The sequence below is a fragment of the Toxorhynchites rutilus genome, chromosome 3 (assembly GCF_029784135.1).
Source record: "Toxorhynchites rutilus septentrionalis strain SRP chromosome 3, ASM2978413v1, whole genome shotgun sequence".
NCBI classification, from domain to species: Eukaryota; Metazoa; Arthropoda; class Insecta; order Diptera; family Culicidae; genus Toxorhynchites; species Toxorhynchites rutilus.
This window is the reverse complement of record NC_073746.1, coordinates 9,334,167-9,478,345: the sequence shown is the minus strand read 5'-3', so window position 1 is coordinate 9,478,345 and position 144,179 is coordinate 9,334,167. Positions and strand designations below refer to the sequence as shown.

At 40.8% G+C, this 144,179-nt stretch overlaps 3 protein-coding genes across 5 annotated transcripts; 1 reads left to right on the top strand and 2 right to left on the bottom strand.

Moving 5' to 3' along the window:
• Positions 1 to 28,011: 28,011 nt before the first annotated feature.
• Positions 28,012 to 29,062, bottom strand: LOC129774674 (mitochondrial inner membrane protease ATP23 homolog). Its single transcript, XM_055778512.1, has 3 exons — positions 28,700 to 29,062; positions 28,337 to 28,643; positions 28,012 to 28,271 (listed from the first exon to the last, which is right to left on the bottom strand). The coding sequence occupies exons 1-3, from the start codon at positions 28,984 to 28,986 to the stop codon at positions 28,071 to 28,073; spliced, it is 795 nt and encodes a 264-aa protein (XP_055634487.1). The 5' UTR covers positions 28,987 to 29,062; the 3' UTR covers positions 28,012 to 28,070.
• Positions 29,063 to 38,171: 9,109 nt separating this feature from the next.
• Positions 38,172 to 71,451, top strand: LOC129774672 (dynein axonemal heavy chain 7). Of its 2 annotated transcripts, XM_055778508.1 has the most exons (22): positions 38,172 to 38,222; positions 44,193 to 44,565; positions 44,631 to 45,214; positions 45,271 to 45,507; positions 45,566 to 45,757; positions 45,814 to 46,908; positions 50,411 to 50,823; positions 50,887 to 54,565; positions 60,791 to 61,312; positions 61,378 to 61,674; positions 61,736 to 62,082; positions 62,149 to 63,354; positions 63,411 to 63,698; positions 63,759 to 63,864; positions 63,926 to 64,790; positions 64,850 to 65,844; positions 65,936 to 65,944; positions 69,959 to 69,976; positions 70,085 to 70,102; positions 70,359 to 70,493; positions 70,554 to 71,084; positions 71,145 to 71,451. In XM_055778508.1, the coding sequence occupies exons 2-22, from the start codon at positions 44,247 to 44,249 to the stop codon at positions 71,355 to 71,357; spliced, it is 12,069 nt and encodes a 4,022-aa protein (XP_055634483.1). In that variant the 5' UTR covers positions 38,172 to 38,222; positions 44,193 to 44,246; the 3' UTR covers positions 71,358 to 71,451. The 2 variants fall into 2 exon arrangements, with proteins under 2 accessions (XP_055634483.1, XP_055634482.1); XM_055778507.1 differs by lacking the exons at positions 65,936 to 65,944; positions 69,959 to 69,976; positions 70,085 to 70,102.
• On the bottom strand, positions 71,437 to 136,979 carry LOC129774673 (villin-like protein quail). 2 transcript variants are annotated; one of them, XM_055778510.1, is made up of 6 exons: positions 135,977 to 136,979; positions 79,348 to 79,557; positions 79,074 to 79,282; positions 78,418 to 79,009; positions 71,895 to 73,124; positions 71,437 to 71,840 (listed from the first exon to the last, which is right to left on the bottom strand). In XM_055778510.1, the coding sequence occupies exons 1-6, from the start codon at positions 135,995 to 135,997 to the stop codon at positions 71,535 to 71,537; spliced, it is 2,568 nt and encodes an 855-aa protein (XP_055634485.1). In that variant the 5' UTR covers positions 135,998 to 136,979; the 3' UTR covers positions 71,437 to 71,534. The 2 variants fall into 2 exon arrangements, with proteins under 2 accessions (XP_055634485.1, XP_055634484.1); XM_055778509.1 differs by lacking the exon at positions 135,977 to 136,979 and adding an exon at positions 102,292 to 102,704.
• Positions 136,980 to 144,179: the final 7,200 nt, after the last annotated feature.

Genomic DNA, 144,179 nt, shown 5'->3' with positions numbered 1-144,179 from the left:
CGTATTGTTCGAGGTGGATATGTTCTTGCCTTGAAAAGCAGGCTGGAAGGCCTCTTCCGTAGCAACGGACACAGAACCGGGACGGAAATGAATCGATTTGATTGCAGAGATGAACTGATTGGTTGATCCGTCACGACTGTGCTGCGTATGAAAGAGGCTTCAATCGTGCTTACTGGCGGGCGTTCCGGCAATTGCTTAACACCTTCGGTGGCCTCAGCGTAAAGTGAAGCTTGTTGATAGCAGACGTTTCGTGAGAATTGCTGAAACCAGAACTTTGATGAAAGAGTAACGATTCTTTATCGGAAAAATACTTGCCTGATAGATAGGCTGGGCTGCCCTATCTACATCATCGAGCACAGAGCCGGGATGACTGTAGCAGGAACTAATATGGCAAGGCTCGACTGTGCCGAGAGGATAAGAGCTGCCCATATGGCCTATTTGCGTGCGTCCCGGGTTGCCCTCAATGTCGAATGTCGACTGTTTGATTTTTGTCACAATTTGTGACAATCTCGGACGAGTAGAAGCAGCATCGTTTTTTTCTGTTTCGATTAAAAGCTCGAACAGAAGGAGTCATCTGACCAGTACCAGCGATCGCCGAACACGTTGGATACAGTTTACTGACGGTCACTATGAATGAAATAAAGGAAAAATCTGTGAGGGTTTTCCCACGAGGAACTAACTTCACGACTTTCACAAACGAAGTATCCACATTCGCAATGTCATGAATATGTTGTTTAACGTCGTCTTTTATTGACGTAGAACTACGTCTTTTAGGAAGGGTTTCAAATCAGATAACAGGTCACGTTTTTATGAAATAAAGTTAACGTTAATAACTATTTTCATTGTGAATGAATTCTCATGATTTGCATATCAATCGAATCGGAAAATCTCTAAGATTGGTTTTATATGCTATACACTACAATTCATTAATCTTCAAACGGCTTAAATTCACGAAAACTGTAAAACCTTCCTTTTCCCCCATACATTTGCTCTGCCGATTTGTGTGCTAACCCTACCCGTATTTCGAATGCCTATAACTCGAACATTTCTTAACAGATCGGAAAGTTGTTTGCATCAAATGATAGGATATATTTCTACGCGTCAAATTAATAAAATTTTATTTTTCATTAGATGAACAATTGTATAACTGTAAAGTATGAAGCATTACCTAAAAGCCCTTACTGCCAAGTTTTGATTGACCCGATTTACGGTTTCCCCAACACAGACTTCAAAATCGATGTACCTGTACAAATCCGCTCTGCAAATAAACATGCAAGTCGGGGAGGTTTTTGTTCCCACTGAGCTGTGTTTCCCTAACACGGACTTCAAAATCAATGTGCCTGGGGAAACTCGCTTTGCAAATACATGCAAGTCGGGGGTATTTTGACGTAGGACTACGTCTAACCGGAAGATATAGGGGGTGAAATGGAAATCTAGGCACTGAACAAGTAGGAAAAAATGCAAGATTTGGAACGCTTATAACTCGAGCATTTCTCAATAGATCGCAAAGGTTTTTGCATCAATTGATAGGAAATATATCTACGCATCTATCATAATGAATAACATTTCATTTTTCTTGAGATAAATAATTGAATAATTGTGAAATAACAAGCATTGTCCAAATGCACTATGTGCCCATTTTTGATTGGTCCATTCTGTGCTCCTCAAATCGTACCGACCAAAACGGGCAACCAGAGCAGCAGCGAAATAGAATGAAGCACGATTGGAAAGGAAAAAGAAAAAAATGAACGAAACATTGGTCGCAGTCTCACACATGCGTAATTCTCGAGCCAGCCGATTTGTCAGTCAGCTTAAAAATCCCCGCTCCGCTGCCGTAACGATCATTTTCATCCAAATCATACACCACATCGGTTCGCATCACAACACATCAACAAACCAACCCAAGCAACCATGTCTGGACATGGTAAAGGAGGAAAAGTGCAGGGAAAGGCAAAATCCCGCTCGAACCGTGTTGATCTGGAGTTCCCCGCAAGGGTAGCTAGGCCGAGCGCGATAGTACCAGAGCACCAGTCCACCTAGCCGGCGTTATATAGTTTCGGCCCCCGAAGTGATCGAGTTAGCAGGCAAAGCTGCTCGCGACGATAAGAAAACCCGCATTCAGAACAGAACACATTCGGTTCGGTGGACATCAAGACAACAGGCAGTTGCCGCGAGTGGCGAGTGGCAAACGCAATCGCAAAACGGCATCAGGTAGCAGAAGAAAAAAGTTTGTTCTTCATACAAACTGCTTTGGTGGCAAATCCAGAACAAGGCGGCATCGAGGGCGTTCGGAATGGTTTTTTTCAAAACCACGAGTACTAAGTTTTCTAAATTGAAACCATTCCATAAAACAAGGCGCTTTTCGGGGCCATTAAACCTTCCAAAAAAGAGTTTAGGAAATACAGTTCAATGCTTTCTAAAACATTATCCAAAATAATAATAAAACACAAATTGATTTTTTCATAATTTGTTTGCCAGGATCTGGTGAGTATGTGAATTTGGCAGTTGTTCTGAGCTTGTTGATAGTTGGGGACTATCCTGATTATTCAATTTTCACCAATTCTTAAATTGTTTCCAGATTGAAAGTACAGTAATTTACAATTAGTTCGACATTTAGCTAATTGGACGGACATGTAATGCGACTTATTTAGTTGGACATTTTTGTAAACATAGAGATCCAAATTATGACCCCACATTGAAAGTCGACACTGTACCACTGTCATCGCAAATGTTCAATTACAGGTTAAAATCGCCTCCAATGCGACACTGAGTGGCGCTTCGGCATGTCGCATTGAATGTAATTTACTGTACAACATGTCACAAAGCTGGATGAGAAGAAATTTTCCAACTGTGAAAGCTGTGGCGAGTGGCAAACGCAATAACTAAACAGGAAGGTTTAACCGAACAAGATTGGAATATCGAGTGATAACAAAAACACAACACCAAAGGTTCTTTTCAGAACCATCAACATATTCATAAAGAGTAAACAGTAAACTAATCCATTTTTCAGGTAGATAGGTAGGTATTCACGTAGGAGAAGAAAATAAAACAATATATTAAAAATATATATTTAACAAAAGCTGTCCCCTTTGTATAGTCCTACGTCACTCCGGTTATGTCCCCGACATTACCCACCCGTCTTTTTTTGGTGTTGAGTACTTTTGTACTCGTTTGTTGTTGTGCAGTCCGGAATATGTTTCCCTAAAACGTACTTTCAAACTGAGATACCTGGGAAAATCGTCATTTCAGATACTAGAGGTGAATGAACTTTCGCGGTTCGAGAACTTCGTAAACATGAGATGTGCAATAATTTCAGAGGGAAATGTTAAATACAATGATCGTTTGAAAATTTGTCCGTTCACATATTTTTGGTAGTCCTATGCATCATATCAAACGTAAAAGGACGTTCATCAAATTTATTTGTAACGAAAAACATAATCTATTACAAAAATTTCGATGCATTCTAAAATAATATTAGAAATGGTAAACAAGTGGATTGCATAAAATAATTGTGTAGTTCTACGTCGAAAATATGCGGTCGTGTCCTAGATACAACCCCTTTCCATTTTTTTATCCATAGGTATATGGCAGTATAGAAGGTCGTGGCTGCGGGCCTGATCATTTTTTGAAATAAAAAGGTTTTTTCGGGAGCATAATAGAATACACGTCTTGTTAGTCGTTGAATATAGAACTGACTTTATTCTTCAATGTCACTGACATTTATCAGGTGACACAGGCGTTTCCGACGGATTTCCATTTCGTTCGAAACCGTTATTTCGATTGAGTTATAATTTCGCATTCCCTATTTCTATCGTTTTGCCTATTTAATGTTCGTAGAGAAAAAGGTCGAGCGAAATGGAAAAACCACTCGAACGGAATACAGAATGTAATTTTATCAAGTCGTTCAAAATATTTCGAATCGATCGAAATACAGAATAGGGGTGTATATCATGAACGCCACTTCACGGTGAAAATTCAATGATCTGTATGTAACCTTGCACACAACCAACTATAATTTTAAAAAATCAGGAAGAATGAAAATAAAAATCAGGATAAATCAGGATATCTCATAATGGGTTGTCCCAAAAGTTAATGTCAATTTTTGGGAAAACAAAAACATAATTTTCAATCAAAACATTATAATTTAATTTTATATCCATAGTTCTGTTTAACAATCTTTCGCCATCTTTCACATAGTCTCAATATTCTATCCAAGCGAACCATTTGTCATGACAATTGTCATGCGTAAATGCGAAAACAGAATAGAAACATACGGTATGAGGCATGATGTCGACGCCAACCTCTCTCAGTTTCTATTCTGTTTTCGCATTTTCGCATGACAATTGTCATGACAAATGGTTTGCTTGATTCTATCCTCTCATAAATTGGTTGTTTCAGTTTGGTTTCAGCACTCGTGAGCTAAACATCTCTTTAGTGAGCTCTCCAAATCAATTCAACGACTCTTTCTTCCCTATTGTTTGGTATAGTTCATTTGAGTTTCGTAACAAAGAAAACTATTGTGAAAAAGAGTGTCTAGTCGAACGAAATGGCGGATGACCCTGGTGGTGGGGAGCCATCACGGTTATTCGGATCTAGATTTGGCCAACTAGCAGATATCGTTGACTATGAAACAAAGAAACGACCTACGACAGGAACGACGCCGAAACAGAAGAAACGCGGAATTTCCAGAGATTTAATTCAGGAAAAACAGTTTTCCAAGGAAGCGCGTATAGAAGGGAACAATGGACCGCGTTACTTGATTCTGACTCGTACAGATAACGGGGAGACAATGGAAAAGGTGTCGCCATTCTTCATCAAGAAAGCATTTCGCCATTCTCTTAATGTCACAATCAGTCGGGTGCGAGACGGAAAATTGTTACTGAAATCGATCGACAGACAACAGGCGCAAAAATTGTTGAAACAAACAATATTGGGAGGAAAATATGGCATTAAAGTTGAGGAACACCCAACCCTCAATTTGACTAAGGGCGTAATCAATTGTCGGGACTTTATGTTTCTCAAGGACGAAGAAATCTTGGAAGAACTAAAGACTGAACACGTAATTAGCATCAGACGATTCTCGGATCGAATCAAGGACGGAAAAACGATACGATCATCCACGTTCGTATTAACATTCAACCTTGGAAATTTACCTTCATCGATCAACGTCGGTTTCTACAACTGTAAAGTGAAACAGTATGTTCCATCTCCTTTGAGATGTTTTAAATGCCTACACTATGGACACGACAAAGAACGCTGTAGAGGGAATCAGATCTGTGCTAGATGCGCGAACCTCTACCACGAAGGAGAGTGTTCAACACCAGTAGTGTGTGTGAACTGTCGTCAAAATCACCACGCTCTCCCAAAGAATGTCCCATATTCCGAGACGAACTTGAGATCCAGAAGCTAAGAGTAACTGAGAAAATCTCTATCCGTGAAGCCACCCTTAAACGACGACTTCAAGTTCCGCATCCTATCCCACACCGATTGACTAGAAGTTTTGCTGATGTTACCCAACACATGGTCACCGAGAAAGCGAGACCCGAAGGTGCCGCTGCAATTGTTGTGGCTACTACTACAGACGCTGCTGCCCATTCATCCAACAAAACCGAATTAACAATTAATCCGAACAACAAAGCCGGAGATGCTGATATGGCCGAGAACTCTATCGGCTCAGAGAGAGAATTTCCGATAAGAACAACTCCTACAAAACAAAGAAACGAAGGTAAACTAACACCACTAACATCAAAGGACAATACTAATTTAACTGAAGTGAATGAAACAAATATGTTGCAAAATAACAGTCAATCCTCCATTGTGAGGAAAGGACAAGATGAAACACTAACACCACCAGAAAACTTATTTGAAAATTCAATGTCTTATCCCGTAATGGACGAAAACGAAATATCTACAATATCACAAGCAGTCAATACGTCCATATTTGTTGACGAGGTTTATTTAGATGAATTGTAAAGATCCTCTGAGTTTCTTTAATAAAACGCTAACCCCTTTTATTATGGATAGAGCAATCATACAATGGAATGCAAACGGTTTTTATAATAATTTTGATGAACTCAAATTACTCATAAGTGAGTATAACCCGTATGTAATCTCGATTCAAGAAACTCATTTCGATCATAGTCGTAGACCTACTTTAAAAAACTTCAATATGTATTATAAACTTGATCAATCCCATTTAAGAGCATCAGGAGGTGTAGCAATCGCGGTTCATGAAACCTTCTTCTCTGAAGAAAATAACGTCGATACAGAACTTCAGGCTGTAGCTGTAGCGATCACTTTTCCAATCCAAATGACTGTTTGTAGCCTTTATTTACCACCAAACAAACCAGTTACTGATACCGAACTTAACGATCTCCTGAAACAGCTTCCTGTGCCATATTTGATTACAACCGATTGTAATGCACATAACGTAATTTGGGGTTCTGGCATTACAAGTTCAAAGGGCAGACTTATCGAATCTATAATTGATCAACACAATTTAAATATTTTAAATGATGGTTCTCCTACGCATTATAGTGTTGCCAATAACTCATATTCAGCTATCGATTTGTCATTCGGTTCTCCTTGTCTCCTCTTCCACTTTTCGTGGCAGGTACATTCAGACCTTTGCTCGAGTGATCACTTCCCTATTATACTGACACCTCTCCAACGTAATCTCAATATTACGAGACGCCCTCGTTGGGTCACGCAAGCAGCTGACTGGGCGAACTATCAACATTTAGTATCCTTAAATGCTGATTATGATCAGCCTGGCGATGTGTTGCATAAAATAGAACAGTTTTCCTCTTGTCTCGTAGATGCTGCTAAGCGGTCTATTCCGATGACTTCTAGTGAAATCAAAAAAGTTAAGCCACCATGGTGGTCAAAGGACATAATAAAGTGCATTGAAGCCCTAAAGAAGGCTTTAAAGAAATTCAACAGATGCATGACCACTGAAAACGAAGCTGAATATAAAATCTTGCGGGCAAGGGCCAGGCGAGAAATAAGAAAAGCGCAATATGAATCATGGTCTAAATTCGTACCAAGTATAAATCTAAACACACATGTTCGAGAAGTGTGGGCAAAAATACAAAAAGTGAGTGGAAAAGGGAAACCTCGAACAATTACGACATTGAAAGTTGATAATAATGTCCTAACAAATCAAAGTGAGATTGCTGAAACACTTGCAAACACATTCTCATCTACATCTAGCTCAGAAAACTATTCCCCCGAATTTTTGGAACACAAAATTCAATGTGAACAACATAATACTATAATATATGAAATTGGAGGTGTCAATGAACTCAATTCGCCGTTTACTTTCGCTGAGCTTGAACGGGCATTATATATCTGCAAGGGAGGATCCACTGGACCTGATAACATCCATTATGACATGATTAAAAATTTGCCTTTGGAAGGTCTGTACCACCTACTAAAATTGTACAATGAGATTTGGGAACAACGAGTTTTCCCAGATCAGTGGAAAAAATCAATCGTTATAGCTATTCTGAAACCGTTGAAAAGTTCTTTGAATCCTCTTAACTCTCAGCTCTTAACTATCGTCCGATATCGTTAACGTGCTGTGTCTGCAAATTTATGGAAAAAATGGTCAACAAAAGATTGATGTGGTATCTAGAATCTAATGAGATACTAGATTCGGTACAATCCGGATTTCGTAAATATCGAAATACGATGGATAATTTGATCACTCTAGAATCAGCTATTCAAGAGGCTTTTGTCAACAAGGAACACTTAGTGTGCATCTTTTTCGATATTGAAAAAGCGTACGATACGTCGTGGAAATACTTGATTATTCAACTATTATCTGACTATGGCGTCAGAGGAAATATGCTTAAATTCGTAGATCATTTCCTCCGTGATCGACAATTCCGAGTAAACGTCGGGAACAGTTTCTCATCGCTACATAATCAACAAAATGGAGTCCCCCAGGGAGCAGTGCTAAGTGTAACGTTATTTTTGGTTGCAATGAATTCCATAAAGAGATACTTCACCCCTTCTATAAGAAAACTTATCTTTGCTGACGATTTAGTAGCTTTCCTCCGCAAGAAATCTTTAAGAGAAATTCAACAAAATTTGCAGTCATTGTTGATTAGCCTCCAACAATGGAGCAATCATACTGGATTCAGATTTTCAATCCTAAAAACAAAAGTCATGCATTTTTGCAAACAAACGTCATGCTCGTCCCATCCATCGCTCTTCTTAAATGGGCAAACACTGAATGTTGTGGATTCTCACAAATTTTTGGGAATGACTCTGGATTCAAAACTCAGTTGGAATAACCATATTAAACAATTGAAGGCTCGTTCAATGGCAGCAGTCAAAGTTATACGTACTCTGTCAAACACAAACTGGGGATCAGATCGAAAAACACTTCTTACATTACACAAAACTCTAGTCCTGTCGAGATTGGATTACGGATCAATGCTATATTCTACAGCTCGAAAGAACATTCTTAAGCAACTCGACCCTGTTCATAATTCCGGAATAAGATTAGCCATAGGAGCATTCAGAACAAGCCCGATTTCCAGCATTCTTGCTGATTCTGGAATGATTCCATTGACGTTGCGAAGAGACGTACAGACTGTTACATATGGAATGAGAATCCAATCACAAGCGAACCACCCTCTGTTTCCTTACATGAGTAATTCGGAAATCACAAATCACTACTCATCTCGACCTCGGCTAGCACGACCATTCTATGTAAGGTACTTTGACACACTAGATAAATATCAATTAAACATTGAAAGTATTTCTCGTCGTGGTTTTCATGCGATTTGTCCATGGACTGGAACGAAACCAAACATAGATTTATCATTAGCTCGTTTTGAAAAATCTAGTACTTCAGATGATCAATATCGTATGCTTTTTAGAGAAATAGAAAACAAGTTCTGTGATTTTTTATTTGTGTATACTGATGGATCTCAGTCTGGCGACTTCACCGGATTCGCAGTATTTAGTTCGTCGTATCAGTACCAAGAACATCTCGCACCAGGATCAACGATTTTCTGCGCAGAATTAAAAGCAATACATCATGCGATTAAATATGTATTTCAAGCACATTTTATCTCCAAAGCCCTAATTGCATCCGATTCCCTGAGTTCTCTGAAAGCTATTAAGAATATTTTCAGTGATAATCCAATTATCCAAAATATCCAAGACGATTTAAAAACCGCAAATGGCTATGGCAAAGTAATCAACTTTTTATGGATTCCAAGTCATTCTCGAATACATGGAAATGAAACGGTAGATGAACTGGCCAAACAATCTTTTGTGTTGCATATTAATGATCCAGCTCTAGACATATCTAGTGGTAAAGCTCAAATAAAGGCAAAAATAAAAGAGTGTTGGTTGAAAACCTGGAATGATATCACCGAGAACAAATTACGAACTATAAAAACTGTGCCTTATGAATGGCTCACGTCATATCGGCAATCACGAAAAGAGGCAGTGATTTTAACGAGAATGAGAATTGGCCACACACACATGACACACAGTTACCTTCTCGATAAGTCCCCTCGCCCACTATGTACAAAATGTAATTCATATCTTTCAATCAAACACATTCTAGATGATTGCGTTCTATATGCAAAAGCGAGACAAAAGTTCGGTATCAGTACTTCAAACTTAGGAGAAGATCTCACTGGTGTTGAAAATTTGTTAAAGTTCATTAAAGAAGCAAAATTAGATAACATAATTTAGACATTAAATTAAATCAGATTAAAGTTATTTATAAGTAGGATGATTTGTTAGGATTATAATATGTGATAGTTTGTATATGTAAGAATTGTGTAGTTGGGTACAAAAAGCCATATTTGTGCTATGTGCCATTTACTTGAATAAAAAAAAAAAAAAAATTGGTTGTTTCCTCGTCGAAAAGTGCTGCGAGCCAAACATGTGAGACACAGGTTGCTTGGTAGTAACTCATAATACAGAATTTATTCCAAATCCCACCAGAAACAGAGTATATTTTTCTTCGGGCGAATACCGGATATGTAAAAGAATTGAGAAGTATGGTATAAATCCTCGCTTCAGCGGAAATGCTAGTGTTTCGCCTAACGTTATGATCGTTTATATTTTTTTCCGAAAAACCTACAGCATCACTACAGTCAATTGCAGAGAAATCAATATTCAAATTTTCACTGAATTCATCGTCCATACTTTGGAATGAATCTTCACTAAGCAAATGAGCAAAACATATCAGCAGTGGATCAGCTTGTTGATTTTTTCCTAATTTATATGATACTAGCTAACCCGACAAACTTCGTCCCGCCCATTTAGTTGATTAATTCTCGAGTAATGCAGAAATTTGTGTTTTATTTGTATGGCAGCCACCCCTAAGAGAGGGGGAGAGGTATCTAACCACCATAGAAACATTCATTGCACCCTAAAGTTTCCATATGCCTAATTTGGTTTAATTTGCTTGATTAATTCTCGGGTAATGCAAAAATTTGTGTTTCATTTGTACGGCAGCCCCCTCTAAGAGAGGGGGAAGGAGTATCTTAACACCATAGAAACATTTATTGCATCCTAAAACCTCCACATGCCAAATTTGGTTTCATTTGCTTGATTAATTCTCGAGTAATGCAGAAATTTGTGTTTCATTTGTATGGCAGCCCCCCCTTTGAGTGGGGGAAGGACTGTCTAACCATCATAGAAACATTTATTGCACCCTAAAACTTTCACATGCCAACTTTGGTTTCATTTGCTTGGTTAATTTCCGAGTAATGCAGAAATTTGTGTTTCATTTGTATGGCAGCCTCCCCTTAGAGAGGGGGGAGGGGTCTCAAAATATCACGAAAACCTTCCCCGGCCCCAAAAACCCCTACATACCAATTTGCATGACGATCGGTTCAGTAGTTTCCGAGTCTATAAGAATCAGACAGACAGACAGACATCACTCCATTTTTATATATATAGATAGATTGCCGTGGAGCTGCCGGCCTAGAATAGCGTTCCGGGTTTTTGGTCCCTGTCCCTGTCGTAAGAGGCGACTAATCGGGTGACAACGCGAGTAAGGGCGCGGTAAAGCCCTAGGGAGCTAGCGCGGGGGAAATACCGCGACACACAGTGAAGGAAGGAATGCCAACGGGCATATTAGGATCGACGCCAGTGAGATTCTAATTACGGCATACTGGTAATAACGACGCATGACTGATTTGGAATGATTTGGAAGAGACGCTATAGAGCTGACAGCCGCGCTATTCCGTTACTTTAGTAGAGCAGGGTGACACCTTCTTGAAACGGCTAGCGGGTTAATGGCGTGACTGCCTCCGTCCCGTTAAAAACCTGGCAGGCCTTCAGGTACGTTCAAAACTCGTTGATCGTGTGGGCTCAGATGTTGCATTCCTGTCTTGCGCTGATCCGGCTCTGAGCACGGTACCCCATGAAGGATCGTGCCAACCCTTTGCATGGCCTCCCTGCTTGCATAGACAACCATGGGATCACTTAAGCGACTGCACATTCCGAGTGGAGATAGCGGCCTGAAGGTGGGACCCACTTACATATGGAGTACACACAAAATACAACCGAAATCGAGAGCGAACAAGAAGACGTAAACATCTTCGCAAGAAGGGGACAGGTGATGAGATCACCGATTTTGAACCAATATCAGGTACCAAAATCCAACAACAGCAAAACCGCGGACGAGCAGCCAAGCCTGCATGTGAGAACTAAGCTGAGCGAAGCCATGAAGGCAAGTGAAGAACTCTACGAATACATCAAACCTCGTAGTAATGTTCATGCGGTGATAAGAACTCTTACCGTAAAAATAAGATCCGCGCTTGCGATAGCTGAACGTGAACAGCAGACCTGGCGGGCAAGAGCAGAAAAAGCGGAGAATGCTCTGAAAGAAGCTGTGCAGAGTAAGGCAAAGGAAGTGATCTTGATACCGACGGTAGACTCTACCCCACTAACCGCAAAGAGGAGAAGACAAACTCCAGAAGAAAAGAAGGAGACGAAAAAACACAAAGATGGCAGTGAAGGTGCTAGGGGTGAAAATAAGCAAAACAATGAAGATCCGAACGGGTGGCATACAGTCGAAAGGAAGAAAAAAGAAAACAAAAAGAAAGGAAAAACTAAGCCTAAGATGGAGAGGCAGAAACCAGAAGCTCTTATTGTGAGCGCAGCGGGGATGGCGACCTATGCCGAGATCCTGCGGAAGGTGAAAGAAGATCCGTCCTTACAGAAACTTGGGGAAAACGTGGCCAGGATAAGACGAACACAGAATGGAGAAATGTTGTTTGAATTGAAGAAGAACCCAACGATTAAAAGTTCGACATATAGAGAGCTAGTCGAAAAATCTCTGGGAGAAACGGCGAAAGTTAGGGCTCTTTCCCAAGAGATAGCGATCGAATGTAGAAATCTGGATGAGATCACAACAGACGACGAGCTGAGAGAAGCCCTGAACGAACAGTTCGAACTTAGCGATGTCTCCTTAACAATTCGACTGAGGAAAGCATTTGGAGGTACACAAACAGCAGTGATAAAACTGCCAAGAATCGCAGCAAGAAAACTGCTAGAGACTGGCAAGATAAAAGTTGGATGGACGGTGTGCCCTCTAAGGGCTATTCAGCAAATGATGAGATGCTTTAAATGCATGGACTTTGGCCACCAATCTAGAAACTGCAATGGACCTGATAGATCGGACTCTTGCTTAAGATGCGGTAATAAGGGGCACTTAGCGAAAATGTGTACTAAGCCTCCAAGATGCATGCTCTGTACGACGGAGGTAGATAACGATCACGTCACCGGAGGCTCGAGATGCCCATTCTTTAAAAGAGCGCTGGCAGCAACAAGTAAATGGAGGTAACACAAATAAATCTCAACCACTGCGACACGGCACAACAATTGCTATGGCAAGCCGCATATGAAATCAAATGCGATGTGGCGATCATAGCAGAGCCGTATCAGGTACCCCCAGACAACGGAAATTGGGTAACCGATAAAGCTAAAATAGCCGCAATTACGACGTTGGGAAAATATCCCTTCCAGGAAGTTGTATCCAGTGAATATGAAGGGTTCGTGATTGTCAAAATTAACGACATCTTTGTATGCAGCTGCTATGCACCCCCGAGATGGACGATTGAGCAGTTCGACCAGATGCTCCACAATATAACGGAAGAGCTCATCGGACGGCATCCCATAGTCATCGGCGGGGACTTCAACGCCTGGGCAGTAGAGTGGGGGAGCAGATTTACCAATGCGAGGGGGTTTAGTCTGCTCGAAGGACTGTCAAAGCTGAATATAAGACTAGTTAATGAGGGCTCTACTAGCACTTTTCGCAGGGATGGGAGAGAGTCAATTATTGATGTAACCTTCTGCAGCCCGTCGTTAGCATCGAACATAAACTGGAGAGTCTGCGAGGATTATACCAACAGTGATCACCAAGCGATTCGCTACACCGTCAGTACTCAGTCGCCATTAACAAGGAGAGGGACGAGAACAAAGTGTAAGAAGTGGAAGCTGAAGGAGTTTGACAAGAACCTCTTCATCGAAGCACTCCAGGTGGATCGAACAACTTCTACTTTAAATGCAGTCGAACTGACAGAGGTTGTAACGAGAGCATGTGACGTCACCATGACGCGGAAATCAACGCCAAAAAACGAACGCCGTCCAGTATATTGGTGGAACGAGACAATTAACACACTGCGGATAAGCTGTCTCCGAGCCAGACGGAGAATGCAAAGGGCTAGGATTGACACCGAAAGAACAGAGTGCAGGGAAGTGTTCAGAGCGGCGAGAGCCGCGCTCAAGAGCGAAATAAGAATCAGCAGAAAGAACTGCTTCAAAGAACTGTGCCGCGACGTTGATGCGAATCCTTGGGGCAATGCCTATAGAGTGGTGATGTCAAAACTTAAAGGTCCCTCGACGCCCCAAGAGACCTGCCCGGATAAGCTGAACAGTATTATTGAAGGGCTTTTCCCGCAGCATGATCCTATGAGCTGGCCACCTACACCATACGACCATAACGAAGATTCTGTCGAGAGAGTTACTACAGAGGAGCTGATAGCGGCAGTTAAAAAATTAAAAATTAAAAAAGCGCCAGGCCCAGACGGAATCCCCAACGTGGCTGTCAAAGCTGCGGTTCAAGCGTACCCGGATATATTTAGGGCAACGCTGCAGAAATGCCTCGATGATGGATACTTTCCGGATACCTGGAAAAGACAAAGACTGGTACTGCTACCAAAACCAGGGAAACCTCCAGGGGATCCATCGTCGTACCGTCCCATCTGCCTTCTGGACACACTCGGGAAGCTGCTGGAAAAGATCATTCTCAACAGATTGATGAAGTGCACAGAACGTGAAGGTGAATACGGACTCTCTAAAATGCAGTTTGGGTTCCGGAAAAAAAGATCGACAATGGATGCTATCATGTCAGTAACCGAGACAGCCGGCAAAGCATTGAAGCAAAAAAGACGCGGAAATCGTTATTGTGCCGTAATCACGATCGATGTGAAAAACGCATTCAACAGTGCCAGTTGGGAAGCTATCGCGATAGCGCTACATAGGTTACTAGTCCCGGACTACGTATGTAAAATTCTGAAAAGCTACTTCCAGAACCGAGTCTTAGTTTATGATACAGTGACAGGGCAGAAATCGTATAAAATTACAGCGGGGGTTCCACAAGGCTCCATTCTGGGCCCAACACTGTGGAACGCGATGTACGATGGTGTGTTGTTGTTGAAGCTTCCCAGGGGCGTACAAATCACTGGTTTTGCTGATGATGTTTTATTGACGGTGATCGGAGAATCCCGAGAAGAAGTCGAAATGTTGGGTACAGAGGCAATCAAAACCGTTGAAGAATGGATGAACGACTCTAAACTGCAGATAGCACACCAGAAAACCGAGATGGTGTTGGTCAGCAACTGCAAAGTTGTGGAGCAAGCGAAAATCACCGTTGGGGAACACAGTATCTGTTCCAAACGGGAACTGAAGTACCTGGGTGTTATCCTTGACGATCGACTCAATTTCAAGAGCCACGTGAGATATGCATGTGAGAAAGCAGCAAAGGTCGCAACAGGGATGGCTAGAATTATGCCGAACAACGCAGGGTCATGTAGTAGCAAGAGGCGCCTTCTGGCCAGCGTATCCACATCGATACTCCGTTACGGTGGTCCGGTCTGGGTGGCAGCGCTCGAAGTAAGACAAAATCGGACGCTGCTAAACAGAACGCTCAGAGTAATGGCGATGAGAGTATCGAGTGCATATCGAACGATATCTGCAGAAGCGGTATGCGTGATAGCGGGAATGATTCCCATCGACATTATCCTGGTTGAAGATAGCGTACGCTACGAGGAGAAAACAACGGACGTGCAAAATAACAGAGAACTGCGAAAAAGATCACGACTAGAGTCAATACGGAAGTGGCAACAGGTGTGGAACAACACACCTAACGGTCGATGGACCCACCGACTAATTCCGAATATCACGAAGTGGATTGGGCGCAAGCATGGAGAAGTAAATTTCCACTTGACCCAATTTCTGTCTGGTCATGGATGTTTTAGGCGGTACTTGAACAGGTTCGGACACGCGAACTCACCATCCTGTCCTGAGTGTGGTCAAGTAGAAGAAACAGCGGAACACGTGGTCTTCGAATGTCCTCGATTTGTCCAGCAGAGAAGAGAGTTGATCGCTGCATGCGGACTCAATTTGAATGCCGATAACATCGTACACGAAATGTGTAAAAGCGAGAACTCGTGGAACGCAGTGAATTGTGTCATAGTCACAATAATGACGGAACTCCAACGAAAATGGAGAGCAGACCAAAGAATGAGCGTAGGAAACACAGAGCAATGAGTGCATAAGCACAGCCTCCTCCCGAAGTAATACCAAACGGTGGTTCCGGGAGAGAAACGGCATGAAGAAGGAGGTGGTTTTTGGTGAGTAGGAATCTCACACTATCCGGTCAACATGGCGACTGGGTGTCTATGCAAGATTTCCACCTTCTACAAAAAAAAAAAAAAAAAAAAAAAAAATATATATATAGATAGATAGATAGATAGATAGATAGATAGATAGATAGATAGATAGATAGATAGATAGATAGATAGATAGATAGATAGATAGATAGATAGATAGATAGATAGATAGATAGATAGATAGATAGATAGATAGATAGATAGATAGATAGATAGATAGATAGGCCGTACGCCGTGGAGTTGCCGGCCTAGAATAGCACTTCGGGTCTTGGTCCCTGTCCCTGTCGTAAGAGGCGGCTAATCGGGTGACAACGCGAGTAAGGGCGCGGTAAAGCCTATGGAGATTGCACGGGGGAAATACCGTGAGCAGGAGCAATGGAAGGAGTGCTAAGCACATCAGGATCGACGCCAGTAAGATCCTGATTACAACAAACTGGTTATTATATGGAAAACGGACATGATATGGAAACGAGTGAGATTTGACGCTAAAGGCTGACATTCGTGCCATCCTGCTCCCTCAGTAAGGAAGGGTGAAACCTTCCTGAAATGGCGTGTGGGTCAATGGCGCGATTGCCCCCGTCCCGATAAAATCCTTGGCAGGCCTTCGGGTACGTTCGATGCTCGTCTAGGCTCAGGCACTAGGTACTAGGCATCAGATGTCACATTCCTGACTTGCGCTGATCTGGCTCTGAACACGGTCCCCATGAAGGACCGTGTCAACCCTTTGCATGGCCTCACTGCTTGCATAGATAACCATGGGATCACAAAAAAGCGACTATGTACAACGAGCGGAGATAGCGGCCCGAAGTGGGGACCCAACAAAATATGAATTTACAAACAAATTCCACAGAATTCGAGAACGAAATTGAAGAGGTAGGCATCTTTGCCAGAAGGGGTCAAGTGATGAGATCACCAATATTGACCCAATCTCCAGCACAAAAACCGAAATCCATCGACGTTCAACTACACCATGAAAAATCGAAGCTGAGTGAAGCCAAGAGAGCATGCGAGGAACTTTACGAATATATCAAGACTCGCAGTAATGTACACGCCGTGATAAGAAACCTCACGATAAAAATCAAATCAGCGCTTGCAGCAGCTGATCGTGAGCAGCAATCCTGGAGAGCTAGAGCAGAGAAGGCGGAGAACGCACTGAACGAGGCTGCGCAGAGTAGACCGAAGGAAGCGGTTTCGACCCCAATGAGAGATTCTACCCCATTAACCACAAAACGAAGAAGGCAAACCCCAGAAGAAAAAAGACAAGTAAAGAAACAGAAAGATGCCTGCGAAGGTACTAGTAGAGAAAATAGTGACAACAACCAAAATCCTAACGAGTGGCAGAAAGTTGAGAAAAAAACAAAAGGAGAGAAAGCGAAAGAGAAGCCGAAACCCCGAAAAGAGAGGCAGAAACCAGATGCTCTGATTGTTTCAGCAGCAGGCGCTACAACCTACGCTGATATCCTGAAGAAAGTGAAAGGCGATCCTACCTTGAAAAATCTGGGTGAGAATGTGGCTAAAGTGAGGCGCACCCAGAACGGTGATATGTTGTTCGAGTTGAAAGGAGATCCGACGATTAAGAGCTCAGCCTATAAAGATCTGGTAGAGAAATCGCTAGGGGAAACGGCAAAAGTTAGAGCACTATCACAAGAAACCGTGATCGAATGTAGAAATCTGGATGAAATCACGACGGTAGACGAACTGAGAGAAGCCTTGAATGGCCAGTTCGAGCTGACAGACACTTCCCTATCAATACGCCTGAGGAAGGCTTTCGGAGGTACGCAAATGGCTACGATAAGACTGCCAAGGAGGGCAGCAACTAAGATTCTGGAGGTTGGCAAGGTGAAAGTAGGGTGGACAATATGCCCCCTTAAAGTTGTCCAACGAATTGTAACTTTAACTTTAAGTTGTCCAACGAATTTGCTTTAACTGCTTGAGCTTCGGTCATCTCGCGACAAAGTGCAATGGCCCCGATAGATCGAAGCTTTGCCTAAGATGCGGCGGAACGGAACATGTAGCTAAAGACTGTAGCAGGCCACCGAAATGTATGCTCTGCAATGCTGAAGAAAGGAATGACCACTTTACAGGAGGCCCAAGATGCCCGGTCTTCAAAGAGGCACTGGTTGACAGAAGAAAATGGAAGTAATCCAAATCAACCTTAACCACTGTGACACGGCACAACAATTGCTTTGGCAAGCCGTAGTGGAAACGAAGTGCGACCTAGCAATCATAGCCGAACCGTACAGGGTGCCCCCCGATGACAGAAACTGGCTGGCCGATAAGGCGGGACTGTCAGCTATAATGACTACGGGAAAATACCCCATTCAAGAAAAGATATCCAGGGCACATGAGGGGTTCGTGATTGCCAAAATCAATGGAGTCTTTGTGTGCAGCTGCTACGCACCCCCGAGGTGGACGATAGAACAATTTGACCTGATGCTCGACAAGTTAACAGAAGAGCTCATTGGTCGAAAGCCCCTCGTCATCGGCGGAGACTTCAACGCCTGGGCAGTGGAGTGGGGGAGTAGACTCACCAATACGAGAGGTTTTGATCTAATAGAAGCTCTTGCGAAACTAGAAGTGAAACTAGCCAACGAAGGCACAACCAGCACTTTCCACAGGAATGGTCGAGAATCGATCATCGACGTCACTTTCTGTAGTCCGATGCTAGCGGTGAATATGAATTGGAGGGTGTGCGACGACTACACTCACAGTGATCACCAAGCCATTAGATATAATCTCGGCAGTCGAAAGTCATCATCAACTCGAAGGCCAAGGCCCAGAGAACGGAGGTGGAAGATTAAGAATTTTGACAAAGATCTCTTCATCGAAGCACTTCGTGTACAAACTCCGCCCAACATGAATGCAAGCGAACTGACCGATACTGTGACAAGAGCCTGTGACACTGCCATGCCACGAATGCTACAACCAAAAAACGTACGCCAATCTGTTTACTGGTGGAGCGAAGAGATTAACTCTCTACGCGCTAGCTGTCTTCGAGCTAGGCGGAGCATGCAAAGAGCTAGGTCTCCCGCAGACAGAGAAGAACGCAGGGAAGCACTTAGAGTGGCGAAATCTTCACTAAAACGTGAAATCAGGCTCAACAAGAGACGATGTTTTAAAGAACTCTGCCATGACGTTGATGCAAACCCTTGGGGAAACGCGTATAGAGTTGTGATGGCAAAAATCAAAGGCCCGTCGACCCTCACCGAACAGTGTTCGGAAAGGATAAATAGCATTATTGATGGGCTCTTCCCGCAGCATGCACCGACGAGTTGGCCACGTCCACCATACAGCCAAGAACGAGAAGGAGTCGAAATAGTAACCACGGAAGAACTATTAGCTGCAGCAAAAAGATTGAAGGGAAATAAATCCCCAGGCCCTGACGGAATCCCCAATGTGGCGTTAAAAGCGGCCATACAAGCGTACCCGAATATGTTCAGAGAAACTCTGCAAAATTGTCTGAATGAAGGAGTCTTCCCCGATATATGGAAGAGGCAGAAACTCATACTACTGCCGAAGCCGGGGAAAACACCAGGAGAGCCGTCATCATACAGGCCTATTTGTCTTCTAGATACACTTGGTAAGCTGCTGGAGAGAATTATACTAAACAGGCTGACGAAGTGTACAGAGAGCGAACATGGACTCTCATCGTCGCAGTTCGGGTTCCGGAAGGGTAGATCGACTGTGGATGCTATTATGCGCGTCATCGAAATAGCCGAGAAAGCTCTGACACAAAAAATACGGGGCGACCGGTTCTGCGCCGTAGTAACAGTGGACGTAAAAAACGCGTTCAATAGTGCCAGCTGGGAAGCCATTGCAAAGGCGTTACACAGGATGTTGGTACCGAACTACCTGTGCGCGATCCTGAAGAGTTACTTTGAGAACAGAATCCTGCTCTACAACGCAGGAAAGGCAGAAAAAGTGTTCAATATAACTGCAGGTGTCCCCCAGGGCTCCATTCTGGGCCCAACTCTTTGGAACGGGATGTACGATGGAGTGTTAAAGCTAAAATTGCCAAAAGGCGTCAACATCATTGGGTTCGCAGATGACATCTCTCTAACAGTAACGGGCGAGACACTGGAGGAGGTGGAAATGCTGGCTACCGAGGCGATAAGAACGATAGAGAGCTGGATGCTCGAGGCAAAACTGCAGATAGCGCATCACAAGACGGAAATTATACTGGTCAGCAACTGCAGGGCTGTACAAAGAGCGGAAATCACAGTGGGGGACCACACCATTACCTCCAAACGGGAACTTAAGTACTTGGGTGTGATCATAGACGACCGACTTAACTTCAGGAGTCATGTCAGCTACGCCTGCAAGAAGGCGGCAAAGGCCATAACGGTGATAGCCAGAATCATGCCGAATAATGACTGGAATAGTAGCAGTAAAAGGCGACTTCTGGCTTGCGTATCCACATCGATACTCAGATATGCTGGTCCAGCCTGGGTGGCAGCGATCAACAATAAACAAAACAGAACGCTGCTGAACAGAACCTACAGAGCTATGGCGATGAGAGTAGCGAGTGCATATAGGACCATATCCATGGAAGCTGTATGTGTCATAGCGGGAATGATTCCCATCGATATTGTTCTGGCGGAAGACAATGCGTGCTATAAAGAGCGTGCTTCAACTGGACGGAATACCAGAGATGCTCGAAAACGAGCAAGAAGTGACTCGTTGAGGAAGTGGCAGCAAGAGTGGAACAACACCTCAAAAGGAAGATGGACCCACAGGCTGATTCCAGACATAACCAAGTGGATTACCAGAAATCACGGAGAAACGAACTTCCAGCTGACGCAGTTCCTGTCAGGTCATGGTTGCTTTCGGGAATATCTCCACAGATTCGGACATGCGAATTCGCCCCACTGCCCCCAGTGTGCACACATAGTGGAAACTCCGTTCCACGTAGTGTTCGAATGTCCTCGATTCGTCCAAGAACGTTCTGAAATGCTCGCATCTGATGTCGAAATCAACGAGAGTAATGTGACCCAAAAAATGTGCCGCGACGAGAGTACGTGGAATGCAGTAACAAAAGCGATTACGCTGATAATGTCAGAGCTTCAACGCAAATGGAGAGAAGACCAGAGAATGGCCCAATGAAATGAGTGCGTGAGCACTGCCTCCCCCTGAAGTAATACCAATGGGTGGTTCCGGGGGGGAAAAAAGGCACAGCGCATAGGAGGTGGTTTTAGTGAGTAAGAATCTCACACTACCCAGTCAACATGACGACTGGGTGTCTATGAAGATCTCCACCTTCTTCACAAAAAAAAAAAAAAAAAAAAAAAAAAAAAAGATAGATAGGCCGTGGAGTTGCCGGCCTAGAATAGCACTTCGGGTCTTGGTCCCTGTCCCTGTCGTATGAGGCGACTAATCGGGTGACAACGCGAGTAAGGGCGCGGTAAAGCCTATTGGAGATTGCACGGGGGAAATACCGTGTACAGGAGCCACGAAAGGAGTGCCAAGCACATCAGGATTGACGCCAGTAAGATCCTGATTACGACATACTGGTTACGACATAGAAAACGGACACGATACGGAAACGATTTCAACACGACGCTAAAGGCTGACAGTCGTACTATCCTGTTCCCTGAGTAAGGAAGGGTGACACCGTCCTGAAATGGCGTTTGGGCTAATAGTGCGGTTGCCCCCGTCCCGGTAATAACTTGGCAAGTCTTCGGGTACGTTCGATGCTCGTCTAGGCCCAGGCACTAGGTACTAGGCGTCAGATGTCACATTCCTGACTTGCGCTGATCTGGCTCTGAACACGGTCCCCATGAAGGACCGTGTCAACCCCTGCATGGCCTCACTGCTTGCATAGATAACCATGGGATCACTGGTAGCGACTATGTACAACGAGCGGAGATAGCGGCCCGAAGTTGGGACCCAGAAAAATATGAATAGTTGTAATAACACACCAACAAACGATGGAGAGGAGAATGTGTTCGCGAGAAGCGGACGAATGCTGAGGTCACCTGTCACTCGAGTAGCCACAACGAGTACAAGCAACACAAAACCACAAGAAGTGTTTGCTGCCCAAGCATTCCAAGGAGATCTTGGCTCCGTACAGAGCCAGTTGTTTACGCTGACCTCAAGCGCATCCCAAGAAGGGCAACTTGGGAGGCTCAGCATCACGGACGTTAGGAAAAAGGTCAACGAACTTTACGAGTTCGTAAAGGACAAAAACAATGTCCACTTAAAAATAAAACATCTGGTGACGAGCATCAGATCGGTCGTCATGGTTGCTGAACGCGAGCATAAGGAGCTGCAGATGAGAGCAGAGGGTGCTGAAAAGGCTCTGCTCGAGGCGAATGAGAAACCCGTCGAGATACTTGAGACGCCGAAGGGTCCTCTGAACACACGATCGGACAAGAGAAGGAGGGACACCCCAGGAGAAGAAGAAGAGCTGAAAAAGGCCAAGAACGATCTGAGTAACGCGAAAGGAGGTGAAAGCAGTGAATGGCGTACTGTCGATAACCAGGCAGAAAAACGCAAAAAACAGAAGGAGAAGAAGAAAAAAGTTGAGCAGGAAAAGAAGAAACTCGGACCTCGAGTGGAGCGAATCAAGGGCGATGCTTTGATCGTTGAAGTGTCAGCAGGAGTATCGTATGCAGCTATCCTTCGGAAAGTGAGAGACGATCCGGAGTTGCAGACACTGGGCGAGAACGTCGTGAAAACTAGGCGCACGCAGAAAGGCGAGATGCTCTTCGAGCTTAAAAAAGATCCAGCGGTTAAGAGCTCCGCTTTCAAACAACTCATTGAGAAGTCACTAGGGGAGGAGGCGAAGGTGAGAGCTCTCTCTCAGGAATCAACCATCGAGTGCCGGTATCTGGACGAGATCACGACTGTTGAGGAATTGAGAACTGCGTTACAGTCACAATGTGACCTTGGCGATGTGCCAATGACAATCCGGCTGAGAAAGGCATATGGTGGGACACAAACGGCCTCGATACGGCTCTCGAAACAAGCTGCGAATAAACTGGTGGAGAAGGGTAAAATAAAAGTGGGGTGGTCCGTGTGCCCGATGAAAGCTCCCCCTCGTATGGCCAAGCAAATGGAGAGATGCTTTCAATGCATGGGCTTCGGTCACCAGGCGAAAAACTGCGGTGGTCCTGACAGATCGAAATTGTGCAGGAAGTGCGGGACGGAAGGTCACGTTGCTAGAGACTGCACAAAGCAACCGAGGTGCATGTTGTGCAAGGAGGAGGACGGAAACGACCACGTCACAGGTAGCTTCAAATGTCCGGCGTACAAAAAGGCGATTGCGGGTTCGCAGTAATGGAGGTTACCCAGCTCAACCTCAATCATTGCGACATAGCATAGCAATTGTTGTGGCAGTCAACAACTGAAACTAAATGCGACGTTGCAATGATCGCAGAACCGTACCGAGTTCCTCGCGATAACGGAAAATGGGTGGTGGATAAAGCAGGGATGGCTGCAATACTAGTGATGGGAAGGTACCCCATCCAAGAAGTGGTGGAAAGCTCACAGGAAGGTTTCGTGATCGTCAAAATCAACGGAATCTTCATGTGTAGTTGCTATGCACCCCCAAGATGGTCAGCGGAGCAGTTTCACGAGATGTTGGACGTACTCATGGATAAGGTCAGCGGCCGCAAACCAGTCATCATCGGAGGAGACTTCAACGCCTGGGCTGAGGAGTGGGGAAGCAGATGCACCAACGCCAGGGGGTACAGCCTACTAGAAGCCTTCGCAAAACTAGACGTCACACTTCTGAACGAAGGCACTAGCAGCACCTTTCGAAGGGACGGCCGCGAATCCATCATCGATGTAACTTTCTGCAGTCCATCACTGGCGGCTAATACGAAGTGGAGAGTGTCGGAGGGATACACACACAGCGACCACCAGGCAATCCTGTATAGTGTCGGCCAACGGAATCCCGCAGCGGTACGGAATACAAAAACCTTTGAGCGGAAGTGGAGGACAAAGGTTTTTGACAAGGAGCTTTTCGTCGAAACACTACGCATAGACAGCAGAACTATTAATCTGAGCGCCGACGGGCTGACAGGAACATTGGTGAGGGCATGCGATACAGCGATGCCGAGAAGACTGAACCCGACGAATGAACGACGTCCAGCCTACTGGTGGAACGAGACACTCAGCATCCTCCGCGCTAACTGTCTACGAGCCAGAAGAAGAGTCCAGAGGGCACGAACCGATGTAGAGAGAGAGGAGCACCGCGCGTCTTTCCGAGCGACCAGAGCCGCCTTGAAACGAGAGATACGTAGGAGCAAATCGAACTGCTATAGGGAGCTGTGTCGAGACGTCGACGCAAATCCTTGGGGTGAAGCATATCGAATCGTGATGGCGAAATTCCGTAGTTCAACGACTCCCATGGAATTATGTCCGGAAAAACTCGAGGTCATTGTGAATGGACTCTTTCCGCAGCACGACCCACCGACGTGGCCACCCACACTGTACGGTGAGGACGAAGCAGAGAACGCACAAGTCACCAACGAAGAACTCATCGCGGTGGCAAAAGGTCTAAAGTTGAAAAAAGCACCCGGCCCCGACGGAATCCCCAATGTGGCCCTGAAATCGGAGATCCTTGCTTTCCCCGACATGTTCAGGGTGGTGCTGCAGAAATGCCTGGATGACGGTCTCTTCCCTGCGGAATGGAAGATACAAAAGTTGGTGCTGCTCCCGAAACCAGGAAAGCCACCTGGAGATCCAGCGTCGTATAGGCCTATTTGTTTGTTGGATACTTTGGGAAAGCTCTTGGAAAGGGTTATTCTCAACAGACTGGTGAAATGCACGGAGGATGACCACGGATTGTCGAAAATGCAGTTCGGGTTCCGGAAAGGAAAGTCGACAGTGGACGCTATTCGAACAGTTATCGAGAAAGCTCAGGTCTCGCTTAAACAAAAACGAAGAGGCGACCGTTACTGCGCGGTGATTTTGATTGACGTGAAGAACGCCTTCAATAGTGCCAGCTGGGAGGCCATCGCCGAGGCGCTACACAGATTGAAGGTCCCTAGCTACCTGTACAGGATACTGAGGAGTTATTTCCAGAATCGGATCCTGGTATACAACACAGACAGGGGACAGATAGTGAAGAATATCTCGGCGGGAGTTCCACAAGGCTCCATCCTAGGTCCTACGCTTTGGAACACGATGTACGACGGTGTTCTAAGGCTGAAGCTACCCAGAGGTGTGGAGATCGTGGGCTTCGCGGACGACATCGTAACAACGGTAATCGGCGAGACGCTTCAGGAGGTGGAAATGTTGGCGACTGAGGCTGTAGACATGATCGGTAGTTGGATGGACAGCGTAAAGCTCCAGATGGCACATCACAAAACCGAGGTGCTGTTAGTGAGCAATTGTAAGGCAGTGCTGCGGGCAGAGGTATCGGTCGGAGGACATACCATCGTTTCGAAGCGGGCGGTGAAGTACCTCGGAGTCATGATCGACGACCGGCTGAACTTCAACCAGCACGTCGACTATGCATGTGGGAAGGCGTCAAAGGCCATCAACGTGGTGGCGAGGATCATGCCAAATAGCTTTGGCCCAAGCAGCAGCAAGAGGCGTCTCTTGGCAAGTGTATCTTCGTCGATACTGAGGTATGGTGGCCCTGCCTGGTTGGCGGCTCTGGAAACCCACCGAAATCGGAGGAAGCTGAACAGCACATTCCGACTCATGGCCATGCGAGTCGTAAGTGCTTATAGGACCATTTCGACAGAAGCTGTGTGTGTAATCGCCGGAATGATTCCCATCTGCATCACTCTGGCGGAAGATAGCGAGTGCTACAAGCGACGGGAAAGCAGAGGTATCCGGAAATTGATGAGAGCGGAGTCGTTGGACAAATGGCAGTATGAATGGGATACGGCAGAAAATGGTAGATGGACGTACAGGCTGATACCGGTACTTTCGACCTGGTTGAACAGGAAACACGGTGAAGTTAACTTTTACTTGACGCAGTTTCTGTCTGGGCATGGCTGTTTCAGGCAATATCTACACCGGTTCGGGCACGCAGTTTCACCCCTCTGTCCGGAGTGTGGAGATATGGAGGAAACACCGGAGCACGTCGTTTTTGTCTGTCCCAGGTTCATCGAAAGGCGCGAGGGGCTGCCTGCACTTCATGTCGAGAATATTGTGGAGGAGATGTGTCGCGACGAGATGATCTGGAATGCCGTGAGCAGTGCAATCACACAAATCATGTCGGAGCTGCAGCGAAGGTGGAGGGCTGACCAAAGTGCTGACAACGTCCGACGGTGAAAGGTGAACAACGGCGACGGCTGTTGCAAGAGATGGTACCTCACGAGAGTAGCTGTGACGGGGTGCGCGTTGTGTTGGAGGGCACCACCTAATCGGCTCTCCGCTGGGAAGAGAAATCCTGCGAGGGTGACTGTGACGGGGCGCGCGTCAAGTTGGAGGGCGCTTCCTAATCGGTGCACGTCTCGACAGGTAAACGGATACTGCCGCGGAGAACAGCAAAAGGCCTACCTGACAACGCCTGATCGTGGCCTGGATGGAGGAACACCGCGAACATTTCGAAGGAACGAGCATCAAGGATGAAGCCACGATCAAAATGGTGAATACCCCACGAGAGTAGCTGTGACGGAGTGCGCGTCAGGTTGGAGGGCACTGCCTAATCGGCGCTCCGTTGGGAAGAGAAATCCTGCGAGGGTGACTGTGACGGGGCGCGCGTCAAGTTGGAGGGCGCTTCCTAATCGGTTCACGTCTCGACAGGTGAGAAACCCCGCGAGGGTGGCTGTGACGGGTTGCGCGTCAAGTTGGAGGGCAATTCCTAATCGGTTCACGTCTCGACGGGTAAATTCAAAATGCCTGCGAAGAGGACATCAGCGCAGTGGAATTAATAACGAATGGAAAGAAAAAAATATTGAGAAAAAGGGAAGGACAACGCTAGTTTGCGTTGAAAACTCGAGAAGTGCATGAGCACAGCCGCCCCCTGAAGTAGTCGCCTAGATGTGGTCCCAGGGGGAATAAGGCAACGAGTAGAGGGCTTGGTTTTTGTGGGTGCGATCCCCACTCGACGTCTGGGTTAACCCTTCCCAGGTAAGGCTGGTAGAGCGTTCCTCACCTCTTTAAAAAAAAAAAAAAAAAAAAAAGATAGATAGATAGATAGATAGATAGATAGATAGATAGATAGATAGATAGATAGATAGATTTAGTACGGTTATAGATATATTTACCATCGTCCCATCGTTAAAGTTGATTCTACTTTGAATCAGACGAACAAATTACATATAAAATCATTTTATTTTGACCGTGGATTTAGAAAAATTCCTTTGGGTAATTTTACACTCTAAAACGTATTCATACAATAATAACTCTGGGGATACCAGCCGGGTGCTATGATTGAGGTTAACATCATTAAGAAGATCTCAAGCACAACTGTCAGTGGGGAACCCAATTCAGGCCGAAAACAAAGGGAAAATGCCAGTGGGGAACTCGATATGTTGGCTCTTGTCAGTTTAATAGGGGTTCTCTAAAGACGTCACCCGGGTGGGGGATACATCTACACACACATTATCCTCAATAATGCTCGTTGTAATTTCATAAATTCGTCAGACAATCTGGTTTCATGAAATTTTCTAGCACTGTTTTGGAAGGCACGAAATAATTGAGGATAGAGATAAAAAAATAAGTCCAGCTTTGCGTCTAGAGAATTTAACTTAATGTAAGATATAGGATGTATACAAATGCGAACTGGAGAACTATCATGATAGAAAACTTTGACATGGAAACCAATATATTTATTACGAATAATGTAAAGAGTATAAAAATCAGGATCATTTCAGAAAAATCAGGATCATTTCAGAAAAATCAGGATATATTGAGTGTTCGTCAGGATATCAGGGAGCGTATTAAAAAATCTGGGAAATCCTGAAAAACCAGGACTGTTGGCATCCCTGCATACAACTCATTTCGTTTTCACCGTGAAATGGCGCCCGTGATCCGGCCTGCAGCCACGACCTTTTACACTGGCCTATGGCTTAACCGGACTTGACAATGCCCGTCGCTAGACGACACTTTTTGGAATATCGATTGGAATGGTGTGTGAGCAGCATTTTGAGCGTCACTGCGAGGAAAGGAGAAAGATGAAAAATATCCGACAACTGAATACTTTTATTTAAAATATGCTAATCATTGCTAGTCAACATCGTAACCATACATTGGTCCCTCCATATAGGCTTTAAACATGTCTTTGGAATTTCTCTTTATCCGTCGACCGATCGGTTCCAGGTCATTATAACACTTAGGAAATACTCGTTCCACGGCTTCAATTGCTTCCTCGGAAGATACTTTTCTCACAGCCAATACTGAGTTAAGAGCCTTCGTCTTTACGCAATCCTATTATAAAAATAATAATAATGATGAATCCGTCACGTGTCTAAGTCAGTCAAAAGCTTAATCACCTGATGCGCCTCCTTAATTTTAAACGGCGACGCGTCACCTTGTGTCCACGCGCTAAGGAACGAACAATGTGTCAAATTCGCCGCCCGAATTTCCGTACATGCGAGATGGTCGATGTTTTTGAAGTCCAAATCATTTCGACAGTAGTCGAACATGTGAATCATTTCGTGCGTTAGCACCCCTTGCACCATTCCCTCGTTGCGGGAAATGTTTTGGCATACCACAACCTGATTCAAGACCGGATCGTAACCACCACTCACCGAGACGTCGCACACCTCGCAAGCGATGTGCCGCCGGATATCGATGGCACTGAAATACGCAAACGCACTGTATTTTATAGCGATTTCAGCACTTCGCAGACTTACCAACCGGAACTTTTGAGGGCACCCATCATCAGCTTCACCATGGGACTATTCTTAACGCACGAGTACACATTTCGCTCGCATTTCACCTTGTCGAGGTACTCTGTACCTTCGATACCCAGCAGTACACGGCCCCAACTCGGTTTGTACTTCTCACCGCGTCGCTCCGGGTACAAATCGTAACCCCATTTTTCGCCATTCTCACCGTTTTGGCGATCGATCACTGCGTTTGGGATGGGTGGTGAGTCTTTCGATTTGGGTTTCTCAGTTGTTGATGGATTGTTGGACATAGTACTGCTAGTATTTTCAATAGTTCAGAATCAATCTTCTCTGTAGATGTTCTGATGTAACATCAAAACAAGTACTACTCCACCGGTTGACAGACTGTCGATAAAGTAGTGCAAGCACGTGCCAGAGATGTGAGACGGTACATCTTGTTTTGAATCTTTTCGCTTGCGAATGGGATATGGTTTCTAGTACCGGTCACTGATAAATGAAAAAACTATTTCGCATACATTAGTTTAACGCTGAGTACTTTTCTACGTCAAGCTCCCGTCCACTTCAAGAGGAACAGCGTAACATCATCAATTTGTAAGTATTAATTAGCAGAATCACTAAATCCGTTCATTAGCATTTGATTATGCTTGGTTACTTAAATCGTTACGATGCTCGAATTCCACACAATTTGCTTAAAAAACATTCACTTTAACATCACTGAGCGAGCAAAATATTGGGTTGAGCCAAAACCTTATGAATGGGTAACTTGGAAACTAGTAGTTAAAATTACATTTATGTCGTCGGGAAAGCTTCATAGAATATTTAAAATTATACAGTTATTTTATTACTTCTCGAGGGTCAGACGAACGTCCCGCTACACTTCGGTTCCTGGTCTGAGCCCCGGGAACCTTTGAGGTTGGGCTCTCAATGCCTCTTTTAATGATGGCAACAGAATATGAAGTAAAAGTCGCTTTGTTGTTGAATATATTCTATATGCTTGCGGATTTTCAGCTTGGAAAAGTTTGAACAAATCAAGTAAATGACCCCGAGACAAAAGTCTCCGTTGATTACAAAAAAAAAAGGGATAGGAGTGACACTGATACAAAAGCCCCAATTCTTTTGACGATAGTTTCGGCCAATAATCAGAATTTCATGGAAATAATATCACTCGAAAGCCCACGTACACTACCATACTGAAATGTCTTACCATATTTCATAATGTCTTCAGAATGCCTTCGCAAAATCAAATGTCTTCACAATAAGTCAAATGTCTTCAAAATGAAGACATGTCTTCAAAACTGGCATGTCTGCAGTCCACAACTGCAGTTACACAACGCGACAGTTGCCACACGTTTCTCGTGCCGACTGAACTTTACTAGAACGGCTGCTAGGAAAATGAACAAGTTCTGATGGGACTACGGAACATGGCGAGGAAGGGACATCATACTAGATGACTGCAGTGTTACCACTTTTTTCGCTCCAAATTCATTTTCTGGCTTTTCTAACATAACCTATGGATATACTAGGTAATAGGTTGCAGTCTATAGCAAAAGATGTCACTAGATGAGTGAAGCATTGCAGAACTAAATAACTCTGTGATTATTGAGATTTGATAATATGCGTAGAAGGATTCTTCTAATGGGTACTCTAGAACATGGGTGGCCAAAGAGTAGTCCGCGGTGTACCGGTCTAGGACAAGCAAACCATTTGTCATGACAATTGTCATGCGAAAATGCGAAAACAGAATAGAAACTGAGAGAGGTTGGCGTCGACATCATGCCTCATACCGTATGTTTCTATTCTGTTTTCGCATTTACGCATGACAATTGTCATGACAAATGGTTTGCTTGGTCTAGGATATTGTCCTGATCTAGGATATTGTCTCTTTCAATTGCAACGAGTTTTATATCCTTTTACTTTTTTCCGTGATTGTTTTATAATGTGTAATGAGAGGAGATATTACTCCATGTAAGTTTTTGTTTTATTTTTTTATTCAGATTGTTAGTTATTTGATGTTCACACATCCAGTTGTTCGACCATAACTTGTACTAAACCAAAAAAGGTATCACTAGGACTGTTCAAAACTGTTTCTTTCGTAATATGCCATCATATAAAAAATGACAAATTGGAAAAACTGAAAATAATTATACATCTGGCGTAAGAAAAACATTAAAAAATAAATATTTGTGAAACTTCGCCTTCTTCTTCTTGAATGGCGTTCACGTTCCTCGTGGAACTTTTGCCGTCTCAACGTATGAATTAACTAGCGTCATTTAGTAATATTTAGTTGAGATTTTTTTAGCCAAATAACACACCTTGAATGTATTCCGAGGAGCAAGCTTTAGAATACGCGTGACCACAGTGCAAGTCGAAGGAAATTTCTTTGACGAAAAATCCCCCGGCCAGAACGGGAATCGTTGCCGAACACCCGGCATGATAATGTGAGACGCTAACCACTCGGCCACGGGTGCACCCTTAAACTTCGCCTTAGAAACTTTGAATTACGGAATTATTGAAGCTCTGTTATTTTTAATAAGAAAATTTGATTTTATTTTCTTTTTTAAACATTTTCTAGTGATTCGTTGGTAGACCGCAACCTGACATTTGAACAATTAGTTGCCCGCAAGGAACAAAAGTTTGGCCACCCTTGCTCTAGAAGCTCGAAAAATAACATATTTTCGTGGTTTTTTTTTCGGATGTAGGAATTTAAGTTGAATGTTGGGCCATTTTAATGATGGCAAAATACATCGAGAAAAATGCGGGAAAAAGTCGGGAATTGTTCCACGAAGTCGGATTTTTTTTGCGCAGTGTTTTTTCGGTTCTCTAATAAGTTACTGCATGCGGTTTAGCGCATTACAACTTTCTAAGCAGTGTGAATCTTTGTTTTTAAAAAAATCCTGTCGGCGAGGTAAAAAAACAAGAGAAGAATAAGCTTAAGGAAAGCCATCCAAACTTGAAACGGAGTTTTGCATCAGTTTCCCGGTCAAAGATGTACGAGATTGTCGCACATGCTATGGAATATAGGCTGCTGAAACTAAAATTGATTTTTTGTTTTACGGCAGCATCGACAGTTAAATAGTTTTTGCGTGAATGTCAGACAGAGGCACCGATGGTTCCTTACCTTTTCGACGACCTAACGGGACTTGTGAAGTGTTATGAAGAAAATTATTAAATCCGAACGACTGAAAGTGAAATCTAAATCACCTCACAGAAACCATTCTACAGCTACCTGGAAGTATTAAAATTGGGTTTGCAACGAAATCCGCTATAATTTCCGCAAAATTTCCGTTGAAGGTCTCCTAATATTTCGTAACAGCTATCGTAAGTTTTACTGTGGATTTTTAAAGAAATTGTGCATAAAACACAAATTTCTGCATTACTCGAGAATTATTCAAGCAAATGAAACCAAATTAGGCATATTGAGGTTTAAGGGTGCAGTAAATGTTTCTATGGTGGTTAGACTCTCCACCATTCTCTTTAAGGGGAGGCGCCATACAAATGAAACACAAATTTCTTCATTACTCGAGAATTATTCAAGAAAATGAAACCAAATTAGGCATATGGATGTTTTAGGATGCAATAAATGTAACGATTCTGAGAGAGCAGAATCGGTGACGTGATTATTAGCACGTCACTTACTTGGACTGTTGTATCCTGTCGCTAGGAACACAATCCATGAGGATAACGAGGAAGTAATCATGACGGTGATGGTAAGCCAAATCCAACTGTTCCCGATCCACTTCCTTAACCATGCATTCCCTAACTTAAAGTTCACAGTCCTATCCCTACATCAGCTGTCATTTGTGAAATGGCTCTCCTCGGCGAAAGCCCGTAAACGACAGCCATGACGGGGCGAAGAGTCCTGATGGTGGATACGCGACGAGTGACTAGTTCTTCTGGATTGAGCCGTGAGCGAGTCAACACGTTAATCGACATCCTCATTTGATTAGTTTGTCGAAATTTGCCTTCCCCATTGTAGTTCCGCGAGTGGAAGTGGTGTACTAAGTAGAGGCATCTGTAGCATTATCCGCAGTCAAACGTGCCAGCCTGCCCAGAGGCACTTGGTTTTCGTTAAAATTTTCTCTAAACATTAAATAATTCCGTATTTTTGGTTGAACCAGATCTCTTTATTTGCAAAGACAACATCGTCAAAGAAACAAGAGATGATTTGATTGGGATCCATTGATTGAATCAATAACATTGCGATGTCCATAAAATATTCGAAAAATTGGGGATGGGCTGATTGAGACCCCATACAGCAGGGCGTACTGTTGAAGAGCTTCGTCGAGATAAGAGATAGGATTGTTCGGGAACAGGATTATCAAACATATTCGTTTTTGTACATCTTACTTCCGAAAGGTTCTATGCCGTTTGCTGAAAGTTTTTATTCCTTCTAGTTCATAATCCACGATCCAGGAACCAATGGTTGAATTGATCTTCTTGTAGCTTGTATTTAATTGTGATCGTGATAATCCCAGGAAGTAGTAGCCGTACAAGCAATGATATTTTGTATTGATATTGGCCCAATGTACGTTTACAAGGATTGATTTTCTCATGCAATCTTTAAAATTCACGAAAATACTCGCAAAATAATAAGCAAAGACGATAATCAGATTTGTCATTCTTGACAAATTGAATAGACGCACAATATTATAAGAATTGAAAATGCACTGAATTCAATCACGATTTACATCTGCCTAATAAATCCAGTTACACGGTAGTTAGACTCTCCACCCTCCTCTCTAAGGCGGGGCTGCCATACAAATGAAATACAAATTTCTTCGTTACTCGAGAATTATTCAAGAAAATGAAACCAAATTAGGCACATGGAGGTTTGAGGATGCATAAATGTTTTTACGGTGGTTAGACTCTCCACCCCCCTCTTTAAGGGAGGGCTGCCATACAAATGAAACAAAAATTTCTGCATTACTCGGGAATTAATCAAGCAAACGAAACCAAATTTGGCATGTGGAGGTTTTAGGATGTAATAAGTATTTCTATGGTGGTTAGACACTCCTTCCGCTCTCTAAGTGTGGGCTGTCATACAAATGAAACACAAATTTCTGCATTACTCGAAAACTAATCAAGCAAATGGAGCCAAATTTGGCATGTGAAGGTTTTACGGGGCACGACGCGTTTCTATGGTGAATACACCCCTCCCCCCTCTCTAAGGGGGGCTGCCAGACAAACGAAACACAAACTTCTGCATAACTCGAGGTTTTTGGGTATGAGAAATGTTTCTATAATGTTATGACACCCCTCCCTCCTCTGGAATGAAGAGGGGGTCCTATAAAAATATTACACATATTTCAACCAAAAAAATTCTAACCAAACATGACAATTGAAAATTTTCGGAAAACTTTGAAGGAAACAGGGAAAATTCGGAAAATTAAATTCCTATATGTTCTACAATTAAATAGTGCCAAGTGGTGTTAGTCCATTTGATGTTTGCGCTAGCGAAATTGATCTTTGTTCGAAACTGGAAATGGAATTTAATGTGATGAAACGTACTCCTATATCTTCTTCTATCTATACAAAAAAAAAGATCACCGGATGTGTTGATAAGAGCCGAACTCGAGGAAGGAATTGTCCGATTTAGGGCTGTCTTTATGTTATCATATTTTCTGTATAAAACATTTATTCCATGTAACGGAGAAACATGTTATTTGCAAGTGGTTGAAAAATCTTGAACGAGAATTATGTCTGAAAATAATCTGATATTATAATGATGAGTTTTGTTAGAAATACTACGAATTTTATAGTAAAAGGTAAATTCAAAGGGTCGAATAGAAGATCAATCAATGAACAGTTCTGCGATTGGACCCATGAACTTGCTCATAGTAAGAAAACGTGAATGTATAAAGGTATTGATAACAAAAAAACAAATTTTAGGCGGGACGAAGTTTGCCGGGTCAGCTAGTATCAAATAAAAGATCAAAGATTGCATAACTCTTGGATGGAAATTATCGATCAGTAGCAGAAGGAGCTTCCAATTTTGACCTTGTTTGTGAAAAAAGTTTTAAACCTATCGCATGGCAAAGCATCATTGAAGAGAGAGGATTTTCTTCGAAAAGCACGAACCAGGCCAGAAACTCGAAGATGTTGGTTGACACCCAGAGAGATGCAGTCTTGATGGTAGAGAAAATTAAATGCTCAAAAAGTGTTGAAAGTTGAACCGGATTTGTAATAACGCTCAATAAATACAATACGTTTAATTCAACTTCTTTTGTCTCATGGTTTTCTTATGGCATCCAATAGAAACATTCGTATCATTAAAAATGCTACTTTCTTCGTGTTATTTGTTTGGAACATACCTTTAATTCTACTGTCATTATAAAACTGTGTATTCCATGATCTTGAAAAATTCAATTTGGCCGCCGCTAGAAAATGCCTCAATGGCTTGACTTGGAGAAAATAGTCCGAAGAAAGTTTGGTAAGAAATAAAAATTAAAAAAAAAATAATTAAAAAACATATTGAATGGTTTTAATGCAGAGCAGTATATTAATGATACAGATATTTTACTAAAAACTAGAAAATAAAATAAGTAAAAACAAATGTTCAAGTTAAACGGTTTAATGTACTAAAAGCTAGAAAAAAATTAGACAAGTGGCACTTAGTAGTTATCACATCCGTTCCTTTATAAATCTAGGGCAATGATGAGACCAAAAAAAAATCGTGGGATATATGATGAAACAACTAACTGTGAATAATGGAAATCCATCGTTTATATCTTACCTAATTTTCTTCGGAATATTTTCATGATGTACTGTATTCTATTGGTCAAATCATTTCATTTGATACCGATATTGGATGGATTGTAAAAAATACGGCGACCTTCTTGAATTTATGTTGTTTATTATGTTTCGTGTTATTGTTTTCCATTTTTTGCGACGACCAAATTGAATTTTCAAGATCATGGAATACGCAGTTTTATAATGACAGTAGAATTAAAATTTCAGATCAATCAGTCAACAGGAACGGGGTCAATTTTCTATTAAAGTGGGACAACCCTACAAACATCCAAACATACATACAAACATGTCAAGTTGAATGAAACCATTTAAAAAGTAATTAGTTGTCTGGGAACTGCGGCCATCTTGGAATTGGATTTTTCATGATCTACTATATTCTACTAGTCGAGAACTTTCTTTTGATTCCCATATTGATGGGGTTTTGAAAAAAAATATATGGCGCCATTTTGTGGTGGTGGCCATTTTGGATTTGCATTTGTCATAAATAACTATATTCTACTAGTCAAGCCCTTTCATTTGATACCCACATTGATGGGGTTCTGAAAAAATATGAAATCCGCCACTCTGTAGCGGTCGCCATCTTTGATTTACATTTTCCATAAATAATTGTGTTCTACTGACCCTTTCATTCGATACCATATTGATGGGGTTTTGGGAAAACCCATGATGATGGGATTTTGAGAAAATATGTAAAATATAATCCGTCATTTTGTAACGGCCGCCATCTTGGATTTTCAAGATCCACCAGAGGTAAAGATGTGTTCCAAATTTCAGATCAATCGGTCAACAGGAAGGGAGTTAAATTTCTAAAGTTATAAAGTTACAATGTCTCAGACATACGAACGGGTCATCCTAGATAGAACCGTTTAAAATATATGTGCAAATCATAATTATATTACGTTTACCGAGAGTAAATTGGTTTTTTTATATATAATTATCCGAAGGATTCGATTATCCGGAGTGAAAAAAAATCAATACTCCGGATAATCGAGTCCGACCTGTATAGATTATGCTGTTGGAACTGGGCGCGTGGATGCTTTCTTCCTTGCTGGTGGTACGATTTTTTTTCAGAATCTGGTGCACTGGTGAAAGCATGTAAAAATCAATTAACTAAATTGATAAGTAGGGGTTTTTGAAAATTCGAAAATTGTCATTTGAACGAAAAAATGCTATTTTCTAAACGAAAAACGCTTTTTGAAAATCTTAAAAAATCAAAAAATGAAACGGAAAACGGCTACATAATAATTTAGATCATTCATTTTTACTCACTGAAAACAAAAATCTGCCCAATCGGTTCCCTAGATTCTGAATAAGACGTACCATCAGTAAGAAAGAGAGCATCCACGCGCCCAGCTGCCAACAGCGTAATCCCTATATTGGAATCCGCAAAACACAAAATACATCTTCAATTATACTTCAACAAATCATCATCATGCCTCAACCTTTTATTTACCTTTTATTTCAACATCTGAAAACATAATCACGAAAATCCCCTAATTTTCGACCTTCCAGAGTAACAAACATGGGAATAGGTTAAACTAATTAAACAAATATGATCCCATGTCATTCCAAAGATATTCTCAATGAGCTACCCAACACTCTAACATACTGAACAATTACATTCCGAAACGCTTTCTACTTGCAGTCATTTGAAAGCTGGCTTTTCTTTCTTCATGAAGTATCACCGTGAATCAATTTTTCGGAAAATGTTCTTTGTCCCGAAGACTACTGAATACACTTGTATACGATCTAAGTTAAGTTTTATTATTCATTAGCGTAAGTACGCAACGTAAATTTTCAGGATTTGCTACAATGACACGATATGGATGAACAAAGCATCAAACCGTCTTGAATGTAGTCTCAGCCGTTTCATCGTCATAATATTGATCGTCAATTTTATCCGTATCTGGAAAAAAACGCAATGTAATGTGATCTGCGGAAATGCATGACAATCAACACTCACTCCCGAATAAGATATTGGCGATCATCTCACAGATTGTAGGAATGTATTCGCACATTTTGTTTAGTTTCTGATTTTTTGGTTGGTGGTACGTAAAACGTTTTGGGAATACTGAACCAGATTGCGTCGTGTTTCATTCAGTTATACAGACTCACCGGATGTAATCTTGCTGCCAGCGAAGCATAACAAAATGCTGGACTGCAATTAGGTCTGTGCTTCCGCCGATGTTGTGATTTTTGGATAGTGATTTAATTGCGGATATTTTTGGTTGTCTAGTCAATGCAACCATAAATGATATGAATTAAAATAGTTTTATACATTGATGGTTTGTGCATCTTCGTTACCAAAATAAAGTAGGGGCCACATGAATGCGAAGCGATGAATTGGCGAAAATAACATACCTCACTTGTTGATATATTCCCACAACTTGTGGATATTTGAACATTCGTTGTTTTCGTTTTTGTTACCACAACCTAAATATTGTAACCAAAGAAGCAACAGGTGGATTACAATTCCGGTCCAAGGTCGAGGCCGCGGTCGAGGTCGGAACCTGTGGATATTTGTATCACATTGTGGTCCAATTTCCGAATATGTACACGTGGTTCCTTTATCAGCTGATGACGAGCAACACATGGTTCAGAAACTTGTTGCAAATGATAATCCTAGCAACCCGATGGGTACAAAATTGCCATAGTTTCCAAATATTTACCCATAATTGATCGGTTCGTTTCATGTAAGACAATTTTTTCACATTCGAAAGTGGTACGCTGACTCAGAAGGATCGTTTTCTTGTGAAGTGCTTCTATTTGTAGAAAGGTAATAATTTTTAAATGATATTATGATTGATTTGTGATAATGGGTACGATAGGACAGATATTTTCGCAAGGAAGTTGCAATTTCATTTCCAGATTAAGTGTGAATATGATCGCAGTTAAAAATTTGTCGTCTCTTTCCGTGTGAAGAGAAACATGCATACCATTCTATATTGGACAACATCTTTCTGGCAAATCGTACTCATTGGAAATACATAGTATCTTTAAGGAAGATTATATATTTTTTCGCATATTCACGAGTAGATTTCGAGAAAAACCGGTTCCAAATGATGAACGTTCTACGTTTTCCAAAAGGGGTCTGGTAGATTTTGCTTGAATATCGTACCACTGGAAAATTCTGTTTATCATGAAAACAAAATTTAGTTATAGCAACCGATTCCATGGAGTAGTAGCAAAAATTTTGCTCGGTTAAAGTGTTTCAGTGGAACAACTAATGCGTAGCTATTGGAACTATCAGCCACGCTAGACAATAAAGAAGTGCTCGTTACCTTTCACCGAAGCATACTGCAAACAATCCAGACAGACTGGTTGGTGAGGGCTCTCAAACCTATCAAATTTCTTCGTTTGAAAATGTTTTCCGTCCGTAAGGAGTTTTTTTCATTCTAAAAATTGATATTCATTTATATTTCTTTATCGGTTGGTAATGGGTTGAGTTTGGGTCATATTCCGAAACAACAATGCTCCGTTCAATATTTCCAGTATTAGAATATGTGACGTCTAGCGTTGCTTGAGAGCTGTCCACTCTTGTACATCAAGGCGCATGCAAGATCTGTCAACTCCGAAATTTTATTGCGAAATTCTATTACAAAATTTAATTGGTGTGATTTTCTCAGCAAATAATCCCATGAAACGAATGTTCCGAGAAGATCGATAGCTACGTCAACCCATAATTTGACAGGTAAAGCTTTCTTTGTTATACATCTGTTAAATATATACCGAGAATTTCTGTAAATCTTCCCGCTGAACATTTTAAAGTTTTTTTTGAAGTTGGTACTACTGTTAGTGGTGCGTGCTAATCTCAATTTTGAGCCCGATTTGTCATTCAATTTGTTAAAATCGCCATTAACAACAAGCTAACTTTTTTTTTGCTCGGTGATCTTAACATATTGAGAACCGCAAAGAAATCTGTAAGACATACGCCTGGGACCGCACGTTTTGGGGCAAACTTGTACGTTCATAGATTTTATTATTTTGCGTTCGTTCGCATTTATACAATTTTTCATTCATTTTCATTCGGAATCCATCCAATGAGATCGATTCCATCGGTGTAGATGGGACGAAGGCGAGTCATCGGTAGGCCTTGTGTAACAGTCGTTCACCATTAGCTAAAGTGATGACTCTGCCATCACTGAAATCAAGCAAAACCGCAGACAACCAAATTTGCCATATGTCATTTGACAGAGTCATTGTAAGCTCCGTACTAACTTATCTGAGGGACCCCGCGTACTTAACAATGGACCGGTTTGAGTAGACGAGAGGCCGCGTCCATGAATGGGGCGACGTACCGTCGCTCAAAGGGACAGATTACAATTGTATTCGGCCTGTCGACATTGTTCTCTTTTGTCCGTTGTATGTGGTCTTGCTTTCTGTTAGTGACCGTCTCCGGAAATAGAAGTGCGCGTCGTGTAAAGTTTTGTTATATGTTCAAGTTGTTGATAGCTGTGAACATCGTTAGTATTAAAAAAAGTTAATTAGAAAAGGTCCGACCAGTGGGCCTTTTCTTTATTACATATAAACGAGGACGCCAGGAGATCGGAAAGGACACGGCAGAAAGAGGCCCAGCGGAAGGGACAACCAGAAATCTCCCCTCCCCCCAGCAAGGGACAAAATACCAGGCGATTGGGAAACCTAGATTTCCATCGACGCACGCAGACATCCGAAGCCCAGTGGAATCAGACGCAAGTACCGTGTGCTGTAAACCCCCTCCGAAATACAAAAATTCAATACCATTACCCTTCCCTTCTAACAAACAGCCCTGAATATTAAATTTATTGTCCGTTATTCCGGGCTCACAAAGGTAGCCGTCAGCCCTCGTCCGTTGTCGGTCAAATAGAAGGTTTCACCACAGGAGCCTTGGGAACAATAGTGAGAGAGGCTCCCCACGAGTGACGCGAGTGGCTCTATTTAGGGTAAACGGGAAAAGGTTGGCTCCTGGAAAATTGTGGGCGGCGTGGTTCTGTCTGAGTGTTAACGAGCAGCTTATAACGACCCTGAGTAATCCCGAGCAGCGGAGCATTACACTTGTTAGATTCTTGGCAGACCAAGGATTTAACCATCAACCATTGGATGTTGATTTTTTTTTTATAAATTCGTTTATTTTTACAGGCTCAGTTACATAAGTTTAAAGGAGCCGAAATCTTAAATATATTTTTAAAACTATATATATGAACAATTTTCTTAAATCTATGGTTAGTAATGTGGGAAACCGATTACTCGTGGTGGACTCGAGATTAAAAGGGTGACATTTTCTCAGGAAAAGGATGGGGTATAAGGAAATTATTACAATGTTGATAATCACACACACTCAATTCTTAAATCTATTCGTACATCAGTTGTGAATTTACATTTCATTCTTCTGTTTATAGCAAGCGGACCAATTACTCACAAAGGAAGAAATGGAGGGTATAAGGATATAAGGATAATCACACACGAACATCGATAGATTTAAGGAAAACATATATTTGGGACATGTAATCAAGGTCTAACCGAGCCAACACATCTCTCACCGGCACATTGGGCTGCTTTCCTCTAGCCCGAAGGGAGTTCTCTAAATTCGATCTGGCAACAAGATACACCTCACACGACCAAACAACGTGTTCGATGTCGTGGTAACCTCGGCCACAAACGCAGATATTGCTGCCGGCCAGATTGAAACGAAAGAGTAGCGCGTCTAACGAACAGTGATTGGACATGAGTCGGGAGAAGGTGCGAATAAAGTCCCGACTCAAGTCCAGACTTTTGAACCATGGTTTGAGGCTAACCTTAGGGATAATCGAGTGAAGCCACCTGCCCAATTCATCTTCGTTCCATTTGCGTTGCCAGTTAGCGATGGTATTTTTACGGACTAAAGAGTAAAATTCATTGAAGGCGATTTGACGCTGATAAATATCGCCTTCAATCGCACCTACCTTTGCTAATGAGTCAGCCCTCTCATTACCCGGAATTGAGCAATGAGAAGGGACCCACACAAAGGTAATGACATAACAGCGTCTGGATAAAGCACTCAAAATTTTTCGTATTCTCTCAAGGAAGTACGGCGAGTGCTTTTCCGGCCTCACTGAACGGATAGCTTCGACAGAGCTAAGACTATCCGTTACAATGTAATAGTGTTCAACAGGTCGTGAGGCGACGCTGTCCAGCGCCCAATGAATTGCTGCCAATTCAGCAATATACACTGAGCAAGGATTCTGAAGACTGTGTGAGGTGCTAAAAAATTCGTTGAACACTCCAAATCCTGTGGACTCATTTATAGTGGACCCATCAGTAAAGTACATATTATCACAATTGATACCCCTATATTTTTCATCGAAGATCGTTGGAGCGATCCTCGATCGTTGGTAATCTGAATATCCATGGATATTTTGCTTCATGGACAGATCAAAATGCACAGAGGAATTGATGTAGTCAGGGAAACAAACACGGTTGGGAATATACGAAGAAGAATCAACCTGCATGGAGATGAATTCATGATATGAACTCATGAATCCGGAGTGAAAATTTAGCTCGATTAGCCGCTCAAAATTTCCGATCACCAATAGGTTCATGACGGCTTGGATGTTGATGTAAATACTAAAAAATAGGACCCCGGTCTGGAAAATCGAAAAAAATCGGATTTTTGTTCTTCACATTTTTAGGAAGTTTATGCCCTCAAAAATGTTGTCCTAGAAGCATTTTTTGATATTTGATTTTTTTGGAAAGTTACAGCCAAAAGTATGAAGTCACTTCAAGGGATATAGGATTGCTGTACGAATTTTTGAACGCGTGTTTCTCGAAACCATGTTTTTTCAACTGATGCTATCGATATCTCAGGATCTACTCGACCGATTCGGCTGAAACTTCTTATGAGCATGTTAAAATGAATTATCTAAAGCGTTACATAGCCGTTTTTGGATATCTCATTTTTTTCATGAGCTTATGGCAATTTGGCAATTTTTCGAGTTTTCAAAAACCTCTATGTAACGCTTATAGTATTGTCCCAAAGATTCAAAATATGCATTGGGATTCGTTCTACGACACCCCGTTGCTTCAGAACCGATACCATCAGCTAGGTACCAATTTTCAGACAGCATCTACTCATCCAGCTGTCAACAGAGTAATAATCATTATTCGTGCACTCAAAATATGGAAAATACATCTTCAAATATACCTTAAACAACAACCAAAATACCCGTACTCTTCACTTTATTCCTAGCATCCGAAAAAAAATCACGAAAGTTCATTATTTTTTGACCTTCCAGACAGGGGTCCCCCCTTAACCCTTTCTCCACGAGCGTCGTCTATAGCCGACATCCGCGCGACGACTTGTGTGTACGAAGACACGGGTATGAATGATATTAGGCAATCAAAAAGGGCCGAGAAGAGAAGAATGATATGCCACTTCAAACCAACTGATGAACACATCGACAAAATAAAAGGAATGGTCCTCGGAAATCGTCATTTAAGTTTGAGAGAGCCAGTTTGTGAATAAAATATGAATATCTCACGAGACCGTTGGTCATATTTTGGTTGATGTTTTGGACAAAAGAAAACTCGCGGCATGACTAGTGCCAAAATCCAGCAATATAGAGGATAATCCTGTTATGTGATTATACAAAAATTAACACGACTATCAAATTTGGTATTGCTTCATAAAGATTTTTATTCAGATTATATTGTTTATTGTTATTTTTGTGTTGTTACGTAGGAATGAAACGCGTGACTTAAGGACAACAAATTAATAGAACTATATCAAAACTGGTCGTAATAAAAGTGTGTCCAACTCGCGCTATCACAAACTAACTTCTTCTCCATGAGTGTTCATTAGTCAACAAGACTAGTGCCAAAACAACTCAATTTTCTTCGAAAATTGGTTCATAATACTTAAATTTTCTTCGAAAATAGCATCGCAATGAAGTGTGCGCATTGCACAGAGTATTTATTGCGCTCCCGACTGTCTTTTTCGCATTTGACACATACACTCGGTCACATGCGATTAAATATTTATTCCACCAACACCAACCCTTATTCCATATTCCTTAACGACAGAATTTCATAAACAACATAAAATCATACATGAAAACAAAAAATGGCAATACTTGCAAGTATCAAGAGTCATGCTTCATGTTGTTCAGTGTTGCCTCAGTGGAATCTTCCGATCATCGACATTCAACTAGCACCAAACGAGCATCCCACAGAGAACAAATACAAATGGTAACTAAAAGTAGTGAAGGTGCGCTACTCATATGTATTAATATGAACCAATTAAAAGTTTATACGCTACGAAAACAAGCAACACATTATAGGCCATTTGTGAGGTGCAGCAGCAGTTGTATTGCGTAAATGCCATCCTTGATGGAAACTGAAATGCATAATCAAATCACATATAGCATTCCAGCAGAAGAATCATTTCCCTTGTAAGGCGGCGATGATGGCCAAGTTTGATTGTTTCCTACATAATGTGGCGGAAAACATTATAATTACGCCTGCTTTGCCAACTAACTAGTGCCTCAACCCAAAATACTTCTGATAGAGCAGCTAAATTATCTGTATTTGAACTTCGAAGCCATTTATTGCATGAACCTCGAACAAATGCTGCAAGGATAATACAGTATTCGATATAAACTGATCATTCACAACAGCCGAAGTCATTCTCGTAAAACGGAACAAACTGATTTATACCGCTAATATATTTTCATCCCTCAATCAAATGATCGCGAACCGCTTTCTAAGTAACTACATGTAATTTCCATTTCAGTTGGCGATCATCGTGACTATCACAACCAATGTTAATAGTTAATTTCGCCAGGCAATGAATCGAGGTCCGGAGCATCGCAGACTTCCGACGGCGCCTGGCGCTCGGTTGTTGGAGGACATCCGGAAGGTCGGTAAAAATGCGCCCCTGACTTCGGGTGGACCTGGCTCTCGATTTCTAGCCTCCATCAATCGGAAAGCCAACCCAGAGTACAACAGGAAGAAAATATGGCAGGAGCTAAACATGCCAACGGGGTGCGATTTCCTTGGTCCCCATGTTTTTACTTTGCCGGAGAGGCTGTTGAAACATGGACCGAAGATGAGACCGTCGCCGTTGGTAAAACCCAAATCGGAACGGTCCGCGACCCAGAGGAAAAGTAAGTTGCGATTGCGATGAGACGCAATGCGGTTGAAGTAATCCATTTTGTTTGTTTATCGTTAGAGAGTAGATCCTACACGGCCTTGCGTAAAGACCGGGAAGAGTTCCGGAAGCGGCTGATAAAGCTCATTGTACGCAAGGAGAACCAGAAGGATGATGAAGCGAATACCTTTCCGAACGTGGAGGAGAGGGAGTTGTTGAGATACTATCACTACATTCGGCATGGCATCGACACCGTCCACGTTGCACCGATCGACAGACGTATCCTTCAGAAAATTTTGAAATTAATACCAAAAAAATTGGTTAAATATAAGGAAGCTTTGAGAGGAATTTTCACAGAAATCAAGGAAGACTATTCGATGGCCGTTAAGAAAGCGGTGGTCGATTTTGTTCTCCGTGATGCCATGACTAAGTATATGAAAAAAGATGAGATTGCACAGGGTCGTCTGGAAATTAAGGACCTGAGACTGAAGTGGAAGCATCGGTATGATGAGAATCGGGTGAAAATTAAGCGGAATCTGTTTTCGATCAATGCTTGCTCCGAACAGATACTTCAACTTTGGGACACTATGTTCAAGAATTTGCTTCTGGTTGATGTCGATAAGTTGGTACAAAAGGGACAGGCCTATGATTTGACGGAGTTTACGGTATTGTTGTGATAAGATTAGTGCCATCCTTGATTCTTAACGCGTTATATTTCCAGTCTGCGGTGAATCAACAAATAGAGGAAACAAAAACCACATTGAATGATAAATGGTATGGATCGATTAAGACCATTTTCAACAAGGGAGTTAAGAAAAAGTTGATACCCGATGAGAACACGAAGCCTAAAATGCTGCGCAAATTTTTTAACTCACTGGCAACGTTGATGACCCGACAGTTGCAAAATTTGTGCGTCAATAGTGTTATCGCGTATACGAACTACATTTGTGACGTTGGAGTATGAATAATACAGCGTGATGGTATTATTGGTTCAATCAACTATGTTTCTTTTCCAGAAATCCAATCAAGGGTTCCGCTTGACTATCCTCTTGGAAAACCAGGACACTCTCTCGTTCATTCCTAGTTTTCCTCGATTCCAGGTTGAAATCATCAAGGTGATTGACAACATTACAAAAGCCGTTAAGAGTTTCAAACGAATTGAGAGGCAACTGAAGCCGAATTTCCCCTGTCCGGATCCGCTGTTGAAGGTATTATAGTGTTATCACAGATGGGTTGGTTCATAAAACGAGGGTAATCATTCCAGCCCGAGATATCTGGAGGAGTGATCGCTGAATGCAAAGCTCGTATCTATGATGTGCTAGAGGAGCAACGAATTGGCCCTGAACTCCGGATGCAGGATTTTGATCACTACATGACTCTGATGAACGGGACAGACATGGATGAGATCGAACGCTTCATGGAGAAGCGTCCAAGCTTTGAAGAGTACTGCAAGTACATCCAACACTACAAAGAAATGGAAGACAATGTGGCTAAGGAAATATATGGAGTAATTTCGATGGGATTCTATGAGTTCCATCGGGAGGGTTTGATTGACACACTAGAGGGTTTGGCAAAGTTTATGCAGCAGGAGTTGATTGCAAAAATGACCGCAGAACAGCAGAACGCGGCTTCCAAGCTTGCCAATGAATACGAGGCAATCGCCACAAAAATTCTCACTATTCCGAAGGACACCGTTGAACTGATGTCACTGAAAGAATATGCCATTAAGATGGAGGAGACCACAATTCCGAATATGGAGGCTAGATTGAAGATCAACTTGAGTCATCTGTTGTATCTGACGGACTACACAATTTTTACACCCCTCGAGATCAAGCAGAATAACAACACTTTTCAGTGGTACCTGAAAATGCCAAACATTTTCCAGGACCATAAAAATATAATCGCCGAGAAAGTGATAGAGTATCAAGATTCTCTGAAGAGACGAATCGAAAACTTTCGACGAGATTTGGAGATCTACTGGACACAGGTCAAGGACTACGACTCATGGGGAGAGATAAAGAATCTTCCCAAGTACAAGAAGAAGGCAACCACACTCGATAGTAAATTGGTCGCGGCAATGGATAAGATTGACCAGATCAACGAGGAGGAGATTGCCTACGGTTGGGAGTTGTCGCAGTATCCCTTGCGGAAGCAGTGTCACGATAAGCTCACGCCGTACAAAAAACTGTATGACGCTGGGCAAGAGTTTATGGATAAGCATGAACTGTGGATGCATACACAGGTCGGTACACATGATCCCGAACAGGTTGAGGAAACCGTTGGAACGCTGTATCGAACGGTGTACAAGCTGGAAAAGCAATTCGCCGATTCGTATCAAACGCAGAGGCTGGCACATGATGTGAGTATACGTACAGTATGTAAAAAAAGTTTGTCCATTCGTGGTCAGTTTTCAAATTTATTTCTAACAATCCACCAAAATAGTGCAATACACTTTATCAAGATGATGTTTATTTTTCTTTCGGTAAGGATAAATTCAAATCATAGTTCTGTGATATGAAAGTAACCTTGGTCAATTTATGACAGTTATACTCAACCTATGGCCCACGGACAGCATGTGGTCCGGCAGACTCTTCACGTTGGCCCATTTTGTGTTACTTTATTTCAAAATATTTCGTATGTTACCTATTTTTTTTACATTGGACTACCTCTTTCAATAACACTGCCAAATCAGAGAACAGTGATTTTTTTTCCATTTTAATAGAAATAGCTAATGAAGCGTTCGTTCTACGGACAATGTGGATAGAGGAAATATTGTAATTTAAGCTCTGCCTGTCTTCAATTTATTGAGTATAATGAAGATAGTTTCACAACAATCACGATTCATCAGCGAGGCATTGCTAAGGGCTTAAGGCCGAGAGTTTAGTCTACTTTTAAAAATTTTATTGTTCAAGGCTAGAGGAGATTGATCTGAGAAACTTTAAACTCTTTATAATTCAAACCATGATTATCGTTATTAAAATCACAGTATCGCTACAGCGAGCAGACCGCAGTCTTTCTAAATGCTGATGTCACAGCTGTTTTGGACGGTACAAAGGAAGAATTTAAGATAGCTATCGCACATAGTAGTGCAATTTCGTTCGGTTCGGCACCGTTGTTTTTCATGCTGTCTGGTGGAGAGTGTTTCTGTATTTTTGCAACAGCATCTGTACTGGGGTGTAAGTTTAAAATTTCAAAACGAATGCGTGACGTTTGGATGCAAGGATTTGAGCGTTAATACCTCTTTGTCGGCTGAACGAAGTAGTGTCACAATCAATTTATTGAGAGTTTATTGGAAATTTTGCTCAAATTGGCGTTTTAATGCTTTACGAAACGTTCGGTTTCCTCGCTCAGTGAAAGCATTCATTCATCGTCCCTTGTCAGTGCTGTCAAATGTTTGTACTAAACAATGTGGCCATGTTTAGAACACCACCCTTCTGTATTTTTTCTAACCCGCGATACCATGACTCAAACGTGTTTGTGGCCCCCTGGAAAAAGGTTGAGTACCGCTGATTTATGAGATCTGTGAAAAATAAGTAAAACATCAATAGATTTTTAATAAGTAAAGATGTCGCTAAGGTGTTTTGTTCGCAAAATTGTTTCCATTTAAAAGGCAACTTCATTATCTACCCCTTATAAACCCCCCTCCTTATTTGCAAAAAACTCAGACAGCCAGTTTTCGCAAGCTTCTTTTGAGGCCAACTTAGTATCATCAAGAGCGTTTTGCATGGACCGGAAGAGATGATAATCACTTGGAGCCAGGTCCGGACTATACGGTGGGTGCAATAGGACATCCCGTCCGAGCTCCCGTAGCTTCTGGCGGGTCATCAAAGATGTGTGAGGCCGAGTGTTGTCCTGGTGGAAAACAACACCATTCCTATTGATCATTTCTGGCCGCTTCTGGACAATCGCCTGCTTCAAACGGTCAAACTGCTCACTGTAGAGAACCGAGTTGAGGGTCTGGCCATAGTTGAGCAGCTCATAGTGGATGATTCCCTTCCAATCCCACCAAACACACAGCAAAACCTTCCTGGCCGTCAATCCGGGCTTGGCAATGTTTTGGGCCGGCTCACCGGTCTTCGACCACGACTTTTTTCCGCTTTGGATTGTCGTACGTGATCAACTTTTCATCACCAGTCACCATGTTCTTCAAAAATGGGTGGAGTTCGTTCCGTTTCAGCAATGCATCGCGGGCGTTGATTCGGTCTAAAAGATTTTTTTGCGTCAACTCGTGTGGTACCCATACATCCAGCTTTTTTTTGGAATCCAATCTCCTGCAAGTGGTTCCAAACGGTTTTATGGTCGTGCGAGTGCTCATATGCCGGTCTACTTGGATGATTTCAACGATTTTATCGGTTTCCACGACGATTGGCCTACCAGTACCGTGTGTATCCTCGACAGTCACTATGCAGGAGAACCAACGCTGTTAGATACAGCCACTTTAATCCTTTCTCGGTTTCGTAACCAGTGTTATACTGTTATACACTTACAGAATCTGCGTATTCCTCAGGTATTCCACAGGGGTAAAAGGCAAATGCCACCGATAGCTGTTCTGAAAACAAGACCGACACATCGATTAAAGCCCAATGGACAAATGGGTCGTCCTCTTCTTGCTCAGTAGTGGTTGGTTGTGGGAGGAAAACGCAGACAATTACTATAAACTTTTTGGAACGCTAATCTTCTCGGTTCAATATCCAGAGTGTAGTGGATGAAATCCTTTTTTTCCGCATTAAAGAAGATTTAAACTAGCCCTGAAAAAGGCCCTTGTGGAAGACTTTACTCCAAATCCTTTTTTACCTGTCTTGAGAAAGACAATTCATTCTCGCACGACGCTCATCATCAAACGATGTTCACTTTACAGACATCAAACGAATAGTAAAGTGTAGTGTAATGATAAAAACCACCTTCTTTTATTTCAACGAAACGTGCGATGTAAGTACCACCCCTTCGCTCGCGATGCAAATATTTAGCTTGTCGGTTAGTGTACCGCATATGTGCTTGATGCTTGCACCGATAATGTTATTCCAGAGCGACCGAATCGGCCACAACTTTCTTGGACAAACTACTGAAACTGAATTCTCGAATCCTACATCAAAAAGTATATCCACTTTATTTCGGATATCCAATAATGTTTTTTGTGACCACCCTTGGCACAGAAACAACATAATACAGCAAAATATATAAAGCAAAAGCAAAAATGTGTAATGCAACGGCTTTGTATCACAACCATACATACAAATGTTTATGTAATCTGTCCTAGCTACCGCAATTTGACCCGTGAAAACATTCATGTGATGAATGTTTGCACGGGTCAAATTGCGGTAGCTAGGACAGATTACATATATTTCTCAGTTAAAAAATAAGAGGAGTAAATATTGAAGAATATATTCGATGTATGTTTTAAGAAAAGTAGCGTAAGTAAATGACTATGTGAAAATATTATGTGCAATTGTCATTTGACCCCTCATGGTAGGTTTAATGTTAATTGTTCATATGGAAGCCCTGTCAATTCGAGAAGTTGTCTTTTATGGTCATCCTAATTGCGTGCTGGTGTGAAAGAATCACTGTTTTCAAACTTTCGAACTATTTTAACGATCGTATCTTTGCTTTGTCGGAATAGAAAACTTTCCAAACGTGGAAATAACAACTGTATGCAATGTTTACATTCGACAAAATGACAGGAACAGTGTAGTGCACAACAAAATGGTATTAAGCATATTTGGGTGGACAATTTTTTCTGCATGTTTTGTTCCTTTTTTTAGTTTTTCACGACATAATTGTTTAAATACAAATCGAATTATCCCTGGATAAACAAAATGTAACTCCATCTCAAGAAATATTGTTACGTTTTTCTCCTCTTGTAGATCAAGAATCGTATCGACCAGTTCAAGACGCATATGCCGATAGTACAGACCCTCGGTAATCCAGGCATGAAGGAACGCCACTGGGAACAGGTGTCGGAAATTATCGGCTTTCCTATCAAGATCGCACCAGACCTCACGTTGGAGAAGGTGATTGACTACGGCTTGGATGACTACATTCAGCGGTTCGAGACGATTTCCGAGAGCGCGACCAAGGAGAATAATCTCGAGAAAGCCATGATCAAGATGGTCAACGAGTGGAGCGATATGGCGTTCTTGGTGCTACCGTACCGAGACACGGGAACGTACATTCTGTCGGCAGTGGACGACATTCAACTTTTGCTCGATGACCACATAATTAAAACTCAAACGATGAAGAGCTCGCTGTACATCAAACCATTTGAGGCCGACATTTTGTGAGTATATCCCCATATGTTCTCTTGTCACAAGCGATAACTAACAGATTATGTTTCATGAAGGGCATGGGAGAAGAAGCTAGTGCTTTTGCAGGACATTCTGGACGATTGGCTTAAGGTACAGGCGACATGGATGTATCTGGAACCGATATTCTCCAGTCCTGACATCCAGTCGCAAATGCCTGAAGAAGGTCGTCGTTTCAGCGCCGTCGACAAGATCTGGAAGGATCTGATGAAGTCAGTTCACGCCGACTGCCGAGTTCTGGCGGTCCTTGAAATTGACAAAATGTCGGAGAAATTGAAGAAATCGTACAGCCTTCTGGAGATCATTCAGAAGGGTCTCAACGAGTATCTGGAGAAGAAACGTCTCTACTTCCCGCGGTTCTTCTTCCTCTCCAACGACGAGCTGTTGGAGATTCTGTCGGAAACGAAAAATCCTACTCGCGTACAGCCACATCTGAAGAAGTGCTTCGAAGGTATCGCCACGTTGCACTTCACTGAATCGCTTGACATTACCATGATGCGATCGAGTGAAGGGGAAGAAGTAGCACTGGTTGATGAGGTATCAACCAGCAAGGCAAAGGGCCAGGTTGAGAAATGGTTGCTGGATCTGGAGAAGTCGATGAAGAAGAGTGTGCACTTGAAGATTGACGAATCGTATGAATCATATGCAAACACTGTACGACACGAATGGGTTCTGCAATGGCCTGGACAGTGTATCCAAAGCATATCGTGTGCATTTTGGACGTTGGAAATAAGCCTTTGTTTCGATAGCCCTGATCCGTTACAAGCCCTTGAAGAGTACAAAGAAACGTGCAAGATTCAGATATCGCATATCGTTGATCTTGTCAGAGGTAAACTCGCACTGCAGAATCGTATCACACTGGGGGCGTTGATTGTTCTTGATGTTCATGCCCGAGATGTATTAATGGATCTAATTGAGAAGAAAACAACGAAAGCTGACGATTTCAATTGGTTGGCTCAATTGCGTTATTACATGGAAGATAAGCAACTGTTAACAAGGATGATCAATTCAACTCTTCTGTATGGATACGAATATTTGGGAAACACTACACGATTGGTGATTACGCCGCTAACCGATAGATGTTTCCGTACACTATTTGGCGCTCTACATCTCCATTTGGGTGGAGCTCCCGAAGGTCCTGCCGGAACTGGTAAAACAGAGACCACCAAAGATTTGGCAAAAGCAGTCGCTAAGCAGTGTGTCGTGTTCAATTGTTCCGATGGGTTGGACTATATAGCGTTGGGAAAGTTTTTCAAAGGTCTTGCTTCCTGTGGAGCTTGGTCGTGCTTCGATGAGTTCAATCGCATCGACCTGGAGGTACTATCAGTCGTTGCCCAGCAAATACTTACAATTCAGCGTGGTATCAACTCCGGTTCACCCACGTTGGTTTTCGAGGGAACTCTTTTGACACTGGATCCAACATGTGCCGTTTTTATTACGATGAATCCCGGTTATGCGGGACGTTCAGAGCTTCCCGACAATTTGAAGGCGCTCTTCCGTTCGGTTGCCATGATGGTACCGGACTACGCGCTGATCTCCGAAATCGAACTGTACTCGTATGGTTTTCTGAACGCGAAACCACTGGCCATCAAGATCGTTGCGACATACCGCCTGTGCTCCGAACAGTTAAGCTCCCAGCCTCATTATGATTACGGAATGCGGGCGGTAAAGTCGGTGCTGAAGGCGGCTGGAGCATTGAAACTACGTTACCCCGAAGAATTGGAGGATATTCTTGTTTTGAGATCGATTAAGGATGTCAATTTGGCTAAATTTTTGAACCAAGATGTTCCACTATTCCAGGGAATCATATCAGATTTGTTCCCTGGCGTAGTCTTGCCTGAACCGGATTATGAAGTGTTTAACACAGCTGTGCAGAAGGCTTGCGAGAAGAATAACATGCAATGTACACCGTTCTTCCTCGAGAAGGTTCAACAGCTCTACGAGATGATTGTGGTTCGACACGGCCTCATGCTGGTCGGACCTCCATTTGGTGGGAAGACTTCCGCATATCGGGTATTGGCGGAAGCGTTGGGGTATATCGAAGAGCAAGGGGAAATGGATGAGCACAGGGCTCACTATACAGTGATCAACCCGAAAGCTATAACAATGGGGCAGCTGTACGGTCAATTCGATGCTGTTTCGCACGAATGGAGCGATGGCATATTGGCTGTCAGCTACCGACAGTTCGCCGTCAGTACCACTCCGGATAGAAAATGGCTAGTTTTTGATGGGCCAGTAGACGCGATTTGGATCGAAAATATGAACACTGTCCTTGACGACAATAAGAAGCTCTGTCTGATGTCTGGAGAAATTATACAGCTGGCACCGACAACCAATTTAATTTTTGAAGTGATGGATCTAGACGCCGCTTCTCCGGCTACCGTGTCCCGTTGTGGAATGATTTACTTGGAACCAAGTACACTTGGGTGGGAACCCCTGCTAGAATCGTGGAAGAACACCTTGCCTCCAGCCCTTCACTCGGTCAACAAACAAGTAATAACGCAAATGTTCATGCGATTCTGTCCCATTCTGTTGTGGTTCGTTCGCAAGGGCGGGGCAAGGGAGATGATGCCCACATCCGACTCGAACCTGGTGAAGTCGGTGATGAATCTTTTTGACTGTTTCATGGATGACTATCGAAACGAGACCTACATGAAGACGGTTTCCGAAGTAGACGTACGAGCACAGCTTGAAGGTGTGTTCTTCTTTTCCTGCATTTGGGCTATTGGGGGACCGCTGGAGTCGGACAGTCGCGAAAAGTTCAGTGAACTGTTCCGTTCGCTGACCGAGAGGATTTTCCCTCCGGAGATCAACGATAAGTTTAAAATCCCGACGCATCTTCATGTATCGAACCTAGCGAAGCCCTTCATCTTTCAAATACCGAAGGGTGGAACCGTGTTCGATTATCGTTTCACTAAAGAGGGCAAAGGCAAGTGGCGCCCGTGGTCGGAGGAAATAGGTCAGACAACGTCTATCCAGCGAGATATGCCGGTCAATCAAATCATCGTTCCAACGGTTGAAACTGTTAGGATAACAGTTTTGCTAGAACTACTCGTTCAGCATGGCAAGTGTCTTCTGTTGGCCGGTCCTACCGGAACCGGCAAGAGCGTTTATACGATTGACTTCCTGCTGAAGCGCAATGATACCAATATTTTCAAACCGCTGCTAATCAATTTTTCGGCGCAAACTTCAGCTAATCAGGTACAAGATATCATAATGTCCAAGTTGGACAAACGTCGCAAGGGCGTGTATGGTCCTCCTCTGGGGAAGAAATGTGTTATATTCATCGACGACGTTTCCATGCCTCAGAAGGAGGTATACGGGGCGCAGCCACCAATCGAAATAGTTCGAATGTTCCTCGACCACGCCGTTTGGTACGACAGGAAGGAGGTGGTCCCGATAAAGCTGGTCGACCTGCAGCTGATGTGTGCAATGGGACCACCAAGCACGGGCAATACAGTGACCCCTAGATTTTCACGGCACTTCAACACGATCTCGGTGGATGAATTCGATGACGCAACATTGATTTCGATCTTCAGCAAAATAGTATTGTGGCATTTGGACACCAGAGGGTTCTCGAAGGAGTTCGATCCGTGCATCGATGAGATTGTGCTGTCAACACTGCAGATTTACAGGGAAGCTAGACGGATATTGCTTCCGACGCCCGCTAAATGTCATTACTTGTTCAATTTGCGTGATCTTTCGAGAGTGATACAGGTAGGTTTATATCTAGAACATGTACCTAGTATAGCCATAAGTTCTGTCAGTGGTTTGAAAATTCGTAACTCGAGAACAAAACAAGCGTGAAGATATAATATAATAATTTCAAAAATTTGATTATATATTGCTTATTTCGATGAGAACGTGTACAGGCAGAATCCTTCCACTTGATCCAAAACGAATAATCTAGTGGAATGAGTTCTGAGCTGCCGATTGACCAATCATCTGCGGAGAGGAAGTCTGGTAGGTTTGCTGTTAGCAAAGTTTTTGAACCGTTTTAGAAGTTTTTTGAATCGTTCCAATCGTTTTTTTCAATCTGGGCGTCAATAACTAACTGACACATCGTCTGTACGCTGCAAGCTGTAAATTTTCGCACAAGGTACGACTTAAGAGCGCTACACATACAACGTCATCTTCACCGTTCCGTCAACTAGCTGTCCTTGCCATATGTAATTTCTTCCATTACTTACGTATTCAACCTGACCATTTCAACCTCGAAGTACCCTCGTATATGTAAATCTTCGAAAGTTATACCAATTCGTAAAAGTTCATTCTGATTCAAATAACTTTCTTCCGCTAAGCATTCTTTGCTCCTTATCGAAAGCGCATGAGAAACTTCTTAAAAGTTGAATTCAAACATTTGTTAAACGCTTTGATTTGATCAATCTTTACCAATTGGGCTTCCGTTTTAATCATAGCACTACTACATCACTTTTAAAGGTTCATTATGACATACATAGAACCAATTATAAGAAAGCGACGGGATTTTTTTTACTGATTGATTTCTCTAAAGCATTCGACAGAGTTTCTCACATAAAAGTTCTAAAAAAATTGTCCAGTCAATTTGGTTTTTCTAGTACTGCCGTGACTTTCATCAAATCATACCTGTCACAAAGGACTCAAGTCGTGGAAAGGGACGGTTAGTTTTCAAGCCGAACCAACAATATGTCAGGTGTTACTCAAGGATCGGTCCTTGGACCATTATTTTATCAATGATTCATCGGTGGTGCTCAGAGTGTGCATGATACACATGTTTGCCTACAGATGTATTTCTGTGCCCCCGATGGCTCAAGTTTTTAATGCTAACCTAAAACAAGTTATTCTTTGGTAAAAGTGTAACCTACTTCCCATAAACACATCTAAAACTAAAGTAATGTTCAAATCTCGTCAGCAGAGGCCTTCAACTCCGCCAACTATTACGCTGGGAATTGATATTTTAGACTAAGTTGATAATGCTACCAATCTTGGAGTAATTTTTCAAAATAATTTAGAATGTGATAAACAAATCAATTAAGGTAAATGATTTTGGTTTGTCCAGTTGAAAATATGATCATGGTTTGTCCACTCTTTTGAATGCTCTAATTCAGCGCACCTGTGTCAAATCAGGTATTCGGCTGTATCAAAATATATGAATAAAATTATTTTATCTATCATGATTTACAGTAGTTTTATAGTGTATTTTTACGGATTCACATGTTTTGAAGGATTATAAAATCTAACTTCTATTGGTGCGCCCCTCATTTGAGTTAGCTTTCAATCAATCACCAGATGATTATTTGGTACGTTTTCAGACCTTTTCTAGATTATAACACTTACAAATAGTGTAAACATCATGCTTGCACTTCATTTGTATCAGATTTACATAGCTAAACAATGTAATTAACGCATTTCGATGACCTAAATTCTGATCATGAGTTGTCCGATTCACTAATGTTGTTTTGTCCACATGATTTCACTGTGTGTCCCTGAGCGTCCGCGGGATAATCGGAAAAATGCTTCTCTCTTCTCAAAAAAAAAAAAAAAAATGAATAAAAGAAAGGCGAAAAGAACAAATGCATGTGGATTTCGTTTCAGTCTATTTTCCTTCACAGAAAACATTTGAGCCGCCTTCGGGATGTATGAACTAATTAATGACGTTTAACAAACAAAATATCGAGTCGAGTTCTATTAGCTATACGGTCGTCCCGAGCCCATACTTGTTCTGCGCGGTCCGGATCCGCACTTTACTTCCACCGCATTTCCATTTTCTTTTGTACCCATACGGTCGTTCCGAACCATACCCATTTGTGCGGTCGTCTCAACCAAAAATAAATCGCTGTTTCTGACAACAAGTTTCAATTTTGCTATCATTCAAGTCAACCTGCAGTTTAACATGGAGCATTTGAATTTCTGCCAACCATGTTGTTTAATCTATACTTTTTTTTCAAGCGTATCATTTGCTTACTGAAAATCTGCATGCCTCTCATGGTAGGATATTTCTGCTACTTGAAGTCTTCCGCTAACGGGGTAGACCCGGGCTGACCACTCATGTCTTCATGTTATTTTAAGTTGTTCCACCAGAAGGTTCTACTGCCCTTTTGCACACGAACTATTTCACAAATGTGTAAAAGAAATATACGGACAGGGGAATGGACAAGTTGAGAGAGAGAGAGAGAGAGAGAGAGAGAGAGAGAGAGAGAGCAAACCATTTGTCATGACAATTGTCATGCGTAAATGCGAAAACAGATTAGAAACATACGGTATGAGGCATGATTTTTTTTTTCTTTATTATAGTGACTTTCAACACATTTCGGCTGGTTCGTCACTTTTACTTCCATTTTTGGAAGAATGTCGGGAGTGAGAATTGAACTCGTGATCTCTGCGTGAGAGGTATGGATGTTACCACTACGCCAGATCGCCTCCACATGAGGCATGGCATGATCGACAACCAACGGAGGGGAAATCGTAGGATTTAAAGTTTCCGTGAACAAAGGAAAAGTAGAAGAATGAAGGGGAATACTTGCCTAAAGTTGAGCAATACTTGCGGACTGTTGAGCAATCCAATTCACTTTGCTTTCACTGCGCTTCGATCTAAGATTGGACCCCACCAGTGGTAATCCAACTTGGATATCGTCGTTTGGTTTTTGTGTTCATTTTTCGCGTTATTCGTATCGTGTGTTTTTCTTTCCGCGTCATAAATTCGCGTAGTGTGTGATGAGCAAGAAGAAGAGGAAGGCAGGCTCGAGCCTTGTAAAAAACGAACGCATTGCCAGGGGCAATAAAATTTCGAGGCAAGCATCATCTAATGATGCACGCGATGTTGGTGCAGTGAAAAGCGCTCGCACTGAACCGAGCCTTCGCGAGTGTGACACCTCATCGAACAACAGCGAAGTAGTAAACGCCGGTACCCAGGCAGCAACCAAAATCAAGCTCCCCCTGCTGGTGGTGAAGGCTTTTGCTCTTGACAAACTCATCAGCGAATTCGCATCGATGGGTGTTACAGCATAGTACAAGCTGTGTGACATAATTCAGTCTTTTTCCAAGCAGTTAACATTGCTTGTTTTCCGTCATCATAAGGGCTTCTTTGGTGCCTTTGAGAATGCATCAATGCATTAAACTGACGTTATGGCGAAGCAGACGTTAAGGTTTTTTTTAAATCGTTTATTTTTACAGGCTCAGTTACATAAGTTTAAAGGAGCCGAACTCCTTACTGTATTGTTACTAGTATATATACATTTTTCCTTAATTCTAATGTTAATAATATAGGAAACCGATTACTCGCGGTCGACTCGAGTTTAGAAGGGTGACATATTTTCTTCAGGAAAAGGAGGGGATGACGTTAAGGTTGTGCGCCAAAGAATTATTTGGAAAATACCAAGCATCTTGAATGTCTTACTGGAATTTTATAAGTTTTTTGGGTTCGCGCGCCAGTCGTAAAACTGCCTTCAACTAGGATTGCATTTGTGCTAATATTGATCATAATGAAGCATTGATACTGTTTTCGAGGTTGTTATTAACAAAAAGAGTTTATTTCGCTTGTTTAGTCACCAAGAAAGTAAATGTTCTGTGTATATGTGTATATGTGTATATGTGTATATGTATATGATTAGGTTTCGCTTGCCAGTAGCAAAACTTCCTCTTCTAAGGGTGACAGCTGCGCTTCTCTCGAGCATGAGAAAGTTATGCAACTCTTTTCGTGGTCAGTAAGATTAACAGAAGCGTACCTTTTGAGAATAGCGCAAAATGCTAGAAGTGTTTATATTCCTAGTGGTTTCAAGCCACCAATGTAATAAAGAAATAAATTGCGACATACGATCAGCTAGTGTATTGTTTTGCGAGGGCAAGAATGAATCATCAATCGATTATCGTCAACTGATTCTACAATGAAAAAACCATTTCAGAGATTATTCTACTAAGCAGTTGTTTCTAAAGTTTCATAGAATAATATCCGAATGTATAAACAAGCGACTTATAAAAAATAACAGCGTAGTTCTACGTCAACAATGTAGTAGTATCTTGGACACAACCTTCTATAATTTTTGTTCACCTGTGCTTGTGAAGAAACGTTTATCTTTGGGATATTATGGAGATAACACCTTTCGAAGACAGTTGTCCGCATGAGGGTTTGGCCGGAAAATGTAGCTCGTATCGAATTTTCCTTTGGGAAGTGATGGTGAAAGATATGACATTGTTCGAATGAACGAGCGAACACTTCTTTTAGCGATTGCTTAAGCTGCAATATTTATTTTAGTTGTATTATATTATTTTAGTATTTTAGTGTAACACATCGATATTAGTTAATTATAACTTACAAATTCAGTGTCGGCTTCTATTTGTACTTCGTTTACTCACGGTAACAATAGGTTAAGTGTAATATACTATAAATGTAAATATATGTTTAGTTTCATAAGTTGTCGTTCGTTTTTAAGTTCCACTTACATTCAATTCCGTTCAATTATAAACACTAATTTAAGTTAGTTAGGCTACTTTTAAGGAATAGTTTTAAGTATATCGAAATAAGTATAAGTTGCACAATTAACCATATTCAATGAATGCTTTGTTTATGTTTTTCTTTTGTTAAGTCTTATTTTTATTATTTTCATATAATTCTCAATCTTCTGTCATATACATGACCTGCTCTTCGGCAGGACTAGTACGCGATGTGCCAGGGTGACCAGCGATTCACGGCAACAGGCATCGAGAGCTTTCCTTCAAAAGGATCGAGTGATGGCGATAGTGTGAGTGTGGTTATAGGAGCTGAAAGTTGAACAGTGTTTGGGACTATTCTGATTGTGCTGGAGAATTGGCTGTGATGCTTCCAATTGCCCGATGCCAGCAAGCGCTAAACGAACGTCAGGTTATCCCGGATCATGTCCGGACGCGGCCGGCAAAGCGCTAAGAGCGAGATGCTGAATTGTTTGTATCTACAGATATTTTATACATATACATTTATTACATTTTTATACAGGATATTTTCGTCGAAACAGGTGAACTTACTTGAAATTTTCATCGGAATATTTTCTGGCTGTGGGTTTGCCTTCAATGTCTCTTAAATACATAGGTACTGATGATTGGGTGATGGTTGGTGAGAAGTCGCGCATGTATTCATAAGCTTCCTAATGATTCCGTAATGTTTCCTGGGAAATACGGAAAACATATATTTTATGATTCAGTGACCGTGTCCGAGGGTTGTGAGTATGACCTTGTAATAATGCAGGATAATTGATGAGCGAACTGGTGGTCGGTCCACCCTTGTCGGTCGGAAGTGGTGTGCTTATCTGCATGCCAATCAAACTAAAATTATGCTTGACTTATCTGCATGCTTTCCTGCTTGTTTTTTTTTGTTTGAGTGGCTTAGATGTGCTTGCTATTGTTCTGCTGAGATTGCTTGCTATTGTTTTTGCGCTTGATGAGTTTTTTGATGTTCTTGTATCTGTTGTATTTTCTGGTTTTATGGAATTGCTCTTAGGTTCGACAACCTCCGCCGTCGAGATTTGTTGATGTTGGAGAGTAATACGCGTTCAAAGTCAATTTTAGTTATTATAGAGATTCTATCGGTTGGATTCCTGAGATCTCATTTCGTCCACGTTAGCATTATGATATCACTTACCTTAGTGAATCCAGATTTTTACACCTTTCCACTCACACTTATTCTTTCCATGATAATCAGATGCCCGAATATCATACTCCCTTTCTCTGGTGACCGTAAGGACGTGGCCGGTGTCGTTATTGAATATTTAAAGTTCGAATCACCGAACCTTGCACATTGAGAATGGATTGCTTCCTCCAAGCGCCATTCAGCGGGTTCTTTGTGCAAATTTGCTGGTTCAGGTCAACCGCAACTACGAACTGTACAGTCTACCAAAGTTCAAATTTCTCAGCTGACAGCAGTCGCGATTTCACTGATAGAACTCATGGCTATACAAGGTATGGAGTATGTACTCACGAAACTTTTCCTTCCAGGGAGTCCTGCTGTCGGTACCGGAGGGTACCGAATCTCTGAACTCCATCAGAAGACTTTGGGCTCACGAGGTTATTCGGGTGTACGGGGACCGTTTGGTGGATGACACCGATCGCCAGTGGTTGTTCAATGAGCTATGCACCGTCATTGACAAGTACATGCATGAAGACCCAAAGGATTTGTTTGATAGGTTTGTCGAAAGTGGTCAACTGCGGGAGCCAAATCTTCGTGGATTGATGTTTTGTGATTTCACAAATCCGAAGGCGGACACCAAATTGTATCTGGAGGTTGAGGACATCGAAGAGCTTGGATTTGTGGTGGAATCTTACATCGTGGAGTACAACAACATGTCCAAGAAGCCGATGACTCTGGTTTTGTTCCGCTTTGCCATTGAACATTTGTCGAGAATTTGCAGAATTATAAAACAGCCTCGCAGTCATGCGCTACTGGTGGGGGTTGGAGGTTCGGGAAGGCAGTCGTTGGCTAGAATCGCTTCCCACATATGCTCCTACGAACTCTACCAGGCTAGTATATATTCCTTAAAATCTTGGATATTATCAATTCTAAAAACATGTATCTATTTGTAAAGGTTGAAATCTCAAGGCAATACGGAATGAACGAATGGCGGGAAGATATGAAGAATCTTCTGAAGAAGGTGGCTTCTTCGGATCAACATATATGTTTCCTGTTCACCGATACGCAAATCAAGGAGGAATCATTTCTCGAAGACATCAACAACATGCTGAATTCAGGCGAGATTCCTAATTTGTTCAACAACGAAGAGAAGACGGAAATCATAGAAAAAATGAGACAGATTGACAGACAGAAGGAAAAGTCACAACAAACAGACGGAAGTCCAGTCGCATTGTTTAATTCGTTTGTTACGGTGATATTTCGAATGCTCTCATTTCCCCAAACGCCTCATCAGGGGATTCCTTGTATTCTAGATTGTGCGCGATCAACTGCATATCGTCTTGTCGATGTCACCCATCGGTGATTCATTCCGCAATCGCGTGAGGAAGTTCCCATCGATCGTAAATTGCTGCACGATAGACTGGTTCCAGCCATGGCCCAAGGACGCCCTGGTGGCGGTAGCCACGAAGTTCCTCTCGACCGTCGAGATGCCTGAGAATGAGCGTAACGTGTGCATCGATATGTGCATGGAGTTCCACACATCTACCCAGGAGCTATCCGACGAGTTTTTGATACGGCTGAATCGCCATAATTACGTGACCCCTACCTCCTATCTAGAGCTAATCCATACCTTCAAGACGTTGCTGGACAAGAAGCGAACGTAATTTGTTCTTTTATTTGGTTATATTGCTTCCGTTTGTACAATAAGTTGGTTGCAAATTTGCAGGGAGGTTTTGACCGGCAAGAATCGTTACTTGACAGGACTTAAACAGCTAGAGATTGCGGCCCAACAGGTCGGGGTGATGCAAGAGCAGCTGGAGGCTGTACAGCCGCAGCTGAAGATTGCTGCCGAGACGGTGGCCCAACAGATGGCCAAGGTTCAGGCAGACAGTGAGGTTGCGGCCGTACAGAAGGAACTGGTCAAGAAGGACGAGGAGACCGCACAGGAACAGGCTGCAGCTGCCAACGAGATCAAGGAGGATTGTGATGCGAAGTTGGCGGATGCGATGCCGATTCTTAATGTGGCACTAGAGGCACTGAACACGCTTACTCCGGCGGATATAACGATCGTTAAGACGATGAAGAGTCCTCCGATCGGTGTGAAGATCGTGATGGAAGCCGTATGTATCCTGAAGGACTTGAAACCGGACCGTGTTCAGGCCCCGTCTGGAGTGGGTATGGTGGAGGATTACTGGGGTCCAGCGAAGAAGCTTCTGGGGGATATGAAGTTTTTGGACGGGCTGTTGAACTTCGAGAAAGATGATATACCACCCCGAGTTATACAGAAGCTGGAGGAGCGTATCCTACACAATGAGGCCTTTGATCCGGACAAGGTAAAGACCGCGTCTACTGCTTGTGAAGGTTTGTGCAAATGGGTCATCGCAATTACCAAGTATGATGTAGTTGCGAAGGAGATCGCTCCGAAAAAGATGGCACTGAAGGAGGCACAGGACAAATACAATTCAGCTATGGCTGTGCTCAACGCAAAGCTGGAACAGTTGGCGATTGTAGAGGAGAACCTGGCCGAATTACAGCGGAAGTTGGATGAACAGATACAACAACATGCCAAACTTCAGGCTAACGTTGATCTCTGTATGAAAAAGTTGGAACGAGCAACGGAGATCATCACTGGATTAGGTGGAGAAAAGGATCGTTGGGAACAGGCAGCCAAAAATTTGGGCCAAGTGTATGATAACTTGACCGGAGACGTGTTGATAGCTTCTGGAGTTGTTGCCTATCTAGGGCCATTCACAATCCAGTTTCGTGCGCAGCAGATTAAGCACTGGATCGGAAGTTGCAACAAGAAGGGTATTGTATGTTCTCAAGATTTTCAGCTGGCTGTGGTTTTAGGAAATCCGGTAGATATTCGCGCGTGGAATATTTTCGGTTTACCGAGCGATGCTTTTTCTATTGAGAGTGCTATTATCATACAGTAAGTTATCGTGAAACCCGCTTTGAATGCATAAACTGAAACCGGATTTATTATAGCAATGCTCGTCGTTGGCCATTGATGATCGACCCTCAGGGACAGGCCAACAAATGGGTCCGAAATATGGAGAAAGCAAATCGTATATGTATCATACGATTCAGTCAACCTGACTACACTAGAGTGTTGGAAAATGCCATCCAATTTGGACTGCCTGTGCTGTTGGAGAACGTGGGAGAAGAGATAGAACCTCTACTAGAGCCGATTCTGTTGAAGCAAGTGTTCCGCCAGGGTGGAACCATGTGTATTAAATTAGGCGATTCGATCATTGAGTACAACGATTCATTCAAGTTGGTGTTGTTCGTATTTTCTCAATCACAAATTATAACAAAACCATATCAATATTTCAGATTCTACATCACAACAAAACTGCGGAACCCGCACTATCTTCCTGAAATAGCTGTGAAAGTAACACTACTGAACTTCATGATCACCAAAACTGGACTGCAAGATCAGGTATAACCCGTAACGCGTTTCCAACAGTCCCGACCATAACTTTCGCGCTCGATGATTCCAGGTCCTGTCGATAACGGTGGCACGCGATCGCCCAGATCTTGAAATGGAAAAGAACGCACTGATCGTGCAGGGCGCGGAGAACAAACGCCAGCTGCAGGAGATCGAAGACAAAATCCTGCAAGTGCTCAGCTCCGAAGGGAATATTCTCGAAGACGAAACAGCCGTGTCGGTCCTAAGTTCTTCGAAGACGTTAGCCAATGAGATTAATGAAAAACAAATCATTGCCGAGACAACTGAGCGTCAGATCGATATTGCACGGTTGCAGTACACACCGATCGCGGCCTATGCAACGATCCTGTTTTTCACCATTGCAGACCTGGCGAACATCGATCCGATGTATCAGTACAGCTTGAACTGGTTCGTTAATTTGTTCACGGCGACCATCGACAACACTGAAAAGGTTGACGAAGTGCCGGCCCGATTGGAGGATCTTAGGACTTTTTTCACGTACAGTCTATATGAGAATATCTGCAGGAGCCTCTTTGAAAAGGATAAAATTTTGTTTTCTCTTCTGCTCGCAACGAATCTGCAATACGAAGAAGCGAAACTGGATCGCGTAGAGTTTATGTTTCTGCTGACTGGTGGCGTGGGGCTGGATAATCCTGATCCGAATCCGGCGGACTGGCTTCCCTCTAACTGCTGGGATGAAATTTGTCGGCTGAACTTATTCGAGGCTTTCGCTGGATTCAAGGAGCACGTTGTTGGGAATCTGAGACGCTGGAAGGCTTATTTCGATGACGATTCACCGCAATCAGCGGAAATTCCCGATCTGTGGAAAAGTAATTTGACCTCTTTTCAGAAGTTGCTTATTCTGCGATGCTTCCGCTCGGATAAATTAGTACCGGGTGTCGAACTCTACGTTGAAGGTATTCAAATTTCATTAATTTGCCTCTTATAATCACATTCTCTGGATCGATCCATCTAGGTATAATGTCCAAAAAGTATGTCGAACCCCCTCCGTTTGACCTGGCCGCTTCCTATGAAGAGTCCAACTGCTGCGTCCCGTTGATCTTTGTGTTGACACCAGGAGCCGATCCAACGGCTACTTTACTTCGCTTCGCCGATATCCAGGGAATCGGCTCGAATCGGTTGTACTCGCTATCGTTGGGACAAGGTCAAGGTCCGATCGCGGCCAAAATGATTGACGAAGGAACAAAGTTCGGCAACTGGGTGCTGCTACAGAACTGTCATTTGGCGCAAAGCTGGATGCCAACGTTGGAACGAATTTGCGAGAGCTTCCAACCGGACACAACCCATCCCGACTTCAGACTGTGGCTAACGTCGTACCCTACGGAACATTTCCCAGTGGTGGTACTGCAGAACGGGATAAAAATTACCAACGAACCACCGAAGGGTCTTCGGATGAACATCGTCCGGTCGTACATGAGCGATCCGGTCTCTAATGTGGAATGGTTCGAAGCGTGCAAGCAATCCGCAAACTTCAAGAAGCTGCTGTACAGCCTGTGCTTTTTCCATGGTATCGTGCAGGAGAGAAGACATTTTGGTCCAATCGGGTGGAACATACCGTACGAGTTCAACGAGACCGATCTCAGTATCAGCTTGACGCAGCTGCGAATGTTTTTGGACGAGTATGAAGAGGTTCAGTACATTGCGCTGCGCTACTTGACGGGGGAGTGCAACTATGGTGGCAGAGTTACCGATGATTGGGATAGACGTTGTTTGAATACTATTTTGGGAAGGTTTTATTGTAGCGATGTGCTGGATGATGCTGATTATATACTGGACGAACAGGGAGCCTATAGAATTCCGGAGCTGAAGGAACACGAGGAATTTATGGCGTTCATAAAGGAGCTTCCAGCGATCGCTAAGCCGGGGGTGTTTGGATTGCACGAGAATGCGGATATTGTAAAGGATCAGAAGGAGACCGATCTGATGTTGACCAGCGCACTTAAGACACAGGTAAGAGATTGCAGTTCGTGTGTGTTTGCTGTTTAATTTTCATGGGAATAATTGATATCGTCACATGTTTTATTTTGGCTACGCTTATCAGGATCGAACGGTAATGTGTTTCAAATTGATTGCGTTTCTAGTGGTTGCCGCAAAGCCATGGTTGAATCGAAATGACCGAAAGTTTTGTTTTCGTTCATTTTTTTTTGATATATATATATTTTGATATATTTTTGATATCATTTTTTCTCATTTTTTTATTCTTTATTATTTTTTTTTTTATCTGTATTATAGTGATTTTCAACTCATTTGGCTGGTTCGTCACTTTTACTTCCATATTTTTTTGGAAGAATGTCGGGAGTGAGAATTGAACTCGTGACCTTCAGCGTGAGAGGCATGGATGTTACCACTACGCCAGATCGCCTCCACGTTTCTTTATTTTTATTTATGGGCTGGTTTAGCTCATTTTTGCTCTTTATTTTCCAAGTAATTTTCAATATTCTAAAGCTCAACGGATCTAATAATTCTAACAATGACACTTTTAGTAGAATTGTTAATTGGAAGAAGTTCTGCTAGCTATTATATGTTTTGTTGAGGAAGAAGTTATTTATTACATATTTCAGACAGATGATATCGAACAATGACGTGACAATTTTTCACGTAAATTTTAAGAATCAAATTTAACTTTATAGTAAAGTTCTTTAACCATGATTCATTTACCATGTTCTACCAGTTGGTATGCTTCATGATTGTAAGAGAACTGCAGAGGCCAAACCAGAAGTACCTATTTTGACAAGTTAGAAAGGGGTGGTCCTAAACCGATCCTCCCAATGATCTCAGAAAGGGCGCTGTCTGCTGAATTATGAATGTCACCATTCTACCAATTTTACGTTGTGACATTTTGTGACTGGCCGGGTGAAACACACATCAGTTAATTAGCTCTATTTTCATCTGGATTATTTGAAAGTTTTGATCACATGATTTGAATGCCTATGGGCTTAGCAACATGTGTGACTGCCCCCGGTGTTAAATAACCAGGAACTGTTTTCGTAGGTTGTAAGGGTACCACCGGTAAGGATACTAATATTCAACAGAAGATTCAGTGGAACTAGCCACCAAAGAAGCAACCAGAACCGTGAATTCTACTCGTTTAGTGTCATTTTGGGAAGAATCCACAAAATTCCCTTGAATGCTTTCATCGACTCTAAAAATACCATCGAGGGGCAATCCTATACTCTTCCGTCATCCAGACGGACGATGTTCTGAACTTACATTTATCGTGGGGAAGAAAGTATTGTAACAGGTCACCTGTTTGCTCGGGTTGTTTGAGGCTTCTGCCCTCCCACGGGTATAAATAAGTTTCATTTTTCATTAAAAAACGGAGGAACACACTCATAGCTAGACAGAACACATATACAAATATATAAAACTGATGAAAAACATGAATATAATAAATAAGAATAAAAAATAAATTTGAAAATATATCTAGATATTAGGAAGATGGCATAAATAAATAAATATTAGGCTGTCAAAAAACTCCTGCGGTATGTTTTTTGAATTTTCATTTGCTCATAAAATTAGTTACAATCATCTGTTTTAAGTCAAATATGCGCCGTTTTGTTCGATGACTTGTTCCCAACGAGATACCAACTAATAGCCCTGTTATAGAAGCTCGCTTCCTTATTGGCAAAAAACTCGGATAGCCAATTTTCACTGGCCTCTTTTGTGGCTAACTTCTGACTACCTAGCTCGTTCGCCATGGACAAAAACAGGTGGTAGTCACTTGGTGCAAGGTCCGGACTATACGGCGGATGCAAAAGAACCTCCCATCCGAGCTCCCGGAGCTTCTGGCGCGTCACCAAAGAAGTGTGTGGCCTGGCGTTGTCCTGATGGAAGACAATGCGGCCTCTGTTTATCAAAGATGGCCTCTTCTTCATGAGTGCTACCTTCAAGCGGTCCAGTTTTTGGCAGTACAGGTCCGAATTGAGCGTTTGGCCATAGGGAAGCAGCTCATAATAGATTATTCCTTGACAATCCCACCAAACACACAGCAGAACCTTCCTGGCCGTTAATGAGGGCTTGGCCACCGTCTGAGCCGCTTCAGCGGGCTTCGACCACGACCGTTTGCGCTTCACGTTGTCGTAAGTGACCCACTTTTCATCGCCAGTCACCATCCGCTTCAGAAACGGGTCGATTTTGTTGCGATTCAGCAGCGATTCACATGCGTCGATACGGTCAAAGATGTTTTTTTGCGTCAACGTGTGTGGCACTCATACATCGAGCTTCTTTGTGAATCCAAGCTTCTTCAAATGGTTAATAACGGTTTGATGACTTATCCCCAGCTCTTGGTCGATGCTACGGCTGCTACTATGCCGGTCTTTCTCGGCTAATTCAGCGATTTTGTCGCAATTTTCGACGACAGGCCTTCCGGAGCGTGGCGCATCTTCGACGACCTCTACACCAGAACGAAAACGTTGAAACCATCGTTGTGCGGTGGAAATGGAAACTGTATCGGGTCCATAAACTGCACAAATTTTATTGGCAGCTTGAGATGCATTTTTGTCTTTGTCATAGTAGTACTGTAAAATATGTCGGATTTTCTCTTTATTTTGCTCCATGTTTGCGACACTATAACTCACGAACGACTTAACCAAACAAAACACTATCAAGGACTATATTATAGCGCCTATAAATACCTTTCCAACAAGCTATAGAATGACTCGATACAATGAATACAACTAGAACTACGCGCTTACAACGACACCTCGCGGAAATACCGCAGGACTTTGTTGACAGCCTAATATTTCACGAATTTAAGAAATTATAACAAGGTTAAGATTGAGGATTGATTAGTGAGGATGATGTGAAAGTAGGAATAGCCGCAAAGTTATTGATGAAGGAATACGCTTCAGAGTGTAAAATGATCCGAAAGAATTTTTTTGTTTCCAAAGTCAATATAGTATCGAACCAAATAATATAAAAATTTGGAAGCAATCTTCCTGTGCTTATATGCTTTTTTTTGGTGAGTGAATACTCAGTCCAAAACATGGACTATGAATACAGATAAGTTTTTGGGAAAAATATTAACGATCAAAAGATCCGGGGACTGGGCTTTTCCATTTCTGAGAGAGTATATCGCACGCTTATAAAATTTTCCACATTCTTCAACATCGACTGAACGACTTTTCTCTTTTCTCTCAATTCAATTTTGATGAAACGAAGATTAAAGCAATAGACTAGGAACGAAAACAATGAAAGTAATGTTAGCCTCTGAAATTATGTCGAGCCAAACGAAAAAAAATACAGGTTCCGTTATATTCCGCAGCAAATAATATCTAAATACATCAAATCAGCATATGAAACATTTGGAATTAAGAACATTGAATAATCTATATAAACTTGTTTGGAAAGCCGCCTCAGATAAGTACTAAATCGAAACGTTGATCAAGAATAATCCTCGGGACACGACAAAAAAATGAGCAGATTCTCTACAGATACCCAAATAACCGTACATCTGGATCTGGTGAAACTTGGTTACGTAAATCGTTACGATGCGTGAGTTTCACAGAGTTTGACCAAAAAAAACTTTTAATAGATTGCATCTCTGTCTACGACATGCTTCAAAAACGCAATGAAAATGCCGTTTAGAATCAAATCGTGACGGATGATGAAAACGAATAATTGACAACAGTGTTGAGCGGCTGGAAACTTTGAGTAAGCGAAATAATTAGCTGACCCCAAAGCCGATCTTTACTCGAATGAAGTCAAAGCCTGTGACTGGTGGGATTGGGAAGGAATTCAATATGAGCTATCCTGATTTTATTTTCATTCTTCCTTCCTGATTTTTGAAAATTATAGTTTTTTTTTCCTTTTATACGATAAAGAACTTTGTGAGTGGGGACCGACACTGATATTGTTCAAACACACGAGATGCGGGCTGAATGGAAAGCGTAGCAAGAACAATTCGGGACTCAACGTGTTAAGGTTCTTGTAGATATGGCTTGTTATAAGTTTTAAATTATAAGTTTTTACAACATTAGAACAACAAACATGGTTTTCGGCTTCGGTACTGATTATTTCGAGCATACACTGAAAATTTTGTTCCATTTTTCCCGAATGCTACCAGGATTTGTATGAGATGAAGGTAAGGTTAGCTTAGAGCGTACGAAGCATTGAAAATGCTAGCTTGCATGTCAACCAAAAACGATGGTAATCACACACTTTTTTTTTCCAAAATTATTCAAACCAACAGCTTCTTTTGGATCGTCAGGTTTGTAGCAAATGGTTTATTTTTTGGGAAACTTTGAGCCTAGCGGCGCTTCGACGAGAGACAGTCTTCGGAATGTTGAACGCCAATGGCTCGACGAAATTTGCCTGCCAAAATTTCGTTTTATTTTTCTTAGGACTTTACAGCCATATTTTGGAAATGCTCCTTTTTCGGATAGTATACGCTTCTATTAGCTTAGTGTGAATGTTTAGTGTTTCAGTATCACTCTTTTAACATTTGCTTGTTCTCATCCATCCAGACTTCTTCAACTGGAGTCTTCCGTGAAACTCCCGCTGAAATTGTGATTCGCGTAGCGAATGATGTTCTCAAGCGGTTACCGAAAGAGTTCGATCGTGATGCTGCCCTGGAGAGGTACCAAACGAGCTATCATCAGGTAAAATTTATTTTTGCGATAGCAAAACTTATCGTTGAGACTGATGGCTTGTTTTTTCAGAGCATGAACACCGTTCTTGTCCAGGAGATGGTTCGGTTTAATGTGTTGCTGAGTTGCATCCGCAACAGTCTCATAACCGCCAGTAAGGCAATGCAGGGATTGGTGGCGATGTCGCCAGATATTGAGGAAGTAGTGGCTTCGGTTTTGGTGGGTCGTATCCCCGCGCTTTGGGCCAAGCGATCTTATCCGAGTCTCAAACCGTTGGGAAGTTACATAATCGATTTTCTAGCTAGGTTAAATTTCCTGCAAAAGTGGTACGATGAGGGACCACCTTCGGCGTTCTGGTTGTCGGGTTTTTTCTTCACGCAAGCATTCCTGACGGGGGCGCAGCAGAATTATGCCCGCAAATACGTGATTCCGATTGATCTGCTGACGTTTGATAACACTGTGTTGACGCAAAGTGAGTTTCCAGAACCCCCAGAGGATGGTGTATACGTATATGGGTTGTTCCTGGAGGGGGCCAGATGGGATCGAAAAAAGGGATATATACAGGAACCTATTCCTAGGGTGCTGTTCGATAATATGCCTCACGTAAGTGGATGGACATATTAGTAGTAGTAGTCTGTTTTTTTCAGATTTGTTTTTTTTCAGATTTGGATGCTACCGGTGAAGAAGGACGATCTAGTTGTCCGCCACACGTATACCTGTCCTACGTATAAGACTGCTGAGCGTCGGGGAGTTTTGTCTACCACTGGACATAGTACGAACTTTGTGGTTGCTCTGTCCCTAGACTGCGAACCAACGACAAATCCGGAGCACTGGATTCGACGAGGAGCTGCCCTTCTTTGTCAACTGAGTCATTAGTTTAACTTATTTGTACTGCGTATTTTTTATCCATTTCATATTATAACTAATATTTAATTGAAAACAAACTTCGGCGTAATACGGTGGTGTTTTTGTTTATTTTGATTAAAATTCCAACATTTATAATACAACTTTTCTCAGAAGCAACAGCAATATCAATCGAAAATGGTGCTCTCGCTAGAACAATTTATTCTGCTTCTTCAGCTCAACCTGTTTCCATTTGGGAAGCTCTTCAAAGTCGTGATAAGGCATTTTGAACACGTTTACAAAGTCATCGTGGGTAAGATGTATCTCCTTGCGGGTTGGATTAATACTGCTGGGTAGATTGGTTGGATCCCCCCGCAGCATATCCAACGGATACTTCTGGTAACGATCGAAATCATCCCCGCTGGCACTATCGCTGTGTACTGACCCACGAGGAACTGGGATTGGTGTGCCCGGAATTTCCATCTCTGCACGAATTTTCTCAAACGGAACGTAGTTCTGGAAGTAATAGTTTCAGTTATGAATGTTCTATCTTTCTGTAGATTGTCATACCTCGTAGTATTTTTTATCCCACTGTTCGAAAAATCCAATAAACGTTATCGGTTCTTCACCCTGTCGGACGATGGCAATCGGCATTTTGATATCCCGCTGCACCGGATGAGTGGTAATCAAATGATTGGCCAAATCCCAACATTGCGTCCGATCGCCACTCGAAACGAACTCTCCGATCCAAACGTAAACGATATTACCCGCGTCCAGCAGAAAGATATTCTCCGGGCGCAGATCCTTTTGTGTGAAACCGAAAATTTTGTTTAGTACATATTTTTCCTGCTCTATCGAGCACATGTACAGCCCGACCCGCTGCCGCTCCCAGGTCATCGCTACGTTCATCGTGGGGGCCACGATGGTTCCGTGGGTTTTCTTCAGCTGCTTCAGGAACTTCTCCCCAACCGAACTGAAAAACTGGTCCGTTTCGTTCGACTCCATCACGAGATTGTATTCGCCAAGGTTGGATGCGATTGATTTGGCCATCTCGCGTGAATCGCCGGTAGAATACTGTCCGCACCAGATCCAAATTTCATTGTCGGGAGCCTTCAGAATGTAGCAATCTTCGGGGTAGTACAATGTTTTGCTGGAAACCTGAACCGCTTTGCAGGTGTATGTGGAATTCCCAACCACTTTCAGCACAAAACTGCTCGGGTGCTTCCTGGGGTTAGTGATCGCCTCCAGGCTTGGGCTTTTGGTATTGAAAATTATAAGTCCGCCTTTGAAAATCTGCAAGAAATGGGGCGGTTCCATTCCTTCGCTGATCCTAACCTGCACCACATGTTTCTTCAAATGATTACACATCTCCCCCAAAAATGCTTCCCCTGTCTGACGATACTCTGCCGACGCGTTGGATCCGGTCCACAGATAAACCACATTCTTGATTGAATTCGCCAACGAGCTGATGGTGTTTTCCGATGTGCAAGATATCTGGTAGTGAACGATGTAGCAATTGCCGGAGTAAAACGTTTTGGCATATTTTTTCGGGATTTCCTTCGCATCATCAACGCCGATCTGATACACGGTCGCATCACCGGTTCCATCATCCATCAGTTGGATTTGGGCGGCCAGCTTGGGGCGCTGAATCAGCGTGAGGGCGTCGAATTTCTCCGACAAAGTTTTAATCGAATTACCGTTAACATCCGAGCTCACCCAATTCGGGAACAGGTCGATGAATTCGGCCGGTTCGAGGCCATCGATAACACGCGCCACGGGAGTGGAGGCAGGATATCCTTTCTGGAATTGCGAGAATTTTGTATTATTAGGACAGATTTTTTTTTTGTTTTTCACGTAAGACTTCGTCTTTCAGGAAGGGTACCAAATCAGAGAACAGGTCACTTTTTTATGAAATAAAGTTAATATTATTAACTATTTCCACTATGAACGAATTTTGATGATTTGCATAACAATCGAATCGGAAATTCTCTTAGTATTGTTTCATATGTTATACATAACTATTCCCTAATTTCTAAACGGTTTAAATCAGTTAAATCAATTGTGGCACGGCGGGGTCTTCTGGTTGGTTCATTTGATGAAACTTTATTTTGAACTATTTTGTATATGTAACAATAGACGAATTTCATGCCAACTCGACTAGTCATTGGCAGCAATATCTCAAATTGTAGTGAAACGTTGTGTGTGTAAAAACATTGATCATTTAAGTAGCTTTACATACTTGAAATCATCGAAAAAATAGACTACTTTTTGAAAAGAGCCAAAAATTTTTCTTGGTTTCTTACAAAAACTTATAACTAAAAATTATAATATCTACAATATTTTGGTCAAATTATGAAATGTACTGAATCATTTCAATTTTCATGAAAAAAAAACACCAAAAAAACTTTTTATCTTAAAACTGAAATTCATTTTTCTCAAAAACGTGTTTTTTCAAATTCTCAAAAAAAAATGTGAATAGCCCTTACAATTTCCAGCAAGTCACCATTCATTCTAAGATAGACACTTTTACAGGGAAAACAACAACTTTTTCATATTTTCGTTGAAAAAATTACAACTCATCCTAATTTTCTTAAAGTAAAGATGGTGATAAAGCGTATTCGACAAAGTTTTAGAATCAAAATTTGAACTTTTGTCGAAGACATCTTTTGTAGTTTCTGTACTTTATTTTTGCATGGAGACTCCTGAAACAAATTGTTTTACTCGTAACAATTTTGTGTGTAATTTTTTTAATTTTTTTTTTTTTATTATAGTGACTTTCAACACTTTTGGCTGGTTCGTCACTTTTACTTCCAATTTTCGGAAGAATGTCGGGAGTGAGAATTCAACTCGTGACCTTGAGCGTGAGAGGTACGGATGTTACCACTACGCCAGATCGCCTCCACCTTTTTTTTTTTATTACAGAGCAAAAAGTTAGCAGTCTATCAATTCATAATTTTGCCATAATTTTATATGCGTCTCCAGTCTGGGAAAATTTCACACGCACTCATAGGAACAAGTTACAAAAGAAACAAAACTAAATACTCAAAATGAAATTTGAATTCTCCCTTATACACAAGAACTAGCGAAGTACATCGACTGGAAGGATGCATGATGCTAGAGGAAAAAATAACAAAGGTTAGTGATAGATTCAAAATTAAATGTATTCATTCAGAATTTGAAACAATAAAACATCTCTTTAATTTGTAAAGCATTCGATATGGTTATTTAAGGATGTTCACTATCATATTATTTTTTTCTTTATTGGATTATTGAAATTTATTATGGTTTCATTATTTTAGTTGGCTAATGAATTTAGGAATCGAGTCACATACAAAATTCCAGAACGACATTTACTTTCTTGGTGTTTGAATAAACGAAATAAGCTCTATATGTTAATCTCAACAACCTTGAAAAGAGTAGCACTGCTTCATTATGATCAAGATTCGCAATCCTAGTTGAAAGCAGTTTTGCGACTGGCATGCGAGCCCAAATAAATTAATAACTTAATATAACTTATTGAATAACTTGGTATTCCCCAAATATTTTTTTGGGGCACAACCTTAACACTTGCTTCACCATAGCGTCAGTTCAATGCATTGATGACAGAAAACAAACAATGTTTGGAAAAAGGCTGAATATTTGCCTCAGCAGAGATTCATTACTAATACCCTAGCGTAAATATTTCCCTCCCGCTATCTTCCATCCTTGTTTATATTTATCATTACGACTGCATAGTTTGCAACACAAAACAATCGGCAATCATAGCATAAAAAAATAGGCGATTGTTGCATCGTTATAGGGCCAATGCACACGGGAGCAGATACAAATGGAGTTTCAGCGTAGAGAAGATGCACTATTTTTACGTACGGGTTATGAAGCACGCGCGTACGCACACAAATATTCATATATCGATGGGTTGGAGCAATTAAATATGCACACACTTATCTCCGTTCTGCGCTCTGTTCAACAGAAGCCCTTTCTGTTAATATTACCAGTCTACATTAGCTTGACCTCTTTTCTGATTTGGCACTCTTAATGAAAGACGTAGTTCTACATCAAAAAATAAAATAAAAAATTATAAACAAACTATTCTATGCAGGGAAAAACAAGTGCAGAGTACAGAAAGTGTTGAGTGTTGGGGATATAATTTTGTTGATAGATACTGAATAACCAATTGGGTATTCAGTTTTCTAGTGTTGCTCTAGACACCAGAATTTTGGAATATGGACATTCACATTTGCATGCATTTATTAAAATACAATGCACTTTAAATGGAAGTATGCTTTCAAAACCCAGTAGGAAAACCTTACCGAGACATATGTTGAGGTTCGTTTCCACCTCAAGCGGAATATAGGAGTAAAAGTGTTTATAGTTTGTGGTCGATATCTAAGTGGAATATTTTTCCAGAGCCAAAGCCTCAACAGGGACGATCTGAAAAGCAGCATGTGATAAGGTCTATCAGCTTGAGTAAACATAACATTGTAAGTCGTTATCCACCGCTGATCATTTTATTCCCAAACAACAATGCGAATTAATTCTGCACGGGGTCGTGTACACAAGCGGTGAGATACTGTGGAAGCCATGACCAAAACAATAGAGCAAGAGTCTACCAATCACTGACAAGTTTCGGTAAGGCCTATAGAACTTCTATGGAACTCGCTTCCGCACATATTCTTAGAATAGGACGGTCAAGTAGTATCCATTGGTTTTGGGTTAAAGTATCGAAATTTAAGTACCAATTCATTTTACCACCTCTGTTTATTTTAGCCGCATTTCCCCCATGTTGTGCAAAGAGAACAAACACTACCACATGTGAACGGAAACTGTGGAGAGAGGAATTATTTCAATTTAAGCTCCACCTGATGCTAATAACTTGCTCACACGTTGAGAACGTTAAGACAGAATTTACAGCTTTCATGATCCAGTCTTAGAACTGCCAAATAGCGGTCATTATTACTTTGGAGACTTCATAACAGGGATCGGCAGAGTCGTATTTAACTGAGGATCGCCAGGGGACTGTGAAGCCATCGGCCTTCGCATTTTATTGGATATGTGTTTTTGCTTCTTCCAGCAGTTTCTTTGTCAACAAAAATCACAAATCATTCGGAAGCTTTCGTTGTTAACTGCTCTACGATGGTCCGTATTCATTTAATTTTTCATCGTGGTGGTCAATCAGGGTCGTTTCAAGCCGCTTAGCCACTTTCAACTGGACCCTCACAACTCGCAATTTCCCAGGAGTAAACCGTTTACCGATTCCCCTAAATAGAGCCACTCACATAACTCGCGGGGAGTCCCTCTATCTATTGGTCCCTAGGCTCCTGTGGTGTAACCAGTCACGTTAAATACCGTGACGTCCCCATTGTAATCTCTTGCCAATTACGGACGCGCACTTCTACTCCCGGAGACGGTCACTAACAGAAAGAGAGTCCACACATGATGGACAAAAGGGAACAATGCCGACATGCCGAGCACAATCATGCCCTATCCTTTTGAGCTATAGTTATGTGGCCTCATTCATGGACGCGACATCTCATCTCCTCGAACCGGTCTATTGTTCTGCAAACGCGGCCCCTCATATGAGCAGGTGTGGAGCTTTTAGCGACTCGTCAATTGACAGATGGCTGACTTTGCTGTCTCAGTGATGGCAGAGACAGAGTCATCGCTTTAGATACTAATGAACAACGGTTACAACCTGCTTGATAGTGTGTCATGTTGTGAATGAAATCGTAGGGTGATTTCTAGACTTTCCGAGATCTCGCACAGCACGCAAAAGAGACAGTGTGCTTTGCGTTATCCAGTCTCGCATCTCACAAAGTCATTGGGAGCTGTCTGCAACAAATGAGCGAGATAGAAGGCAGCCGAGCGAGCAGACTTCATGTGAGCGCGGAAGTTCCGAGAGACGAGAATCGATTTTCTCTTCCTCACAGCCCTTCCATGTGCAAGCGATGAGTCCGGGCTTTAGCACGCGAGCTTGGGATTGGCTCTTTCTCTTCTCTTGCGTAAAATTTTGTGATGTGTTCAGGAAATGCCTCGTCGCGTTTCGATGCGAACGATGCACATGTGTTGTGTATACAAAGAGATGCTCGTGCATCAGTGCTCGTGAGACTTTGTCGTGTACCTGCCTCAAAGTGACATTTGGTTAGGCCTTCTGAGATCTCGCACAGCACGTAGAAGAGACAATGTGCTTTGCCCTATTCAGTCTCATATCTCACACAATCATTGCGAGCTGTGTGCAACAAATGAATGAATTGATTGGATGACTTTAGCAGCGATATTTATGTGAAACAGTTCTTCATCACTAATTGTTCTACGTGCCATATTAATAAAAGATTAAAATTTTAACACCAAAAGCACAACTTCCCCCGACAGCACCAAATGTCACTTTGAGGCAGCCACACGAGAAAGTCTCGCGATCACCAACACATGTGCATCACTCATGTTGAGGTGCAACGAAGTATTCTTGAGCACATCTCAATATTTTACGAAAGAGAAGAGAAGGAGACGAACCCAGGCTCGTGTGCTAAAGCCCGGTCTCATCGCTTGCACATGGAAGGGTTGTGAGGAAGAGAAAAGCGATATTCGTCTCTCGAAAATAAAGCGCGCGCACAGGAAGTCTGGTGATTTCGTTCGCAACTTCAAATCTAAGATGGAACTCGATGAAATGATACAGAGCGCCGGTTTCATGCCGTCTGTTGGTGAGCGCTTTTGTGTTCTTTCATCGTACGCACAAATGGCTAGTTTTTATGCGTTGCCAAATTTGGTTTGTAATCGTAACCATTAAGCGATTTCAATGTTTTATGTATTATAAATGTGGAATCGTGGATTAGATGACAGATGTACAGTGTCAACGTCAGGTAGCGTTATCCATATTCTCTATCAGTTTACTATCAGTTGCTCAAATTGAAATGAAAATTTTTACTTCAGTAGAAAAAGTAAATAATTAAAACATTATATCAAAAATTTCTGAAACAATATCCGAAACGACAATCAAGCGGATTGAATAATATAGTTCCGTAGTCCTACGTCGAAGATGCGGCCATGTCCAAGACACAACCCCTTACATTTTTTTTAAAAACAGAACGCACTCACTCACCTTGATGACATAACCCCTAACGTGTCGCATGGCTTCGGCCCTGTTTTGCTTATGTGAACTGCGTCCGATCCAAATCCACACTCCGTTGCAAAAGTAATCAATGATGTAGATATTATCCCTACCGTACAGATCTGTTTGTTCCAAAGATCCCGTTTTAACAAGCTCCACCCGGAACACCCCATTTACTGTGTCGCATTGATAGAGCTTCAGAACCACATCCGCATTGGAGGGGGCCAGCGTCAACGGTTGAACGAAGCGCTGCGACAAGCTGAGGAAGCTGTTCCAAATGTCCTTCCGTGCGGGACTCATCGACTGCTCGTATCCATCGTCCACCACGGAAATCTCCGGGATCTGGAATTGGTCCTTCAGCTTGGTTCCTATTTTTAGGCCAAATATCCGTTCGCACGAACTCGTCGAACGACCAACCCAGACGAAAAGGATTGTCGGTGTCTGCAGGATCATAACATGGCCACAGTTGAAGTGTTGCCACGTAATTGCTTTCTGCTGGATGCATTGGGGAGTGGTTTTGCCTTTGATTTGGTATAATCGTGGGAACTGTGGATACGTTGAGGAGTCCGTTCCTGATTGTATTCTGGAAAATGAAATGATTAATCTATCTCCCCGCCTTTTAGTATTTGAGAGAGCGGTTATCTTACAGCATCCCATCGTCTTTGAAGTATGATAGGAAACGGATCCCTTCGTGACCCTGACTCTCCCGATACTGTGTAGTTTTGTGGTCAAGATGAAGATCTAGTTCTATGATTTTGTACGCGGCAGACTTCGAGCGATCCGATGTAATGTTTGCTCCTAGCCAAAAGTGAATATAACGTTCGATGATCGCTCCTGGGCTTTTGATTTCGCGACACTTGAAAGTTAAGATGAAATTTATTAACTGTTTCTTTTTTCATCAATTTATTAGCACAAACTTACAATGGTGTTCCTATCGGACGTTGTACCCGCCAGAGATGCGGAATAGATCACGTACGTGTTCTCGTCGTAGAATGTCCCGTACTGTTCTCTCGGTATGGCCTCCACGTGGTCATTCTGTATTCGCCAGATATAGAACCCGATCGCTTTGGGACTGATCTTCCGGAACGCGGTGTCGGTCTTAATATCCTCGTAGATGGGCCGTTTCTGGTCCTGCAAATCCAAACAAAGATAAAAACTATTAAATGAAAATAAAATGAGTGGACAATTTGTCGTCGCATGACGGCACATTAGATGGGATAATTATCTCCACTCAAATCGAACACTCACCTGGAACGGAATGTGGACAACTCGAAGCTTTACGCTTCGGTGGAAAGGGGGAATTGAATGAAAATAAAAAAAAAACAGAACCAAAAATTCAATTAGATGCGACTCACCGCAGAAAAAATGGATCATTTCCTGTGGTGGACGCAACCGGATTGGAATGCGATGTGGGTTGGGTCGGATTGGTTTGTTGCGAGGAGCAGTAAAAATTGAACAATCAACAAACGGCGATGCGGTTTTTGATTACGCAGCAGCTTTGAGATTTAAATTTTACGCAACACTAGTGCCATGAACGCTGTGGCTTTATGTTTTTCTATTGAGAACGAAAACCGCGAATTATACCGTGGATAGCGCAAAAAACAAAATCCCGCCGGGGCTTTATGGTTGTATTTGGTGCGTCAAACAGCAACATCATTTGGTTACATGAACAACTCAATTCTTCTGTAAGTTTATTTTTATTTCTGTATGATCTCAGTCGAACCTTCATTCGATGTAACAACTAGTCTGAGGAAACATAACAAGTAACATCCAATGAAAAATTACGCTCGTGGCAACCGAATGACGGAAAAGAGCTGGAGGTCATCAATCCAAATCTGATAGCCTTACGTTGCAGTGTGTCTGAAGAAGTTGCAGTGAAATGATATTTTCCGATGTGTTTCTGGTTAATAAACGGTTATAATTCATTAATTGATGATGAATGAGTACATACTTAGAAATTCTTTCATACAACTCAATAAAAATAACTTTTTTAGTAACTCTTGTTATCCAAGCTGATCATTTTCAGTTTTCTTTCCCGCTTTTCCGTGCTAATTCTATTCTTTCCCAATTCTCACAAACTTCTTGCACTCAAAAGACTTTTTCACGCTTTTTGTGCAATTCTGGTCGCGCTCACATAAATTCCTGCAGGTAGCGGCAGCAATGATGGAAGAAAACAGAACGCATAAAAGCGTGGTATTCATTGAAATCATAGAAATCTATAAATATGGGCACCTGCTTGAAAATCCACTCAGTCATGATTGTCCGATGGGCCAATTTCGCTTGTTCTGACCAATCCATTCCCAGAATACGCACGAATGAATATATTGATCATTTATTCAGATGTAACTTAAAAAAAAAGTAATCTTTTGACGGTTGTCCTACGTCAAGTTTGGGGTTGTATCACATATATAAGCCATCTCTAGTTTTTTACATGCGCACATCAGAAACTGGTGTGTTTGATTTGCAATGAATCCGTTGTTTTCATTGAGAGGTTCTATCTGAAACGACAATCTGAGTCGAAACATGCTTAAAAACGGACAAGTTTCTTGGTCTGTGCTGAAAAATACGCTGATACGACAAAAGGCATCAATAACTCGTCATCGATATTGAATCATCGTGATTTCCAAGATGATGATGTATACGCACAGTATAGTAAAATTTCCCATTTTACTGAGGTACAATGGCATAGTAGAGGAAGAGTAGTGCAACGACTTTTTCACATTTGTAAATAATTCATAGCTTTTGAACCACTGAACTGATTTAGATGACCGACATAACAAATTGAAGCTAGCCTTTTACTAAAAAATATTGAACTTGCAAAAAAATGGATTTTATTTTCGTTATTATTGATTGTAGTCGTAATGGCTTCAATTTGATCTAAATCGGCTCAGTGGTTCAAAAGTTATGGTTTTTTTAAAAAAAGGATTTTTTGGGAAAAAGATGATTTTTTTTTCTGACCACCCTAAAATATAAATAGGCACCCTAATAAAAAAATAAAAAAATACGCGTCTAATGTTCTGCGATGAAGAACAAAATTACCACTTTTGACGAAAATTTGAGAACCACTATATCGGTTTGGCATGGAATGGCTGTTTATAAATCTAATTTTTCTTCAGTTAATAACTCAACTGCAAAAACGTTCCAATTTGAGTTTGCTATAGAATCCGAGAGATGAGGCTCTGACCTGTCTTCCGCATTGTCAAATACAGCTAGGAATGTATTTTCAGCTAAGTTATGACCAAAAGAGAGAGTCGATGTAGAGAAATCGATGAAATCACTTACACCCCTTTCATTCTAAGCCCCTCAATTAATGTAATTAATGCATCTCGATGACCTCAATTGAGGGGCTTAGAATGCAAGGGGTGTAAGTGACTTGATCGATTTCTCTTCATCAACTTTTTCTTTAGTTAATAACTCAATTGCAAAAACGTTCCAATTTAAGTTTGCTATAGAATCTGATAGGTGAGGTTCTGACCTATCTTCCACATTGTCAAATACAGCTGGGAATGTATTTGAAACTAAGCTATGACCAAAAGAGAGAGTCGATATAGAGAAATCGATCAAATCACTTACACCCCTTTCATTCTAAGCCCCTTAATTAAGGTAATTAATGCATCTCGATGACCTCAATTGAGGGGCTTAGAATGCAAGGGGTGTAAGTGACTTGATCGATTTCTCTTCATCAACTTTTTCTTCAGTTAATAACTCAACTGCAAAAACGTTCCAATTTGAGTTTGCTATAGAATCCGAGAGATGAGGCTCTGACCTGTCTTCCGCATTGTCAAATACAGCTAGGAATGTATTTTCAGCTAAGTTATGACCAAAAGAGAGAGTCGATGTAGAGAAATCGATGAAATCACTTACACCCCTTTCATTCTAAGCCCCTCAATTAATGTAATTAATGCATCTCGATGATCTCAATTGAGGGGCTTAGAATGCAAGGGGTGTAAGTGACTTGATCGATTTCTCTTCATCAACTTTTTCTTCAGTTAATAACTCAACTGCAAAAACGTTCCAATTTGAGTTTGCTATAGAATCCGAGAGATGAGGCTCTGACCTGTCTTCCGCATTGTCAAATACAGCTAGGAATGTATTTTCAGCTAAGTTATGACCAAAAGAGAGAGTCGATGTAGAGAAATCGATGAAATCACTTACACCCCTTTCATTCTAAGCCCCTCAATTAATGTAATTAATGCATCTCGATGATCTCAATTGAGGGGCTTAGAATGCAAGGGGTGTAAGTGACTTGATCGATTTCTCTTCATCAACTTTTTCTTCAGTTAATAACTCAACTGCAAAAACGTTCCAATTTGAGTTTGCTATAGAATCCGAGAGATGAGGCTCTGACCTGTCTTCCGCATTGTCAAATACAGCTAGGAATGTATTTTCAGCTAAGTTATGACCAAAAGAGAGAGTCGATGTAGAGAAATCGATGAAATCACTTACACCCCTTTCATTCTAAGCCCCTCAATTAATGTAATTAATGCATCTCGATGACCTCAATTGAGGGGCTTAGAATGCAAGGGGTGTAAGTGACTTGATCGATTTCTCTTCATCAACTTTTTCTTTAGTTAATAACTCAATTGCAAAAACGTTCCAATTTAAGTTTGCTATAGAATCTGATAGGTGAGGTTCTGACCTATCTTCCACATTGTCAAATACAGCTGGGAATGTATTTGAAACTAAGCTATGACCAAAAGAGAGAGTCGATGTAGAGAAATCGATCAAATCACTTACACCCCTTTCATTCTAAGCCCCTTAATTAAGGTAATTAATGCATCTCGATGACCTCAATTGAGGGGCTTAGAATGCAAGGGGTGTAAGTGACTTGATCGATTTCTCTTCATCAACTTTTTCTTTAGTTAATAACTCAATTCGTTCCTCAAAACTCAAAACGTTCCAATTTAAGTTTGCTATAGAATCTGATAGGTGAGGTTCTGACCTATCTTCCACATTGTCAAATACAACTGGGAATGTATTTGAGGCTAAGCTATGACCAAAAGAGAGCAAAAGACTGCAGTTTGTTTGTTTTGTTCCGCTGTCCTTCGCGCCAAACAGAAATAAAGTTTCTTTGTGTTGAGTTCTGTTCACCTTTAAAATGCCTAAGAAAAGGCAGTATTCTGAAGAAAGGCTAAGTTGTGAATGGGTCAATTGGTGATCTAACGTACAAATCTATACCTAGGCGTCGCTGCGGTGAAAGTGATGATGGTTATAATGATGGTCCATAAAAGATTATTTGATTGCGATGAGTTTGGAAAAAATTTTATTCTGATATATATATATATATATATATATATATATATATATATATATATATATATATATATATATATATATATATATATATATATATATATATAAGGAAAAAGAAATGTCGTATTTCTGATCGAAATTTGACGCTTTATTTAACATACTTACGATTATACAATTTAGGTCAAATATGCGCCGTTTTGTTCGCAAACTTGTTGCCATTTAGAAGGCAACTTCATTATCCCCCCCCCGTCCTTATTTGCAAAAAACTCAGACAGCCAGTTTTCGTAAGTCTCTTTTGATGGCAAGTTAGTATCACCAAGAGCGTTTTGCATGGACCGGAAGAGATGATAATTACTTGGAGGCAGGTCCGGACTATACGGTGGGTTCAATAGAACATCCCATCCGAGCTCCCGTAGCTTCTGGCGGGTCATCGAAGATGTGTGAGGCCCAACGTTGTCCTGGTAGAAAACAACACCATTCCTATTGATCATTTCTGGCCGCTTCTGGTCAATCGCCTGCTTCAAACGGTCAAGCTGCTCACAGTAGAGAACCGAGTTGAGGGTCTGGCCATAGTTGAGCAGCTCATAGTGGATGATTCCCTTCCAATCGCACCAAACACACAGCAAAACCTTCCTGGCCGTCAATCCGGGTTTGGCGATGGTTGGGCCGGCTCACCACATTTCGACCACAACTTTTTTCGCTTTAGGTTGTCGTACGTGATCCACTTTCCTTCACCAGTCACCATCTTCTTCAAAAATGGGTCGAGTTCGTTCCGTTTGGCAGTGCATCGCAGGCGTTGATTCGGTCTAAAAGATTTTTCTGCGTCAACTCGTGTGGCACCCATACATCCAGCTTTTTTGGAATCCAATCTTCTGCAAATGGTTCCAAACGGTTTAATGGTCTATACCCAGTTCCTGGCCAATCGAGCGAGTGCTCACATGCCGGTCTACTTGGATGATTTCAACGATTTCATCGGTTTCTACGACGATTGGCCTACCAGTACGGGGTGTATCTTCGAAACACACAAACTAACATAATTTACCTTATATCCGTCTATATCAATTTGCGGCAGTGAAAACGCAATGATGGATGGTATTCGGGACATCGAAGCTGAGTTTGACAGCCGGTTTTATTTGAAGCAAAGGTAAACAAAACGCAAAGCATAAAGTGGTGGATTTTAACAATTAGTTTCACAAAAGTGATGAGCTTAATTTTGATAATGGTAAGCGTTAAATGGAAGAATAATGTTTTGCAGAGCTACTTAGGTTAAAATATATATATTAGCAAAATTGGAAACATCTTTTTATTGCTGTAGAAAATGACGCTTTCTCTGCGGCGGAAAAAATAAACACATATTCAGGGACAACATTATTAATGAAAATCAAGTTATCAGTATCAAATCAATATTCTAAGTAAAAGTGTAACGAGTTTTGTACAAGTTGAAAAAAATGGTGAGCGAAAACAGTGTTTGATAACGCATTTTTTCGGGAGTCAAAACGCAACAATAAACTACAAAAGAATTGGAATAAAAAATAGCACTCAAAACACAGTTGAAAAACCCACGGTTTGTTTACATTTTCCTCATACATCCATAAAATCCGCTAGACGGCGACACCGTACCTTCTATGTCACGAATAGTGTATATCAGGGGTGGCCAAACTTTTGGGCATCAGGCATCGTGCACAAATTACGTAACGCTAAAAATGCGGTTTTTGACCAGCACCACTCCCCTCCTCCTATGTGACAATAAGTAACGCAAGACCCCCAGAAATTCTATGAACTTGTCAAACTTCATTCGAACAAACTTTGATTCCGGCCTGGACAGGGGGAGCGCCTCTAGTTACGTAACGCAAAATCAAAGTCGTTTGAAAAAATTTCATAACATTTCAGATTTTATTAAATAATGAAAATATCAACGTAGAAAATTTGTCCAGGCCGGAATCAAAGTATATTCGAATGAAGTTTGACAAGTTCATATAATTTCTAATGGCGGGTTTACATTAGGGAGATCTATAGCTATAGATGGATTTATTCACGTGAAATAGGTGTAAACGGGTGAGAATAAATATGATACACTTATTCGAGGTATATATAACTTGAATAAATTCAGCATATGTAAACGCTTGATAATTTCTCACTGGTGAGAAATCACTAAAGTTGGATGCAGTTCTACTTCAGGTGAATAAGTTCACCTAAAATATGAATATATTCATTATAGAAGTTCACGCTAGTGTAAACGGTTGATGCGATTTCTATAAATCTCATCATATTTCATCTTGAATATAACACTAGTCATATTTTCTTGAATATAACACTAGTCTAAACCTACCCTAACAAACAGAGAAAGAAAATCAATGCTTACATCTGTTGGGATTGGTACTTTCAAACCATCTAGTGTTTGGCTGTGAGGAACAGGAGCTGGTATAAATTGATGTTGATTTATACAAAAATAACTGTTTGTTTTCAGAAGTTCGAAGGTCGCTTTCTGAGTAATTTAAAAAATACGTTCTCAAATTTAAAGAATAGGGAGAACCAGTCCTAATCCGACCGATGCTCTTAAACCGAGACCTACTCTTGGGTCTCGAAAATGGTGCCACCTACCGAACTTTCAATGCTTAAAAAAAGGATAGTTTTTTAACCAGTACTGAGAATGAATTAAATGTTCTTTCAGACGATAAAACATTACAATACTAAACTATTTCGATTGCTTATGGTCTACTCTTCAAGACAAGTTATATAGATTGAATTTAACTGATGCTTGAAGTAAATGGCATACCGTTAATTGAAAAAAGTTGTGATGGTCCTGAACCAGCCCTCTGTGTTTGCTTCGTAGTTATTTAACACGATCCCTAATGTGTTTAACATCAACGGAACGCATTTGCAATTTAAGGGGTCTGATCAGGGTCATCTTCCCCTATATAAATATTTGACTATATTTGAAATTCACGCACGTATGATTTTGGATGCTGTCTGTGGTTCTACTGATAGGTCATGTTTCAGATCAACTCATCTGCTCTGTATTCGCATTGAGATGCCTAATCTTGTATGTGCCTGGAGAAAAAATTCTTGAAATTGTTCGAACAACTGGATGTTTTAATATAAAATAACTAACAATCTGAAAGAATATTTTAAAACGGAAACTTTAATGAAGAAGTATCTACTCATACATTTAATATGTTTTGTTGAAATTAGCATAAACAGCTCATAAAATGAACACAGCAAAATGTGAAGAGATATTTAATCCATTGCGTTAGGATGTGACACTATCTTTGATCGGCTGCCGAGCGCCTAGGAATACCTGCGCGGACGACCGTTTGGCCATCCTTGGTGTAGATCGTAGGTATCGTTGAACGCATCACATAATTCCAAATCGCAATTCTCTCAAAAAAATCAAATGACATTGGCATCATAAGATATTGGAAATCTTCGAATTCACGTATGGCACGGTTCGATTTAAAATCTTTGTCAAAAACGAACTGGAAATATAAATCATTACTCAGCACATCAATAAAACATCGTCTCTGATCCCAATGTCCTAAAGATTATTTGTAGAATGCTAGTAGGACAAAAAAGCGGGGAAACAGCTGATTTAAAAAATAACGGGCCGTATTCGGGGAAAATTTCGAGGAATATGAGGGCGATCCGATAAATACTTAGCTTCATCGTACGCTGGTGTCAGTATCGCAAGAGAGATTAATTATCGTGTAGTACATTCTCGTAAACGGCTACTGTCAAAATCTCAGCCGAATCGGACTCGTAGTGTTGTTTTGACCGTGTTCAAGCTTAGGTCAATAATAGACTCGGTGCCCTAAATGATTTGCCTACGCTCACACTTTATCGCGCAGATCATTATTATCTCAAAAATCTAATCTGCATACGCACAAAGCAGATAATAGTTTTATAATCCCTTTTGTCACAGAACGAAACGAAAGACAGATCAAACTAGATACACCGATAGCTTCAGCCTCTTTCTACGTAGATAGTTCACAGAGGACGCATCAAAAATTATATCGTCGGTCAAATACAATTTCGAGCAAAGGAATTGAATAGTTTTTTCCATTACTTATCCGCGCCAACAGTGTCCCGTCCACAATCCGGTGAACCAGTTTAATTTAGTTAGTTTCCCTACATTTTTATGGTCCTTCGAGAAACCGGATATGTGTAATTAGTGGCCAAAACTGGCAAAAGTGAACTGTTGGAGTGCGAATATCACGGACTTTCACATCGGACTGTGAACATCTACATCACCCTACGCGTGCGGAAGTTTCATCGGCGTCGATTGGTCTATCGGCGATTACGGGTCCAGCTGAAAAAAGGATTTCTTCTGCATAGACTCAGGATCGGATTTCGGCAACTTATATCGAACGTGGAGCTCTCGGCCGTGGCAAACGGATTTCATCCTCCTTCGTAAAATTATAGCGTGGCTCGCTAGTAGCGTGAGTATTCAGAAAAGAAAGGTGCGAATAGAAATAAATCGATATAGTGCATGTGAGTTTCAATTGTTGGATTATTAAAGAGTGATTTCATACAAAAAGTTGGAAATTCGAGAGGGTTAGTGATCTGAATAACGATAGAAACAAAATGGCGTCGTTACGTGAGCTCACCAAAGTTGAGCGTGGTTTCACCGATTCACTGAAGAATTTACAGAACTTCGTGAATGATTTTGATAATTCTCGTGATCATGTGAAAATTGAGTCTCGTTTGGAACATCTTGAGACATTATTCAAAAAGTTTCTTGATAATCGTGCAAAAATCGAAGCAATTCAGGAACAGGACTTAAGCCTGGTTGGTCAAACTAAGGACGAAAGAGAATCCGAAGTTATTAGAGACGTGGAATCGTCCAATAGAAAGACGCGCATTGAATTTGAAAATACGTATTTCGATATAAAGGATTTTTTCCTTTCTCTACGATTAAAACCGACAGCTGTGACTGATCTTTCGCCTCCGCCTTCCCATTCAACCGTATCCCGTGTTCATCTTCCGGTCTTCAAAATCCCTTCTTTTGATGGTAGTGTGAAAGATTGGCTTAGTTTCCGGGATGCCTTCCAGAGTATGATCGATAAAGATGCATCGCTTACACCCGTTGACAAATTTAATTATCTGCTCTCTGTACTAACGAAGGAAGCAAAAACATTAGTTGAGTCGATCGAAGTAACAGTGTCAAATTATGAAGTCGCTTGGAAAATGCTACAAGAACGATTTGAGAACAAGAAAATTATCGCTAGAACTCTGATGGACGGTTTTTTGGATGCCGAACCCATCAGACGGGAATCTTACGATTCGTTAGTTACGTTGATAGATTCGTACGAACGCAACCTCCTCCAACTTAAGAAACTAGATCTTGATACTGATGGTTGGTCTCATATTTTGGCACACTTGTTGTATAAACGTTTGGATACAGAAACCCAAAGATACTGGGAGCGTCATCATAAATCTCGTGAGGTACCGCAATATCAAAATTTGTTGAAATTCCTTCGTGATCACCTGGCTACCCTACAACCTATAGCAGCGGCAAAGACTCGTGAACAAACTATCCGAAATGATACTCGCAGACTCTCAACGAAACAAAAATATGGATCGACACTCACAACTACAGCCACACAAAATAAATCTTGTCCACTATGTCCAAAAACCATATCATTCTCCTTTCAAATGCGAATCCTTTGTTAAACTAAATCCCGTCCAAAGGCACGAAATGGTGAAAAAGACTGGTCTTTGCCTAAATTGCCTCTCCTTCTCCCATATGGTGAAGGCTTGTCCCAGTTCAGCCTGTCGCGTTTGTGGACAAAAGCACCACACAATGCTGCACATGCGCTCCACTGATAGTAATTCCAACCGAGGACAAGAGATAGCTTCGTCACAATACGTTCCAATTACCACAACCCCTCGACCTCTACACTCATCGAACGCTCCAATCATATCGAACACACCTCACTCACAATCGCAAACCTTCGCTACTAGCCCAGTACCCCCAATCGTGTCACAATCACTTCCAGTGGGAGCCCACGCGCCGAATGCAGTTCGTGAAAATACATCCTCTTGTGGAAACGTTGTATTCCTGTCTACCGCAATAATCAAGATAGCAGATTCTCACGGCAACATTCATTTGGCCCGTGCTCTATTAGATAGCTGTTCCGAAAGAAATTTAATTAGCACACAACTGGCACAAAAGCTAATTCTTCATCGTCAAAACGATTCACTCTCTCTCCAAGGAGTTGGTCCAAGCATGATACATTCAAAGCAATCAGCCATGGTCAAGGTTTTGTCTCGTTACACCAACTTCGCAGTAGATTTGAAGTTCCATATTCTACCAGAATTCAAACCGATTATTCCGTCGAGTCGTTTATCGGTTTCACTCTGAAATCTACCATCGTTTACTACTTGATGGCTTTATAGAGCTTGATTCAAATTTGCCCATTTTAAAGGAAACCGTCTTCGGCTGGATTGTATCCGGCAAATGTAGCAACACTATCAGCTGCCATTCCGCTGTCACCATGGTATGCAGCAATGCGGATTTAGAAATGCAGATGATGCGTTTCTGAGAGATTGAATCATGTCACTCCAACAACATTCTTTCTGTGGACGAACAGCAGTGTGAACAATATTTTGCAGAGACGACCACGCGTGATGCCAATGGTAGATTTGTTGTATCCCTACCGACGAAGAAAACTGTTTTATCGAAGCTTGGAAGTTCTCGAGAAATTTCACTACGGCGATTTCTCTCACTCGAACGTCGTTTGCACGCAAATCCCGAGTTAATGAAATCGTATACGGATTTTATTCGAGAATATATCGAATTGGGACACATGACCTTAATCGATCCTAACGCTGATTTATTGTCTTCTACTATTCAACCTTATCATATGCCACACCACTGTGTTGTACGACCTGAAAGTTCAACTACGAAACTGCGCGTTGTGTTTGACGCTTCCTGTCCGACGGATACTGGTGTATCGCTCAACGATGCCCTCATGGTCGGTCCAGTCGTACAAGACGACCTCTACAATATCATCCTTCGATTTCGACTCTCACGGTACGCTATAGTCGCCGATTTGGCAAAAATGTATCGGCAGATACTCATTCATCCAACAGACCGTCATCTCCTACGGATTTTATGGCGAAACAAGCCTAATGATCCTGTGGACACGTATGAACTTCGCACCGTTACGTATGGGACAGCGAGTGCCCCATTTTTAGCTACACGCTGCCTTCGGCAACTTGCGATGGAAAACGTCACCTCATACCCTACTGCGTGCGCTATACTCGATAAAAACTTTTATATCGATGACTTGCTTTGTGGAGTGGCATCAGAGCAAGAAGGCATCGTGCTTTGTAAGCAGCTAACTGATATTCTTCGTAGTGCTGGTTTCAAGTTGCACAAATGGGCGTCAAACAGCACACATATCAGCCGAATTGAGAGAAAATCGCAATGTTTTTGAACTCGATTCGTCATCACCTGTAAAAACTTTAGGTCTACTGTGGCAGCCAGCAGGAGACGTCTTCCGGTTTAAAATACCCTCCTGGAATTATAACGCTGTAATCACCAAACGACTTGTGCTCTCGGACGCAGCACGCTTATTTGATCCCCTTGGGCTTGTGGGTCCAATTATAGTACGTTCGAAAATGTTTATGCAACAATTGTGGCAATCGAAAATATCCTGGGATTGTCAATTAGAAGACCAGCAACTACAGTTTTGGAAAGAGTTCCGAAACGATCTGCAATCTCTAGAAGGTTTTGCCGTTCCTCGCTGGGTAGTCCCATGTAGTCAACCATACGTCATTGAACTACACGGCTTCTGCGACGCTTCAGAGAGCGCGTATGGAGCTTGCATCTACCTTCGCTGCATCTCCGAGAGTGGATCAACTTGTGTACACCTCCTCACGGCTAAGTCGAAAGTTGCACCGAAAGCTCAAGGAAAAGGTCAAAAAAGAATTTGTCTGCCTCGCCTCGAACTGTCATCCGCCCTCCTACTAACCCATTTGTATGAGAAGGTTAAGAGTGGTTTGAACCTCAACACACGTGACTTCTTCTGGTCAGATTCAATGATCGTCATCCATTGGCTAGCTGCATCGCCATCTCGTTGGAAGAGATTTGTAGGAAATCGCGTGGCGGAAATCCAGCAGATTACTGCCGCTGGAACTTGGGGCCATGTAGCCGGTTTTGAAAACCCTGCGGATGTAATATCCAGAGGCATGCTAGCTAGTCAACTGATCAAACACACTCTCTGGTGGAGAGGCCCACTTTGGTTGAGCACATCAAGTGAATTTCGACGACGATCAATTCGATAGTCAATTATTAGAAGAGAAACCATCGACTTCCCTAGCCACAGTTTCTCCCAGCAATATATTCGAATTTAAATCAACGCTCACCGGGTTAATTCGATTAGTTGCTCATCTCCGCCGATTTGTGTTCAACACTAGATTAAGAAACCGACGTACACGACAAGTCTATCGACTGCTGAATTGGACAGTGCTCTACAAAACCTAGTACGAATCGCTCAAAATGAATCATTCGGAGAAGACATCCGCTCAATTCGCTCATCTACAAAAGTTAAAACCACTTCCAAATTGAAATCGCTTTCACCCATTCTGAAAGATGGCATTCTTCGAGCTCGTGGCCGTCTCAGTAATGCTTGCATCAACTACGATCAAAAACAACCAATGATTCTCGATCATGATCATCCTCTAACATTATTAATTGTTCGCCACTATCATATAAAATATCTACACGCTGGACCCCAACTGTTATGTGCAGCAGTTCGTTCAAGATTTTGGCCTCTTCGACTACGAAACATTGCCCGTAAAGTCGTGCACACCTGCGTCACTTGCTTTCGCAGCAAGCCTGAAGTTACCGAACAAATCATGGCGGATCTTCCACCAGCACGTGTAACCCCAACCATGCCATTCCTGAGAACAGGAATCGATTTTTGTGGACCACTATATTTGCGACCGCTTACCCGGAAACGTGCTCCAGAGAAGTGCTATGTTGCAGTTTTTGTCTGCATGTCTACGAAGGCGCTGCACTTCGAGTTAGTGGGCAATCTCTCCACAGACTCTTTCGTCGCAGCGCTCAAAAGATTTGCCGCCCGACGTGGCATACCACAAATAATTTTTTGCGACAATGCCACTAATTTTGTCGGCGCTAGACGATTATTGAACGAATTTGTGCAGTTATTCCGAACACAGCAAAGTCGAGATCAAGTTGTAAAACTGTGCTCAGACGAGGGCATAGAATTTCGATTCATTCCGCCAAGATCTCCTCATTTTGGGGGAATTTGGGAAGCTGCGGTGAAATCCCTAAAACATCACCTGTATCGCACTCTTAAAAACGCTTTAGTAACTGCCGAACAAATGGAAACATTACTGTGTCAAATCGAGGCGTGTTTAAACTCACGGCCTCTCACACAGCTTAGCAGTGACCCTCAGGATCTGAACGTCCTTACACCAGGACGTTTCCTGGTGCATAGATCGCTAACCGCGATACCTGAACCGTCTTATGAGGAAATTTCATTGGGAAAGCTTTCACAGTGGCAACTAGTTCAGGAATTCCTTAGACGCATATGGCAACGATGGTCAACGGAGTATCTCGCCGACCTACAGCAACGAACCAGATGGACCCGAAGACGCAACAACATCCAGATTGGTACCATGGTGTTGGTCAAGGAGGATCATCTCCCTCCAATGAAGTGGCGATACGGCCGTATCGTAGAAGTTTTCCCTGGCAACGACGGCTGTATACGTGTAGTCAACATCCGGACAAAAGATGGCATATTCAAACGAGCCATTACACGCATCTGTGTTCTCCCAATTCAGGACAATCTGCAGCGCAATGCAGAGTCATCATAGGTCCAGTTGTTCGCGGATCCAGAAAACAAGCATTGTTGGATGGGAGAGGGTCTTATGGCCCTCTCACATGCTAAGTATCCCTGTTCCATTCACTATATTTTGATTTGGTCTCGGCCTAAATACTATACATTGGCAGATGACGACACTATCCCGCAGACGAATCCACATCCAACCTGGCATCTCCTGTGAAGACGACCCGTGCAAGATCCGGCAGGAACCTTTCCCGACACCGACCCCGCAGCCGTTGGAAGAAGCAATCCTGTCATCGAGTAACTAATATGTCAAACATGAAAACAGCGTAGATAGTTATTGTTTTCGCTCTCATCGCCATTATTCTTTTGCGAAAAATAACATTGAAATGAATTGAAATTAAATACCGACATGTATCTAGTAAGATTGATAGCCCCCACTATTAATACGCATGAAAAAAAAAATTGTATTGAAATAGAATTTCAATGGTGGGCGGTATGTTCAAGCTTAGGTCAATAATAGACTCGGTACCCTAAATGATTTGCCTACGCTCACACTTTATCGCGCAGATCATTATTATCTCAAAAATCTAATCTGCATACGCACAAAGCAGATAATAGTTTTATAATCCCTTTTGTCACAGAACGAAACGAAAGACAGATAAAACTAGATACACCGATAGCTTCAGCCTCTTTCTACGTAGATAGTTCACAGAGTACGCATCAAAAATTATATCGTCGGTCAAATACAATTTCGAGCAAAGGAATTGAATAGTTTTTTCCATTACTTATCCGCGCCAACAGTGTCCCGTCCACAATCCGGTGAACCAGTCGAATTTAGTTAGTTTCCCTACAGACCGTGTGTGGAAATTTCGCCCTCATCACGGCCAAATTGGCCGCTTTTGCACTACGAACTGCTTCCCCATCCACCGTATCCTCAAGATTTGGCCACGTGCGACTTTTTTTTGTTTCCAAACTTGAAAAAGTCACTCGCCGGGCAGAAATTTGAGTCGAATGAGGATGTCTTTGCCGCTACTGAGGTTTACTTTGCAGACTTCTAGAAAACGTATTTTTCAAATGGAATAAAAAAGCTGGAGCATCACTGGGTCAAGTGTATCGAGCTAAAAGGAGACTATGTTAAGAAATAAATCGCAACTTTTTCAAAACTTTTGTGTTTTTTGTAGGCTAAGTACTTATCGGACTGTCCTCGTATGTTTTGGTGAGTTGTTAAAGTTGAAATCATGTTTTCATGTAATCCGATAGATTGAATAATATAAAATAAAATGCATAATTCAACTTCAACAAAGTTAACGTATCCGATTTTTTTGGGTTCAGTCTTTAGATAATTTATGAGTATAGGCCAGAATTAACACCAATAATTTGGGAGTTCTTCCTTTATGATATTGCAATGATTGCTGCTATTGTTAATCGGTTAAAATTGATATTCGACAATATTTGGCAATGGTATGGTTCTGATATTGAATCATTGAATTATTCAGTGATATTCTGTCTTCGACTTTATTGTTTGATTGTTGCTCACAGATGTTCAGATGACTGCCCTAGCTGAATTAATCCTGATGACAGTCCAAATAGTGACCATGAGATCTTGACTACCTCAAAGTTGCTCGCCGACATAATACAAGTTGCTGCGAAACATTATTATTTTACATACTTGTTTGCATTCGTTGGGAAAACGCACACAATACTTTTAACAATGTAAAAGCTTTCCTTTGGATATATAGATATACAAGCTAAACACAAGTTACTTTCAGTTCAAGATGTTAATTCAATACATTCCTTAGCAGCAGAAAGTATAACGCATATATCATTGTCATAATTAAGCGTCTGCCCGTAGCACTACTAGATCCGCGTTCGACGGCTAACGAAAGGGGGGTAGTGTAACAGCAGCTATCTCGTTCGAGGAGGGCACGCATCTCGTTCGACCGCTTCATTGCCGCGCGCAAAAGTAATCATCCCATGCACAACAAGAAGTAGTGATACAACTTGTTAGTTGAGCTTCCCTCCCAGGTGAGAGTAGATCGGTCGATACGAGATGAAAGTGAAACGAATGCAATTTTCCACAACCGACATACCGTGGTCATGTTCAGTTTAGACTCCGGGCCGAATGTTCGACGGGTTTCTCGATTTCCGCATGTTGCCCCACGAATCACCGTTTCCTCATCTGTTTGCGGCCAGTTTCACTTCACTCTATGACACGCACCAAATTTATTTTTCCAAAAAGTGGAATGACCTCCAAAAGAGAGATTTTGAAAATTAACATCTTTTTCTACGGAGATACTCGTTACCGCGGTCCATGATCGGGTGATTACGCGATTCGGAAAATACTTACATTGACAATAAACTTTGGTCAGCCGGTGGAGTCCGAAATGATTTTCCTAAATTAAATTAAACGGTGAAATGGTGGGCACTTGTACAGGAATGCCTCGCGCAGCACCCAAAGGTATGTAAACCTTTAGTTGAGGTCGGACAATTTACCTTCCGCCGGAGCATAGTCTTCGAAAGTACAACGTAACAGTTGTGTTCATTAGCGGCTCGATGCACAAGGAAGTGGTTAGCAGTAATCCGAAACCATTGCTAATTAAACTTTACCAATACCGGGGTACCAACAACAGGTGACCGGAATAAATCGCCACAGTAAACAACTGCAACAGAAACAACCGCTTAGAAAAAGTGTAGTAGGCTAGAAATATTTGGCGCGGGAAAAACATCATGTGCCTCACATTTCTATTATAAATTTATTCTCTTGTTCTCGTTTTTCGAAATTTATTCTGAGGACAATGTAATGGGGACGAAGTCCCCATTTGGCGAGGATAAGGAATCGAGGCGGCCCATGCCGCCAAGATGACGCAATCCGAGTCCACCGCCGACCCGCCGTCGGAAGCGGCGGTGTCTCGCACGCAAACCTGGGATCCACTGATTGCCCGGTTAGTTTGAAACATAGGATACGATCCTTTAGCAATGTCCGACCGAGCTCTAGCGAGCGTCGGACGGTATACGTCTGCCCGGGGCGTTACGTTTGCCTGGGGCGATACGTTTGCCCGGTTAATTCTTGTTTTGAAATACAATACCGCGCCACAATATTTATAGCCTACTACACATTTTATAAGCGGTGGTTTCTGTTGCAGTCGTTTTCTGTGGCGATTTATTCCGGGAACCCAACAACAATCGCTGGTTTGGGCGGCGGAAAGATATCGTGATTCTGTACAGATAAGTTACACGGCGAAAGAGTGCTTTCACACTGAACAGCAATAACATTTTTCGGAGGAAACTCGCGTTCACCTAAACACACTGTTTAGTTTTATTGTATTATGCGCCGTCACTTGGCGCAGTCTCTTTTCGGAAAGACGGTGTGGTTCCCATTGTAAATTTTATGCCCCGCGATCGTTTCCTTCCTATCGGCGGCCGTTTCGATTTGCGATTTATGTTGGGAGCGGAAGTTAGGTGGTTTATATTTTAACATCATAGTGACATGGTCTTCTGCTTCTGACGGTGGTCTGTTAAGTAATTTCCAAGAGAAAGTATTCTCTCGAACACCATTTTTTCGTAATCATCAATCAAATCGCAAGTAAATCGACACGTTATCTTTACGGAAATAAATTGTTGAACCAACTAATTTTCTCTGTAAGGAATAAACAAGACTTTTAGCAACTTGCTATGCCTATAGATATAATTTTAGTGGATATTTGGAACATAAGAAGCTAGTTACCATAATAAGATGAAGCTAGTTACCTTAATGATAACTGAGCCGCCGTAACAATTTCTTTGGGATCGATGGACGTTTTCATAATGGAAAAACACTGATTGTACCTGATGGTCAAAAGGACGTGTTTTTGTGCAAGATTCAGACGATTAGTAATGTGTTTTTAATTCGAAGAAAAAAATTACATTTTTTCACACAGAGTGGCTGAATGGATGCATCATATTGTGTTCTAACAGTTCGGCTGAAAAATTCATAAGGTTGACGTCTAGATGGCGCCTCTTGCAAAAATCTACTTGACTATCACAAAGCATCATCTTGCAATGGATACGTGTCAAAATTTGACAGCAATCGGTCGATTGGTTCGTGTGTTACAGCATTGAGAGTGAAGCAACTTTTGTTACAGTGAAAAAAAAAATGGAAAAATCACAAATCAATGAAAACGATTGCGAAATTGCATGAATTGGGCTTCGAATTGCTTTCGCATCCACCGTATTCTCCAGATCTGGCCCTCAGCGACTATTTTCTGTTCGCAGACCGGAAGAGAATGCTCGCTGGCAAGAAATTTGAGACCAACGATGAAGTGATTACCGAAACTGAGGTCTATTTTGAGGAAAAACCGAAAGAGTACTATAAAAATGGTATCAAGTTGCAAGATCGCTATTCGCAAAAATTGGTAAGCCACATATCATGTTAAATGTTATATTGACTAGAAATGAAAATCGGAATGGGATTAAAAGGAAGTCGTCCATTAAAGGTTACCACATGGCCAAGCGATTAGTTCAGAGCTCTACTTTTCACAACTTCATGGATAAACTCCATGAAGCTATTAAAAACAATCAGAATCGTTAAAAAAAAGATTTTGTCTTCCATCATTACAACGCGAGACCATACATATTTTTGATGACACGTCGAAAATTGAGGGAGCTTGTTGGTGAAGCTTTGATGCATCCTCCCTATAGCCCGAACCTTACTCCGTCTGATTACTGTTTGTTTTGATTTCTGAAGAACCATTTTAATAAGAAAACGTTGGCCGACATGAGAGCTGTCGAATATCACTCGAACAGTTTTTCGAACCTGAGGCGGTCTTCCAATAGAATTTTGCCCGGAGAAATTTTCTACTGTCTTGGAGCCAAGTAATGCTCGTAAAATTAACAAATGAATAAAAAAAACGACAAAAATACATTAGAAATCATTGTATTACAAATGATGATTCTTATACAGCCATTCCATGTCAAACCGATATAGTAGTTCTCAGATTTTCGTCAAAAGTCATAGTTTCGTTCTTTATCGCAAACTATCAGACCCGTATTTTTTTATTTTTCTTGTTAGGGTGCACATTTTCATTTTAGGGTGATCCGAAATATCCGAAAAATCTTTTTCCCCTTTTTTTCCAAAAGTGACATTTGTCAAAAATTCATAACTTGTGAACTACTGAACCGATTTAGATGGTCGACATATCAAATTAAAGCTTATAAGCGGCAATACATACACACACTCTTTACAGACACACGGGCCAAAGGTTGTGCAGTCCACTGATCATTCAACAAGAGCCAAAGGTTGTACCGCTCATGACAACTCTACACGAACTGATGATTGCGCCGGCTAGTGACCATTCTATCCTGGATTCCTCGAGTCGAGAAAGACGCACCACGCTAGATATGAGGTACAGACTAGGGGGGCGTTGCTGATTAAGGGTCAGCTGCATCCCAATAGGAAGTATCCCGTGTCGGGCACACGTATAGAGCATTGGAGACAGCAACATCCGAATTACGAAAACACTTGTAATACTAACCTCGAGCCAACCGCGAGTAATCGGTTACATATTACTAACATAGATAATAAGAAAAATTGTCAAAGTATTGACCTCCCGGCCCCGTGAGGCTAACGCCATATGAGCCTTGATAAAAATATATATATTTTGAAAGCTTATAAGCCAGTCATTCTTGGAAAAATGCTGCGCTTGCAAAAATTTCAGGTTTTTGGTTTCGTCATTATTGATTGTATTTGTTTTTTTTAGTTTTCATAATATCGGGACCAAGGGCGCTATATATTTTAATATATATTGATATATTTTTTTATATGTAGCGTTTTTTTTCGTTTTTAAGTTATAATTTTTCAAAGTTACCCGATGTTTCAAAAAATTATTTTTCCCTTTTTATCCTAAAAATGAATTTTTCAAAAAAATTTTACTTTTGAACTACTGGACCGATTCAGATGATCGATATATCAAATTAATCCTACTAGCTAGCCTTTCTTGAAAAAAATAACACACTTGCCAATTAATTGGATTATAGTCACATACATCCAGTCTAGTTGCATAGAAATATTGAAAGAAAACTGAAAACATGTTAACTTTGAAAAATCATAACTAAAAAACGAAAAATAACACCTCTCTAGTATTCGGATATATTATGTGAAAAAACCTCAGCTTTCAGGAAAAAATATAAAAACATATGGCGCTCTTGGTCCCGAAACAATGAGGGCTATAAAAACAAATATAATCAATAATTACGAAAACAAAATCCATTTTTATTCAGAGTGTAATATTTTTTCAAACAAGACTAGCTTATTGGCTTTAATTTGATATGTCGATCATCTGAATCGGTCCAGTAGATCAAAAGTTATGATTTTTTGTAGTGGAAAAAATGGGGGAAAAAATTATCTTTCGGAGCATCGGTTATCTTTGAAAAATAGTAACTCAAAAACGAAAAAAAAACGCCTCCCTGGGTTCGAGATATGTAATGTGAAAAATTCTCAGCTTTCCAGAAAAATATAGCGCCTTTGGTTCCGAGACCATGAAAACTATTAGAAACCAATACAATCAATAATAACGAAAACATACTTCAAATTTTCTGCAACTGTAGTATTTTTTCAAAAAAATACCAGTTAATTGGCTTTAATTTAATGTGTCGTACATCTGAATTGGTACAGTGGTTCAAGAGTTATGATTTTTTTTAAAAAGGTATTTTTGGCAAAAATGCGAAAAAATTGATTTTTCGGACCACCCTAAAATGGAATATGCTTCTTTTCATACACCGCACAAAAAAAAATCGCACAAAAACAGGTTTTACTGTAATATACAAATTTGTGCTTCATTTGTATGGCATTTTGTTTGAAAGATGAGAAATTTTAGTACATGACATAGTCTAGAAACATGTAAATAAGTGGATTTAAATAGCATTTTGGAAGTAAAAAATATGAAAGTTAGTGGTTTTGAAGATATTATTATTAATTTTCTCATAAAAATTCCTAACTAACTATTGTAACCGCTGTACAATTTGTTGTTCGATATCCTTCTATCTTTATGACCTTCGCTGCAATATTGCTATGAAGAATTATTGGTGAGAATTCAATCAAAATCTCCAAAAATAACGATTTTTACTGCCCTGTATTTATAATAATCAATTGAATTCTTCCTTAGCGATGAAATATTACATTTTTACTTGAAATAAGTCATATTTGAAATATACAAAACATTTTTTTTTCAAACTGTATATAATCGAGTCCGACCTGTATACATATACTTTCTTTAACAGCTTCGTAGTGAACGATACTGCAGTACTTTTGAGCTATATGAACTATATGACCATGACACACAATTCTGATTCATGAACGATGTAGGGTAACACGGGGTGAGTTGGACATACGGGGATTTGGACCACCTATTTATCTCAAAAAGTACGGCTCAACTTGGATTTTTTATAATTTCATTTTCTTTTATTATTGAACCGTATGTAACTAAAGTAAAAAAAAACTTTAGTAAAATTTGACAGGTGGAAGGAAACGGTACACACAAGACCCACACAGAACACAACAAGCACTTTGATTGTCAAAAAATTAAACAAACTTTTCGTGTATTGTGCAGTAAAGTTCTATTCGCCTACAGAAGAGGAAAATTTGATGCAGCGAAACTGTAAGTTTGATAACAATAAATGAAATTGATTGCATTTTAATTTTTGCATGTTGTGTGGGGTGACATGGACACGTTTCTGTGGGGTGAATTGGTCCCACAAGTTTGATCCCCCTTTTCCCCTACCAGCCAACGGATGAAAATCTGTTTAATAAAGAAAAAACCCTGCTTCAGATAACGGCTAATCCTTATTTCAATTCGTCCGCAGATTACTACATTCTTGTTCCAACCACAAGATCGAAAGGGCGGGCAAAGAATATCCACCAATCGCAACCACAATGGCATTCCCATGATTCTTTCTCACCTCAAAGCGGAGAAATTAACGAACGAACGAAGAAGCTCAAAGTGTGTTAAAATATGATCCAGTCATCAAAGTGCGAATCAGTTGTCCGAGGTAACCTTATAGCCTGGCAAACAGTGCCATATTATCTTATTTCACATGCTACACACTCATCACTGTAATTGCACTATTTTAAATTCCCCCCCCCCCCCCCTACATTGTAAATAGTGCCATTTCCATCGTCTGTTCAAATATGTACCCAGTGATCGTTACTCACTGCGTGTGCCCCCATATGGATATGTACTGCCTGCAAAAAGAGCACACACATTCGAAGGCACGCTTCAGCGGAGAAGATTGGCTTTTAAGTTTTTTTTCATCAAGCTTTTCTTCCGTGAAATTGAGGGAAAAAATATGCTCGCTCTCATACAAAGTTAGCGGTTGGTTTGGTTTAGTTTCATGACTCTCGGGCGAGTACCAAACAAGGTGTTCTGTACGCAAATTTGTTATTTTTTTTTCGCTCGCATCACCCACGTTAACGGAGCCCGGCTGTGTATAATGCGCCCTTCTGCATGGGGGCACTTTCGCGGATTTCCACGTTAGTGGTATGCTGAAGCGGAACAGTATATCGATAACAAGTTCACTCAACTTGGGCGCTGTGTTTCCCATGATAGAAGATTGTTTTCGCGAATTTGAAATCACTCGCAAATAATTTCAATTATAAAGGATTGAGAGTAATGTCTGAGATTCCTTAAAATCTATAGGAATAAATTCAGGGCCAGGCATGGATTAGGGTGAGATTATTGATGTTTGCTTTATGCTATCAACATATTTTATAGAGGGTAAGAAAACATAACCTTGTTTCAAAGAATTTGAAAATTATACCTACATAGTCTTTCTGATTGATATCCAAAATCTGCATCTCGACCATCAGAATTCTCTTCTCACAAGCACGGTTTATAGAAATATTTTCAGCTACGCGCCGAAACTAATAATAAACTTAAAATTTTTATATGATTATCACCTCACTGACGAGTTGTCAAACGAATTATAAATATATCACAATACACTGAGCTCCTCTTTTTTATGCTGTCGAAATGATGAAATGCACAGATCACTAGATTTATCACATTCTCCACCAGCAGCCCTTCCAATATCGTTGCAGCGCCCCTCGTATGTAGCAACAACAACAACAACAACCAGAGGCTTTTCGCGAGATTGTGGTACGAAAAAAAACAAGGAACACGCGCACTAGGTGTACACTGAACCTTCCGCGTCGGGTAGTGGAATGGAAATGATATGCGCGTTACTCTCCAGAGACCTTCCGCTGGAAATGTCGACTACGCGAATGCCGATTGTGTTATTGGCGGCGCTCACAGAAAAGTGGTACCGACAATTTTCTTCTGCCTCTTGTTGTTGTTGCTGTGTTCACTTTGGTTCACACTTTTCCAAGCATAGATGCATTACTTGCGCCCAGTGGGCTCCCCCTTTTTGTTTAAAAACCCATTATGCTTGCCTGCCCGCATGCATGCCTACGAATAGAGGACGAAAAACAGGTGGAAACAAAGAGTGAAAAGCTGCGGAAACGTACGCGCGCTCACTACGCGAAGAGGTGTGAAGCAATAGAATGAGATGGCGCTTTTGCTAGATATACCATTAGGCCAATAGATGTGACAAAAAATCGTGTAGATAAATGAGAAATAGAAGAAATCTACATTCGTTTATATGCTCACAAATGTCTCCACAAATACTCGGAAGTTTATGAATCGCACGAGGTACAAATTTATTAAATTCACTTTGTGTAAAACTTGTAAGTAAAGTGTGTAAGTCTAGCCAAATCCAATTTTTCTTATTTATAACTTCCCCAGATAATAAAGATCAACATCATAAAACGACTTTTTTGTTCAATAAATAATTCATTTCTGAAAACATTCCGGTTAATTCTGTAAGCTCTATTGTAAGTTGGTTATGCAGTGATTGGTAACATAAAGTGCCCATTCATTTTTTTTCAGTTAAAATGACAAAGTAAACACATCGTAATCATTCTTAAATAAGCCTAACTGGAGACAAACAAGAACATCTCAATAGTTGATATGACTTCCTCTTGCCTCCAAGACCGCCTGTAAGCGCTTGATCTCATCGAGATTTACTGTTATCTCGAAAATTGTAAAAAAAATAATTTTTAGATGACAGTAAATCTTGACGTTTTATGTAATTTAAAGACATTTGTCATCATTTTTTTAAATTCCTATTTCATGTACTCTCCTTTTCGGTGATTTTTCGGTTTTTAAAAAAAACTCAAATTTTGACGTCTGCGACACGGGAAAATAAAGTCCGATTGTGCTTAAATTTTGCATAAAGTCTGCTTCATTTAATATTGGAACACAAACAATTGCGTGTAGTTCAGTCATTTAAAAAAATTATTCATTGCTGTTTCGAAGAAATTCTCGTACTTTTCCCGTAATACGGCACATTAGGCGGCGCACACCCTTTTCGTCCACCGTTTTGGCGATTTGATTCCACCAGTTCTTCATTTGAGTCATGTTCCTAACAAGTTTTCCCTTTGCCTTAAGCCTCCGCTTCGTGATTGCCCAGTATTTCTCTATCGGCCGGAACTGGGGGCAGTTTGGGGGGTTGAGGTCCTTCGGTATTACGCTGACCCCGTTCGTTGCGTACCATTCCATAACCGTTTTGCTGTAATGGCAGCTTGCGAGGTCCGGCCAAAACAATACTGGACGGTCGTGGGCACGAATAAACGGCAGAATCCGTTTCTGTAGGCACTCTTTTTTGTAGACTTCTGATGTCATTGTCTTGTCAGTGAGAAAGACTTTGGTTTTCTGTCCACAACTGTATATCCCCTGCCAAATCATGTACTTGCGGGCGAATTTTTCCGCAAACACGAACTTAAATTTTGCAGGTACATCCCCCCGAGCCGTCGCCAAATAAAATTTTTGACCTGGGATTTGCCCAAAGTCCGCCTTCACGTAGGTCTCATCGTCCATCAGAATACATCCGTCGAACTTGGTCAGCACTTGGTCGTACAGCTTTCGAGCACGGATTCTGGCCACATTGTTCTGCTTCAGCGTCCGATTTGGCTGTTTGCTGGCTCGGAATGACCTTATTCCTTCCCGGAGACGAATTCGTCGCACCGTACTGTGAGCGGCCTGGAACTTATTGGCCAAATCGCGGTCTGAAAGATTGGGATTCCTCTTGACGGCCTTGATGACTTTCCCACGCAGTTTCCGGTCGACAGTTCCACTCCGACGCTTCGAATGCGGCTTCCGAGCCGTCGTCAATGTTTCCTTGTACTGCTTGATAACACGCCATACGGTATTTCTGGGCATTTTAAGCTGTTTAGCTAGCTTAGATGCCGACAACAATGGATTTTCAAGAAAACAGTGCACAATTTTATCTCTCCGTTCGGCTTCCATGGCGGTTGTTTACAAAATGCTATCGTTTGGTGTTATGAAATAAATACATGGTGAAAGGTAATGAATTTCCCGACACGTGGGTGAAAAAAGTTTCCAAATCCGTCCACTAGGAGCGCCACAATGAGCAAAAGAATTTGTTCCAATATTAAATGAAGCAGACTTTAGGGTATTTTATCTTGCAAATCAACATTTCGCAGGAAGTCCCGTATGAAAAATCGAGATGAAAACTTTCATTGGCACCTTGAGAGTGTCTATAATAAAGACTGAAAAAAAAATCTTTTAAAAATGTCAATTTGGACAGCAAATTTCTTTCCTTTCCTCGTAGGTTTATCATCACAGCGAAAACAATTGCCAAAAAAAACTTGAAACGGGTAAGACACATTGTAGAAGTGAAGTAGACGAATTTTCACAATACTTAGTGTAGAACAGCATCCCTACTCTGAGATGTTTGTTTTGGTTAATCAGCTAGAATCAATACAAGCTTTTAACTCAGCAATATATGCATTAGGGTGCCAATGAAAATACTTATCTCGAATTTCAAAAAGTTACCCCATAAAAATTGTTCACCTTATTACCGACTCTTCTTTGCGGGTCGTTTTCGGATGTGGGAGTTCGAACAGAGAACAAATTGTAAGAACTTTTTTTGTGAACTAACCTCTTTTTTTTATTTAATAAATTTGTGTACAGGAATTGTCCACCAGCTCGCGTCGCTCGGCCTTGTCCGCAGTTGCGTTGCAGCTTTGATATTTGGTTTAATGGCACCACCTTCAGTACGGATGTACAATGACACAATCTTCAGTACATTGCTCTTTTTGTATTCCACTGGCACCAACTTCAACTCGTCGAATTGATGTTCCTGGGACAATCTTCAGCCCGTCGAATAATTAGCTGGCACAACCTTCAGTTGTGATCAAAGTTTTGAACATCTGAAGAAAAACGTCTTAATGGCTTGGATGCTAATCGATGATTGACCCCAGTTGGGTCATGGTCATTTTATGCATGACGGCTACCGGAAATACGCTTTGGCGCGATAGGTGGATATTTTATAGCATTATTTGTGGTGAATATTATCCAAGTAACACACAAAACAAAATTTGTGCCAATGTCACAACCACCTCGAAAAAGCACCCTATGCAATATATCAGCTGAATTGGACTTAAGAGAGAGTGGCGCAAAGCGGTCAAAGTATGAGTTCTATGAAAATGTAAAAATCACCCAAGGGGGTAAAGGAAATCGGGGTTTTCAAAAAAATATGTTGATGCCAAATGTCTTCAAATTTCATTAAACGTCGAAATTTACTGTCATCTAAAAATTTTTTTTGTTTTGACACTCTGGGACTGACAAAAAACAATAACTGTAATTCTCGACGTGTCATGTAATTTTAAGAAATATGGCATCAAAAATTTTGAAAACCTCGACATCCGCTGAATTTTTGGTTTTCAAAATTCAAATTTTAACGTGCGCGCTTTATTTTCGAGAGACGAGTATCGATTTTCTCTTCCTCGCAACCCTTCCATGTGCAAGCGATGAGATCGGGCTTCAGCACATAGGTGGATCACACCATTGAGGGAGATGGCGGTTCCTTCGGCTGAAGGAGGCCAGGATGATAGCTCAGGAATCTGTAGAATATTGCACTTCAGGAAGACCATTGGATGTGACTTGTATGGAGAAAACTAAACACACTTTGGAATAACTTCTAAAACACGGAATTTATTTTTGCGGTCTGACGCGGTAAACGTTTGGATTTGGAATGAAAAATAGCGTGGAGATGGTATTCCTCGTTTGCTTCACGTTGTATATGTGTAAGCTAAAATATGCTGCTGTCTGTATTAGTGAAATGCACCACACGTTGCAATTTTGTTAGGAAGGGATTGGATTGGACAGGAACAAGTATTGGGATGGAAACGGGCAACTATTTTACTGAACACTTGCTCCTCTTTCGCGATGTCGGTTGCGAACACTCGGGATTGGCTCTTTCTCTTTTCTTTCGTAAAATATTGAGATGCGCTGAAGAATATCTCGTTGCACCTCAACATGAGCGATGCACATGTGTTAGTGCTCGCAAGACTTTCTCGTGTACCTTCCTCAAAGTGTCATTTGGTGCTGTCGGGTGGAAGTTGTGCTTCTGGTGTTAAAATTTTAATCCTCGTAATATGGCACGTAGAACAATTAGTGATGAAGAACTGTTTTACATAAATATCGCTGCTAAAGTCATCCAATCAATTCATGCTTTTGTTGAACACAGCTCGCAATGATTGTGTGAGATACGAGGCTGATTAGGACAAAGCACACTGGGTGTGATCACGAACGTCACTTCACGGTGTAAACAAAACGAAGTGCATATAATCTTGTATACAAATCATTTCGTTTTCACCATGAAGTGACGTTCGTGATCAGGTCCATTGTCTCTTCTATATACTGTGCGAGCACGATAGATACATTACGGTAGCGTGACTTATGAGAAAGGCCTTTCAGCCATCTTGGATTTTGTATGTAAACAAGCTGCAATATTTTGCAATATCTTTTTTTTGCTCTTTGTGTGTGGAATTGTTTTGGTGGGTAAAGGTAAGTCTTTTACGGGTAAAGTTAGGTTTGTAATATACTCTATCTTATTTTATGTTTCAGCTCAAGAGAATAAATCGATTTTCGGTGTCAGTCGGTGATGGAGGTATTTTTCCCGCGTTTTGCAGTTAGAGACGTCGGTTAATTGTTCGATTGTAAGGTTTCTGGAATTTCTAGTTTTCCTATATCTAATATTCTTTGTTTCTGTGTTCTTGGTTAACAAAAACTTAATGCCTGTTTTTGATGGGGCATAAAAAGATGATATAAAAGGATTTCTAGGAACTTTCTAGGAACGTGCTCCCTTGGCCGAGTGGTTAGCGTCATAACTAACATGCCGGGTGTTCGGGTTCGATTCCCGTTCTGGTCGGGGGAAGTTTTCGTCAAAGAAATTTCCTCCGACTTGCACTGTGATCACGCGTATTCTAGAGCTTGCCACTCAGAATGCATTCAAGGCGTGTTATTTGGCATAGAAATCTCAACTAAGTACTAATAAAAATGACGCAAGTAATACTACGTTGAGACGGCGAAGTTCCTCTAGGAACGTTAGTGCCATTGAAGAAGAAGAAGGAAGGAACTTCCTGCGACTTGTTTTATCGTCGATATTGTTAAGCTCATATATTATAGAAAAAAAAACCCGAAGCTGTAACTGTGAAAATAACCATAAAGCACCGATTAATTTATAATTTACAGTTTGCAATTCTTCCGCAAGTGTGTATATGCGTGACCATTATATTTAGTGAACAACTATCCGTTCAATCCGGTGACAAAAGGACTAAAATCAAATAAGAATAGTCTGAAAATGCATTATATTCAATAAATATTCCACGCCACTGACATTCATTTATACAATTCATTGAACAATATTCTAAAATAGGAAAAAAGTCACTTGTCCAAAAAAGTTACTCCTGTACGCGCGTCGGTGTCTTAGACCGAAGGAGGTGAAAAAGTGATATACGTCCCCTTCGTACCAACTTATACAATACGCTAAACGATGACGAACAACGAATGACGAAGCTAGAGAGAATCGCAATGTCGTAGTGTTGATGTTTTCTGAGAAATGAACGAATTATTGATTTTTTGGTCTCTCAGACCTATGCGCGAGTATAGGAGTGTTAACCGTCGTCGAAATTCATCCGATATGCTAAATCATTTACGGTTGAACCATAAAAATGATTCCCTGGTGGTGGAGGAGACTGGGAAGAAGAATTCAGGGTCTGCAGGAGTAAAATGCGGACTTAAAGAAGGAGGTCTCAGCTCCCGCTCTAAAATAGTAGTATTCAAATTTAGAGTGCCGAGGAAAATATACCATACTAGTGGTCAATGATGCTATAAATGTACTTCTTTTGAACTAGTAGCTATAAGGACTAAGCAGAAATATTCAAACAAATCAGCTATTTCAACAACATTCAAAGAACAGGTAATTTTGAACAGGAAAAATTTTATTTAGATATAATAATAATATTGTGCATCATTCTCATGATGTGCTCTTTTTTTCAATCGTCCTCAAAAAATCATGAAATGGTAAATTTATCAATATACTAAAATACCATTTCATTCAAGAACAGTTATTCTGCACCATGTTTATTTCAAAATTATATTTAATGTAACTTTTAAAAATATATTTTTTTATTATAAATATGTCTGTTCTTTATGATTACAAGAAATAAATATTCGCTCGGTTAATCGAATACTGAAAAACAATTATTCGAATGAATCGAATATTTAAAAATGACACCACGATTAATCGACAATTGAATAAACGAAAAATTTAGACATCTCTATTTGCAGTCAAATCCCTTTCCTCAGTCCTCTGTATATTTATACCGTTTCCCCTCGCGCACTTATTGACGACACGGTCACACCTTTATTCCACACATCTTGCTGTGCGAGATTTCAGAAGGCCTAACCGAATTACGCTTTGAGGCGGTTACACGCAGCGTTGCCAATGTTCCAGTTTAAACTGGATTCTTCCAGTTTTTCTCCTCGATCCAGTCAAACAGTTAAATCTAAAAATCTTCCAGTTTTTTCTCCTCGATCCAGTCAAACAGTTAAATCTAAAAATCTTACAGTTTTTTCAAATATTGTCCAGTTTTATCCAGTTTTTTTCATTTGTTTCCCAATTTCATCATAAAAAAAATAACCAATTTCATGTAAAATAAATTCACAATGCATAAATATTATTCTTCTCTCACCCTTCCTTGACTAATTTTTATTTTCTGACACTTTCATTCGATCCTTCCAAGTGTATTTAGGTACCTGAGAACCTGAGAAGGTGAACGAGAGTATTTCTTTAAAACCTATATTCCGTGCGATATGTCGCGCGTACTCTGTATCGAACTTCAATCGCGAAGGCGGAGAGTTATCTTTCTTTGCGTAATAGCTATAAATAACAGTTATTAAAACCGTCCTTCTTAGGGGCTTTGGACCCTCTGCTCTTGTTCTCAATAGTTTCAAGTTGTTTTTCGGGCATGCTTCTATAACGATCTGTCATTCGCAGGAGGAGTATTTTTTATTACACATTCTTCGTGAATGCGAAAAACATAACAACGAAGTTGTCAAAACAAACACTACAGAAATGTTAAAATTCGAGTTTGAAGGAAAAGAACAAAGAATTGAGGTTTGGTTTGGCCATGCACCTTTATTGTCGAGCAATAAATACGATATTTTTCAAGTTTTATTCAAATAAAACAGGAAGTGGATTATATCTGTGGAATAAACGCAAGGGTGACGTAGGACTATCGTTGATTCAGTGATCATTTGTTTTCAGTTGCATCTGAATCAATTCTGAATGAATGAATAAATGAATATTTGGGGGACTTCGAGAGCGAGAGCGTTACGTTTGAGGCACAATATTCAACAAAAGAAGCAATCACACAAAAGTTGTATAATACATAATACACTACTTGTATTGTGATATGATTTGTATTCAATTTCCAATAGACAAAATATCTGTTGCATCAAATCAGTTTACATAATTTTTGCGTTCGCTCATCCTTTCTCACAACACCTATTTCTCGTTTGAGAAATTGTTGAGTAAACATCGGTTACCAGTGCGCGCAGAGCGGGAATTCCTTCTTAAGATAGTTGATCGCACTTGATTGAAAAATCACAAAACCAAATGTATTTGGTCGCAGTATTATATGGATAGAAACATTTGAATAAACTCTTTCGCTTGAATGTATTCTTCAATTCCAAGGGGAACAGGCAGATTATTTTTCAGCAACGATTACATCTTTCCGGAATTTTCGCGATGCTGAACAGCAACCAAATGAAAAGAATGTGTATGTGTGTATGTGTGTGTGCGGCGGCTGCTCCGATGTCTCAAGCGTAACCGTTTTTCGATGCTGATACTCTCTTGGTCGCCTTTCCAGTGGCATCACTCTCCTCCTGATGGATTCCCTTCTGGCCTAAGATGCACAAACAGGCTCTTCACCGTTCATCAGCGCTTTCATGATGAACGAAGTTAGCTTCACCACAACAGCGACAATATGCACAAACGCTGTTCAATTATAACTGAGTGGATTTCCGAGCGGCACTCGCTTATATACCGATTGGTGATTTCAATAGCCTATTTTGAAAGCAATTTTAAGGCTGTTGAAACAAGTTTTTGGAGCAAAAAGTAACAAGTATATAACGCGTAGACATTTTATTTTTCGAATAAAGTGTTTATCATACCATTTCGTTCAGTTGTTGAGAAGCTATTAACGCTCAAAATCTCGGTCTCCGGCGTAACGCTTTCGTTTTCGAAACGTTCATTTTCACCCCGGTATAGAAATGAAAGACGTAGTCCTACGTCGGAAACGTTATTTTGATTTGGTCGAACGGTTGATGAATGGTTTATTTCGCTATTCTATGAACTACATATAAATACATCACGAAGCTTCGAAGGAAGTTCTTTTTCTCAAGCATTGGTGTAGGTATAAAATCATTATAGATAAATCAAAACCAAACTTTAAGAGCAATCTTCCAGTATTTTGAAAAATATTAATGGCAACCCTGGTTACACGAGAAAGTCTCGCGAGCACTAATGCACGAACATCTCTTCGTGTACACAACACATGTGCATCGTTCGCATCGAAACGCGATGAGGCATTCCTAACCGCATCACAAAATTTTACGTAAGAGAAGAGAAAGAGCCAATTCCAAGCTCGCGTGGTAGAGCCCGGACTCATCGCTTGCACATGGAAGAGTTGTGAGGAAGAAAAAATCGATACTCGTCTCTCGAAATTTAAGCGCGCATAGGAAGTCTGCTCGCTCGGTTGTCTTCTGCCTCGCTCATTTGTTGCAGACAGCGCGCAGTGACTTCGTGAGATGCGAGACTGGATAACGTAAAGCACACTGTCTCTTTTGCGTACTGTGCGAGATCTCGGAAAGTCTATCTGTGACACTAGTAAATCAAGTCCGAATGAGCTAATATTTTGCAGAGGGTATATTATCGTGCAAATGAACATTTCGTAGCATGCTACGAATGAAAAATCGAGATAACTATTTTTAATGGCACCGAAAACCATATATTTCGGCTCGTATTCCGGAAAAAAAGTAAAAACAAACCATTTTCGAATGAAAAAATTCGAATTTTCAAGTAGATGTTGCATTTCTCATTGCTTGAGTTTACTGTCATCATATGGATCCATTCATAATTCAGGCTTTTTTTTTGAATGTTGTCTTTTATTAGGCATTTTAACCCTTTCGCTACGAGCGTCGTCTATAGACGACATAAGTGTGATACTGCCAATCGATCACACCAGCGCGATATGCTTTTCGGCGCAGTGCTCCGTTCAGCGACGGAGCACACTTTCGTAGTGAAAGGGTTAAAGGTGATCAGTACTAAACACAGAGAAATTTTATTTCTGCTTCGCGCGAAGAACAACAAAATAAAACAAACAAACTGCAGTGCGCCAAGTGGTTGTCATAGTAATCATGTGGACAAATCAACATTAGGGAATCGGACAAACCATGATCAGAATTGAGGTTATCGAGATGCATTAATTACATGATTATATATTATATATCTAAATAATCTGATATAAATGGTGTGCAAGCATGATTTTTACAATATTTGTAAGTGTAATAATCCAGAAAAGGTCAGAATACGTGCCAAATAATCATCTGGTGATTGATTAAAAGTTAGCTCAAATGACGGGCGCATTGACACCCCTAGAAGATGTATCTTATAAACTTTTAAAAGTTGCGAATCCGTAAAAATATCTTATAGAACTAATGTGAATCATGAAAAAGACAATTTTTTCATATGTTTTCAAACATTGGAATACCTGATTTGACACAGGTGCGCTGAACTAGAGCATTCAAAAAGTGGACAAACCGAGATCATATTTTCGACTGGACAAACCAACATCATTTACCTTACATAGTTCTCCATTGAAATTCTGTATTCTCTTCCAGAGCTTCTGCTTCTGGTCTTATAATGTACATACTGATGGCCTCTTCCCCGTTCAAACAAATCGTTCTTTATAACTTGGTTTGATACCTGACCCGTCCCATAAAAATTGTTGCCCTTTTAACCTCGAGTAAACCGCGAGTATTCGGTCGAATCCTACTAAACATAACAATTAGTTGAAACTTTGTATAAACAAACCTTGAATTAGCGGCTCCGCAAAGCTTATGCGATTGAGCCTTACAAATAAATCAATTGAAAAAAACTTGGTATGAAGGTATCGTTTGGCTTCGTAATGGATTCGAAAGAGTTTCTTTGTTCAACTCAAAATCAGGGTCCTCGTGATTATAGCCATTTCGAAAGACAAATTTTCTCAATTTTTTTTCGATCAGCTCCTCATTGATTCGAAACATGTTGAGAGACTCTAAAAATAAACACATAAGTCATGATCACTCGTTGTGTAATTTTAATAAATAACTGTACGTTTATCTGTTATCAATAAGTTGAACTATCCTGTACCATTAGCATTTCCAGGCCAACAACTCGTTAATCTGGCGTGTAATAATTCACCTTTAAAGAATATTGCGGCGACTTATGAAGAACTGATGAAGAAGGCACTGCTAATATGGGTAGCATGCGCGGCATTCGCAGGTCTCAACAGGGACTTTTCCTCAAATTACTACACGTCAAAAAGGCTTAAAAATGGAGCTGATCCGTTTTGTTCTGAAGTGATATTGCGGTTGCTTTCTCAGGCTACCCAGAGATACCTGAAACCGTGTGGCGTGTTCTATGACAAATTAAAGAGAGTTTGCCTGTGTATTATTCAACTTGCATCGAAAAGTTGGAGATCTTCCGCAGCCACAGTATTGAGATGTATGGTTTCTACACGGAATTCGACGCATGAGGAGTCATGAAATATATCGCCGGTCCGATTTGATGAACAACTTCTCAGGTTTCCATGGATATTCTCCGCCTGTCGTGTGTTGAAAAATACACATTTTCAAGATATCAGGAGTGAAGGAGTGTTCTCGGTTGCCTGTTTAGGTTGCTCATCCTTCATTCGAATCTAGCTATCTCGCTTTGTCGAGTGATCGACAGTTTGCGTTAACATAATCAGATTATTCACCACATTGAATCCTAGTTCTTATACCTCTTCCCTAGCAAACATCCTTTCTATGAAAATTGCAGGGGCACCATGTTGTAGAGGTCATACTGCCATTTCTTCCCATACCCTGATGACTGTGAAAACCAGTGGGCTCCTCCTAGCATAGAAATTATAATCTAAAATTATATGTGAAGCGCCTCGTACGATCCTGCAGCAGTGATTTTAACTGCAAATCGTCGGCTTTCGGATAGGTATCCAAACATTTTTTTATCCCATTTGTTTATTTATTCAGGCTCATTAGCATTCTAGCTGTAACGGAGCCGAAACACCTATTTAGGTGTAAGAGTATTCCTTTTGTTCTTCCACTGTTCAGTAGACCGGACAGCGGAGACAGTTGATATGATCATTGTTGTGTTATTTATAGCACAACAGCCCGATGCCTTCATTGTTGCAAGCAGAGCTTGCATATCGATAGAACGAGGCCAGGACTCCGACACTGAATCGATCTTCATCGCTGATGATTGTTACTTGGACGTATTTATTCTATAACAACACAAAGATGGTCAATTGAGGGACCTGAGTTTTGAACTCACGATCGATCGTTCAGTAAGAGAACGCGCAACCAATGTGGCTACGAAGGCCCCCAGTATATCCAAACATTGTTCCCCAAAGAAATCTATCCACCAGAACCAAATGCTGAACATATTTGCATCAAACAATGCGTGAGCCATGAGCGTGAGACTAGCTTTATGGTGCCTACGCTCAATTTGTGTTTGATGGAAAGGGTTGCCCTGATAAAAAACATGCCAGAAAAATTAAATTATAATTCCATTGAACGATTGTTACATATAAAACAAAATACGTACAATAAGATAGGAATACTCTTACGCTCAAGCGGCTACTGTATAATATACAACATGGGATAAAAATGTACTCAAATAAATTCGGCTTTGTTACAGCTGGGATAAAAATAGTTCAACTCATAATGTCAACTCAATACTCGTTTTACTTCTATTTGTAATATCTAGAAAATAGAAAATATACCAATCAATTAGAATAACATTATATTGAACTGCTGCAAATTCCGTTTGTGTTTAAGAAAACATACGAAAACATTTATATACGTTTTATTCAACAAGAATTTTATTTCATTCTTCGAAGAAGTTTCCTTCAGCTTCAATACACTTTTTAAATCGATTCAAATGCGTGATATACCTCATTTTTAGAAATTGCGTTCAAATGGCTCCAATGATTTCACTATGTTCATCCTTTTAATTTCGCTTTCATTTATAGGAAAATAGAAAAGCCTCGAGGTGCCAAATCAGTTGAACACGGCGGATAGGTATAGAACACAAACGCTTTTTCGTGTTAAAAATAGGCGCATAATGAGTAATTTGAGATTCGGCGCATTATCGTGTAGAAGTGCCCCCAACCTTCTGTATTGTAATATTCGAATTCAGCAGATTCTGACCATCAGATGCTCCAAAACTCTGCGGTGATATTCTCCAGTAAGCGTTTGACCCAAATTTAATGTTGAATACTACTCAACTCACATGAGCGTTGCTTCTTTCATTTTCTTTTCCATATCTATTGTAAAATTTGTGCTCGAATTTATATATAGGATTGGGGAAAAAATGTCGTTTTTCTGATCGAAATTTGACGCTTTATTTAACATACCTAAAATTATCCAATAAAAGTCAAATATGCGCTGTTTTGTTCGCAAACCCCTCCTTGTTCATCATCCCCCCCTTATAAAACCCCCCCTCCTTATTTGCAAAAAAACTCAGACAGCCAGTTTTCGCAAGCCTCTTTTGAGACCAACTTATTATCACCAAGAGCGTTTTGCATAGACCGGAAGAGATGATAATCACTTGGAGCCAGGTATGGACTATACAGTGGGTGCAATAGGACATCCCATCCGAGCTCCCGTAGTTTCTGGCGGGTCATCGAAGATGTGTGAGGCCGAACGTTGTCCTGGTGGAAAACAACACCATTCCTATTGATCATTTCTGGTCGCTTCTGGTCAATCGCCTGCTTCAAACGGTCGAGCTGCTCACAGTAGAGAACCGAGTTGAAGGTCTGGCCATAGTTGAGCAGCTCATAGTGGATGATTCTTTTCCAATCCCACCAAACACACAGCAAAACCTTCCTGGCCGTCAATCCGGGCTTGGCGATGGTTTGGGCCGGCTCATCGCGCTTCGACCACGACTTTTTTCGCTTTAGGTTGTCGTACGTGATACACTTTTCATCACCAGTCACCATCTTCTTCAAAAATGTGTCGAGTTCGTTCCGTTTCAGCTGTGCATCGCAGGCGTTGATTCGGTCCAAAAGATTTTTTTGCGTCAACTCGTGTGGCACCCATACATCCTGCTTTTTTTTTGGAATCCAATCTTCTGCAAATGGTTCCAAACGGTTTTATGGTCTATACCCAGTTCCTGGCCAATCGAGCGAGTACTCACTCTACTTGGATGATTTCAGCGATTTTATCGGTTTCCACGACGATTGGCCTACCAGTAAGGGGATGTATCTTCGACAGCCACTACACCAGAACGAAATCGATCAAACCAACGCTGTGCTGTGCGAAGCGTTATAGTATCGGGTCCACAATCTACACGATTTTTTTCGGCCGCCTTCGTTGCAGTTTTACCTCGCAGATAAAAACGTAAAATATGGTGAATTTCTTGCTTGGTGGGCTCCATCTTTGACGCGCTATAACTTGAGACTGAAAAGGACAATCACAACACTGTCAAAACGACACTTGTAGCACAGATTGTCGTCTTTAAATAGCCGTATAGGATGACCCGATGCGATAAGTACAACACAAGATATGTTTAAGTGTTGCCATATATTGACAATTTACGACATTTCTTTTTCCCCAACCCAATATTCTTGAATCAACCGTCACGTAGTTATGATATCTGTGGATTAACTGTAGGATGTTATGATACTTGTTACATACTTAATCGTGTTTTGATGTTTGATACACAGTTGAATAACGTATTTATTCTATAACAACACAAAGATGGTCAATTGAGGGACCTGAGTTTTGAACTCACGATCGATCGTTCAGTAAGAGAACGCGCAACCAATGTGGCTACGAAGGCCCCCAGTATATCCAAACATTGTTCCCCAAAGAAATCTATCCACCAGAACCAAATGCTGAACATATTTGCATCAAACAATGCGTGAGCCATGAGCGTGAGACTAGCTTTATGGTGCCTACGCTCAATTTGTGTTTGATGGAAAGGGTTGCCCTGATAAAAAACATGCCAGAAAAATTAAATTATAATTCCATTGAACGATTGTTACATATAAAACAAAATACGTACAATAAGATAGGAATACTCTTACGCTCAAGCGGCTACTGTATAATATACAACATGGGATAAAAATGTACTCAAATAAATTCGGCTTTGTTACAGCTGGGATAAAAATAGTTCAACTCATAATGTCAACTCAATACTCGTTTTACTTCTATTTGTAATATCTAGAAAATAGAAAATATACCAATCAATTAGAATAACATTATATTGAACTGCTGCAAATTCCGTTTGTGTTTAAGAAAACATACGAAAACATTTATATACGTTTTATTCAACAAGAATTTTATTTCATTCTTCGAAGAAGTTTCCTTCAGCTTCAATACACTTTTTAAATCGATTCAAATGCGTGATATACCTCATTTTTAGAAATTGCGTTCAAATGGCTCCAATGATTTCACTATGTTCATCCTTTTAATTTCGCTTTCATTTATAGGAAAATAGAAAAGCCTCGAGGTGCCAAATCAGTTGAACACGGCGGATAGGTATAGAACACAAACGCTTTTTCGTGTTAAAAATAGGCGCATAATGAGTAATTTGAGATTCGGCGCATTATCGTGTAGAAGTGCCCCCAACCTTCTGTATTGTAATATTCGAATTCAGCAGATTCTGACCATCAGATGCTCCAAAACTCTGCGGTGATATTCTCCAGTAAGCGTTTGACCCAAATTTAATGTTGAATACTACTCAACTCACATGAGCGTTGCTTCTTTCATTTTCTTTTCCATATCTATTGTAAAATTTGTGCTCGAATTTATATATAGGATTGGGGAAAAAATGTCGTTTTTCTGATCGAAATTTGACGCTTTATTTAACATACCTAAAATTATCCAATAAAAGTCAAATATGCGCTGTTTTGTTCGCAAACCCCTCCTTGTTCATCATCCCCCCCTTATAAAACCCCCCCTCCTTATTTGCAAAAAAACTCAGACAGCCAGTTTTCGCAAGCCTCTTTTGAGACCAACTTATTATCACCAAGAGCGTTTTGCATAGACCGGAAGAGATGATAATCACTTGGAGCCAGGTATGGACTATACAGTGGGTGCAATAGGACATCCCATCCGAGCTCCCGTAGTTTCTGGCGGGTCATCGAAGATGTGTGAGGCCGAACGTTGTCCTGGTGGAAAACAACACCATTCCTATTGATCATTTCTGGTCGCTTCTGGTCAATCGCCTGCTTCAAACGGTCGAGCTGCTCACAGTAGAGAACCGAGTTGAAGGTCTGGCCATAGTTGAGCAGCTCATAGTGGATGATTCTTTTCCAATCCCACCAAACACACAGCAAAACCTTCCTGGCCGTCAATCCGGGCTTGGCGATGGTTTGGGCCGGCTCATCGCGCTTCGACCACGACTTTTTTCGCTTTAGGTTGTCGTACGTGATACACTTTTCATCACCAGTCACCATCTTCTTCAAAAATGTGTCGAGTTCGTTCCGTTTCAGCTGTGCATCGCAGGCGTTGATTCGGTCCAAAAGATTTTTTTGCGTCAACTCGTGTGGCACCCATACATCCTGCTTTTTTTTTGGAATCCAATCTTCTGCAAATGGTTCCAAACGGTTTTATGGTCTATACCCAGTTCCTGGCCAATCGAGCGAGTACTCACTCTACTTGGATGATTTCAGCGATTTTATCGGTTTCCACGACGATTGGCCTACCAGTAAGGGGATGTATCTTCGACAGCCACTACACCAGAACGAAATCGATCAAACCAACGCTGTGCTGTGCGAAGCGTTATAGTATCGGGTCCACAATCTACACGATTTTTTTCGGCCGCCTTCGTTGCAGTTTTACCTCGCAGATAAAAACGTAAAATATGGTGAATTTCTTGCTTGGTGGGCTCCATCTTTGACGCGCTATAACTTGAGACTGAAAAGGACAATCACAACACTGTCAAAACGACACTTGTAGCACAGATTGTCGTCTTTAAATAGCCGTATAGGATGACCCGATGCGATAAGTACAACACAAGATATGTTTAAGTGTTGCCATATATTGACAATTTACGACATTTCTTTTTCCCCAACCCAATATTCTTGAATCAACCGTCACGTAGTTATGATATCTGTGGATTAACTGTAGGATGTTATGATACTTGTTACATACTTAATCGTGTTTTGATGTTTGATACACAGTTGAATAAAAAAAGTTATATGTTTAACATCAATTACATTAATTTACATAATTTTGAGCGTAATGAGTAATGTAGATCTGCCTACAATCTTGAAAAGTTCCACTCCGCTTCAACTCCGTAGCATTGCAATTAATATAATTTGATTTGACTTTTCTGTTATTGTGTTATATTATATAAGTTTCATATTAGACGATATAAATAGACGTTTGTGGTGCTTTATATTGCATCTTTGAGCGTAGCTTATTTATACTCTACATTGAAAGTGAAAGCGTTATAAACAAAACAAACCGTTCACTATACAACAAGAACAGCTTTTAAAGCGGTATGATGGTTTTTGGAATTTTAATGTTGTCAATAAAAATTGTTTCATTAATTTTCATTCCCAAATGTTCCATATCCTCTCATTAACGTTGATTCAAATTCACCTTCAATCTTTCTGAATTGGCCGTGTGAAGCCATCACTTGAGTCCGTTGCACACATTTGCTCATCATAATAAAATGATTACATGTTTTCCTAGAATCACCTCTTCATGTAAATTTCTTCAAGATTGAAAAAAAAACTCATTATAAGATGACGGTATCGCGCGACATCACTCTAGGCTGTGAATGGCATGCAACATTTGAATAAATGTAGAGCACTATTCGTGAATGAGTTTCCGCATGGCTGCTCAAGGGAACTCCCTCTCATTGTAATATTCATTTTCCCACCGGCACCGGCCGGGTTCTTACGGCTATTTCTATCATTTATTTCCTCCAGTTGGCATTGTTTCGGAAAATGTGTTCTTCCTCTCTCGAATAAATAATAAACCATTTCGCAGCTGTAAAAGCGTCCGAACAATGTGTTTATGTGTGTATGTGTGTGTGTGTGTGAAAATAATTCACCGCAAATCAGCCGCAGCGAATGCGAACGGGGCTCGAGCAACCTATCACGACACATTTCGAAATGTTCCAACAATTGGCATCTCGCGTGCTCGAGCCTCTTTCCAGCCAGCATCGCATCGTGTATCATCTAATCGAAAGACTTCAACGGGTGCAGCGACAGCCCTTCGCTCACTCGGCTCGGCGAAACTGGGCGAAGCGAAGAAAAACCTAATGGTTGATTACGTAATTTAACTTAAATGGCAAAAAAACTGTGCTTCACTCGTTACTACTATCGGAAACTCATCGAGCTTTTCCCGCTAGTAGAGAAACCATTGTTGCTTTTTTGCTGCTGACATTTCAGCTCCGCATGAGTTTTTTTTTCGCGTCTCCTAACATAACTGAAGGGAATGTTTATAATAGCGCACAAGAACAGAAGATGAGCGTTCAGATTGAGGCAATCATAGCCGCATTTAACGGTTGATGGGATAGTTTCCACAGAAGGGTAGCGGGATCGGGTTTGATGATGAGAGTGGCCAGCTTCGAGGGCCGGGGAGAAATGTTTCTTCATCATGAGCAGATTAGCTTAGCGGGACCGAAACATCGACCTCTCACAAGTTCACCTGTATCATTGTTCAACTTTGCTGTCATAGTTGATGCACGTGTAGTAATCGCACACGTTTTTCACACATTGTGTGACGCTAGGGGGCACCGAGTAGCTACCGGAAGTAGGGGTACTTTTACACAGCAAGGTTTCCTGATACGAAAATAAAGATTAATGATGATGAGGTTGGTGCTCGTGATTAGCTGAGTGGGAGCGTCTAGTGTACCATTAACGAGTAACACAAATTGAACATCTTACAGAACTGTTTTTCCTGAATTTCCTGAATCCGGCCTTCAAACTGATTTTCCTAAATTCGGCTTTTAAACTAACCTTACTGTAATTCTTAGTTTACTTATTACGGTGTATATGAACATGACTTAGAGACATCAGCCCTCGGGTGATGAAAAGTGATGAATCGTGTTTAATCATTTTGATGCGGTCCGTCAATATAAAATTCTCATAAATTTGTCTACCATTAATAGCAACAATAAGGATTTACCGGTTTACTGCATTGCAGCGTAGAATAGACTTTCTGCTTCGCCGCTCAAATCATCAAACGTTTATTCCCGCAAAGCGGAACCACCTGAACGTCATAGCTTCTGTGTGATGACACGGAGATCGTCTCGCTTCTTGTAGTATTCATCACATCATCCAGCCGAGATCGTTCGATCGTTGAGGCAACGACGCGAATGTCGTGCTTGGGAAAAGCGAAATTAAGCCACAGAGACCATATCATACAGAGAGGTCGGTAATTATCGGGGATTTGTTTTGTTTGGCTTTTTAGCGTAACGCGAAAATGATGACGAAAAGGCCATATCCGCATCGAATTGCATTCTTGTTGATTGCCAATGAGCTCTACATGAAAGAGGCCGTCAGTTTTGCAGCCTATTATTTAATCGAAAAGTCTAAACAGTTTCTGATGTGTTTGTTTTGGATCACAGTTAACGTTCCCTGTGGAACTTTTGCCGTCTCAACGTATGCGCATTAATTAGCGTCATTTATTAATACTTAGTTGAGATTACTTAATCCAAATAACACGCCTTGAATGTATTCCGAGGGGCAAGCTCTAGAATACGCGTGACCACAGCGCAAGTCGAAGGGAATATCTTTGACGAAAAATCCCCCGTCCAGAACGGGAATCGAACCCGAACACCCGGCATGATAATGTGAGACGCTAAACACTCGGCCTCGGGTGCGCCTACGTGCCTAACGTAAAAAAAACTTTGGTAAATTTTAACAGGTGGAGGAAAACGGTAGCATGTACACATCAAGCACTTTGATTGTCAGAAAATGTGAGTTTTTCGATCGTGGTTTTAAGGTTTTTTCCGCTGATTAAACAAACTTTTCGTGTATTGTGCAGTAAAGTTCTGTTCGCCCAAGGAAGAGGAAAAAGTCACAGGAGGATTGTGTAGGAGACACGACCGCGTAGTTGACGTAGGATTCCGTTAGGCATTCTGTTGTTTTGGATATGTTTGAAGAATTACATTGTTAAACTATTCGATAAGGATTTGTTGGTCCGGAAAAGGGTCGTTGTTATTAGGGTTGTTAGGTATTGTTTGTTCACAACCGAGTGATGATAACAGAAGGATGGTTATTAGACATTGGATGGTACGTATCACGACAGAAGATGCCAAAGTGGAATGGGATATGATGAAAGCCGCCCTCTGTGGCTGCGCCTGACGCTCCGAGTGCTGAACGAAAATTCAGCAACCGAAACCACGCCCATCGAAATTGCGCAACAATACAAACCGCTATAAAAGTGACGAGCACGAAGCGCTCCACGTTCAGTTTTCATTGCACCACCAAGCAATATTCCGAAATCATCGTGCAGAGTGCAGTTTGACGTCGACCACCGAGCAGTAAGGAGCAGCAATAATAACCACAGCAGCAGCAGCAGCAACAGTAGCAGCAGAAGGAGAACAGCAAAAGGGGTACAGTTGCATCTCTCCGACGGTGCAGCTATCCGTGCGAACGCAGTGGTGTAAATTCTAATCCGAAAATAAAATACTTTTATTATTAATCGAGACACCATTCGTTGGTCCTTATAACGTTGAATACCTGAGTCACAATTATCACGAGCAGTTCATTTAAGAACTACCCTTGAAGAGTTTAAGTTTTCCAGCGAGTGATAATTGTGAAAATAATTTGACGGGTTGCGCCTGCGCCCGCACAGTGGCCCTGAACGAGATGTCTCCTGTGTGATGTATGGATAAAATGAAGAAGCAAAACTCATGGAACTGCTTCTTTTTTCCAATTTTTCTCGTCGCATGAACTATCCTTGGAAGAAAAATATCGTTTCATATTTCAAGTCATTTTAACACAACCGCTACCATATACAATTTTACACTTACAATTGTGCTTAAAGTTTTACAATGCACGATCGGTCATTGATATGATTTTTTTCGAAGCAACCAACATAAAAGTTCCAATTTTAAATTTTATTTATATTCTACCAAACATAAGTTCTATACAGATCATTGAAACATCATTCTTCAATCAATCCATCGAAAGATTCTTATTGGAACGAAAATAATAAAAAAAAAACAGGAAGTGGATTATATCTATGGTATAACCGCAAGGGTGACGTAGGACTATCGTTGATTTAGAGATCATTTGTATGAAGTTGAATCTGAATTCATTCTGAATGAATGAATATTTGGAGAACTTCGAAAACGAGAGCGTTACGTTGGAGGCACAAGGTTTTATGCATCCAATATTGGATACGGAAATATCCTACTGATGGGGAAGAATAATCTTCAGAAGCTATCCTGTTGATTGCGATTGATTGAAAAATCACAAAACCTAATGTATTTGGCCACAGTGTTACATGGATAGAAAACATTAAAATAAACTCTTTCATATGAATGTAATTTTAAATTCCCAGAGGAACTGGCAGATTATTTTCAGTAACGATTAGATATTTCCACATTTTCCTCGATACTGGAAGCCCACCAGTGGTTAATGCTAACTCGATAACCATCTGTTAATAGCACTTGATTGAAACATATTTGGTCACAGTGTTACATGGATAGAAAACATTCAAATAAACTCTTTCACATGAATGTATTTTTAAATTCCTAGAGGAACTGGCAGATTATTTTCCGGGTCTTTCTCGATCCAAACGGAAAGAATTCCGTGCGTGTATGTGTGTGTGTGTAGCGGCTGCTTCGAGATCTTCCCGGGGAACCGTTTGTAGCATCACTCTCCTCCTGATGGATTCCCTTCTGGCCTAAGGTGCACAAACAGGCTCTTGGTGACACCGTTCATCCGCGCTTTCATGATAAATGAAGAGCTTCACCACAACAGCGACAACATGCTCCAATCGCTGTTCAATTAGAACTGAGTGGATTTCCGAGCGGCGCTCGCTTATATACCGATTGGTGATTTCAATAGCCTGTTTTGAAAGCAAATTTAAGACTATTGAAACAAGTTTTTGGATCAGAAAGTAACAAGTATAGAACGCGTAGACATTTTATCTTTCGAATGAAGTGTTTATCATACCATTTCGTTCAGTTGTTTAGGAGCTATTAACACTCAAAATCTCGGTCTCCGGCGTAACGCTTTCGTTTTCGAAACTTTGATTTTACACCCCGGTATAGAAATGAAAGACGTAGTCCTACGTCAAAAAACACTCCTTCATCGCTCCCAACTTATTCGCCAGCAGGTATGCAATCAGCAATGCCCACGCTAGTCACAATGAACACTATCCAATTTTGCGCGTCATTTGCTGAACTATCGACCACGAGGGTATTTATATGCTGATTTCCCTCAGGTACCTTGAATTTGAAATCTCTGGTAGGGAATACATGTCGGTGGAAACAAAAGCTCCCCCTGCGTTCATGTATTTGTAATGCCGATTTTCCCCGGGCAGCTTGGTTTTGATGTCTCTGTTAGGGAACACACTTCGGTGGGAACAAAAGTCCCCTTTACTATTTGCAATGCCGATCCGTATCTTCAATTTCGACCAATTAGAACGAGCTATTTCCGTTTGAAGATTTTTCGATTGTTTGATAGTTACTTTCATATAATATATTATTTTATTAATTGTGATGAACTCTTATGGAGTGCTCGGATCGATTGATGCAAATATTTCGTAAATCCATCAGGAAATAACTGACCAATAATTGTTGGTACATGAGCCGCTGCATGTGTCGTCAATTTCTAATCAGAAGTGGGTATTTCCATTAGGATAGTGGTTGAGATTTTTCAATTGTTCGATAATTAGCTTCATGACATATACTATTTTATTCTATTGAAAAAATGTTCTGGAGTGCCGAAATCGATTGACGCAAAAATCACATAAATCCATTATGAAATGATTGAGCAATAAGCGTTTGAAATTGGACAATTTTCACGATGTGCTCGATTTTTGATTTTCAAATTGTACCCCAATATGTTCCCGAAAGACGTAATCCTACGTCAAAATTTGATGATAAAATTAATTGCATTTTAATTTTTGCATGTTGTGTGGGGTGACATGGACACGTTTCTGTAGGATGATTTGGGCCTACAGGTTTGAACGTTTTCTTTTGTCTAATTGATTCCACATGCCGCTGAATTACAAAAAAGGATGGGCAGAAAACGTTGGAAGAAGTAGGAGCTTGGTAGAGCAACGCAGGCCATCAAGGACGGATTTTTTTTGACTAAGCATCGAAAGTGTTTGAAAATGCTTGAACAACAGTGGAAAGATCCATGCAGAATTCGAAATGGTCTCAATGCAATTTCTCTGGTCAGGAATCTGGCCAAGAAACCTGGTATATATCCCGGGACACTGTAACCGATTGTAGCGTTATCCCAAAATACTTTACATAAACATAAGTATGATTTTTTCGATGAAACACACTGGACCAAATCACCCCCAGACGTTCCAAATCACCCCGCATCAAATTTTAATGTCCAAAAATAATCTCTCTTATGTTATGATATTTTTGGTAGTTTAAAGCTTGCTATAATGATTAAACATTATTGATTGAGAGAAAACAAGTGTAGCTAACTGTACAATGTGAATTTACAATTGAGTACAATTTAGATCGTATTGGGTTGAAAATATTAGGCGATTTGCTTAGGGGGTACAAATTCCCCCCATTTCCCCTATAGGTGGACCCGATTATATACGGTCTCCAATTTTCGCTCAGGTATAAAAAAAAGTTTCTTAGTTTTGTATACTTATATTTTATGTTTTTCGAACATAAAATAAGAATTTAATTTTTAATCCTTCTCCTTAAAATCAGAAAACATCTTTCTTGGATGAAGGAAAGCATATATACAGCTTACTAACTTAGTGATTCTCAGATTTTCTTCTAATTTCCATTTTAGGGTGGCCCGGAAAATCATTTTTTCCCTTTTATCCAAAAATGACTTTTTGCAAAAATTCATAACATTTGAACAAGTGAACCACTTTAGATGATCGACATATTAAATTGAAGCCAACAAGCCAATCTTCTTTGAAAACATAACACACTTGCGGGAATATTCGATCCTAGTGGCAAATGTCTAGTCTAGTCACATAGGAATATTGAACAAAGACTCAGACCATGTTAAATATGCAAAATAATAATTCAAAAACGAGAAAAAAACACCTCTCTGATTTTCGGATATATTATGTAAAAAAACTTCAGCTTTCCAGAAAAAATATAAAAAAATATAGCGCCCTCCATCATTAACCAAGAAAACTATGAAAAACTAACTCAATCAATAATTACAAAAACGAAAATCCAAATTTTTCGCAAAAGTAATATTTTTCCAATGAAAACTAATTCATAAGCTTCAATTTGATGTGTCGATCATCTGAATCGGTCCAGTAATTCAAAACTTATGAGTTTTTGTAGTGGAAAAAAGAGGGAAAAGTTCTTTTTTCGAACCATCGGTTAACTTTGAAAAATCATACCTCAAAAACAAAAAAACACATCTCTGATTTTAGGATATGTTATGTACAAAAACCTCAGCTTTCAAGAAAAAATATAAAAGAATAAGGCGCTCTCTATCTTTTCTGAAAAAATATAATGCATTCATGCCGTCTGGTGGAGAATGCTTCTGTTTTGCTGCATCACGTTATTTTGTATCTTTAATGGGGCGTAAGTTTAAAATTTCGAATACGAGAGTATTACGTTTATTGTGCAAGGTGCAAGTTTCTATAAATATGTTCGAAAGTCCATCGAAGTCAAGACTGATTCGACTGATCAGCGGTTGATGCATTTCGTCGGATGGTCGTGAAAGCAATTTGAATATGGTGCTCGCCCTGGCCAACCACAGTTTTTATTTTGCTACCTTGTTGAACGAACGTGCAAGAATTCTAGACTCAGAATCCATTCTTAAAATATAAGCGCGAGGTTAGCAAGTGCAGAGCTTGCCGTAACGGACAGAAGCAAAGCAAAATGTAGATATTCAAAGGACGTACAACCTCAACATTGTTTATTTATTTATCGACATCTTTGACACAAAGCTACATAGATTGGTTAGGTTCAGGGTGTTTTCACGCAACTAGTAAATGCAAATCGATTTTCCTTCATGAAAATCACATGCAATCAAAATGAGTTTGGGTTTGTTGAAAAGCCCCATGTCTCTAGTTACTAATAACGCCATAAGGCGTTCAAATTGTTCATTTATTATATTTTTTAACGATTTCCTTCAAAGAGAAATTATGATCATGCTTTGTCCGAATAATGATCATGGTTTGTCCGGTTTTAGAAATCACCATTTTTGAATGAACAAATTGTAATTTTTCAAGTAGATGTTGCATTTCTCATTGCTTGAGTTTACTGTCATCATATTGATCCATTCATAATTCTTCAGAATATTGCCTTTTCTTGGGCATTTTAAAGGTAAACATCATTCGACACAGAGGAAGTTTATTGCTGCTTCGAGCGATAGACAACAAAACAAACAAACTGCAGCGCGCCAAGTGGTTGCCATAGTAATCATAATCCGGATGTTATGATTTGATGCCAAATTACCCTATTATCACGGTGTTTTTGATGCAAAAACAGAAGTAAATGATTTTGAAGTACTTCATTTCACTTTTGACTGTTAATTGGTGTTGATGAAAAGCTATCTGAACCATGCCGTTTTGAAAATATATTCCTCAAACCATCAAAGTTACGAGTTGAAAAATTACATGACGCGTTCCGTAATTCCATCCATCCAGCATGAAGAAATTCTATTAAAGTTGGATTTCTTTTTATTAAAGAAGTTCTCTCCTGAAGAAGTGAAACTCATGGCATAAGCTTCCACATTAATTTTTGGACCCGCAGCTGGAGATGAAATTTTTATGGTTTGGGGAGAATTTTCTCAAAAAGGCCTGGTTTAGATAGTTTACCATCAACACGAATGAACAGTCAGAAGTGCAACGAAGTACTTCAGAATCATTTACTGCTGTTTTTAACATCAAAAACAATATAATAATTGGGCAATTTGGCATCAATTCATAAAATCCGGAAAATCATGACATGGTATGATGAATAGGGCCTTCAGATTCTGGACTGGTAAGCTTGTTTACAAGATCAAAACCTATTAAGAACTTCCGAGGAGTGATCGTATGAATAGTAGATGCAGCTTACAGGCGGTATAAGTGATTTGAAGATCTTACAATATGGCGCAATTTGGTCAAACCCACCTCAAATGGCTCGTTTGAACTGATTGAGAACTAAAGAGAACCTAAGAGTTAGAAACTAACTGTAATTCATGTGAAATTGACGTTAATTTTTTAAAGGAGTGAGAGTTTTCCCATCTGGTACTATAGTTATGAAACACAGGATTTTTAGATTTTGAATATTTCGCGCCTGAGAAAAACAATAAAGCCAGTCTTTTAAATGAAGATAGTTATTCTGTCCTACACTATATACTTCAATTCAACCGACTTCTATCATATCTTTGGAAACTCAGAAAAAATGAGTGGATATATAGATGTGAAACGCAGTGTACACTTAAAAACTACCTTGTTAAAATGTTAAAAGCGTCGGTTTTCATACCTTTATGCGGAGATTGGTTGTGTATGATAGAATCACACACTCTTGTTTAGGGCCACTGAAACTAAAGAGTAATTTCAGAAATGTCAATGCATTCTAAAATAATATCCGAAGTAATCAAAAGCGATTCGATTCGTACCGGATTCTCTGTTGCCGTGTTGCCTGGGTGTTCCTTCAAGCGGTGCAAATGTGGTTTTGCCAAAAGTCTCTGAAAAACTATTTGTATATTCAGAACCATAATAATGTGATAATGTTTGCACCAATGAGCAATGTGAAAATTTAAAAAAATTCTAAAAAATTTCGGTTTCGATTTTTTTTATTTATTTAAAACGGGGATGAATCTGAGAGGCTCAGGTGTCTTTTAGAACAGGGCTTCATGACACGCCATGCTTATGGATTGAACGCCGTAATTTATTAGCCAACGGAAGCCACCTATCCAAACACCATAACGCTAGCAGGATGCTTGGTCAGATACACGTTTTATGCTCGTCAGCCACGTCTTCTACCGGGAGAGGAATAATATATCGATCGGTTCTGGAATTTGTTACGGGATCGACGGTAAAAATGCTCTCGTCGGTGAACAGGATTAGAGTAATGCGGGGCAAAGGCGCGCATTAGCCATTTTGAAGCAAACGAGCATAAAATTTCGACAACAGTGTAGTCGTTTGATACATTACTACATCAGCAGCTCACACATATAAAAAAAGATACATTTCATGAAAGTGGCAGGTAAAAAGTTATGAGGTAAAAAGAGTTCTGCGATGTTTTGATCCAATTATTCCAGTTTTGGAGAATAAACTGGAAAGTATTCCAGTTTTGGAGAATAAACTTGGAAAGAAAGTTTTTCTAAAATAACTGGAAAGTTCGAAACTACACTGTCAAGGAAACCTTCATTCTATAGTAGATGATAGTGCGTATTCGTTTTTGAGAAAAAGTTCAACAGCTTTTTTTTTAAATTCGATTAGTTCAAAAATTGCTTGTGGGGCAAAGGTGCGCAGTGGCTGTGGGGTAAAAACTCGCACTAGCGTTTTGCTCTGACAAAAAAATTATAAAATTTTTAACGGGACCCACAAGAAGAAAAGTGATTTGAAGAAATGCACTCCAGAAATGCTCAAATGGCCCGACAGCGGCTTCGGGAGGGAGTCTCGGATTGTCGGATTGCGGCAGACCTCATTATTTCTGAATCAGCTCTGAGGAAGAGGCTCATATTAGAAAGTGATTTATGATTTGAATCTTCTACTTCTATTTCTACTTCTGCTGGAATGTGTCAGCGAGCACCTAGTGCGGTTCAGATAGGTATTTACGAGTGAGCAGCCTGAGGATCTGCAGGCCACTGGACAAAGTTTTCTATGGTATGGCTCTCAAAGATTTACGACGCATGGCGTTCGATTTTTCGGAAGCCAACAACCTCCAGCACAAATTAAACAAAGTTGCAAAATTAGCATGGAGAGATTGGGCTTCTAGCTTCATGTGGAACCACCGTCTGTTTCTTCGAACAGCGCAACGAAGCAACAGCGCTCCAAGTGTCGGAATCCTCAGAACCGAAATCCAAGATGAAGAATGAAAATAAACAATTGCTTAAAAATAATTCAAAATGAATTTCTTATGAAAAATGTTTTTATTTTCACCATGCATTCAATTCAATAACGGTTATGTTTCGTTTATGTTTATGTTTTCACACTCAACTACAAATCAATATTGTTTTTTTTTTCGACAATGAGTTTCAAATAAATCAAGTGGAGGTAACTTTGTATTTATAAACTTGATCTATATAAATAAAAATGGTGTCCGTTCCTCACGATTTAACTCAAGAACGGAGCCACGGATTTAAACAGTCAGTATTAGGATTGATACATCTTAGTCTGCATCAGGTTTATATGTCAAAAAAGAAATTATATACCGCGAATATAGATTAGGTACATAAAAATAATTTCTGTGGGAACTTGTGTTCAAAATGATTTATATCAATATATCAATTGTTGGTGAGACGAAGTTCGCTGGGTCAGCTAGTTTGTCAATAAAAACGAATTATGTTTCAAATGTTGGACATTTTCGGATATCTTATATTGTCAGTCTATTTCCTCCCAAAAATTTCCACGTGGTATGTTCGATCATAACATCCACTCTTCTCACCCATAAAAAAAAGAATAGAACACCCCCCTCCTGCCTACTGGTCGGTGCCTACACTCTCTAGTAATGATGCTTCTCCCGCTTCTGATGATAAAGCATTTATTTTTGGTATAAGTTATCTCAGTAGTTCAATTCAGTGACTAGAGATAATATCAGCCACTGCGTTTACATAATTTTAAAACATAATGCTAGTAATGAATCACAAAATATAGGTTTAAAAATAACCTCGGTAGTCGCGATTTAATAATATTTTGATAGATAATACAAGTTTTAGTTTTAGCGAAATTAAAAGCATTTCCTCGGTGATCTTTTCCGGTTAAGAATATATTGTCGATTGGAGAAATTTTAAAAGGGTTTCTTAGCGACTTTCTCAGGTTGAAAATTGACCCTTGGTCTCCTCGATTGAATAAAAATATATAGATCAAGAGTTTTTAAAGGAGTTTTTATGGCCTTCTCAGGTCAGGAAAAATATCTATGTACTACGCACGACGAATAACGAAATGCATGACCGATCCGATTAGAATGTATTATAGCTGAGAGTTCACGTTTTTAGAATCACATCACTTACCACGGTGAATCCTAACTTTTGTTAACCATTCCCACTAACAACTATCCCTTCCATGATAAACGCTCGGGAACCACGCTATAGAGGCGACCCTTCTGGCCTTCGGGTGGCGAATATCATACTAACATTCCTTCCCTTCCCCTGGTAACTGTAAGGACGTGGCCGGCGTCGTTATTGACCATTTAAAGCTCGAATCACCGAAAATTGCACAACGAGAATGATTTACTAGTCTAAAGTGTCATTCTGTGTGTTCTTTGTGCAATTTGGTTGGTTCAGGTCAATCACGGAGAGCAACTACGAATTGTACAGTCTACCCAAGCTCAAGCTCAAGCTCAAGCTCAAGTTATCTCAGTAGTTCAATTCAATAAGTGCGCACCTTTGCCCCCACAGTGGGGGCAAAGGTGCGCATTTGTCTTTCTGTATTAAAATAGGTATTTGTTCAATTACAAACACAACTCGATAAATACTTGTGATACGTTTCGAAGGTAATATATATAGTTACAATTTGGTAAGCAAACGGAATTTTATTTGCTTTTATTTCAAGAGTTATTGGACGACAACAGTTAGGTGCGCAGGTGCGATAGAGTAATCTCTATCGGATTTTTTCGTTTGAGGAAGTTCAAGATTTTCTTACATCGCTCGTCACTTAGCTCCCGGATGAGGTTGGTAATCATGTGAGTTTTTTCCGTGCCTTTTCACGATCCACAGGGACACTCCCACGACGATTGAAATGTCTTTTGATATTTCACGCATGCGGTAGCCATTGCCATTTTAAATTTTTTATCCTGAGATCTGACCGAATTCGTTCTTCGCATTGGTTTCATCGGCCATGAGCAAACACCCGCCGAGTTTGGTCACCAGCTGATCGTACACTTCTGTTCAAGCCTTAAACTTTAAAGGGATAGGTTTGGTGGTTTGCTTAGTACAAGTTTGAACTTTTATTGAGACGATTTTTTCGCACTCTACTGATCTACGGAATGACAACATGTACTATTGTTTTTATTGATGTTGTCAACACATATGAGCTTCATATGAAACTTCAGAAACTGTCTACTAGGGGCGATACACATTATTCTTCTATAGGGCAGAATCGGGGACAATTGGATGGATTGAGGTTCTTGTCACGATACCACAGGACAGTCTTCAACTTTAGTGAAGACTCGCCGAATTGGACCGATACTTCGCAGGTTGTTTTGTGCGTTATTATGAAAACATCCGTTTCTTTGGTATTCGTTCCATATGTACAACTACCTTGCCAAATCATAAGCTTCTGAGCAAATTTATCCATGAACGTGACTATGAATCAACTGGGGACATCTCATCGTAAATTTTTTGACCAGAAACTTAAGTTCCAACGTCAATGAGCAGACCCGCTTGAAGCCTCATCCGATTCAAGGCGCCTAGAAGTATATCCTAAGGTGGGCCAACTTGCTAAAACCACTCTTCAGCCATATTGGAAGTCTACTGTGTTTTGTTTGTAAACAAAATATAATACGCTAGTGCCGAAGCTCGCTCGTGATCAGTCTGTCTCTTTCGCGCTACAAGCAAATAATTCCCCTTCTGCTTTCTTCCGTACTGTTTTCATATCCCACTCCCCTAACCAACTTAGTGACGAAACGGCCTCACCTAGTACCATAGACCCGTCTTGATCCGAATCATTCAATTTCCGAGCACGAGTGTTGGTCACCAGACTCCACTTCAATGTCTTGTTTGGTTGCATGCAGGGTTACCAACCTTCCAGTTTTTCCTGTATATTGCCAGTTTTTTTTCAAGCATGCCAGCAAAACAGCCAAAGGCCAAAAATCTCCAGTTTTTTTTTGTGATTTTTTAGAGATTTAAACTTTAAACGTACTTCTCAAAATTATATTTTTTCTTTCAGTTGTGACAATCCTACTCCACTTCACTCACATCGAAGACCTTTATGATGATAATCGTTTTTCTTGATCTATATCTTTATATATCTAGTATAAGCACACAGAAGTAGGGTACGGTGTTTTCTCACTAATTTGACTCATTAAATATTCACTCCAATCAGCAAAATTATGCCAATTTGGATAATGTTTATGTAGATGATCAATGAATATTTGTCAGTATGTAAAATTTTACACAACGCCGAAGCTGATTTCAAGACCAATAAAGTATAAAGTCTCCCATTAATTTTAATTAATCTCTCTGTAATTTTAATTTGAATGATCCTTTAATTATCAATGTGGCGATAATTGATCCAACCATTGTCATAGAAAGGAAGCATATGTATACATTTAGGGAGATCCGAAACCTTGGTTTTACTGACTTCACTGTAAACGAACGCCAGGATGCTACTTTTATGGTAAATTTTTATCCCAAAAAGGTATGACATTAATTTTACTTATCCCAAATTGATAAAAAATAAATTCAACATGCTTGATTCTATCGCATTACTCAGCAACCGTTGAGCGATTGTTTCTAGTATACGATTCGAATTAATCATAACTAGAAAGTAGAAAAGGGACAAAAACTATGCGAGGAATTATAGCCTTCATAAATTATGTAGAAATTAAGAACAATGAAGAAAAATGAAGCAAAGTCAGCATTAGTAAGATTGAACGATCAGAATACAATTTGAACAAAACAAAGCTAAAAAATAGAACAGGAACATAAACATTGCGCGGAATTCCGGCTCTCAAAAATAATGTAGACATGCAAAAAGAACAGTCAGGATTAGTAAGAATGATACAAAATGCAAAACAAATTATAATATTATGAAAATGTATGTTCATAAACAGATTGAGGGAAACTTTTATGAGTTTGTTTTTTTTCGCTATAAAAATTATTCTGAGGGTAATGTAATGGGAGGCAAAGTCCCCATCTAACGAAAATAAGGAACCGAGGCGGTCCCAATTCCTCGAGATGACACAATCCGAGTTGGCCGCCAATCTGCTGTCAGAAGCCTCTCGCTAGCAAACCTGTTTCCACCAATTGTTAGATGAGAATTTCGCTACCATTACATTGGTCTCACAATAAATTCCATTACAAGAAAATTAATTAATAATAAAAATAATGCTCCAATGACGGGAATACGTAAGTACAAGTGCTACATTCTGAGACTGTCACTGTGTACCCTAATATGTATTGTTAATATAAAAAAAGAGAAAAATAAAAAAAATATATTTTTTTTTCCAGTTTTTTTAATTTTTTTCCTGCACGCATACGTTTATTCCGTACTCCGGGCGGCACTATATGTCAATGTGACTTCATTATCTGACAATCCAGGGTTTGGTATACATACATATTACAAGCATCGAAAAAATGTTTTTACTTTTTGATCTGTTTTATTTTCAGTAAAAAACATAGAAAAACACTTTTTTTGTAAATCATTTGGCTGATTATTTCGAAAAACAGCAAGAAACTGCATTTAAATTGTGGTAAACATGAGTTTCCAAAGCTACTATTGATGAGCGTGTTAAAATTTACTCCCGCCTCCCCTATGAATTCTCAGTGGATAATGCTTTGCGACAGCGTCAAGCGAAAACGGTGATTTGCGAAATGCGATGGGCCGGTGACAAAGTCAATACTGATGGTTAGGTGTGAGAATTGGCTCTTCTCATTTTCCACTCAGATATAACAGAAATTCGACTGGACAAATCTCCATCGTAACCTGTGATTGAATGATCAAATAACACAGATAAAAAAGGACAATATCAGTATATCGTTGCTAATTTCTTATGTTTGCGTTCAATTCGAAATGAACGTGTGAAAGACAGCAAAGTATATACGCAGCCTTTTTGATTGAAAAAGATCAGCGAAACATACAAATAATTTTTGGTTGAAAATTATTGCGATCTTATTTTGATTAATCATTAGGTTCATTATATTTTTCATTTGATTCCCATCGAGTGCTTATCTGCGTCAGTGCTAGTCGTGAAAGTCTTAATAATTGCTTTGGTGAAAGATTCTTTCGATGACAAAATTCCTTTGATTTTCATTAGTACAAAAGTATTTATAAATTTGTTACTCAGGAAAGAATAGAAGAGTATTATGTTTAGAACTTCACAAATAATTTATTGAATGAGGTGTAGCTCGTCCATAGTGCTATATGAAACGATAAGGCAAGATAGCTTACTTAGAGAGATCGGGTAATCATCAAATCACGGTGTTGGCTTCGGTACAATTCCATTTCAGTATCTTTTTTTCAGCCCGATAAAGATGTGTGTTACTTGGCTTATGCACGCTATTGATTTGGAGTTTAATTGAATTTTGCTTACTGGAAGTCATCAAGCAAGAAGTGAAGGTGATATGCAAAATTTAAGAAATTTGTCTTTCAAAAATCCGAACCAATATATTTTCAACTTTAATTTTTCAAGGACACATACATTTGTGAACGTGAAGGATGTACGTGCAATGATAATTATCAAAACGAAACGAAACCATTTTGGTGTGTGCCAATCCCCACAAGAATGAGATTCATCGAAATAAATAAAGTAGGTAAATTAATATGAATAAAAAGTATAATCAGAAGATCTCGATTTACCTTAAGTGCTTGTTTACTCATTGTTTGTACAATCAATGAATTGCTCCCGAAATCACGATTGTTTCCGTATGCAACTATTTTACTGTGTTATAACTCACATATAGCACATTCACCTGTTACTTGTTAGACAAATAACTTCACTTTTTTTTTCAAATAACAAGTAAACTCTTTTGAAACAATTATTTTCAACAAGGTTTTAAGGGTGGGAAATGCTTTCTGTCAGAGTCGTCATTAGATTTCAACACCCACCGATTTCACTTTCATTCAATTCTTGAAAACTAATTGCCAACATTTAGAATGTTGATTTGCACAAGCACCTCCAAACACTGTGAAATCGTTTTTCATCAACTCGATGCCACCCACATACTAATCGGGGTACGATTTTTTCACGATCTCCAACTCGGCGACATTTCGACGCTCCAAACTCCACCTGCAGCAGCACACATATAATGACAACTTATTTTCTCATAGCATAACTATTCTTTTTTCCTCTTTTTTTAAGTGTAATCTGTGCATTGTAGTAAGCCACCGCCCCGCACTGAAATGGCACTGTGAAATACATCACCTTTTGCGCTGGAACTGGATCATCACAATGGAAACGACCATAACAAAAAAAAAAATAGCACAAACACACCGCCGCCAGCTGATTCTGTGAATTGCTGCTTCGGAGTTCGCGCGAAGTGGACATTCAATCCGGCGTGGTCATGGCGGGTTCCCCCTCGATATTGGATGGTGGATGGCACTCGATCGGTTGAAAGTGAGCAGCAAGAATCACAAATTGACACACGATCGCGCTAGCTTTTCCGTGGCCCTCGCTTCAGCCTCTGGCGACCCGACCGTCTGTTTGGTTGCACTCAATCGTGTCGATCGAAAACACGAATATGCTAATCGATACGCCAATTTTGATTCAGATTGGTTCGAACCGAATGATACATTCATTCGCTATGTAACTGAAGCTTCTCACAGCAACTGATCCTCGCTCGCAATGGTTAGATATATATTTTCGCAACGATTCTCTGTTATTAACTAAATCATGATAAGATCATCATAAACGTTGGAGCCAATAAAAAGGGGGAAATATGGACGGTAGCGCGAGAGAAAAAATCATTTATGCAAAGGTACATCACCTATACCTTTGGTAATGAGTGGGGAGAGTGGGGTAAATTCGAACAATTCGATTCGTGCGATTTGCTGCTATACCATATCAGTTTCGTTCACTTTCAATTCAAAAATGCATTAATTTCAAACTTGAATGGCGAGACATGGATGAAAATTACGAACGAAATCTCTTGACAATGTTCAGAGAATGCCATCTGAAAGCAAAGATTTAATATGTCCAATCCGCACGGTAGCAGAGTCTCTGATGCTTCTCGTTCTTTTTCGCATGGGATGACAATACACGACGCCATGATTGATTACTCAATTTCTCGCCGCTACTATTGATACTGTCAAGGTTTGAGAAGCCAATATATGCCCAGAACAAATGTATGAAAAAATTAGAATGCGCCCACATTCCTTCAATTTCAACTATTTTAGAGACTGGGAAATCGTATCTTTATATATAATATAAGAGACTTTTTCCCACGTACGTATAACTCATCATCACGGGAGAACGGCTGATCAGATCTACGTCGTCCATATATTTTTTGTGCGACTCTCTTGAGGTATATTCGTTTTTTTACCAACCAAAATATTCTTTAGAAATACATTATATGGCAGAACAACGTTTGCCGGGTCAGCTAGTTGTGTATAAAAAAAAATCTATATATATATATATATATATATAAATGGATTTCTGGAAAAAAAATGGACTCGGAAACTACTGAACTGATCGACATGAAAAATTGGTATGTAGGGGTTTTTGGGGTCGGGGAAGGTTCTTGTGATAGTTCGAGACCCCACTCCCTTCTCTAAGATCCTTGGATGCCATAAAAATGAAACACAAATTTCTGCATTACTCGAGAATTAATCAAGCAAATGAAACCAAATTTGTCATATGGAGGTTTTAGGGCGCAATAAATGTTTCTATGGCGGAAAGACATTCCACCCCCCTCTCTAAGGACGAGACGAAGTTTGCCGGGTCAGCTAGTTGTTAATGAAATTTCAATTTGATTGGTAAACAAATATTACATTGAAATAGAACATGCAAAAAAAAAAAGCAAAATAACCTAGTAACACTCTTATGTTTATCGGATCTGCTTGGATGTGCTCAATAAACAACACTAAAACCCAACGTTACCTCAATTCACCCCATTCTCCCAATATACGATCCGCAGCACCCCGCTTCATTGCGATCATCGAAATAAAAAAGCATTTTTCTCGCTCCGCAAGCCATTAACTATAAGCTTTCGGGATGATGATGACTGATTGGGAAATGCGTTTTCTCCGATGGGAAGCTTTTTGCTTTTGCTGTGCATTGTCTGCTTCGCAAAACAAAACTTCGCCGCCATTGCCGCTGTGCTCTGCTTTGTACGGTATGTAAAAATGTTTGTGGTGCAACTGAACCGTGACTCCGGTATTTTCAGAACACGTTTTTGCAGCGCGGCTCTGTTTTTTTTTCGTTCGTTGCCGTTTATTTATTTTTTTCTATCACCGTTTGTATCATGGCATTGCATTGGTACATCTAATTCTGGCCGTTTTTGTATGGCTGTTATAGAATGATTTATACCATCAATGGGGAATGAGTATGAGAATCCAATCGAAGGCTTACGTTGGCGGATTTGGTTTGGCAATCATCATTTGGATGCGTATAAGCAACCGTCGGTGTGTAATCGTTGCTCGAATTAATGTTGTAGTTACGTTTACATATTATTCAAATTACAAATTGATTTCCATTGTTTGAAAAACGATAGAGTTTTGTATGACGCTCCTCAGTTAGATCAACAAAATATTCATGGATAGAATGTGCAGGAATAAACTTGGCGTGACGTATTAAAAAAGTATGAAAATTATAGCGTTTTACTTAGAAAAGTTGTGACTACACGATTTTTCATAACATTAGAACACCTCAGTTTTTTTTTTCTTCGAGTTCTTACAGAGATGTAAGAGCTGAAATGATGTATATTATGTATTGACTTAAATGTACTATGATTTACAACAAGTTTATAGTTTTATGTAAAATTTAAGTGTACTTCAATGATTTTGTGAGTATATCTTGAAATTAACCTTTTGCTCGGTACTTTGCCCAGCTAGCTCACCTGTTCTTCCTCTCAGGGTCGGCTTCCGATCTCGGGAGGTTTCATACAAGTACGCGAGTTGAGGAACAATTAAGCATCACCGGAATAAAGGGTGTGTCACATCAAATTGCATCACGGAAAAAACGCTGTAGAAATTTAATTTTTAGGAATTATATCTTCAGCTTACGCTTATAATCAGATAATAGTGTATAGATCACGTTGGCCATGCTTCACTGTAAATTTTTCGTAAATTTGGAAAAATGTCGTCGAACGAAAAAGAGCGTCGTGAATTAATCCTGCGTACTCATTTCGAGAATCCGGAGTTGTCACATCTGGACATCGGTAAGATGCTGGGAATCGTCCAATCCACGGTCAGCAGAGTACTAAAACGATACTTCGAGAACCTAACCATCGACCGGAAGGTGAAGAACGGCAAAAATGGATGCTCCGTCAGTGAAAAAGATCACAAGCGCGTAGTTAAGCAGTTTAGACGTGATCCGAGAAGTTCGGTCCGGGATGTCGCCAATAAGCTGAATTTGTCAAGTTCATTCGTCCAGCGGACCAAGCAGCGGGAGGGCCTGCGTACATACAAGGTTCAGAAGGCTCCTAACCGCGACGAAAGGCAAAACATAGTGGGGAAGACGCGAGCCCGGAAGCTGTACACCGAAATGCTGACGAAGCCGCATTGCCTGGTAATGGACGACGAAACCTACGTCAAAGCGGACTTTCGTCAGCTGCCGGGCCTGTTGTTCTTCTCCGCAGAGGACAAATTCAGCGTTCCGGAGGAGATTCGCAAGCAGAAACTATCCAAGTTTGCCAAAAAGTACATGATGTGGCAAGCGATCTGCTCTTGCGGAAAGCGGAGCGTTCCCTTCGTGTTGACCGGCACGGTAAACGGGCAGGTTTACCTTAAGGAGTGCCTACAGGAGCGCTTACTACCACTATTGAAGCAGCACGAGGGTCCGACCATCTTCTGGCCGGATCTCGCTTCGTGCCACTATTCAAAGGACGTGTTGCAGTGGTACGAAGCCAACGGGGTCACCTTCGTGCCAAAGGAAATGAACCCGCCCAACGCGCCGGAGCTTCGCCCAATAGAGAAATATTGGGCGATTATGAAGCAGGCCCTCCGGAAGAACCCAAAAGTTGTCAAATCGGAGGCGGACTTCAAGAGAAAATGGATTTCTGTTCAAAAAAAACTACAACCTGACGTTGTACAGAACCTTATGGACGGGGTAAAGAGGAAGGTGCGAGCATACGGGCTTGGGCTCGAAGTATGAATAAAAAGAAAATGCCAAAAGTTGTTTAATAGTTTTTATTTTACTGTCTAAAATTTTCAAAAGGATCGGTCTACTGGGCGAATTTCTACAGCGTTTTTTCCGTGATGCAATTTGATGTGACACACCCTTTAGAAAGGACTGGTCTAAACTTAAATTTGACTAAACAGATTTTAATTGTATTATTTTTTTTTGTTAGTATAATCACTATGCTCCTCCGTCGCTGGTCGTTGGAAAGGAGATGGTAACTTCTGTACCATCAGTAGTATCAGGTAAATGTATGGCTGGGTACGTCCAATGCTGCCGTGACACTTCTTCACGCGACAGATATCCGGAGAATCCCTTGGAAATCGAGTTGATGGTAACGTCTCGTCTTGACGAGGTAACGTGTGGTTTGCGCACTGTCTGAACCGTTAGCGATAGGCTCAGAGCTAGTACGGTCAGAGATCCTAATTCCGGGGACACGCCTGGGAGTAACGGAGCGTTCCGAGAGATCACTAGGGGTTTTTTTTAACTTTCTTCTCTAGTTTCTCCTTTTCGCACCACTTTCTGCTGTAGAACGATCAACTCTTCTCTTCACTTTATTTAGACTTTTTTTTCTTTTTCACGTCTATTTCACTCCCTATCTCTGACATCAATGGCCGAGTCAACGAACGAACGTGACGAATTATAGAGGTTTTAAACTTTTCAGTTCATTCGCCTCTAGCCGAGTCAATCCTTTCCGCTTTCCTTTTAAACTTCTTTTATCCTTTCCTCTCCACGTTCCGTTACCTTCCCTTTCATCTATTCCTCCAATCCTTCCTGTTTCCGGTCAATATCACCAGTGACAGTGACAGTGACAGCTAGGCGGGATTTATATCTCGTCCATGCGTTACTTCGTTCTTGTGGCACAGTGGGCTTTGGTTAGTAGTTACAATTTTCTTCGTATATATAAAAAAATGTAATTGAATTACAATAATAATTGCTACGTTATCACAGTTCATTATGAAGGTAACATACCGTTCTGAATCATATTTCGGACACTTTGTTCTAATATCTTGAAATGCCTCATACACTGATGATATAACTATAAAATCAATATCACAATTGCTTCTAGAGAGTAATTCCTTGGTTTCCTTATCACTTCTTTTGAGAATTACCTTTGAATTGTTACATAGTAGGAAAAAATCAACAGCACTACTCATTATCGTTTGTGTTTGACGTTTGTTTAGCGTGAGCACGTAGAATTTACCCGCTCATAAATATTCAAATTTCTCCCGTGTTTCATCAGTTCTCATCATCGTTAACAGTTTACTGTGATTGCTTGGTAAGTGTTTCGCAGTTGACTATAAAATAGAATCAAGTGTAATGTAATTTTCGTCCAAAAAATTACAAAAAAAAGTGTCTGAAATTTGAATTCAATCTGTCCGAAATTTGATTTAGTGTCCGAAGTTTGTTTCTTATTCGCTTCATTTTAAAAGCATTTTATTCGATGATTTTCTTATGTTTTCAATCAAATAGGTGCCAAAGTAAAAAGCTTAAAAGCATATTGAGCTAATTCATTAAAAATATCTACCAAATAATACCTGTGCATAAAGTTTAGATTTGTTTTCTGCATCATATGCCTGAAGCGTCCGAAATATGATTCGGAACGGTAATTGATGAAATGTTTGAGGATTGTTGTTTTCTGTTCTCTGCCTATACCGCTCAGGATAGGATAGATCATCGAATGAAAATCTTCTTTGTCCATAAACTACTGTTTCTAATACTCTCTGTAAAGCTAACCAAGCTGCCGTCACTCGTTGACACTCACTCAAGTTATGTTTAACTAGCTGACCCGGCAAACTTTGTCCCGCCCAAAATTTGGTTTTTTGTTATCAATACCTTCAAACATTCACGTTTACTTACTATGAGCAAGTTCATGGGTCCAATCGCAGAACTGTTCATTGATTGATCTTCTAATCGACCCCGTTGAATTTTGTATGTCAGCTCTCCCTTAGAGAGAGGGGAGTGGAAAGTCTAACCACCATAAAAACATGTATTGCACCCTAAAACCTCCATATGCCAAATTTGGTTTCATTTGCTTGATTAATTCTCAAGTAATGTACAAATTTGTGTTTCATTTGCATGGCAGCTCCCCCTAAACGAAAGGGGAGGAGTATCTAACCACCATAGAAACATTTATTGCATCCTAAAACCTCCACATGCTAAATTTGGTTTCATTTTCATGATTAATTCTCGAATAATGCAGAAATTTAGAGAGGGGGGTGGAGAGTCTAACCATTAATTGCATCCTAAAACCTCAATATGCCTAATTTGGTTTCATTTTCTTGATTAATTCTCGAGTAATGTAGAAATTTGTGTTTAATTTGTATGGCAGCCTCCCCTTAAAGAGGGGAGTGGAGCGTCTAACCACCATAGAAACATTTATTGCATCCTAAAACCTTAATATGCCTAATTTGGTTTCATTTGCTTGATTAATTCCCGAGTAATGCAGAAATTTTTGTTTGATTTGTATGTTTTCCGGCGAGGTAGGTCAGCTGGAGGAGGGCAAAGATTTGTTTGGTTGAGAAACGAGGTAGATTATGGAGTCGAACCGATCTCCTGAAGTTGACGACTGATCAACAGTGCTTTGGATTTCAGCGCAGGTAGCTGTAGATTTAATCCTCCTTGTTCCAGTGGTCGCGCTAGTTGCTGCCTTTTTTTTTTTTTTCCCTGTTGGATGTGAACCACTGCGTCCATTATTCTGAACTATTGTGGTATATCCCATTTTTTTGTACTCCGCTTCAAGCTTACCTACTACTTATTGATGAAGAAGTAGACTGAAAGCTATAGCGAGATAGGTGCCAATCAGGAATACTCTGTTTGATAAATTTTATAATCCTGATCGGCGACGCAGACCAAATTTCCTTGGGCTCCAAAATAGCCTTATCAAGGTATTGCAGTCTGCGTCTAGTTAGAGCTCCACAATTACAGAGCAAATGTTCCGAGGTTTCACTTTCGGTATAACAAAAACGACAAATATCATCTTGCACTAAACCTATGTTTTTGAGATGGTATTTAAGTCGTTAGTTGCTGCATTAGAACGCGTGCTGGTTGTCTCCTCCATAAAAGTATCCCCATGGTAGCCGTTATTTTCGCTACGTGTGTTCAGGCAAACCTGTTTTGTGCGGTTGCTTTTTGTGCGATTTCTCATTTGTGTGATTGTTTAGGTGAGATTTTATGATTTGTGCGATTGGTTTGTGTGATTCAAGGCCCGATGTCATAATAAAATCGCACAAAAAGAGTCGCACAAAAACAGGTTTGCCTGTATTGTACGGCGACAGAATGATTGACAAATACCACATCTTGGACGTTACGAAAGTGTTGAGAAGAATCACCTTCTGATGCAACGTGAGTGTACGCATTGAATGTAACCGCACATGATGCGCAATGGTGCCTACCAACGCATTCCAGTTAAGGGTGATCATAAGCCGAACCGAGTTAGCAAAAATCACACCCAGAAGTGTTATGTTGTTCTCCATTTTTAATTCAAGTCCACTTGAATCGCATTTCCATTAATAAATCCGATATCAATGGACGTCGTTTTACGTAGGTTGAGTACCGCTCCCGAAACTCTCCCAAAACGATGGAAATTTAACGCGTATATTTGAGAACCGCTCGGCGAACCATTAAAATTCTCCTAGAATTTACAAAACATTTTACTTTTACTCTCGCATCATTACGAATCGTAAGTAAATGACGTTTTACGTTTAGTGGGTTTCAAATACTCGC

What these genes read in the sequence shown, in the direction of transcription:
- LOC129774672 (XM_055778508.1), top strand. Translation starts at nt 44,247, where the DNA reads ATGAATCGAGGTCCGGAGCATCGCAGACTTCCGACGGCGCCTGGCGCT. An exon ending in ACCAAACGAGCTATCATCAG is followed by an intron (nt 70,494 to 70,553) that starts GTAAAATTTATT and finishes TTGTTTTTTCAG; the next exon opens with AGCATGAACACCGTTCTTGT. An exon ending in TGTTCGATAATATGCCTCAC is followed by an intron (nt 71,085 to 71,144) that starts GTAAGTGGATGG and finishes GTTTTTTTTCAG; the next exon opens with ATTTGGATGCTACCGGTGAA.
- LOC129774673 (XM_055778509.1), bottom strand. Translation starts at nt 102,333, where the DNA reads ATGGTCGAGATGCAGATTTTGGATATCAATCAGAAAGACTAT. An exon ending in CGTCCGATAGGAACACCATT is followed by an intron (nt 79,283 to 79,347) that starts GTAAGTTTGTGC and finishes TTAACTTTCAAG; the next exon opens with TGTCGCGAAATCAAAAGCCC. An exon ending in TTAGGGGTTATGTCATCAAG is followed by an intron (nt 73,125 to 78,417) that starts GTGAGTGAGTGC and finishes TCGCAATTCCAG; the next exon opens with AAAGGATATCCTGCCTCCAC.
- LOC129774674 (XM_055778512.1), bottom strand. Translation starts at nt 28,986, where the DNA reads ATGTCCAACAATCCATCAACAACTGAGAAACCCAAATCGAAAGACTCA. An exon ending in GCCCTCAAAAGTTCCGGTTG is followed by an intron (nt 28,644 to 28,699) that starts GTAAGTCTGCGA and finishes TGCGTATTTCAG; the next exon opens with TGCCATCGATATCCGGCGGC. An exon ending in AAATTAAGGAGGCGCATCAG is followed by an intron (nt 28,272 to 28,336) that starts GTGATTAAGCTT and finishes TTTTTATAATAG; the next exon opens with GATTGCGTAAAGACGAAGGC.